A 144,179-nucleotide genomic window follows, 5' to 3' on the forward strand; every position below is an offset into this window, starting at 1 on the left:
CAGTTTAATTTCTCTTATTGTTTCAATCTTTCAAATGCCACCATCTCTACAAAGACCTAGTAAATGGGGTCCCATTTTGGCCACCACATTTCAGTTGTCACATGGAACATCTGAATAGGATCCAAAAATGATGAGAAATGAAAAGTAAGTTTCCATTTTTTCACAAGTAAAAGTTAAAATAGAACAGACCAAAGACAGAACTTATGTATTATCCCCAAGAATAATACAGAGGATAATGAGCAATGATTTTCCATGTTCAATAATTTTGATTAAGAGAAAATGTGTTTACAGCAAAGTTGAAGAGTTTAGAGGAACATAAGGAAAAACTTATTTGCTATCAGGGTGTTAGAACAATGAGATAAGGCTGGGCGCAGTGGCTCACGCCTGTAATCCCAGCACTTTGGGAGGCTGAGGCAGGGGGATCATGAAGTCAGGAGATCAAGACCACCCTGGCTAACATGGTGAAACCCCGTCTCTACTAAAAATACCAAAAGAAAAAAAAAACCGGGCGTGGTGGCAGACGCCTGTAGTCCCAGCTACTCAGGAGGTTGAGGCAGGAGAATGGCGTGAACCCGGGAGGCAGAGCTTGCAGTGAACAGAGATCATGCCACTGCACTCCAGCCTGGGCGACAGAGCGAGACTCTGTCTCAAAAAAAAAAAAAAAAACAGTGAGAGAAACTCCAAAATAAGATAAGAATCTCCTGCCCCATAGGTTTTCCAAAGATAATAGAAACAATTTCTCCTTAATGGTTTATACCAATAGTTTACAAACTAGAGTTCTTATTTGGAGTAACTTGTGGAAGGTGAGAGAAAGGGATAGAACTGTTAGCAGCAGACTAGGGCTAGGGGCTATTGGTGAAACCTTAGATCTGGAAAATCTGGTTTATCCTGTCCTCTATTGACAGGTGAGTGCTGACTCAGATGATAACTCAAGGTTTCTTCTCAACAGTGCTTGATAGTAGTCAAAGTGCAAGTCACATTCTTAGAAATAATAATATTAGTCACAGCTCTGTATCAATTCATGTTTGACTGTGGAAAATACGCTCACAATGAACGCTTTTCCCTCCAATTCAACATAGGCACAAAATTACTTTATAGTAAAGAACCAAAAGCATTGATTCTTTAAGCATATAATTTTTTTTTTTAAGGAAGGAAAAAGAAAGTGTGTTTTTCTGTGGCTTAGAAATGCTATGCTGGGGCTGGGAGCAGTGGCTCCCTCTTATAATCCCAGCATTTTAGGAGGCCAAGGCGGGCAGATCACTTGAGGCCAGGAGTTTGAGACCAGCCTGACCAAGATGGCAAAACCCCATCTCTACTGAAAATACAAAAATTAGCTGGTCACGATGGAGCGCACATGTAATCCCAGTTACTCGGGAGGTTGAGGCACAAGAATCACTTGAGCCTGGAGGCAGAGGTTGCAGTGAGCTGAGATCACACCATGGCACTCCAGCCTGGGCAGCAGAGTGAGACTGTCTCAAGAAAAAAAAAAAAAAAGGAAGAAAGAAAGAAAAAGAAATGCTATGCTGGTAGGAAAGTTAGATAAAAATAGTTTAGCACACTCCCAAATTACCCAAATTTCTTTCTGTAGGGCAGTCATATTCAGCATATACATCAATGGTCAAAATGTGGTCTTTAGTGACTTTGAAAACAGACATAAAAATGCATCTTTTACATTTTGAAAAGTCTTTAATTGACTACTAGAGTCATGGTAAAAAGATTAGAAATTTTTTCAGCTACATAAGATTTTCAATGAGTTCCCTAAGGATGTGGGTGGATATCTTTGATTTTAAGATTGAGTCGATTAGTAGGAAGGAAATGTCGTGTCAGGCATTAGAACCTCATTTTTATTATCTAGCATTTATGCAATTCATTTCCTCTCTGAATTGAAAAATACTTTATAATATCATGGTTAACGTAGGCAGTGTTATTCTCAAGGGGCTGGGGCTGGAGGTATTAGAGAAGTGCAGCTGGTGGCCAAACCAGGATTCGTAAGTTCATCAGATTTACCCAGACTCAGAGAGACTGACTCACACCAACAAACCCAGTTCTCTGAGGTCAAGGTTGCATGATAATAGTCGAGTGAGACACACATCTGCCTTTCCTTCCTCACCCAATCCTATGAAATCATGGAATTATTATTATTATTATTTTTTTTTTGGTGGAGAGGTATAGTCATTTATTATTATTTATTTCATTCTATTCTATTAATTGACAAATAATAGTTGTATATATTCATGGAGTACCTGGTAATGTTTCAATATATATATAACGTATGGTGATCACATCAGGGTAGTTAACATATCCATCACCTCAAACATTTGTCACTTCCTCGTGTTGAGCACGTTCAATATCCTCTTTCTAGCTCTTTGAAACGATATACCATATTATTGTTAACTATAGTCATCACACAGTATTATAGAACACTAGAACTTGTTCCTCTTACTTAGCTGTAATGTTGTACCTTTTAACAAATTTTAAAAAAAAAATCTATAACACTGTGAGGAAATAATCAAAAGCCCCATTAAGGAACAAGAAACTTGGAATTATTCCTAAAGAGAGAAAGCAACAGAGATCATATGTAAGAGAAAAAACAATTCTAAAGAACATCACAGCTTAAAACAAACATAAGAGAGGAATTGTAGGGGAGTGGGGGAACTGGTTTGGGGAAGCATCACGCTCAGAGCCAATGCAATGCACAAATTCATTCTTTTATTCAACAAATATTTGCTAAGCATCTTGTATGTGCCAGGTACCATTCTAGGCATTCAGGTAACATGAGTCAACAAAACAAGTTTCTTGCCCTCTTGGAGCTGATGTCCTAATGAGATAAGACAGAAAACAAGATATAGTTAATATAATAAACACCTCTGTATGCCAGAAAGGGATGTGATGCCATGGAAAACGGTAAAGTGGGTCAGGGCAAGGAGATTTGTTGTATCAGGGAAGGAGGGAGGATATTGAACAAGGTAGTCAGGATAGGCCTGTTGAGAAGGAGAGAGTGAGCCACACAGATTATAAGAGAAAGGGTATTCTAAGCAGAAAGAACAGTGAGTGTGAAAGCACCAGGATGGGAGGGAGTATGCCCGGCATGTTCAAGGGACTTCAGGGAAGCCAGAATGGTTGTGGGAGAGTAAGTTAGAAGAAGAGTGGAAGGAGATGAGGTGGAGTGCAATGATTCGATCTCGGCCCACTGCAACCTCTGCCTCCTGGATTCAAGCGATTCTCCTGCATCAGCCTCCCGAGCAGCTGGGATTAAGGCATGTGCCACCATATACACCTAATTTTGTGTTTTTAGCAGAGACAGGGTTTCTCCATATTGGTCAGGCTGGTCTTGAACTCCCGACCTCAGGTGATCCGCCTGCCTCGACCTCTCAAAGTGTTGCGATTACAGGCATGAGCCATCGCACCTGGACTAGGACGCTGGTTTTTACTCTAAATAAAATGAGGCAGTGGCAGGAGAGGTGTGGAGGGAGAAGCAGGGAAGTGCAGGACTTTGAACAAAGGAGGGATATGATCTAATATAATCTATGAAAGGGCTTGATTCTTGGTGCCTTGTTGAGAATGACTTTAGGAGGAGTGAGAATAGAGCCAGGGAGATCAGTAATCTAGGCAAGAGAGGATAGATGGTGACCATGATGGAAGCAGTCGAGATGATTAAAGTTGTCCATTCTGAATATATTTTGAAGGTAGAAGGAGCAGGATTTCCCTGATGTACAGAGTATAGGGTGTGAGAGGAGGAAAGTCACAGATGATCCATGTTTTCTGGCCTGAGCAACTAGTTGGATTAAGTGCCCTCAACTAAGATAGGGCAACTGCAGATTCCTGCATAAGCTTTTCCCCCAAGGTCATGTAAGGTTTGGTGGGATTTGGGATGGAGGAACGTGGTCAAGAGTTCCGTTTTGGACCTGTTGAGTCCAAGATGTCAATTAGACATTCAAGCAGAGATGGCAGTAGCCAGTTACCCAGAGTCTGGAGTTGGGAAGAGAGGTCTGGGCTGGAGATACATGTTTGGGAATTGTTGGTGTATGTATCTTGTTCAAAGCCATGAGACGAGGTGAGATTATCACATGGGAGAACATAGATAACAAAGAGAAAAGTCACATTAATTGATTAAAAGAGAAAAATCAGACGATCATCTCAACAGATGTCAAAAGAGATGTGATAAACCTCAAACACTGGTAACTGATGAAAAAACAACAACAGGCCAGGCACGGTGGCTCACACCTGTAATCCCAGCACTTTGGGAGGCCAAGGTGGGCGGATCACAAGGTCAGGAGATCGAGACCATCCTGGCCAACACAGTGAAACCCTGTCTCTACTAAAATACAAAAAATTAGCTGGGCATGGTGGCACATGCCTGTAGTCCCAGCTACCAGGGAGACTGAGGCAGGAGAATCACTTGAACCCGGGAGGCAGAGGTTGCAGTGAGCCGAGATTGAACCATTGCACTCCAGCCTGGGTGACAGAGCAAGACTCCATATCAAAAACAAAGAAAGAAAGAAAGAAAGAAAGAAAGAAAGAAAGAAAGAAAGAAAGAAAGAAAGAAAGAAAGAAAGAAAGAAAGAAAGAAAGAAAGAAAGAAAAGAAAGATAAAGAAACTTTTAAGGAAAAAAGAAAGACTTGAATACATATTGAAAGATATCACATCCTTAAATGGAATGTGCGTATTTTTTTCCTTTTTTTTTTCTCAAATTACAAAGCAATATAGGCTTATTGAAGAAGTAAAATGGTACAATGATGTGCAAAGAAAAAGTTAATCATCCTTTCATCCTCACCTCAATCCCCTTTGAGTTAACACATGTTAACATCCTGGCATTTATTCCTTCACACCTTTTTTCATAACTCATTCAATATTACAAGCATTTACGGAGACCACAACTATAGAAGTTGGTTTGTATGTGTTTGCTTTGACAAAATAGAATCATACTTACACATTACCAGCTCTTTAAAATTTATCACCATATCATATGCATCTCCACAAATATGTAGATATGGATTCAACTCTAGCTTTTTCTCTTCTCATATATATTGTAGCATATATATACACATACATTATACATGTGTATTATATTTTAGGTATATATGCATATAATGTATTCATATACATGTTAATATGTAGAGATATTAACAGAATATCATTGTGGTAGCTAAAAAAAATTAGATCCACTTTTTCTTCTACTCTTCTCCTTTCAGATTCTATCCAAATCTCACACCCTCACACCCAACTCGACAAAATTCCTATTAACAACCCAATGTACAGCATTCCAAACTATGTTCCCAAACTCATGTAATTATAAACAAATAGAAGTTTGTGTACAAATATATATGTTTACACACACACACACACACACTCTCATCCATACACAGTCATGTGCTGCATAAACACATTTCGGTCAATGACAAACCACATATACCACAGTGGCCCCAAAGAAACAAAGAATTATAATACCATATTTTTGCTGTACATTTTGTATGTTTAGGTATGCAACTGTGTTACAATTGTCTGCAGTTTTCAGTACAACAACATGTTATAGAAGTTTGAAGCCTAGGAGCAACAGACCATACCATATAGTCTAAGTGTGCAATAGCAGCCTCTACCACCTAGGTTTATGCAAGTACACTCTATGATATTCATGCAACAACAAAACTGCCTAACAATGCATTTCGAGAAAGCATCCCCATCTTTCTCACTTGACACCTTGTAGCGATCCTTCTAACTCACATGCAGTAGCTCTAATTCCTTCTTCTTAGTAACTGCATAGTACTTTTTTTTTTTTCTTTTTTTCTTTTTTTTTTGAGACAGGGTCTTACTCAGTTACCCAGGCTGGAGTGCAATGATATGTTCATGGCTCTCTGCAGCCCTAACCTCCTGGGCTCAAGTGATCCTCCCACCTCAGCCTCCCTAGTAGCTGGAACTATAGGCGTGCACCACCATGCCTAGCTACTTTTTGTATTTTTGGTAGAGACAAGGTCTTGCTATGTTGCCCAGGCTGGTTTTGAACTCCTGGGCTCAAATGATCCACCCGTCTCAGCCTCCCAAAGAGCTGGGTTTCCAAGCATGAGCCACCATGCCCGGCAACTGCATAGTATTTTATGATGCAAATACACACACATTTTTTATTCGGCCATTCCTTTATGGATGTATATTCACTTTGTTTTTAGGTTTTTGTTACTATAATTCTGCAGTAAACAACTTTATGTATAGCTCTCCATATTGATTCTTTTATTTTTACTACTAGAATCTCAGGAGTGCAATCATTGGGTTAAAGGGTGTGAGGATTCTTTATTTCAATGGATGCTACTTGGCTTTTGTTTTTCTCAAAATGTGACAATTCGCATTTTCACAAGTAAGGCATGAGATTGCAATAGATAATATCATTCTTTTTAACTTCTGCCAATCTGTTGCATATAGAGTAATATCTCATTATTATTTTAATTTGCAATTCCCTGGCTGTCACTGAGTTGGGTACCTCTTCATATGTTTGCCAGCCATTTGGATTTGTTATTCAGTTTATTTCCTTTTTCATACTTATTGCCCTTTATAAAAATTGGAATGGTTTATCTTTTTCTTATCAATTTGTAAGAATTCATTATATGTAAGAAATATTAACCCAATATCTGTTATCTATATTGTACATATTTTTCTAAATGCATTTTGACTCTTGACTTTGTTTGGGTACCTTTCACCATATAAAGGTTTGAAATTTTCATGTAATCAAATAGGTCTATCTTTTATACTTTCCAGGTTTCTGGTTTTAGTTTAAAAGATGTTCTCTGTCCCCTAGATTTGCATGCAGTCACCTAACTGTTTTTCTAAACTTGTTGTTTACATTTATGTTTTTAATCCATTTGGAATTTACTTTTGGATTTGTTGTGAAATTGAGATGCAAGTTCATTTTGTTCCAGATGACTAGGCAGTTATGCCGGCAATACTTATTAAGTAAGCCATTCTTTCCCACAGAATTGAAATACTGCCTTTGTCACATATTAAATTATGATATATACTGAGCTCTACTTTTGGATCCACTCTTCTGTTCCACTGATTTGTCTACTCTTATGCCAACACCATGTTGATTGTATTGCAGTGATTTTTACTACAGTGGCTTTCAGTTGAAGGCAAGTCTCTCATTATTTATCTTCTGCATACTTTCTTTGTTATTCAGGCACTTACATTTCCATGTGGCTTTTAAAATAGTTTTATCCAACTCATTCTACCCCCCCCCAAAAGAGAACTATTAGGATAATACATGGAATTTTGCTCTATTTATTTAGGGGAATATTATTAGTTTTTTAATTTGTAAAAGTTTTAGTCTTTCTTTCTTTCTTTACCATTTATTATATCTTAAAAATTAGCAATAATTTCTTGATATGATTAAATATCTAGTCACTGCTTAAATTTCTCCAACTGTCTCAGGATTGTTTGATTTATTTTTTAAACTTAGGATCTAAATAGGCCATAAATTGCAGTTGGTAGTGATAGGTGTTTAAATCTTTTTTAATTGTTGAGATCTCCTTCATTATATCTCCTTTGTTGATATCTCCTTTGTTATATGTTTTCTTGCAATTTACCAAAGAAAACAGGTTGTCCAGCAGCATTTTCCTAACCTGAATTTTGATAAGTGTACCTCTATGGTGTCATTTAATGTATTCTTCTGTCTCCTGTAGTTCCTGAATGTTGGTGGTTAGATCTAGCGCTTTGATCAGACTCAGGTTCAATTTTTGGGCCAATATTTGTCATAGAAGGTGACATGGGAAGTCTGATCGTCTCTCTTTGTTATTTAGCACACCTATATCCACTGATTTGTTAGGACTTGCACAGTGGTGATATTTTGACTCCATCATTCCTTCTCATTGTTAACTGAAGCAGCTTTAGAAGTTTCTTCCACAATGATGCAATGTCCTCTTCAACCATCTGGTACCTAGAGGTGCAGGTCATGCAGGAGATAAGATAAGGAACTAATTTCAGATGAATTGGTTTCCCAGAATCCTATAACAGGGACTACTGTGTTTTATTTTGTTGGTGTGTTTCATTATAAACTAGTGGATATCAACATACGTATTTGTTTTTTGTCTATGATAGCTATTATTTTTTGTTTCATTGGCCTATGGGAGAGAACTTCTTCAGATTGGATCTTGGAATCTTTGGACACATCCCTGGAAACTTTGGGGTCAAACCAGAGAAAAGAAAGCTCAGGTACTTAGGGTGAGCTGTGTGTTTCCTGCCCTAGACCTGTCAAGGCTGTAATGCAGGGGACCCTGCTGTCTTCCAGGGAAAATGGTATTTGGGAGCACCATTGATGCATTTGGCGTTATGGGCTTAGTTATTGCTTCTGAGCTTTTTCAGTAGACAGAGTAGAAAATGGTATTTGTTTACAAGATTACATATGTCGTGACTTTATACTAATAGTTGCAGGTCCACTACAGGGTTTTTGTCTAACCCATTGATATCTTTTCTCCCACACTGAAAACTTGCAGAATGACTTGTTGACTTTAAACCTCTCTGTATACACTACAGTCTCAAAATAATGATTTTCATGCTACTTCTGAAACATGAGATTTCTGAGCAGCTTAAGATATTTTTTGCAATTCTTTTTGCCCTTAGGGAGTATCCCACTAGGGATGGGCTATCAAATTACTGTGCTTTCAAGTTGCTCTAAATAGGTTCTCTCTGTGTGACTGTGCCACCAACCTAATTCCAGTTGTGTTGGGTTCATTTGCTTTATTTTACTTTCCATTTTAAGGGATTGCTTTTTTAAAATTTAACTTTGCTGGCCAGGCATGGTGGCTCTGTAATCCCAGCACTTTGGGAGGCTGAGGCAGGAGGATCACTTGAGCTCAAGAGTTTGAGACTAGCCTAGGCAACATGGCAAGACCCTGTCTCTACAAAGTAATAATAATAATAACTTTGTTATATGATTTTTTAATATATATATGGTTTTAAAGGGTAATCTAAAAGCAAGATATATCCAGAAAAGTCCAGCTTCTGTCTCTGTTACTTCCCAATAAAGTCATTCAAAGCTACTTCTATAGTTACTTTCCATTTTTATTTATTTATTTATTTATTTTGAGATGGAATTTCCCTCTGTTGCCCAGGCTAGAGTGCAGTGGCACCATCTCAGCCCACCACAACCTCCGCCTCCAGGGTTCAAGTGATTCTCCTGCCTCAGCCTCCTGAGTAGCTGGGACTACAGGCACATGCCACCATGCCCAGCTAATTTTTGTTTTTTAGTAGAGATGAGGTTTCACTATGTTGGCCAGGCTGGTCTCGAATTCCTGACCTCATGATCCACCTGCCTTGGCCTCCCAAAGCGCTGGGATTACAGGCGTGAGCCACTGTGCCAGGACTTTCATTTTTAAACATAAGTAGATACAGATTTATGCACGTGTATATACATACGTAGTATGTATTTGTATGTGTATCTCTTCTTTCTTAATTAAATGGTAGAAAACAGTATATGCTTCTCTCCTCATATTCTCATTTAACAAACTATCCCAGAGACCACTCTCCCTCCTTGCTCTTTTGAATTTTAATGTTTTCATCCAGTGGAGTTGCCATCTCATTCAGCTCCTTCTCAGTCTTCAATTAGCCAGCATGTCCTGAGTTGGCTCTTCAGTTTCATTTTATTTTATTTATTTTATTTTATTTTTTGAGGCAGAGTCTCACTCTTTTGCCTAGGTGAGAGTGCAGTGGCACCATCTCTGCTTACTGCAACCTCCACCTGCCTCCCAGGTTCAAGTGATTTTCCTGCCTCAGCCTCCTGAGTAGCTGGGATTACAGGTGCCCGCCACCATGTCTGGCAATATTAGTAGAAATGGGGTTTCACCAGCTTGGCCAGGCTGGTCTCGAACAGCTGACCTCAGGCTATCCGCCCATCTTGACCTTTGGTTTTTTTTTATGCTAACTTTTCTCATCCAAGGACAAGGTATATGAAAATGTAAGACTATCAGTCATGTTTCATGTTAGTAAATAATTTAATTCAATTTCAATCCAAATCCTAACAGGACTTTTTAAGGAAATTTAGTAAGCTGGCTAGACAATCATGGAAAAGAGAAACGGACTCAGGTGGCCAAGAAAATTTTGAAATAATAAGAAAAATGAGGGAAGACTTTCCCTACCAGATATTGAAGCACATCCTGAGAGTCTATAATGTAGACAAACTTTACTAACATGTTATAAGACATCTGCTCCTGGCTATGAGGAAGCAACAGAGCCCAGATTCAGCCTCCTCCCTAAACAACCATATTACTAGACAAAATATACAAAATAACAATTTTCAGGCATTGGACAATGGGCAACATAGAGAAGGAAAATAAAATAAGGGGAACTCTAATGTTGCCAGCTTACTGCCAGGAGAGAATTTCTCAGCTGTAGCTCATGGAAGGAGCACCCAGAGTACAGAGTCTGAAGAGGTCAAAGGAGCTAGGATTTGTGGGGCAGGGCCAAAGAGTAATGAGCCACATTGGGAGGACCCTGAAGATCTGCAGAAGGCTCCCCTTGAGAGTTTAGCTTAGTATCAATCAGTTTATGTGTGCCTTAGTCAGCTTGGCCTGCTGTAATATACACTGGGAGGCTTAAACAACAGACACTTATTTCCCACAATTCTGGAGGCTGGCAGTTTGAGATCAGGGTGCTGGCACGGTCAGGATCTTGATGAGGACCCTCTTCCTGGTTATGTCCTCACATGACCTTCCTCGTTACTTGCATATAGAGAGGCAGAAGTAACAATTCCTCCTCTTTTTATAAGGGCATTCATTTCATGATGAGGGCCCCATTCTCACGAACTAATCTAACCCTAATTACTTCCCAAAGGCCTTATCAATGAATACCATTACATTAAGGTTTAGGTTTTCACTGTATGAACTTTGAGGGGGACACAAGCATTCAGTCCATAGCGATATCTATGGGAAAATTACATGAAGTGTGGGGAAGACCACCAGAATGGACCAGGTAAAGCAACAGCCAGAACTAGTCCTAGGCTAAAGATTGTTCTGGATCCAACTAACAAAGCATAAAGGCAAGCTTTGAAAGGACTGAATTCATTCAACATGCCAGGATAGGGGCTTTCTGCCATCGTCTTCACACAGAAGCATTGATTTTGACAACTACCCCTAGGGGACAGTACCTTTGTGGGAGTCTGAGAGTCCAGCAGAGAAGTTCTAGTACACTGTGGAGCAAAAAGTCTGATAATAGATGCATTGAAGAGGGTAAGAAGAACAATTTCACTTTAACTGTGTCACCTTTCCCCCAAGGCAGCACAGTTCAGTGCCAAGAGAGACTCCTTCAGCCTGCAATTTCTCCTATAGGGGAAAGTGAATGCATAGCAAGCAAGTACCTGGCTTATCCAGTCATGAAGAGTGCTACTCGAGAGGTCCACCTCTTTCTTACCTCACACAGAATACTGAGGTGACTGGCACAGGCAAAAAGTTCAGAAAGTTGGGAGCAAGGAAGAGAGCTGGGGATTCACATTAACCAGGGCTCAGAACTCAATAAAGGGCCATGGATCTTACTAGCTCCCTTGCTTGGCAGATTCCATCAGGAAGCCCTGCTATGGGTTACTGGAAATGCTTTGTTTACAGAATCCCTCAGCTTGCTCACAGGCACCCTAAATGCTTTGCATGTCCCACCCTTCTCCACCCCATGGCCCTTATGCATCTCACCACAAATGCAAGTCCAAGCCTCTGCAGATGGCTCATGACCATGTGCAGAAAGCCATCCTAACTCTGTGAGATTGGGACAAGGCACATAAACTTGACCATTTCAGAGAACGGCCTTAAAAAAAAAGATCAAGAGAAGGCATACAACCTTAGGAATCTCCGCCTCCACAAGTGGTAACAAGAAGTGTGAACCAGACCCATTAATAGGAAAGGACTGAGAAAACCTCAGAATCCCTATTCAGGCCTAATAGTGCAGGTATTTCTCTCCCAAAGTTAGCAGAGACTGGAGAGGATGATTGTGTCTTCAAATGAAAAGCAAAACCAAACCAAAACAAACAAACAAAAACAACAATGCAAGATCCTAATGTAATTGAAAAATCAAGGGCTGGGTGCAGTGGTTCACACCTGTAATCCCAGCACTTTGGGAGGCTGAGGTCGGCAGATCACAAGGTCAGGAGATCGAGACTATCCTGGCTAACATGGTGAAACCCTGTCTCTACTGAAAATATGATAAATTAGTCAGGCATGGTGGTGGGCGCCTGCAGTCCCAGCTACTCAGGAGGCTGAGGCAGGAGAATGGCGTGAACCTGGGAGGTGGAGCTTGCAGTGAGCCGAGATTGCACCACTGCACTCCAGCCTGGGCGACAGAGCAAGACTCTGTCTCAAAAAAAAAAAAAAAAAAAAAAAAAGAAAAGAAAAATCAAGGAAACATGATACTAACGGAGGAGACCACCCCTCATATTGTCTTATCCCCAATTTCTACATCCAAAAAAAGGGGAAGTAAAAACTAAAAGGCAGAAATGAAATCCACAGGCAGACAGCCCGGCACTGCTGGTGCCACGCCCTAGGCCTGGTAGTTAAAGATCAACCCCTGACCTAACCGGTTATGTTATCTGTAGATTCCAGACATTGTATGGAAAAGCATTGTGAAAATCCCTGTCCTGTTCTGTTCCGTTCCAATTACGAATGCATGCAGCCCCCAGTCACATACCTCCTGCTTGCTCAATCGATCACAGCCCTCTCACACGGAACCTCTTAGAGTTTAAGCCCTTAAAAGGGACAGGAATTTCTCACTTGGGGAGCTCAGCTTTTGAGACGCAAGTCTGCTGAAATTCCCGGCTGAACAAAGCTCCTTCCTAATTTAACCCGGCGTCTGAGTTTTGTCTATGGCTCATCCTGCTACATTTCTTGGTTCCCTGACTGGGAAGCGAGGTGATTGGTGGACGGTAGAGGCAGCCCCTTAGGCAACTTAGGCCTGCCCTATGAAGCATACCTGCAGGGGACCCTGACCAGCCTGAGTGATGTGGATCCAAAGAGTGCTCCCAGGTAGGCAATTGCCCCGGTAGGACGCCTTGCCAGAGCAGTATATGGCAGGCCCCCGTGAGGATCAACACAGTCACTGAACACCAGGAAGGAGTTGACACTTGGAGTCCAGACATCTGAAACTTGGTAAGTCTGGCCTTTGGAACTTGCCCACTCCATTTGAATGGAAGTGTGGCCTGATCACCCATGGTGTGCCTATACCAGCACTTTGGTTTTTGTTTTTGGCTTGACTTGGATTGCTTGATACTTTGGTTTTGGTGTTGACCTGGTTTGGATTTCTTGATACTCTGATTTTGGTTTTGATTCTGGTTTGGTGTAAACTGTAAAAGTGTGTGTGTGCCCTTTTTACCCGTTCTTTGTTTTGTGGTGTGTGTGTGGTGTTAGTGTGGTGTTTTGTCTCGAGGAAGCACGGGTCAGTCACAAAGTAAGCCCACACCACTAGGAACTATGTCGAAAATTTCAAGAAAGGATTTAAGGGAGATTACAGTGTTACTATGACATCAGGAAAACTTAGAACTTTGTGTGAAATAGACTGGCCAGCATTAGAGGTGGGTTGGCCATCAGAAGGAAGCCTGGACAGGTATCTTGTTTCAAAGGTATGGCACAAGGTAACCTGTAAGCCAGGGCACGCAGACCAGTTCCCGTACATAGATACTTGGTTACAGCTGGTTTTAGATCCACCCCCCACCCCTGCTTGAGAGAACAGCAGCATACGTGGCTGGCAGAGACAAGGAAGGACCAGCAGAGACAGAGAGAGGAAAGAGACAGGAAAAGAGGCAAAGAGAGAGAAGAAGAGACAGAGAGGGAGAGACAGAGAGACAGAAAGGGAATCAAGGAGAGAGAAAGAGAGAGAGAAGCCAGGTGTGGTGACTCACATCTGTAATCCTAGCACTTTGGGAGGCTGAGGTGGGCAGATCACCTGAGGTCAGGAGTTTGAGACCAGCCTGGCCTACATGATGAAACCCCGTCTCTATTAAAAATACAAAAATTAGCTGTGCGTGGTGGCAAGTGCCTATAATCCCAGCTCCTTGGGAGGCTGAGGTGGGAGAATTGCTTGAACCTGGAAGGTAGTGGTTGCAGTGAGCCGAGATCGTGCCACTGCACTCCAGCCTGGGCAACAGAGCAAGACTCTGCCTCACAAAAAAAAAAAAAAAAAAAGAGAGAGAGAGAGAGAAAGAGAGAGGCAGAGAGAGAAGAGACAGAGTCAAAAGGAAATTCAAAAAAGAGAGAGAGACTGAAAGTCAAAGAGAGAAAGAAAGAAAGCAAGAGAGAGATATACAAGTAGTTAAGAAAAAAAAAAGTATACTCTATTCCTTTGAAAGCCAAGGTAAATTTAAAACCCATAATAGATAACTAAAGGTATTCTCTGTAACCCTGTAACACCCTAATACCACTTTGTTGTCAGTGTAAACAACGGCGTATCCCAAAAGCACTGAGGCCACTGATAACCAATAGCCTTCCTATCAAAAATCCTTAACCCGGTAACCTGTGGCTGGCCCAAATGTATTCAATATATAGCAACAACTGCTTTGCTAACAGAAGAAAGTAGAAAAATAACCTTTAGAGGAAACCTCATTGTGAGCACACCTCACCAGTTCAAAAGCATCCTAAGTAAAAAACAAAGACAAACAAACAAACAAAAAAGGCAAAAAGGTAGCTTACTAACTTAAAAATCTTAAAATATAGGGTTACTCTGTTTAAAAAAAAAAAAAAAAAAGATGATTTAACATTAACCACTGAAAATTCCCTTAACCCAGCAGGTTTCTTAACAGGGGATCTAAATCTTAATTACCATACAAAGGTCTGACCAGACCTAGGAGAAACTCCCTTCAGGACAGGACAATAGATGGTTCCTCCTGGGTAATTGAAAGGGGCGGGGGGGGGGGGGGGGGGGGGGAAGCCATCTATACCAATTCTAAGTTAATTTGAACTAAACAAGGTCTTATTAATAGCAAAGGATAATTGAAATCCCAAACTTACAAGGTTTTTAACAAAAGTAAAGTTTGCTAAAGTTAACAGTGTAACATGTATTATAGTAACTTCTAATCTTGTGGCCTTAGACAGTCTAGTCCACAGACGTAAAGGAAGTTTGCTTTGGAAAAGAATGATTATCATCTTCAAAAAAAGGAAAAAAAGGTGGGGGCAGAATTTATGTAAAAAGAATGTTATATGGTAAATTCTTGTTCTGAAATAAATTAACTGGTTGTTTAAAGAGAGAAATGTTTGTAATAAGGAAGTTGAGGCATGTCGAGGAATTGTCTGCGAAAGTCGTGAAAAAAACTTATGAAAAAAGAATTTATGCAAGAAATGTTGTATGATTTAAAAGTAATTAGGTCTCCCGAATGTAAAACTATTGAAGAAACAGCTTATGTGCAAGGTGTATAAGGAAAGTAAAACATACCTCTAGTAAAAGGATTATAAGGTGGCATAACAATGTGGATTTTTACCTACATTAAAATGTAAAAAAAAAAAAAAAAATTTTTTTGTTTTGAAGGTTTAAGCAAGTTTTGTTTTGTTTTGTTTCTTTTAAGGAGTCTTGCTCTGTCACCCAGGCTAGAGTGCAGTGGTGGGATCTTGGCTCACTGCAAGCTCTGTGTCCTGGGCTCACGCCATTCTCCTGCCTCAGCCTCCCGAGTAGCTGGGACTACAGGCACCCACCACCATGCCTGGCTAATTTTGTGTGTGTGTGTGTGTGTGTGTTTTTAGTAGAGATGCAGTTTCACCGTGTTAGCCAGGATGGAGTTTAAGCACGTTTTAAAACATTAATTGTAAAGGAAATTCTGTGTGTAAACATATTGGCTAAAGTTAAATGGGTATCATCCAGTTTTTCTGTGAACTGAACATTAAAATAAAAACACAATGGGTTTTTCTTAAAGCACTAACCTGCTCTTTAACAAAAATTATAAAAGGTTAAAAAGAGTCTATAAAAATCTTACCTTATGGTCCGACATTAAAAATTGAATAAATATGTCTATAAGATTTTATTAAAACTAAGTTTAACATTAATAACACACTAATATAAAGGTGAAATTTAGCTTATCTGGTATAAAAATCATACAGAAAGCACTGTAAAGTATAAAATGGTGTTTGGATTTCTTTGGTCTAAAAACTAATAAAAATAGGTGCTAAAGGAAATTACTCAGTAAAAAGGCATCAATGACTATAAAGTCCACTGCTGATGTCCCCACATTTAAAACAAAAGGTCAATTTCTTAAAAATTATAAACTTGGCTTAGCACATGTACCACCCCTAGAATTTCCGGTAAACCAGCACCAGCTGGTTTAAAGACTGGCAATAAGATTAAAGACTGGCAACTTCTGGATTCTGAAAAACCTCAATTATTAGGCAATATCATATAGCAAGGGTGAGGAAAGACTTCACTGTTCCTGTGGGAAGACTCAGCTGCCTTGGGCAAAAACTGTGTAACAGTACTACGAAACAGCCACCTGGTGAAGTTCAAACCACACTAAAAGAAATCCATTTAGTAAATTTCCAAAGTTGCAAACCATGTGGACCCACCTGGAGTCCCATTAGGACTGGACAGCCCCCACTGGATTATGCCACATATGTGGGCATAAAGCCTATGCCAAGTTACATGACCAATGGGCAGGTAGTTGTGTTATTGGCACCATTAAACCATCTTTTTTCCTACTGCCCATAAAAACAGGTGAGCTCCTAGGCTTCCCTGTCTATGCTTCCTGAGAAAAGAGAAGCATAGCTATAGGTGACTGGAAAGATGACGAGTGGCCCCCTAAAAAAAATCATACAGTACTATGGGCCTGCCATTTGGGCACAAGATGATTCGTGGGGATACCGAGCCCCCATTTATATGCTCAACTGAATCATACAGTTACAAGTTCTCTTAGAAATAATCACTAATAAAACTGGCAGAGCTTTAACTGTTTTAGCCCAAACAGAAACCCAGATTAGAAATGCTATCTATAAAAATAGACTAGCCCTACACTACTTGCTAGCAGCTGAAGGAGGGATCTGTAAAAAATTTAACCTGACCAATTGCTGTCTGCACATAGATGACCAAGGGCAAGTAGTTGAAGATATAAAGATACAACAAAGCTGCCACATGTGCCCGTGTAGGTGTGGCATGGGTTTAATCCTAGGTCCACGTTTCGAAAATGGTTTCCAGCACTAGGAGAATTTAAAACTCCTATAATAGGAATTATAATAGTAATATTAACCTGCTTGTTGCTTCCATGTGTGCTGCCTTTGCGCCTTCAAGTAATGAAAAGTTACTACCTTAGCACAAGTGTACTATATGAATCACTATCGATCAGTCTTGCAAGAAGACATGGGTAGTAAGGATGAAAGTAAGAACTCCCACTAATGAGCGAGCTTCTCAAAGAGGGGAATAAGGCAGGAGATCACCCCTCATATTGACTTATGACCAATTTCTGTCTCCAAAGAAAGAAGAAGTAAAAACTAAAAGACAGAAATGGAATCCACAGGCAGATATCCTGGTGCCATGCCCTGGGCCTGGTAGTTAAAGATCGACCCCTGACCTAACCGGTTATGTTATCTATAGATTCCAGACATTGTGTGGAAAAGCACGGTGAAAATCCCTGTCCTGTTCTGTTCTGTTTACCGGTGCATGCAGCCCCCAGTCATGTACCCCCTGCTTGCTCAATTGATCACAACCCTCTCACATGGACCCCCTTAGAGTTGTAAGCCCTTAAAGGGGACAGGGATTGCTCACTCAGGGAGCTTGGCTTTTGAGACGCAAGTCTGAGAAGTTTCTGGCTGAATAAGCAGCTTCCTTCTTTAACCCAGTGTCTGAGTTTTGTCTGTGGCTCGTCCTGCTACAATACTACGAAATGAATATAATAATTTTCCAGTAACTAACTCAAAGAAATAGAGATCTATGAATTACCTGATAAAGAATTCAAACAACTGTTTGAAGGAAATTCAGCTAGCTACAAAGAAAACATACACAACTCAACAAAATTGGAAAACAATACATGAACAAAACAGGAAGTTCAACAAAGAGATGAAAATCAAAGGAGTACCAAACAGAAATTCTGGAGCAGAAGAATGTAATGAATAAAGTGACAAATACAATAAATAATGTCAATGACAGTCCTAAGCAAAAGAAATAATCTGTGAACTCGCGAACAGATTGCTTGAAATTTTCCAGTTAGAGGAAAAGAATTGAAAAAGAATGAAAAGGAATGAAGAAAGAATTTATAGGACACAATCAAGAAAGCTAACATATGTATTATGAGAGTTCTAGAAGAAGAAAGGAGCAGAAAGATTATTTAAAGAAATAATAGCAGAACACTTCCCAAATCTGAAGAGAGATATGATCATCCCAGTAAATGAAGCTCAAAGAAACACAGTGAAATCAAACTGACAAAAAGTGAAGACAAAGAGAATTTTAAAAGCAGCAAGAGAAAAGAGACTCAGCACATACAAAGAACCTGACCCTATAAAACTGACAGTTAATTTCTCACCAGAAATCTTGCAGGCCAAGAGACAGTGAAATAATGTATTCAAGGTGCTGAAAGGAAAAAACTGTCAAAGAAGAATGCTTTGCCCAGCAAAGATATCCCTCAGGAATGAAAGGGAGGTAAAAACTTTCTTAGACAATAAAAGCTGAGGGAGTTTATCATCACCAGACCTGTCTTACAAGAAATGCTAAGGGGAGTTCTTCAAGTTGAGTTGAAAGGATTAGTTGCTGATTAGCAACTCAAAAACATCTGAAAGTATAAAACTCACTAGTAAGGTAAAGGTAAGTATATAGTCAAATTGAAATATTCTAATATTATTATGGCAGTGTATAAATCACTTGTAACTCTAGTATGAAAGTTAAAAGGCCACAATATTAAAAATGAGTATAGCTTTAATAAATTTTAATAGGTAAACAATATAAAAACATGTAAGTTGTGACATTAAAAATAAAGTGGAAGGGGAATCAAAACTGTAGAGTTTTTATATGTTATTATAGTTGTTTCTATCAGCTTAAAATATACTGTTATAAGACTTGTGATGTCAGTTTCATGGTAACCACAAAGCAGAAATCTATAGTAGATACACAAAAAGATAAACAGAAAGGAATCAAAGCATACCACTACAGAAAATTATCAAATCACAAAGGAAGATAGCAAGAGAGGAAGAAAGGTACAAAGAAACTACAAAACAGCAAGAAAATAATTAATGAAATGGTAATAGTAAGTCTTTACCTATGAATAAGTACTCGAAGTGTAAATAAATTTTATTTCTCAACCAAAAAACATAGAATGGCTGAATGGATAAAAATACAACACTCAACTACATGCTGCTCACAAGAGCCTCATCATAACTTTAAGGACATACATACGCTGAAACTGTAAAGGAAGGTAAAAAAAAATTCCATGCAAATGGCAACCAAAAGAGAGCAGGGATAATACTATACTTGTACCAGACAAAATGGACTTTTAGTCAAAAACTGATAAATAACTCAGTAAAGTTGCAGGATACAAAATCAACATACAAAAATCAGTAGCATATTCATATACTGACAATAAAGAATCAAAAAAGAGATACAGATAATGTCCTTAAAATGTCCTGTTAGAAAAAGAGATATTAAAAACAATCCCATTTATAATAGTAACAAAAAGGACAAAATAATTAAGTATAAATTTAACCAAGGAAGTGAACTATACTATTGAACTATTTATGAAAACTTTAAAACATTAGTGAAAGAAATTGAAGACAAATAAGTGAAAATATATCCCATATCAATGAATTGGAAGAATTAATATTATTAAAATACCCATATTACCCAAAGCAATTATATTAGTCATTTTCTCAGTTCTGTAAAGAACTACCTCAGATTGGATAATTTATAAAGAAAAGAGATTTAATTGACCCACAGCTTTGCATGACTGAGGAGGCCTCAGGAAACTTAAAATCATGGTGGAAGGCAAAAGGGAAGCAAGGCACGTCTTACATGGTAGCAGGAGAGAGACTGAGCAAGGGCAGAAGTGCCACACTTTTAAACCATCACATCTTATGAGAACTCACTATCATAAGAACAGCATGGGGGAAACTGCCCCCATGATCTAATCACCAACCACCAGGTCCCTCCCTAACACATGGGGAATACAATTCGAAATGAGATTTGGGTGGGGACACAGAGTCAAATCATATCATCAATCTACTGTTTCAGTACAATTCCTATCAAAATTCCAAAGGTACTTTTCACAGAAAAAGAAAAAATGATCCTAAAATTAATATGGAATGGCAAAAGATCCTGAGTAGCTCGAGCAATCTTGAGCAGGAACAGAGCTGGAGGCATCACACTTCTTGATTTCAAAGCTATCTTAATCAAAACAATATGATACTGGCATAAAATCATATATCAATAGAACAGAGAGCCCAAGAATAAACCCACACATATACAGTCAACTGTTTGACAAAGGTGCTGAGAATATGCAATGAAGAAAGGATAGTCTCTTCAATAAACAGTGTTGAGAAACTGGATATCCACATGCAGAAAAATGAAATTGGCCCCTTATCTAACATAAAAATGCAGTAAAAATATATTAAAGACTTAAACCTGACACCTGAAGCTGTAAAACTCCTGGAAGAAAACACAGGAAAAAGTTCCATGATGCTTATCTTGGCAATTTTTGTTGAATATCAGGATACCAAAAGCACAGGCAACAAAAGCAAAGACGGAAATAAGTAAGTGAAACTACATCAAACTAAAAAGTTTCTGTATAAGTTTCTACAAATGAAATAATCAAAAAATGAAAAGACAACCTCCAAAATGAGAGAAAATATCTGCAAACCATATATACCAGGGATCTCCAACCCCCTAGTACAGGTCTGTGGCCTGTTAAGAACCAGGCCACACAGCAGGAGGTGAGTGGCAGGTGAATGAGCTTTACTGCCTGAGCTTCCCCTCCTGTCAGATCAGTAATGGCATTAGATTCTCATGGGGTGCAAACCCTATTGTGAACTGTGTACATGCAAGGGATCTAAGTTACATGCTCCTTATGAGAATCTAATGCCTAATTATCTGAGGTGGAACAGTTTCATCCTGAAAAAATTCGAGAAAAAGTTTTCATAGCCCAGTTCATGAAAAAATGGTCTTCCACAAAACTGGTCCCTGGTGCCAAAAAGGTTGGAGACTGCTGATATATATGATAAGGGATTACTACTCAAAAAATATGAGGAACTCATACAACTCAGTAGCAAAAACCAAAAACAAACCCAAATAATTCAATTTTAAAATGAATAAAAGATCTTAAGAGATATTTTTCCAAAGAAGACACATAAATGGCCAACAGGTATTTATGAAAAGGTATTCAACATAATATTCAATAATCAGGAAAACCCGAATATAAAAACACAAGCTGTTACCTCACACCTGTTAGTATGGTTATTACCAAAAAGATAAAATAACAAGTGTTGGTGAGGATATGGGCAAAAGAGAACCTTTGTAGGCTGATGGTAGAAACGTGAGTTAGTAGAGCCATTATGGAAAACAATGTGGTGTTTTCTCAAACAATTAAAAATAGAACTACCATAGGATGTAGCAATCTCCTTTCTGGGTATACATCCAAGGAAATAAAATACTCCATTGTTAGCTGCAGCACTATTTATAATAGCCAAGATATAGAATCAACGTAAGTGTCCATCAACAGTTGAATGGATTAAAAAACTGTGGTGCACACATATATAGTGGAACATCATTCAACCTTAAAAAAGAAAGAACTCCTGTCACTTGCAACAAAATGGATGATACTGAGGGACATTATGTTAACTGAGATAAGCCAGGCACAGAAAAACAAATACTGCATCATCTGACTTATATACGGAATCTAAAAAAGTCAAACTCATAGAAGCAGACTGTAGAATGGTGGTTGCCAGGAGCTGTGGGTGGGGGAAATGTAGGAGATGTTGGTCAAGGGGTGCAATCTTAAGTTATAAGATGAATAAATTCTGGAGACCTAATGTACAGTATGGTGACTGTAGTTAATAATAATGTATTATATACTTGAAATTTGCTAAGAGAGTAGATCTCAAGTCTTCTAACCACACACAAAACTATCTGAAGTGATTTATGTATTAATTAGCTTGTGGTAATCCTTGTACCATATATACATATATCAAAACATTCTGTTGTTCACTTTAAATACATACAATTTTTATTTATATATCATACATCCACAAAGTGGAAAATAAAATTGCCAGGCATGAAAGATGCAGAATAATATAACTCATAATAAGGATTTAAATAATCAACCTGTAAATGGACCTGGAGGACCTGGAAATGACACAGATGATTAAATTAGTAGGCAGTGATATTAAATTATTATGGTAACCACAGATATGTCCAGGAAGTTAGGAAGAAAGCATGAACATGTTAAGGAGAGACATAGAAGTTGTAGAAAAGACACAAATCAGACTTCTAAGGACTTTGAGACTGGGCCATTCAGTGCATCGACTTTGATGAATTGGTTTTTTAGACATCGGCTTTTAGAGAACTCATCAAGAACTATAGCTTGGGCTGGGTGCAGTGGCTCACACCTGTAATCCTAGCACTTTGGGAGGCAGAGGCGGGCAGATCACTTGAGGTCAGGAGTTCGAGACCAACCTGGCCAACATGGCGAAATGCCATCTCTACTAAAAACACAAAAAATTAGCCAGGCATGGTGGCACACACCTGTAATCCCAGTTACTCAGGAGGCAGGGAGGAGAATCGCTTGAACCGGGGAGGCGGAGGTTGCAGTGAGCTGAAATCATGCCACTGCACTGTAGTCTGGGTGACAGAGTGACACCCTGTCTTTAAAAAAAAAAAAAATCACACACACATGCACACACACACACACACACAAACTATATCTTGGACCTGAGACTGATAGTGGGGCTAATATTTCTTCCTTCTTGTGGGAACAGAAGGTGGGAATAAGATAGATGCTCTACTTTGGCAAGCTTACCCTGAGAAGTAGGAAAAAGACAATGGACTCCATTTGTAGCTGTGCAGATCCAACAGAACAAGAGCCAGAAGACCAGGCCACAGAGAGACTCATTAATCACATCCAACTGAGAAACATGGACCAATGAATGTCAGGCTCTCACTGAGTTTACAGAAATAGTGGTATCTTCCTTCCTGGTACTTCAGCAAGAGGAAGGTGTGTCTGCAAAGTGCATAAAGCTGGGAATGGAAAGTGAAGCTGTCCCACACACTTAACAAGGCATTTTATTGAGAATTCAAACGTGGATATCATATGGTCCCTCTTCTGTCTCTCTCAGTCTAATGGGTTTGCCTTCCTCATTTTCTGTTCCTTTCTGTTTTCTTTATAGATTTCCATTCTTCTTACTTGTCTCCCAGTTAACATAGCACCTGTATGGCACTGGTAACAAGATGCTTCCCTGAGTTTCCTACTGCACACTATACACAACTATCATCAGAGGGGAAGAAACTGACACATATTACCAGAACCTGGAGCAGGACCTCCCTTAGACCCAGGTGACCAGGGCTCCTGCCATGAGATCTGGGCTATAGGGCTCCACTGTGGCTCTCCTCAGGCCTGAAGCTCTACTCACTCACGTGGCAAGGTGTCTTTAGGGCCAAGGAAATGTGGCCACTTGGAGTCTCTGCCTGTAGGATCCTAGACCACAACCATTACAATTATGCTTGTGTATCCATACAGGGAAGTATGCACAGGCCTCGAGCATTCATTTATGTCCTTTCCCCAGATCCCTCATATATTAGCAGTAGACCTGTCTGGCAATCCACAGGTAGCCTAAGAGTGCTCCATATTAATACACATCCCTTCTTGCTATGGGAACCCAATCTTATTTTTCACCAACGTGAAACACTTTCTCTAGGGCCTGGACTGTGTATCAGAACCCATGGTTTAAACGGTTGCTCTGTGTCATATCTCTGCCTCCCTTGAAATAATTGTCTATGTGTACAGTTGTGCACCTCATAACATTTTGCTAAACAATGGATGGCATATACAAGGGAGGTCTTGTAAGATTATACTATCATAATTTGAGTGTACCTTTTCTGTGTTTAGATTTGTTTATACACACAAATCCTTACCTTTGTGTTACAATTTCCTACATTATTCAGTACGCAATATGCTGTGTAGGTTCGTCGCCTAGAAGCAATAAGCCCTACCATTTAGGTTTGTGTAAGTACATTCAATGATGGTCACACAAGGAAATCACCCAACAATACATTTCTTAGAAAGTATCCTCATTGTTAAGTGACACAACTATTTTCGTTTCTGATTTACTCAACCCACTTCATTTGAGTTTTCATTGCCATCGCTCTTCTGAAACAGTTCATATAAAGATCACCCATGGCCTCCATTATTCCAAATCCATGGTCTGTCCCATCTTATTTCTGTATTAGTTTTGTATTGTTGCTGTAACATATTACTACACATTAGCAGCTTAAAACAATAAACATTTAAATATCTTACAGTTCTGTGAGGCAGGCGTCTGACAGGGGACTCACCAGGCTCAAACCAAGGTGTCTGTGGAGCTATGTTACTTTCTGGAAATTCCAGGGAAGAATCTTGTTTTTTTGCTCATTCAGATTGTTGACAAAATTTGGTTTCTTGTGGTTGTAGGACTGTTTCCTTGTTGGCTATCAGCTAAAGGTCATTCCCAGTTTCTAGAGGCCGTGCTCATTTCTTTGCTCATGGCTCCTTCCTTGATCTTCAAAGCCAGCAATGCTGGGTTGGGCCCATCTCTTGCTTTGAATCTTTCCTACCTCCACATCAATCACATCTCCCTGACTGACTATTCTGCCTTCTTTCATTTTTCTAGGTCCATGTGATTACATGTGCCCACCAGCATAATCTGGGGAAACCTCTCTATCTCAGAATTTGTGATATGTGACATTAATCCCTTTTTTTTTTTTTTTTTTTTTTTTGAGATGAAGTCTCACTCTGTTGCCCAGGCTGGAGCATGGTGATGCAATCTCAGCTCACTGCAACCTCTGTCTCCTAGGCTCAAGTGATCCTCCCACCTCAGACTCCTGAGTAGCTGGGACTACAGGCATGCATCACCATGCCCAATTTTGTTTTTTAAAAATTTTTATTTTTTGTAAAGACAGGGTTTCATCATGTTGCCCAGGCTGGTCTCTAGCTCCTGGACTCAAGTGATCCTCCCACTTCAGCCTCCCAAAGTGCTGAGATTACAGGCATGAGCCACTGTGCCTGGCCCTGTGACATCAATTTCATCTGCAATTATAACATAGTATTACAGGTAAAACACTAGGGGATGAAGATCATGGGCCACAATCTTGCCTAACACACCTGGCTTCTTAGAAACATTTAAGATTTTTTTTTCTTGAGATGTTGATTTTTCTTGACTTAAAGGACATGGTTTGGATGGTTGGTTCTTCTGTCATTTTTGCTGGTTTTGGTGGTTAATACTTCTCAGCTGTCTGTACCGGCAAATGAAAGAATACAAGAACACTAGGGTTGGTTCTCACTCTACTTCTCTATGTGGATAAAGTCATCTCACCTACTTCCATTTTTTAAATACATCTTTATGCTGATGACTTCCAAATTTACATCTCCAACCCTAAGATTAAACACAGCTGAGTCCTTGATATCTACTTTTGGATGTCTAATAAGCATCTCAAATTTAGTATGGCCAAAGTAGAGTCATGATTCATTCACTTCAACCCCACTCACCACAATCCTCCCCATCTCAGTAAATAGTTACATGATCCACCCAGTTGATCAGACATCCTATATTTTTCTCCTTTCCTTCTATTCTCAAACCTTCTGCCGAGACAATACATTGCCATGTCCTATTGTCTCTTCCTCTAAAGTATATCCCAAGTGCAACTACATCTTACCTGTTTAATTGCCACCATCTTAGGTTTAGTCACTGATTTAGTCTACTCAGGCTGCTATAACAAAATATCATAGACTGAATAGCTTGTAAACAACAGAAATTTATTTCTCACAGTTCTGGAGGCTGAAAAGTCTAAGAGTAAGGCATTGGCAGATTCAATATCTGGTGAGAGCTTGCTTTCTGGTTTACACATGATGCCTTCTTCCCATGGTAGAAAAGGTGATGAATCTCTCTTAGGCTTTTGTATAAGGGCATTTATGCAGGCTCCATCTGCATGATCTAATGACCTCCCAAAGGCCCCACCTCCTAACACCGACATGTTGGGGATTAGGTTTCATCAAAGGAATTTTGGGGGCACAAAAACATTCAGACCGTAGCTATCACCATCATTTCTCATCTGGATACTTTAATAGCTTCCACTTTTTCATTCTTTCCTCATAGTTGACTCTCCAATGGCAGCTGAAGTGACTTATGGAAAAATAAAACAGATAATATTGCTCCCTTATTTTAAATCCTCCAATGGATTCCAACTGAAATTAGAACAAATCTGAAGTCCTTACAATGATCCATGAAATCCAATACATCTGGCTCTTGCCTCCCTCACTGACCTCCTCTCAGTTTACTTCATCTTGTTCAGTACCTCCATTCATTACAACCTTTTTCATATATTTCATGGGTAGAGATGGGGTTTTGCCATGTTGTCCAGGCTGGTCTTGAACTCCTGGCCTCAAGTGATCCTCCCATCTTGGCCTCCCAAAGTGCTGGAATTACAGGAATAAGCCACTGTATGCCACCTATATTTTACACACTCGCACTCCTTTTCCTCTTTATGCTTGCTTTTTTGTCTGCCTGGAGTTTCTTCCCCAGTTTTTTAAAAAACCTGATTTCATTTTGTCTTAGCTCAATGCCATCTTCTAAGAGAATCCCTCCCTAAACCCACTTTCGATGCAGTCCTTCACACCACCAGCACCTCCAATTACTTTCTATCATACTGCCCTATATTATTTTTATAGCATTCATTAATATATTAAATTATCCTATTTGTTTATTTACTTGCTTATTGTTTGTTACCCTCTACTAGAATTTAAATGCCATGAGCCCAGGAATCTTCTTTATCTTTTTCATCATTATAGCCTTAGCACCTGGAACTGTGCTTAATATATAATAAGTGCAAAGTAAGTATTTCTTGAATGAATGACTGAAAACATAAGCCTTTCTTTTTTTTTTACTTTTTTATTTTTGAAACAGAGTGTCACTCTGTCACCCAGGTTGGAGTACGGTGGCACAATTTCAGCTCACTGCAACCTCTGCCTCTGAGGTTCAAGCGATTCTCCTGCCTCAGCCTGCAGAGTAGCTGGGATTACAGGCATGCACTACCATGCCCGGCTACATTTTGTATTTTCAGTAGAGACGGTTTTGCCATGTTGGCCAGGCTGGTCTCAAACTCCTGATCTCAAGTGATCCCCCGGCCTCTGCCTCCCAAATTGCTGGGATTACATGTGTGAACCACCACGCCCAGCTGAAAACATAAACCTTTCAAACTCTCTGACAACTCATCCAGAATTTGTTAGGAGGTTATTCAAATTGAAAACGAAGAAACCAACCCTAGTATTTTAAATTGGGCTTCTTGGGAAGTCCTGGAAACTGAGATTAGCACGCAGAAAGTTTATTGTGAAAGACTCCTGGGATTCACACCAGTGAAGAAAAAGTCAATAAAGCGGTATTGGGCAGAGGATAAAGTTTGGGGTGTGATACAGAGTCTCACTCTGTCACCCAGGTTGGAGTGTAATGGCGCGATCTTGGCTCACCACAACCTCTGCCTCCCAGGTGCATGCGATTCTTCTGCCTCAGCCTCCTGAGTAGCTGAGATTACAGGCATGCACCACCACGCCCAGCTAATTTTGTATTTTAAGTAGAGAGAGGGTTTCTCCATGTTGGTCAGGCTGGTCTCAAGCTCTAGACCTCAGGTGATCTGTCTACCTCGGCCTCCTAAAATGCTGGGATTACAGGCGTGAGCCACTGTGACTGGCCAATGCAGTTATTTTTTAAAAGCCTAAGCTGATTCCAAAGGGAACTCTAAAGCTTGGATAGCCCTCTCAATTTGGCCCAGATTATGAAGGGAGAGGGCCGGACATATGTTCCCATAATGACCAGTCATTAGACACAGGCTATCCTGGGGAGGGGATATGTCCTAGAATGAGGTAGCTCTCTCCAGATCAGGAAATTCTTGGAGAGGCTGACAACTGAGGGCTGTCTGCTGACAGCACTCCTTGCAAATGCTGAGGAAATCAGTCCTTCATTCTTGAAGGAGGTCTGGCTGGCACATTCCAGGATCTATTACAGTCCAATCTTTGCATTGCCTAGAGCCACTTCTTCTTGCTGCTTCTTCTTCGTTTTAATTTTTGAGATGGAGTTTCACTCTTGATGCTCAGACTGGGCTGGAGTGCAATGGCTCCATCTCAACTCACTGTAACCTCCACCCCTCAGGTTCGAGCAATGTCTCAGCCTCCTGAGTAACTGAGATTATAGGCACGCACCACCACGGCCAACTAATTTTGTATTTTTAGTAGGGACGGGGTTTCACCGTGTTGGTCAGGCTGGTCTGGAACTCCTGACCTCAGGTGATCCACCCGCCTTGGCCTCCTAAAGTGCTAGGATTACAGGTGTAAGCCACTGTACCTGGCCTAGAGCCACTTCTTTGTATAAGTTTTAGGAACAGCTTCTCCAGAATTCTGGAGCACCTTTTCCCTGGGGAAAGCTAAGAGGATGAAGGTGAGTGAGATCATCCACAGATAGCACCGCTATAGTAGATTTCAGTGCTACAGTTAATACTCATTGTCTTCCTGTACTACTAGCCATCTATTTGACCCTTAAGCCTGACTAGCACCTCTGCTGGTCCTGGTGGTTTATATGTAAGTATGACCCAGACCATCAACTCCTAAGGATCTGAGTCCCTGGTCACCTATGTCTTTGTCAGGCTGTCGCTACTACACTTGTCTGCTTACTATCAACATTGCTCAACAGAATACCAAGGTACTCAAATGGATCACCTGGTGGAAAACATGTTTTTCCTTCTCGTCCTTATTGTGTATCAGCAGCTTTACCTCCTTCTGGTGATGAGAGCCATTTACTTCTGCCAGAATGGTAATTCTTCTTCTTGTCCTGGCCTTTTGGTGTGAGAAACTTCAAGAACTCAGGTCACAACCTTTGTGGACATATTCCTTCTTAAGAACTTGGACTCTTAATTGTTAAAAACTCAGAGTTTTTGCCAGGCGCAGTGGCACATGCCTGTAATCCCAGCACACTGGGAGGCTAAGGTGGATGGATCACAAGGTCAAGAGACAGAGACCATCCTGGCCAACATGGTGAAATCCCATTTCTAATAAAAATACAGAAATTAGCTGGGCATAGTGGCATGCGCCTGTAGTCCCAGCTACTCAGGAGGCTGAGGCAGGAGAATCACTTGAACCCAGGAGGTTGAGGTTGCAGTGAGCCAAGATCGCACCATTGCTCTCCAACCTGGCAACAGAGTGGGACTGCATCTCAAACAAACAAACCAAACAAACAAAAACAAACAAACAAAAAAACAAACTCGGAGTTTCAAGAATGGAAAGCACAAATTCCCGAAATGAACCATTGGGAGTGAAGGAAAATAAGTGTACTCTCACTTTTACTCCTTGGTTCCTAGACCTATGTATTCTACCTACAGGGGAAATAGCACCATGTAAAGGTCATTCCTTTAGAAAGTGCACTGCATTCTGAGGGATGGCGAGCCATCTTCATACGGCACTGTCTCTGATCTGGTGCTTCTGTCAGGACCAGTTTCTTGCTATGTGATACGAACATTGAATCTCGTGGTCATGTTCCTGTTTCTGTGCCTCCTTAAATACTAAATGAGTCCCTTTGTCTGACACAATAGTATGTGGGATCTCATATTGCTGATGGAGGCTGGCTGCTACTGGTTGAATGACATATAGTTTTTTTGGTTTGATTTTGTTTTTGTTTTTTTTAGTGCCTCTTATGTCAGGGATGCTCTGATGGGCATCTGAATAAAGATCTTTACACTTTGTGCTCACTTCCATAAGTTCATTTACTTCCATATGTTCATAGCCCTTGTTGCCTGCCAATCTTCCAAGTGTTCACCTTCCAAGACCTTCCAAGACCCTAGTCAAGCTGTATCACAGTGCCCATGAGTCCCTGAGTGTCTATTTAACTGCAGGGCCACTTCTCTTTCCACACAAAATGACTGACCAGGTGGACTTCCTGGAATACTACCCACTGGGAGGATTTCCCTTTGCCACTACCTTTCAAGACTATCCTGAGTGGGGCTGTTGCACAGCCATCATCTATATCTAGCTTGTACCAATATACCAAGTTGAGCCATTTGTGAATCAAGCTCTTACATCAACTTGTCATTATAGACCCGCATGTAGTCACGGATGTGAGCTGAGCAGTGATGTGGTGGTGAATATTTAGCAAGTAGCCTTCTGAAAAGGAGAAAAAAAGACCCAATTTGTAGTATTAACTACTTTCCATTCTGTAAATACTTATGATGAATTTCAGCCTACCAACGTGGCATCAACAGGCTTGCAACATTCCTGAAAATTTAACAAGAAACTCTTATGAACTGGTACAAACCTGCTCCCACATATTCTTAGAGCTGGGGAAGATGTGCTATGTAACAGTGGTGGATGACATGAGCTACCTGCATGCTACCAGCTCACTCGGCTTGCTTGTGCCCTCTGGTTTTATTGATGTTGAATACTAGATGTTCCTCTTCCATCTAGACCCATCCTAATTTATCGCTTGGTGGGTGTGATAGAGCCTAGCTCACGAGAGGTAGTTTTGGTGTCTCCATAGTGAGGCACTTGTCTCTATTAGGGCCTAGTTGTATTCCAACATTTATTTTTTGGAAGGTGTATAATTCTCTGTTGCCATGGTATGGCTTTTATGCAGGATCTATGTTGTGATTCTTCCATTAGAGCTTGTCATAAAATCCACATGCCATCTTTTCACAATACTGATATTCCTCATAGCATAGGGTCTGCTGGATTATGTAGCCCAAGAGGCCAGCTGCTTGCCCTGAAGCTTGGACTTGATGTGGAATCCTTTCCTGCCATGGGCCCCATCGAAAAATAGCAACCATTGTGTCATCCAGTATGTGAGTTGGAAGTGCACTTCTGGGAATATATTGCCTACAGAATCTGAAGAGGCCTACCTAGCACACAATGTGCTTCCATTCTTGTGATAGGAACTACAAGATGCAGTAATTTCTCCTTTACTTTGTAGGGGATGTCCTAGTATACCCCAGACAGTCAGACTTTTCAAAATTTACCTATGCAGTGTGCTTCTGAATCTTTAAGGTTTATTTCCGTCAAGAGTGCCTGTGAATTATCAAGACCTTCAACCTCCTAGCCACTCTTGTTTATTTGGTCCAACTAACATGATGTCATCAATTTCCTGGACCAGTGTGCTATTTATTCTGCAGCACCTCCAGCTGGTCCATGTCTCTTCAGATTATGTTATGACAGAGGACAGCAGAGTTAACATAGCTCTGGGACAAAGCTGTAAATGAACATTGTTGTGCATTCCAAAGAAACATGAATCATTTCTGATTCTATGTTTTATAGGAATAGAGAAAGAATGGATTTGCCAAATCATTGGCCACATATCATGTACCTGACTCCATGCTTATTTGTTCTAACAAAGATAGATCTAGAACAGAAACTGTAATTGGAGATACTGTTAAAATAATAGGTCAGGTCTGTGATAATCCACTGCCATTTTCCATGATCTGTCTGAATATTGCAGAGGCCAGATGGTTAATCTAAATGGAGATATAATGGCAACCACAGACTATTTGTCTTTTAGGTCTTTAAGGAGGCAACCATTTTAATATTTTTTCCCAAGATGCTTTATCATGGTAAAATATACACGAATAATAAAATGACCATTTTAACCATTTTTAAATGTACAGTTCAGTGGCATCAAGTACATTCACATTGTTGTGTAACTGTCACCACCATCCGTCTCCAGAACTTTTTCACTCTTCCCTGACTGAAAATCTGTGCCCATTAAACAGCGATGCCCCATTCCCCCTTTCTCCTCAGCCCCCGGCAACTACCATTCTACTTTCCGCCTATGAATCTGACTACTTTAGGTAGTTCAAAGCAGTGAACTCATATAATATTTGTTCTTTTGTGTGTAGTTTATTTCACTTAGCATAATGTTTTCAGGATTCATGTATGTTGTAGCACAAGCTTGATCAACCTGTAGTCCGTGGCCCACATGAGGCCCAGGACAGCTTTGAATGCGGCCCAATACAAATGCGTAAACTTTCTTAAAACATTATGAGATTTGTACATGAACCTTTTCTTTTTTTTCCCGCTCACCAGCTATTGTTAGCGTTAGTGCATTTTATGTGTGGCCCGGGGCAATTCTTCTTCTTCCAATGTGGCCCAGGAAAGCCAAAGGATCGGACACCCCTGTTGTAGCATGTGTCAGAATTTCATTCCTTTCTAAGGCTAAATAATAGTCCATTTATACCTATATGACATGTTGTTTATTCATTCCCCTGCCAGTGGACACTTTGATTGTTTCTACCTTTTGGCTGCTGTAAATAATGCTGCTATAAACATTCTTGTACAAATATCTGTTTTTTGAGTCCTTGCTTTCAATTATCTTGCATATATACCCAAATATAGAATTTCTGGATCACATGGTGCTATGGTTTGAATGCCCCCTCCAAAACTCATGTTGAAATGTAGTTGCCATTGTAACAGTATTTGGAGGTGGGGCCTTTAAGAGGTGTTTAGGTCACGAGGGCATTACCCTCATGAATAAACTAATGCTGTTAGTGCCAAAGTGAGTTACTGTGGGAGTTCAGCCCCTTTTTCTTTCTGTCTCATGCCCTTGCTTCTGCCTTTAGTCTTCCAACGTGGGATGACCCTTGCCAGATGATGATGCCATGTTCTTCAGCTTTCCAGCCTCTAAAACTGTAAGTCAAATAAACTTCTGTTCTTTCTAAATTACCCAATCTGTGATATTCTGTTCTAGCAGTAGAAAATGGACTAAGACATAAGGTAATTCTATTTTTAATATTTGAGGAATCTCTATACTCTATATATTTCCACAGTGGTCAGACCAATTTACATTGTCCCCAGCAATGCACAGGTTTCCAGTTTCTCCACACCCCTTACAACAGTTGTTGATTTCTTTCTTAAAAGAATAATAGGCATCCTAATGGGTGTGAAGTGGTTTCTCATTGTGGTTTTGATTTGCATTTCCCTACTGATTAGCGATGTTGAACATCTTTTTATGTATTTATTTGGATATCTTCTCTACAGAAATGTTTGTTCAAGTCCTTTGTCCATTTCCAAATCAGGTTTTTTGTTATTTTGTTGCTGAATTGTAGGGGTTCCCCATATATTCTGGATATTAATCCCCTTTCAGAGCTATGATTTGTGAATATTTACTCCCATTCTGTAGGTTGCCTTTTTACTCTGTTGATAATGTCTTTTGATGAAGAGACTTTCATGAAGTACAGTTTGGGAAGTTTACAGATTTTATTCCTTGAAATATTCTCTCTTCCCTTTTCTTTCTCTCTTCTCCTTCTGGAACTCCCATAATGGGTATATTGGTCCACTTGATGGTGTGGCAGGCAGACCAGGTTTCCATTAGCAACAAGAACAGTCAGTTGCCAGTAACCCTTTACTAGAGTTTTGATGAATGCTGAAGTTAAACATTAAAGAACTAGAGAAACCGGCGCCTCAGTATGAGGCTGGAATGAGAAAACAAACCCATTAAGACCCTGCCTGGGTTTTCTGAGACCCTAAAGAATAATAGCATTCTTACACATACACCTCGCACTAGGACCCACTTAAGATTAAGAAACTTTCCAAGACTCTAGAGAAAGCTTTCCAGACCTGCGACCGTAGTTAAAGATTAGATATAGATTGAATGAAGCACTTCTGTTTGTAGTTGCAATTTCAGACATAGTATGGAGGAAGTTAATACTAAGATAAGTTCATGTTTATCTTGTGCACTCATCAAAATTATAGTAAAGGTTGCTAATGGAAACCTAGCTCACCACAATCCCCACTGTCAATTTTTACATGATTTCTATCATGTTAGTTAATTTTCCCAAGCACTGATTTGTTAAAAGATTAGTACAAGAGTACAAACTATGACGTGACAAACTAAGAGAAAGTGAGCAATGTATTCTCTCTGGCTACTTCCTGCTGGAAAGGGTCATTGTCGGGGGCACTGGAATAGAAGATGTTTATTTGGCATTGGTAATGTTCTCAACTTCAGGGACTCAAAGGCAGTACTTGTTGAAACATGATCTTATGAGCTCAAGGAATGCTTTGGAACAGCATACAACAACAATATAGTCCACAATGGCCAGGCGCAGTGGCTCACGCCTGTAATCCCAGCACTTTGGGAGCCAAGGTGGGCGGATCACAAGGTCAGGAGATCGAGACCATCCTGGCTAACATGGTGAAACACCATCTCTACTAAAAATACAAAAATTAGCCGGGCGTGGTGGCAGGTGTGTGTAGTCCCAGCTACTCAGGAGGCTGAGTCAGGAGAATGGCGTGAACCCAGGAGGTGGAGCTTGCAGTGAGCCAAGATCGTGCCACTGTACTCCAGCTTGGGTGACAGACAACCCCATCTCAAAAACAAACAAACAAACAAACAAAAAATATAGTCCACAACATAGTGTTAAACTTATGCCCAGGAGGAGGACACCTAAGACAACAAAAATTTTCTGCCACAGGAAGGTCCCCCATCAAACCAAGATGCTATCAGTTCATTAAGAGACAGTGCAGGACTAGAGATTGCCTTGATCCGTTGGTGCATATCCTTAAAAGCTAAAACAATGTTTCCTGAGTTATCAGGAATTGGTTTTAACTGCAGCTCAAGGAGGAAGCTGTGATCATTTGAAGTTTTCTTTATAGACCATTCTGAAATATTTTTTCTAGTTACCCCAGTCATCTGCAACCCCGTCCATTGTTTAAGATCTATAAAGAAACCTAATCTTTTCATTTTATGGGGGAGACCCACCAAAGCAATGCCTTGGTGCTAGAGAGGGGTAATAGACCACAGACCCAGCATGAGTCTTGCTGTAACCTATTTGCATAGTCTTATGCCCGTTTGATATGGTTTGGCTCAGTGTCCTCACCCAAATCTCATCTCCAATTGAAATCACCATGTGTCGAGAGAGGGACCTGATGGGAGGTGATTAGATCATGGGGGTGATTTTCTCCATGCTGTTCTCATGATGGTGAGTGAGTTCTCACAAGAGCCGATGGTTTTAAAGTGTGGGAATTGCTCTCTCTCTTTCTCCTGCCACCTTGTGAAGAACACGCTTGCTTCCCCTTCACCTTCCGCCGTGATTGTAAGTTTCCCGAGGCCTCCCCAGCCATACAGAACTGTGAGTCAGTTAAACATCTTTCCTTTATAAATTACCTAGTCTCAGGTAGTATCTTTATAGCAGTGTGAGTCCGAACTAATACACCATTGTAGGAAAAGGTTAGGAGTACAGAAAGAAACAACAAAAGATGAAGTAAGAAAAAATACTATAAAGAAAAATCCTATCATTTTTTGAACAGAAATCTTAGGCCTTCAAGGGGTTGTGCCTCCTATTTGACTATCTTGGGGTCCTCTGCTGTGAATGTTTCTTTTGGCAGGAACTTCTTTACTGTGTGTAGTGGATCCATGGCTTGATGCCCGCCAGTTTCAGTGCTGAACTGGCGGTTAGCAGCACCAGTAGGGCCCTTTCCTTTTCTCCTGTAGCTGCTGGGTTGGGCCCGTTCCCATCTGTTCTTTAACGGTACTTGATCACAGGACTGGAATGAGTGGTGTGGCTCTGCTGAGTTCATAATGCTGCTGTTGAAAGCAAGCTTATGCAAAACGTTAAGAATGTGTCCCAAGTGAGTAACACAATGTTTAATGGTTGACTTTTTATTAAGGGGCACCCTAGTAACCCAAGATGGATTAGCAGTAAAGGGTCTCTCATATATCATTTCATAGGACTTAACCTAATCCCACATCTGGGGAGGTCATTCTTACCCAGAGCAATGCAGTGCCAAGTACCTGAATTCATTTTGGTTGAGTTTCCTGGCACGGTTTGGCAATAACTGTTTTTAGTGTTGGATTTTCCTTTCAGTCTGTCCAGAAGACTGTGGTCTCCATGCTGAGTTGCCAATTTATTCCAAGTGCCTTGTTTACTTGGAACAAGTGTAGGGCTCTCATAAGGGCGATCAGTTCTGCCTTCTGTGCAGAGGTTCCTAGTGGTAAAGTCCTGGCTTCTGTGACCTCTGAAAAGGTTACCATGACATATATAGCATTTCTTTTTCTGTTGGTTACCAGGCTGCTCCCATCTATGAACAATGTCCAGTGTGCATATGGCAGGGCTGTGTCCTTTAAATTAGGGTGACTGGAAAACACCTTAGTCAATAATTTGTAAACATTTTGCATAAGTTCTTTTGGCTCTTCGGTAGAGGGAAGTAAAGTAGCTGGGTTCAAGGCTCTGGTAATCTGCAATTTTACTGTGGGTTCACCTAGGAGTGTGGCCTGGTATTTGCTCGATCTGCCCACTATCAGCCAGTAGCCTCCCTTTTGTTCTAGTAACACTGGTACTTGGTGAGGCACACAGACAGTGACAGGCTATCCCAAAGTCAACTTTTTAGCCTCCTTTAATAGTAGGCAGGTGGCAGTGACCCCCGTTGAACAGGGGCCAGTCTTTGGCTACATTATTCAGTTGTTTAGGAAACTGAGCCTACTGATTGCAATATTTCTCCTAATTTCTGTGTAAGGATCCTAAGTGCTAGACCCAGTCTCTCATGCATGTACAATTGAGAGGGTTTATGAGGATTTGGGAGCCCCAGGAATAGGGTAGAGGTTAACTTACATTCCAGTTGTCCAAATGGGTGCTGGTGTTTCGCTCCCAGTCAAAGGCATCATTGTTAGCTCCCTTAACAGACTGTATAGTGGCTTCATTGGTAGTTCATAGTTAGGAATCCAGATCTAACAAAACCCAGCTATGCCTAGAAATCCTCTCAGCTACCTTCTGGTAGTGGGTGCTGCAATGGAAGCAATTGCATTTTGTCTTTCCACTGTTAGAGCTCTGGTTCCCTTCTGCAAGAGAAAACCTAAGTATGCCACAGTTTTTTGGCATGTTGGAGCCTTTTTACTTGAAACCTTATACCCACGGGTTGCTAGGTGGTTTAGAGTTTTAATGGTATTATTCTGACATTCCCATTCAGAGAGGCTAGGTATTAGTAAATCACCCACATATTGTAACAACACCCCATTTTCCAATTTTAAATTCTTTAAATTTCAAGCCAAGGCTTCCCCAAATATGTTTGGAGAGTTTTTAAATCCCGGTGGGAGCACAGTCCAATGATACTGAAACCACGTTGCGACTTCAAGATCTGTCCATTCAAAGGCAAACAACAGTTGACTTTCTGTGTCTATGGGAATGCAAAAGAAAGCATCTTTTAAATCCAGCACTGTAAACCGTTTTTAATCTCCAGGAAGAGAAATGAACGTAGTATATGGGTTAGCTACAGTGGGATGTATGTCCTCTACAATATCCCAGTTAGGGTCCCTGTGGGGAATTGCCCCATCAGGATCTGTGTTTTCATCATGAAGTCGTTGCGCCTCTTCCTTTGCTTTATTTAAAACCAGCTGCCGCTCATCTGCAGCGAGCATAATGTTTAGGAGAGCCTGCACATCTGCCCAGGTGGGCACTGGGTAGCAAATACAGTGATATTACAGGCCCAATAATGTTGACTGGAGCTCCTTGCTGATTGACTCCTACTGAGTATTGTTATAGTGGGAACTGCCCTGCTCCAGACTCAGTGACTTCCTGGCCAAAATTAGTACCTTGCCTAGTCTTAGAGGGAGACCGTAGCCCTGCTGCCTTCGTGTACTCTAGGGGCAGCAGTCCCTCTCTTTCCTGAGCTGCAGCAGTAGCCACTGTGGGGTTTGGGTATTCATTAACTATTCACTAAGTTGGGTTTCAGAGGTGTTTCTCTTCCTCCCCTTATGAGTCAGGACAGACTTAGCAGTGCAGTGCACCATTAGCTTTTTTCCCTTTTCTATAGCATCACTAATGCCCGGAAATAAGGTATTTCACCTCATTTGCCTGACCTCTGGCAGAACAATTCTAATTGATAAATGGTATGAAAATTTAAAGATCCAAAAACTGGCTACCATTTCCCAGACCCCAAAACATACATTGGCCAAGATGTGTTAAAACAGAAGATTAACTCTTCTTGTCATTGGTGGATAACCAATGTGCTTCCAATGGGACAAAACCCTTCCGGGAGGACTATTTGTAGGGATACACGCAGTGTTGCCCATACTGAGTACTCTAAACTTCATATCAGACCAACAGAACGAATGAATTTCCACGAACAAATGCAAATAGGTCCTCTAACTTTGTAAAGTAGGTGTATTAATTAGGGTTCTCTAGAGGGACAGAACTCATGGAATATATATATATGTGTGTGTGTGTGTGTATATATATGTGTATATAAAGGAGAGTTTATTAAGTATTAACTCACATGATCACAAGATCCCACAATAGGCTGTCTGCAGGCTGAGGAGCAAGGGGAGCCAGTCCGAGTTCCAAAATGGAAGAACTTGAAGTTCGATGTTCAAGGGCAGGAAGCATCCAGCACAGGAGAAAGATGTAGACTGGGAGGCTAGGCCAGTTTCTCTTTTCACATTTTCTTGCCTGCTTGTATTCTAGCCTCGCTGGCAGCTGATTAGATTGTGCCCACCCAGATTAAGGGTGGGTATGCCTGTCCCAGCCCACTGACTCAAATGCTAATCTCCTTTGGCAATACCCTTATAGACACACACAGAATCAATACTTTGTATCCTTCAATCCAATCAAGTTGACACTCAGTATTAACCATGACCAGTATACAAAGGAGTCCTATTGTTTCCTCAACAGTACTGGAAAAAACGGCTACATGAGCTCAAATAGAGAAAACAATAGACTCCCGGCTTTCGATCAGGTTTTACTTAACCCTTTGAGCAGCTCCACTCCCAGCCTCTGTTGTTCCCCAGTAATAGAGAGACAGAGGGTCTTTGCATCCCAGAAGGTCCTTGGGAGACTCCCCAGGACAAACCTTACCTGGCAGCTGTTGGGAGTCTCCCGAAGACTGTCGACTTACAAGCCACTGGCCACTGAGCACAGATCCATCCCTGTGGAGTCGCCAGATTTGTTCCCGGACAGAACAAGTTCTGGCTACTCATTTCTATGATCCAATAACAAGATGCAGACAGACTGAGAAAGAAGGGAATTTATTTCTGCAACTAGTTACAGTGAGAAGGTCGGAGTAACTCACCAGACCAACTCAAAGTTACAAGTTTTTTTCTAGTGCTGATACACAGTTTAAGCTCCATGCTACATATGGAATTGCATCTACAAGCAGGAGTGTTTCATTCACTCTATATCTAATCTTTAACTAGGGTCTAGGGTCTGGGAAGCTTTCTCTGAAGTCTTGGAAAGTTTCTTAATCTGTTTTTTTTGTTTGTTTGTTTGAGATGGAGTTACGCTCTTGTCTCTCAGGCTAGAGTGCAATGGTGTACTCAGCTCACTGCAACCTCTGCCTCCTGGGTTCAAGCGATTCTCCTGCCTCAGCCTCCCGAGTAGCTGGGATTACAGACACGTGCCACCACACCCGGCTAATTTTTGTATTTCTAGTAGAGATGGGTTTCACCATGTTGGCAGGGCTGGTCTTGAATTCCTGACCTCAAGTGATCTGCCTACCTTGGCCTCCCAAAGTGCTAGGACCACGGGCGTGAGCCACCGCGCCCAGCTGAAAGTTTCTTAATCTTAAGTGGGCCCTGGTACAAGGTGTATGTGTAAGAATGCTTTTATTATTCAATCAGACTTTAGGGTCTGAGAAAACCCAGGCTGGATCTTAATGGGTTTGTTTTCTTATTCCAGCCCTAATACTCAGGCACCAGTTTCTCCAGTTCTTTAATGTTTAACTTACGACTTCATCATAATTATAGTAAACAGTTAGTGGAAACTGTTCTGGTTGCTAATGGAAACCTGGCCTGCTACAATGGTGTCCCATAAGTCTCTGAGGATCTGTTTACTTTTCTTAAGTTGTTTTTCTTTCTATTTCTCAGATTCAATAGTTTCCATTATTTTATCTTCAAATTTGCTAATTCATTCTTCTAGTTGTTCAAATCTCCCTTTGAATACTTCCAGTGAAATTTTCATTTTAGTTACTGGGTTTTTCAGCTCGAGACTCTCTTTGAGGTTTCTTTTTAGCTCTTCTACCTTTTTATTGATATTTCTGTTTTGTTCATACACTCACTACTTTTGACTTTCTTCATCTTTTCTTTTAGGGTTTTTTTTTGGCATGTTTAAGACAATTTAGTAGATCCGCCATCAAGTCTGTTTCAGGGACAGTTTCTGTTTACTGTTTTTCCTTTGACTAGGCCATATTTTCCTGTTTCCTTATATGCTTTATGATTTTTTTTTTTGTCGTTGAAAACCGAACATTTGAATTCAATAATGTGATAACTCTGGAAATCAGATTCTCCTTCTTCCCAGGGTTTGCTGGTTTTTCTTATTGTTTTTGTTCATTTATTTTTAATTATTGTAGTTTGTCTCTGGGCCAAGAGTCAACCTGAGGTGTAAACTTAAGGTCTTCTCAGGTCTTTTCTGGGCCTTACCCTGGGCATGTTTAGTCACTTTCTATTTTTTCTTATATGTGTTGTTTTTAATGTCATTGTTTTTTTATCTCTGGGTTCAGAAGAGAGAAAAAGAAAAAAATGAAGTAGGGAGGGAAAGGTGCTGTCTTTTTAAATTCCCCAGAGTCACTTGAGCTGGAGGAGTTTGCAACAAATGGGGGTGGGTGCAACAATAATGGCCACTCACCTCTTTGTATCTCTCTGAACTTTTGTGTTCAGAAGTGACATTCAGGGCCAGGCCTGGTGGCTGACGCCTGTAATCCTGGCACTTTCTAGATGGATCACTTGAAGCCAGCAGTTCAAGACCAGCCTGGGCCAACATGGTGAAACTCCATCTCTACTAAAAATACAAAAATTAGTTAGGTGTGGTGGCAGGCGCCTGTAATCCCAGCTACTCTGGAGGCTAAGGCAGGAGAATCACTTGAACCTAGGAGGCGGAGGCTGCAGTGAGCTGAGATTGCACCAATGCACTCCAGCCTGGATGACAGAGCGAGACTCTGTCAAAAAAAAACCCAAAAAACAAAAAACAAAAAAACATTGACATTCAGCGATCGAGCACAGAGTACTGATATTTGAAGGACAGAGTCCTTTTTGCTCAACCCCCCAAACTGTAAGCTATTTCAGGAACCTATGCACTGCTGCCTGCCTTGCAGATGTGCAGTGAGGGATAGATAGTTGCTACTGTCCTAAGTGCTGAAATTGACAGAAATTAACCACAACTTACATTCCAAACCTTCCTCTAGAAGTTTCAAGCCTTCAATAGACTCCAGAAGTAGTTAGGTAAGACAGATTCTGCCAGTGCAATTGTTGCCTGCATGGAGAGACAGATTACTCGTGCTTCCTGCTCCACCATCTTCCCCAACCTGACCTCCTAGAGTTTTCAATATACATTTTAACCTAATCTTCCTCCATCCTCAAATAACATTATACTGCTCCACGTGTAGTGTAGGTAACTTACAACAACAGAATAACTCCACTTCCTCCCATCCCTCATTACATTGGTGCCGTTCATTTCACTTGTCTCTATGCTCTAATCTCCCAAGACATTGTTACTCTTACTTTAAACAAACTGTTATCTGTCAGATCAATTAAGAATGAAAAAATAAAAGATTTTATTTTACCTTCATTTATTCCTTCTCCAATGCTCTCCCTTTATGTAGGTCTAAGTTTCTGACTTATGTCATTTCTTTTTCCTTGAAGAACTTCTTTTAATATTCTTTGCATGCTGTTCTGCTTGCAATGAATTCTCTCATTTTTTGTTGACTAAAAAATTTCTGTTTCACTTTTGAAGGATAATTTTTCTGTACCTAAAATTATAGCTTGGTGCATTTTAAATGCACCAAGAAAAGAGACTACATTCTTTTCTTGGTTGGTTGGTTTCTGTCTTTTCTTTTCTTTCTTTTTTTTTTTTTTTTTCATGTAGAGATAGGGTCTCGCTATGTTGCCCAAGCTGCTCTTGAACTACCATGGAGGGCTCAAGTGGTCCCCAACCCTCAGCCTCCCAAAGTGCTGGAATTATAGGCGTGAGTTACTATGTCTGGCAGGTTTCTGATGAGAAGTCCACTGTGATTATTATCCTTGTTCCTATGTAGGTAAAAAATTTTTTTCTCTCACTTCTTTAAATATTTTCTCTTTGTCTTTGCGTTGTTGCAGTTTGAGTATGATATGCCTAGTCATATGCATTTTGGTATTTATCCTGTTTGATCCATCCTCAGCTTCCTGGATTGTATGTCGGTCATTAATTTTGAAAATTTTTTTACCATTATTATTTCAAATATTTCTTCTGCTCTGTTTTGTCTTTCTTCTTCTTCTGGTACCAATTACACATAGTTACACTTTTGAAATGTCCCAAAGTTCTTGTATGTTCTGTTCTGGTTTCAGTTATTTCTTCTCTTTGCATATCAGTTTGGGAAGTTTCTGTTGAACTATTTTCAAGCTCATGGGTTCTTTCCTTGGCCATGTCCAATCTATTAATGAGCCCATCAAAGGCACTCTTCATTTATATTATAATATTTTTTATTCCTAGCATTTCTTTATTATTCTTTCATCTATCTTATATTGCCCATTTGCTCTTGCATGTTGTCTACTTTTTTCATCAGAGTCCTTAACACATTAATCATAGTTATTTTAAATTTCCTGTCTGATAACTCCAAAATCTATGTCATATCTCAGTCTGATTCCAATGCTTGCCTTGTCTCTTCAGACTATGTTTCCTCTTGTCTTTTAGTATGCCTTGCAATTTTTTATTGAAATCTGGGGTGATGCATTGGGTAATACAAACTGAAGTAAATAGACATTTAATGTTAAGTTTTATGTTAATCTGGCTAGAAGTTGGACTGTGTTTAATGTTTGCTATAGCTAGAGGGGCTAGAGGTTTCAAATTCCGTTAGTGTTCTCTAGTCTCCCCTGTTGATTTTGGGATTCTCTGAGAACCCTTCCTCAGTTAGAGTCTGTGTCTTGGAGCTTTTCCAGCTGCAATCCACTGCTATTATACTAGAATTATGTTGGTGTAGTAGAAAGGAGTGGGAAGGGAAAGTGTTTTGTAATTTTTTTTTTTTTTTTTTTTTGAGACAGGGTCTCACTGTCACCCAGGCTGGAGTGCTGCGGTGCGATCTCGGCTGACTGCATCCTCTGCCTCCCAGGCTTAAGCAATTCTCCTGCCTCAGTGCTCACACCCACCCTGGCTTCTCTGCTGAGTAGCTGGAACTACAGGCGCCTGCCACCATGCCGGCTAATTTTTGTATTTTTTGTAGCGATGGGGTTTCACCATGTTGCCCAGGCTGCTCTTGAACTCCTTGGCTCAAGTGATGTGCCCATCTTGGCTTTCCAAAGTGCTGGAATTATAGGTGTGAGGCATTGTGCCTGGGCTGTTTTGTAATCCTGTAATTAAATCTTAGTCTTTTAATAGGCCTATGTCCCTGAGCTGTGACCTTCACAAATGTTTGTTAGCTTTTTAAAATTTCCTTAGGTAGACAAAAAGGCTAGTGGGCTGGGTGTAGGTGAAACGCCCATTTCCAAGTTGGGATAAGGCTCCCATAAAGTCTTTTCCCTGGAAAGTAGGACTTCTATGTGGACAATGTTCTGGGCATGCTTCACAATGGTTCCTCTTCCTCTTTCTCTGCCCGAGCCATGGGGGCATCTTTCTTGGCTTTTCATTGTGCAAACTGAGTGGGTTTCTGGAGGAAAACCCATTAAAGTCTGGGGGTCTCTCTAACATTAAAATACCCAGGAGTTTCTCATCATCTAGACAGTTCATACTCGGCCTCTAGAAATTTGTCAAAGTAACCACTTAAGTGTTTCTACCAATTTATGGTCCTGGTTGCTTCTGCTCAAAGTAAGCAGATCTCTGCTGTGACTCTTTGAACTTGCATGTCTCTTCAGATGTCAGCATGGTAATTTACCCTGCAACCTGGTTCTCTAATGGCTCTAAGAAAAGCCATTGGTTTTCAGTTTGTTCAGCTTTTCTTCTTGTAAGAATGGGAGCAGTAACTTCCAAGCTCTTTACATGCCAGAGCTGAAACTGGTAATTCCATCTTGGGCTGTTTTTTATTTAGTATCTTGGCTGAGTTTTCAGGGGGAGGGAAGTGTGTGCAATTTCCTAAACTTCCACTTGGAATTCCCCAATATGATAGCTCTTACCCCTTACAGATCCAGAATTTAATATCGGAGTTGCACAAACTACTAAGGATGTATATTCTATGTGTATGTTTGTATACTTGGGGCATGGCAAGTAGTTTGAGAACGCTGTAGATTTACCTGGGCCAGACATCCAGTCTCGACTTCCATATATCTCCATGCTAAGAAAGGGCCAATAATGAAACGCTGAGTCTCTTGGTATCAATGTCATTTTACACACTGTGTCCATGATGTCCTTGAAATATTTGAATATTCCCTTTTCCCCAGTGTATGGCTATCTAAGTAAATGGCTATGGATCAACTGAGGGAAGGACTTGGGGAATTATTACTGTGTACACTTCTTCTGATGCTGCAGAGTTCTTTCTTCTAGGGACAGTCCCTCCCCGTCCAATTAAACATATTCTAGGTCCAAAAACTGGTTCAAGTCCAGAAACTGGGCTTGTGATCATGACTTTGTATCACAACATCAGCCTTTAACCTCTTGATCATCCATTCTTGGTTTAATTTGGTTGTTCAGATTGAAGACTTTCTTTGATGGTTGCCCATTTATTTTGCTCCAGATGGCTTATTCATCATCTCCAAAACATCTGTGGGTAAAGCCCCATGAACTGCCACTCTTGCCTTACAGTGTCCATTTGGCTTTTGAAGTTTGAATGCCATCATGTCACTTCAATGTCACAAGGTTCTATCATCTCTACTGCTCTCAGTGAACCCAGTTTTGATATGGTTTCTTCTGCCTTCACCCTGGACTACAGAGAGAACCACTGCTGAGTCTTAGAGTGATGCTGATTCCTCTCTAACCAGATCATTCCTAACTGATTTGGTAAGCGGTATATTCTCTGAAGTTTCCTTTGAAATATATTGATCTGTTGAATTTTCCATTTTTATATAAGTATATTCACTCTAGCATGCTCACTTCTTTGAGCCATTTAGTCCTCCCTTACAATGTAAACCAAAGCAGTTTTGGCATCTCTATGTAACCTGGTGTACTGTGAGCCATTGATTTCTCTGTGCTTCTAGATGACATCCTAAGTGTGTTCACACTATCACCCAGGATCCTTGCATGAGTGTTAAATCCTGTATGCTAGGAGAGTATTACCAACTTGATAAATTCTCCCTTATCTAACTGTATGCTCCACTTCCCCACCCTGCCATTCATAACCTTCAGAATTCGGTCGTTGGCCAGACGTGGTGGCTCATGCCTGTAATCTCAGCACTTTGGGAGGCTGAGGCAGGCAGATCACCTGAGGTTGGGAGTTCAAGACCAGCCTGACCAACATGGAGAAATCCCGTCTCTACTAAAAATACAAAATTAGCTGGGCATGGTGATGCATGCCTATAATCCCAGCTACTCAGGAGGCTGAGGCAGGAGAAACACTTGAACCCAGGAGGTGGAGGTTGCAGTGATCCAAGATCGCACCATTGCACTCCAGTCTGGGCAACAAGAGTGAAGCTCTGTCTCAAAAAAAAAAAAAAAAAAAGAATTTGGTCCTGTGCCTACTCTCCTGGTTCCTGCTGGTACCTGTTCGCTGGACCCTACAGCTTCTTTGAGTAGGATTACATGCCAATATTATGAGTCCTCTGATGTTGTATTAGTCTGTTCCCATGCTGCTAATAAAGACATTCCTAAGACTGGGTAATTTTTAAAGGAAAGAGGTTTAATGGACTCACAATTCCACATGGCTGGGGGCGCCTCACAATCATGGCAGAAGGCAAAGGAGGAGCAAAGGCACATCTTACATGGTGGCAGGCAAGAGAGCATGTGCAGGGGAACTCCCCTTTATAAAACCATCAGCTCTCCTGAGACTTATTCACTATCACTAGAACAGAATGGGAAAGATTCACCCCCATGACTCAGTTGCCCCCCCACCAGGTTTCTCCCATGACACATGGAAATCATGGGAGCATCAGTTCAAGATGAGATTTGGGTTAGGACACAGCCACACCATATCAGATGTCCTTGGAATATCATATGTAGTGATATGACTTTGTATCATGTGATACTTATATCATATACTTTTTTCTGCCTTCCCCCTCTAAGAAATGGCAGTCAAAGGAGCTTTACTCATGGAAGTTTTGGAGACAATAAATTAAATAAGGCATCTGGAAGAAAATAAATGGGCAACCGTCAAGGGAGGTTCTCAATCTGAACAACCAAGTTAAGCCAAAGATGGATGCTTATGATACACTTTTATTATATGTAGTGATGTCCCTGGAATATCATATGCAGTGACTTCCTGGTTTATGTATCCTGAAAAGGGCGGTAGATGTTATTCTGCAGAGAGGAAAACTCTGCATCATTTTATAAGAGAAGAACATGAGCTTTTAATATGGAAAGGTAGGGTACTTTGGCAGACTCGGTGGGTTGAGGGGGATCCAGGTATTGAAAATTTTTGAAGTACATCTACCCAAATGTCCCCACCCATGTGTCAGAGTCCCACTCTTTCCCATCCAGGGTCATAACCTTGGTATATCACAATTGCCTAAGTGGAGAGTTTAATCTTCTTTGGATGTTTCCACTTAATTTTCTGCTACTATTATGTTTGAGTCCTGGAACTGCTTTTCAGTTTTCTCTGCCTTCCCACTGCAAGAAATGAAAACTTTTTTAGATGCTCCCTCATAGGATTTCTGGTTTTCATGCTTAGTTTTGAATTGCAGACAAATCACTTCCAGCCTTTCATTATCTCTCCCCAAAATATTAATTCTACTTAGCAAGTAGCCATCAAATTCTAGGGAGCTTATAGTTATTAGTTCCCCCATATGTGAGAGCTGCATGCCTTTTGCAGTACACCACATGCTTTTTTCCCAGTAAGCTATATGTGAAAGTTTTAACAACTGCCCTGCTTCCTTGTGTCCTACCTCCACCACAGATTCATTGCCAACCAGCAATGGGTGACCAACTCCAAAATCCAATCATAATGTCTGCTTTCCTTCTGGCACCACTTCTGGCACCAAATCTTTTAGGTCAGCTTCCATGAAAACCAGACTCTGAGGCAAAGATTAGCATTTAGGAAGTTTATTAAGAAGTACACTTGGGATCAATATCAGTGGAAAGGAAAGATAAAAGTAGAATCAGATAAGGAAAAGTTGACTGTGATGCTGTTGCATAACAATGAATTTGACTGGCCTTTATCCCTGATTCATGGGATTGGTTCATTTTAAGTCCTTGGGGCCTCCTAAGTCGTAAGAGTATCTTTGTTGCTCTCTTTAGGGAATATGCAGTGACTTCCTGGTTTATGTATCCCGGTTTTTGTATTCCCTTTATTCTCTTTATGTATTCTATTTATTCTCTTTAGGTTTATGTATTCCCTTTATTCCCTAAAGAGAGTTACTCTCTTTACGCTGGGCCCTTGGACCACATCTGAATTAGTGCTAAGGAGATAACTCAGGATGGAGACTGGTCATCCCAGAAAGAGCAACCAAGTGATTAAAGAGCTGAAGCTTTGAGCCCATGTTATCAGCCCAATCTCTTGACCTTTAAGCAGGGAAAGGAGGCTGAAAATTGAGTTGAATCATGAAGCCAATGATTCAGTCAATCAATCATGGCTACATAATGAAACCCCAGTGAAAACTGCAGACACTGAAGCTCAGTGGAACACCCTGGTTTGTAAGGACATGGATGTGAGGGAGGGTCACATGTTCTAATTCCATGGGGAGAGGACACAAAAGCTCTGATTTGTTTCCTTTATAATAAAACAGCAACCATAAGTATAGTGCTTTCCTGAGGTTTGTAAGTTATTCTAGTAAATTATCAAATATGATGGAGTTGTGAGAAACTCTGAATTTGTAGTCAGTCGGGCAGAAGTGCTGGTGGCCTGCAGACCCCTGAACTTATGGATGGTGTCTGGAGTGGGGACATCTTCAGTCTTGTTTGGGACTGTGTCCTTAACTTATGGGATTGGAGGTAACTCTGGATTGTTACTGGCCAAATTGCTTTGGGGTACATCAGATGCCATTATAACAAAGGCTTCAGCTGATCCCACAGAGGGTTCAGATGCTCTGAAGCTCACAGTTGTCCTGAGTTGGTAGACAGGCCAGGCCTTTATACCTGTAGAATGTGTTCAGGTTGCCCCTGGGCATGGCAGGTTTCTTTAGCCACAGAAGTTCCGGAAGAGGGCTGACATGAGGATTGTGTGCAAGTGGCAAGCACTCCCAGAGCTGAGGGATGTCTCATTATGGAAGTGAGACTGTGATGGCAAGCCACAGCGCCACTATCATTTGTAACTATTTCTGTCTCTTACATACTAAAGAGAGGATAAGGTGATTAAAAATAGTACTGAAAATTCTTTCAAATTTGTAAGCATTTTGTCGCTAAAGAGGATTCAAACAGGGAGACTGGTGGATTGATCCTGGCAAATCCTTATGAGTGATCATATTGTTTTCCCACTTAAATCTCATTTCTGTTTTCCTCTTGTTTTAGGAAGGATAAAGCCTTACCTCCTCAGCAGGACTCCTCAGATGGGGCATGATTTGCCCTGTTCTTGCATCTGCAGGATCACAGATGACAAATTCCTCATCTCAACACATCCATGTTGTTTTCTCTGTCTGTGGGTCGCATTTGACTTTTTAAAGCTTCAGGGCCTTTGCACAGGCTGTTTCCTCTGCTTGGAATGCTTTCTGCTCTCTCTGCCTGGACAATTTGCATTTTTTTTTTTTTTTTTTTTTGAGATGGAGTTTCGCTCCTGTTGCCCAGGCTGGAGTGCAAGGGCATGATCTTGGCTCACCACAACCTCCACCTCCTGGGTTCAAGCCATTCTCCCGCCTTAGCCTCCCGAGTAGCTGGGATTACAGGTATGCGCCACCACGCCCAGCTAATTTTGTAATTTTAGGGGAGACAGGGTTTCTCCATATTGGTCAGGCTGGTCTTGAACTCCCAACCTCAGGTTATCTGCCTGCCTTGGCCTCCCAAAGTGCTGGGATTGCATTCATTTTTAAGGTTTTTGTCTAAATGTTTCTTTCTCAGAGAGGCATTCCGTAACCCTCAATCTAGATCAAGGCCACTTGTTTTATGCTCTCACAACGCCTGTCCTCTGTAGCTGGCCTTTTCAGCACTTATCATAGTGATAACAACATAGTTATTTATGTGTTTAGCTGTTCAGTGCCTGTCTTTCTCCCTCTGCCAAGTTTTATGAAGGCAAGAACTATGGCTATTTTCTTCTTTCCTCTTTCCCCAGCACTTAACTCAATGCCTGACATGCGAGCTTAATACATATTTGTTGAGCGAATAAATAAATGGTAATAGTGATACTGTACAATGGTCAGTAGTGCAGCTCTGGAGTTGGACTGGGTTCAAATCATCCAAATCCCCACTTGTCCACTGAGAGTTCTGTAAACTAGTTCTCTACATGGACAATGCAGAAATTTTATCAGTTCATGTTCATCTTGTTAGACTGGGAGAACTTATCCTCAGTAACCACACCTTAGACAGATAAAGTAGAATGAGAATATCTATTTATCAGCCACAGCAGAACATAGCAATTAAGCACACACACTGTCTGGGCTGACTCTCAGAACTGTCATCTTGGCCACAATACTTGCCTCTTTGAGTAACAGTTTCCTCAGCTGTTGGACTAAACTTGAAGTTGCTGTAAGTCTCCATTAGGCTCAAATGTGTGAGGAACAGCATCTGGCTCATAGTGTTTTGTATGCGTTTGCTATTAGCAATTATTTTTTATTGATTTAGGTTGGCTTGAGATCTGTAGCTGGTTAGCTGCATAAGTCATTTTCTCCAGGTGGGAAAGTCCATGCCATAGACCAGAGGGTTGTCTGGTAGAGAAAGAGGAAGAGTAAGGGAAATAGGATATTCTCTGGAAATATTTCCAGCCAAGTTGTGGAGGGCCTGGTTGGTGCCCTTTCTCTACTCTAGGGATAATGATGTCTGAAAATCCCGGGTGGATCATTTAGAATTCTGCCCTTCTTCCCAAGGAGTGTGCACAACCCGGCAGCTTCTGGCCACTTGTTTCCCTTATTCTAGATTCCACAGAGGCCACTATCCTTTGATAAGTAGGGCCTTTCTCTTTCCTTCCTTTCTTCCTTCCTTCCCTCCCTCCCTTCCTTCCTTCCTTCCTTCCTTCCTTCCTTCCTTCCTTCCTTCCTTCCTTCCTTCCTTCCTTCCTTCCTTCCTTCCTTCTCTTCCTTCTCTTCCTCTCTCTCTCTCTCTCTCTCTCTCGCATTCTCTTTCTCTCTTTCTCCATCTTTCTGATGGAGTCTTGCTCTGTTGCCCAGACTGGAGTGCAATGGCACAATCTTGGCTCACTGCAAACCTCTACTTCCTAGGTTCAAGCAATTCTCCTGCCTTCAGCCTCCCGAGTTGCTGGGATTACAGGCATGTGCCACCACGCCTGGCTAATTTTTGTATTTTTAGTAGAGACGGGGTTTCACCATGTTGGTCAGGCTGGTCCCGAACTCCTGACCTCGTGATCTGCCTGTCTCGGCCTCCCAAAGTACTGGAATTACAGGTGTGAACCACTGCACCTGCCCAGGGCCTTTCTTTAATCATTCAGGTCACAACACAACTGATGAGGTTATGTTTTTTTTTTTTTTAAGCTATACCCTAGGCCCAAGGGAAAAGTCTCATCACCTTGATTTCAGTTCCTCTTTTACCATTTATGAGAGGCTGACATCTCTTAGAGTGGAGCACTTCTGCAGGTGGAATTCTAACTTTTTTCCCTGATTATTTCTCCAAAATTTTAGAGCACTTTATGGTAGTCATCAAACTGGAAACCTGAAGACTGGGATTTTAATACTTGAAGTGAAATCTGTATTTTATTCTGACTTCGATACCAACTGCTTGTGTGAACTTTGATAAGACCTAGGGGTTCAGGTTCCCTCATTTGTAAAATTAAGCAAAAAGAGAAAAATCAGATGGAAATTCTTGCAGGTTTACAATCCAGTGATTACACATCATGATCTGAAAAAAGTCAATATAATCGTCCCTCAGTATCCATTGGGGATTGGTTCCAGGAGAAACTGCCAACACTAAAGTCCATGGATGTTCAAGTGTCTGATATAAAATAGCACAGTATTTGCATATAACCTACGCACATTCTTCTGTACACTTAATCATCACTAGATCACTTCTAATACCTAATACAATGTAATTGCTATGGAAATAGCTGTTATACTGTATTGTTTAAAAGAAAAGAGCAAGAAAAAGTCTGTACATGTTCAGTACAGATGCAATCATCCATTTTTAAAGAAAAATATATTTTTGATTTGCAGTTGATTGAATCCAGGGATAAGGAACCCACAGATAATAGGCCAACTCATCATTTTCAGATTTTTCCTATACATAATTATGATAAAGTGTAACTTATAAATTAGGCACATTAAGATATTAAAAACTAAAAATAAAACATTTATAACAATATACAGACAGTCCTGACTTACAATTGTTTGACAAAATTTTTTGACTTTACGATGGGTTTATCGGTATATTAACTGCATGTTCAACTTACAATGTTTTCAATTTACGATGGGTTTATGATGGACATCACCCCATCATAAGTCAAGGAGCATCTATACTGTAATAAAAGCAATGTGAATGTGGTCTCTCTCTCAGGATATCTTACTGTATTGTGAAAGCAAAACCAGTGACAAAGTGGGGACTACTGTACATTTACGATAGAAAGCTGTACTGAATATTTGACAAGTGAAAAAGATACTCATTTTTCTTTGTGTTGACTTTGCCATGTGGATTTGGTACAAACAAATAAAAACCCTCCTTATCAGTTGCTGGCTGGGCGCAGTGTCTCACGCCTGTAATCCCAGCACTTTGGGAGGCCGAGGTGGGCAGATCACTTGAGGTCTGGAGTTTGAGACCAGCCTGGCCAACATGGCGACACCTCCTCTCTACTAAAAATACCAAAATTAGCCGGGCGCGTAGCCGGGCGGGGTGGCGGGAGCTTGTAATCCCAGCTACGACGGAGGCTGAGGCAGGAGAATGGCTTAAACCCGGGGGGCGGAGGTTGCAGTGAGCTGAGATCGTACCACTGTCCCCCAGCCTGGACGACAGAGCAAGACTCTGTCTCAAAACAAACCAACCAACCCCTCATCAGTTGCAGTATTTAAGTTGTGTTTAATCCTAGCAATTGCAGTCCTGAGACTTTGATGAGAACCAGAGTATGATCTTCCACGGCAGCCAAACCAAGTCATTCCATGAACAACAGAGATCACCCTGCTGCAGATAGTCCACAGATCTTTTCTTGTGCATTTCTTCTGGGAACGAATGCAACTGAGGAAGCAGAGAGATTCTACGGGGAGAGATCCACAAAATTCCTTAGAGTTATCTTGCCCCACCTCCTTGTTACGGCTTTAGGTACAGCCCTTATGGCCGTGAGATTTAACCTTCTGCAGCCTTTGCGTCCATGTCTGCAAAATAACAACTACCTTGCAGGGTGTTATTTAACACTGTGAAAGTGCATTAATAGGCACAGAAAGAAAAACAAAAAAACAAACAAAAAAGCAAATTGTGCCCTCACTGCGAATTCTCTGTATTCTAGCTAAAAACATCTATAGCTTGAGTGCATGGGTGTCCGTGCTGGGCAAGAAAAGGGCAAACTAGATCATGACAAGCCTTAACATTTTCTCACTTCAGTTTCCTCACTGCAATGGATTTTTTTTTTTTTTTTTTCCCAAGTCGGAGTCTTGTTCTGTCGCCTAGGCTGGAGTGCACTGGCGTGATCTCATCGCAATCTCTGCCTCCCAGGTTCAAGCGATTCTCCTGCCTCAGCCTACCGAGTAGCTCGGATTACAGGCGTGCGCCACCACGCCCGGCTCATTTTTGTATTTTTAGTAGAGACGGGGTTTCACTATGTTGGCCAGGCTGGTCTCGAACTCCTGACCTCGTGATCCGCCTGCCTCGATCTCCCAAAGTGTTGGGATTACAGGCGTGAACCACCGCGCGCGGTCCCTCACTGCAACTGAGAGTAGCGGGGTGGCCTCAAGTTCCAGATCTGGAGTTACTAAATAGCTGGGTTCCAATCCCGGCTCTGCCACTTATTAGTTGTACGATCTTCGTTTCTCAACCTCTCTGGGTCTGAGATTCCCTTAAAGCCGGGGTAATAGAGACGAATAGGATTTCCTAACTAGGACTAGACTTCCTCAATTTCTCGACTCAGAAGGGCAAGGATAGACTGAAATGGAAAGTGAAGGCCTTCAGGCTTTTCCTAACAACCGCTCCTAGGAGGCGAAAGCTACGGGAAGAGGGAGGAGACCCAAGAAAGGTCGGACCAATGAGGCAGCGGGCGGGACAGGAGTTCCCGCCTTTGGGCGGCGTGCGCGCGCACCTCGCTCACACGCACACTCGCACGCTCGCACGCACGCACGCTGCGGAAGCGCGCGCGCGCGCGCAGGCCCAGCCCTCGTCGCCGCCGCCATTTTAGCTCCTGGTTCCGGCCGCACCGTGTGGGCTGTAGTAGCGGGAGGGGTGGGGGTCCTCCAGAGTTAAGTGGCTGTCCTCCACTGTGCCCATACAGCAGCTAGCTTTCTTCCTTAATAACCGCCCGTTCGAAGAGTGCGAGGATGTCCAAGCGGCACCGGTTGGACCTAGGGGAGGATTACCCCTCCGGCAAGAAGCGTGCGGGGACCGATGGGTAAGCCAGGCCGGGGGCGCGAGGCAGCAGCTCGGGCTTTGTTGGGGTCCTGGCAGGGAGCGGGCTGGGACTGGCCTGGCCGAGCGGGTCCTGGAGCCCGAGCCTTTGTTTCTTTCTGGGCTGGGTTCACCAGCGGCGGGTCGGAGAAGCGCGGCGCCCGTTCGGCCCGGCAAGGGCGCGGGGAGTTGCGTGCGGCGGGGCCGGTGCCCAGCCCAGTCCGGAGGGTGGAGAGGCCTGCAGCGGCCTTGGGGGCGCCTCCTCCCCCAGGCCGAACCGAGCAGGAGTCACTTTCGAGGGCGTGGGGCGGGAGTGAACCGCGGACCTCGTGGCCTCGGTTCCCGAGGAAGGCCTGGATCCGGGGGAGAGAGTGGGGGAGGGCGCGGCGGGAGTATTCGCTTCCAAGGGCACCAGGCACTTCCCAGGCGGAGGGGCCTTGGGGAGGGCCTGAGTGGGGGCGCGGCCAGGCACTCCAGACGGGAAAGGCGGAGGGCGGAAAGTGAGAGCAGCGCGTGGATCCTAATGTAGGCTGGGGTGGGGGTGGCGGGAGTTGAGAGAAGCCAGCAAATGGGGAGTTCTCTGGGGAAGTGGGAGTAGAGGACCTGCCGGGAGAAAGGAAAAGGTGGAGTAAAATACCTGGTGGGCTGGAAGGCTGGTGTTTTGGGGCGACTGAGTTTATAGTTTGGCGGGAGAGAGCGTGTCTCGGTCCATTCAAACACTTCAAAGTAGATACTAGCAAACTTCCGCCCTCTGCCTACGCTCCCGCCATCTCCTCTATTTCCTGCTTTGGTTAAAACTGGTTACCGAACATCATCCCGTGGGGAGGGATTAGAAGGCATTCTTTTTTTTTCTTTTTCATCTTTTATTTTCTGTGCATGTCCCACTTTTCTTCATAAGTAGCTTTTGAAATACAGGGATCATGTTCAAAACGTGTTTTTAGTATTTATGGCGAAACACCGCCCATGTGGAGGTTGAGAGTTGAAATACTTACACAAACTCATGATGTTCCAGATTCTTTTCCTTAAAGATACAGAGGAATTTAGCAGTTAACTTAAGCAGTTTTATGAAAATCTATTTCTTTCCCGTGTGTGTTTTCATTGCTGAAGTACAAAGACCTATTTGGATAATTCAGGCAAAACCCACAAAAGCCCGAATATCCAAATACTTTGCATAATTTTATCATTTTATTGTGTACTTGTGATATGGAATCACTGTGTCAAGTCCCCTTGTCTAGCTTTTTTGAAATTTTCAGCTGAAGTTCTTCATTGAAATTGATTTCTAGGGGTATGTTTAGTGTCATTGTAGAGTATAAGCCAGGATAGGATGTACTTTCTGAGACCTTCCCATATGTTGAATTATTCAATACAAAGCAAAAGCATGTCACAGTTTTGTGAGTTGTTTAGTTGGTGATATTAGGCATTGTAAAAAGACAATAACACTGTAAGACAGACTCTCCTTAGGGTATCACTGTCCCCCACCGTTACCCCCCACAAAACGTTAAATGCCTCTGAGCTGTATGTCACAGATTCTCAGAGCTGGGAGCAACTTAAAAAAGACTATACAGCTCCACTCAAGGAATGAGAAATGGAGAACAGTTAAGGTGGCTTGGGCAAGTTTACAGCAGGATCTGGAACCCTGCCTTTATCATTTTCACTCAGCAGCACACAGTTCAGTACTGTAGTTAAGACTCATTACAGCCTATTTTAATGACATTTATAATGGGTTGGTAAAGTAGGGAACGCTTAGTTCTTGATTTCTCTGAAGCAAAAATAAATTGCTGTCATCTGGAACTGATGTCTCTAACAGGAGGTCAGATTGGAACAAAATATTCTGGGAGGGAATGAATGAATTCATTTGTATTTGTGCACATGTGCACCTTTTAAAATGCTTCCCTTGGGATTAGTGGTCCCACCATATGTATGTGCAATTGTGTACTATCTCTTGCAAAAACAGATACCCTTAGTAAACATGTCGACTTTCGGGGTCTAATGGTAGCTTTATGATTCCCTCGTATATTATTTAGAATTTGCCTATGGATAAAGAGTTCATCTTTGGAATAATGCTCAAGTTATAAGAAATTGTAGAGGGAAGTTTTAATACTCATTTCTATGTCATTTGAGTGCCATTTATCATAGAACTGGCTTTATTTAACAGTGGACTTAACAGTGTTTATCAGCATCAGGATTTTTTTTTCATACTCCATAATTTTAAGTCACTTGTTGACTGCCATGCAATCCTGCAGATTTTTTTTTTTTTGCCCTGATAGTCAGCAAGTGGTTTTATCTGAGAGCATAAGCTTGTCAGTCTTACAAACTCCATTGCCAGATAGGATGTCTCCAATACTGAGAAGAGAAGGTAATTCAGTGGGAGATTTCACTTACATTAATGTTCCCAACTATATAAGTCTTTATTTTATTCTTGACATATTTTAACTTTGAAATCAGGTGAAGTTGTTATAGGTTTCTGTTGCGTATTCTGGCCTCATTTCTTTTTGTCAGCCCACAGAGTCTTCACTATACAGTTATTACCAAGAGACAACTTACTGTTGAAGTATGGAAAAAAGTTTTCCATGTTAGGGACGTTTTTCATTTTGATGTTGGTTTTTGATATTACCACCTGATAAGACTTTTTCCTGTTACTTATGGGAAAGTAATGCTAATATGTTAATACCGTGATAACATTTGTAGAGCACACACATTTTCACTACAATCCTGTATGGTAGATGAGGTTAAATGAACTTACCACGGGAACATAGGAAATGTTCATACTCAAAGGTTTAAAAAAGGCATTCCCTAAAATCTTCATCTCCGTCTTTGGAGAACATGTTTTGGTGAACATTTTTTAAGATCTCTGCGTATTGACTCAAAAATATGAGCTATAAAATTTAATATCAGTGGGATCAACACGTGTCATTTTGTACTTTGATTTTTTTTTCCACTCAGAAATGTCATTAACTGTAGGTATATATTATGCTTTTAAATTGGCTGCCATGGGCCGGGCGTGGTGGCTCACGCCTATAATCCCAGCACTTTGGGAAGCCAGGGTGGGTGGATCACGAGGTCAGGAGATCAAGACCATCCTGGCTAACATGGTGAAACCCTGACTCTACTAAAAATACAAAAAATTAGCCGGGTGTGGTGGTGGATGCTTGTAGTCCCAGCTACTTGGGAGGCTGAGGCAGGAGAATGGTGTGAACCCGTGAGGCGGAGCTTGCAGTGAGCCAAGATTGCGCCACTGTCTTCCAGCCTGGACAACAGAGTGAGACTCCGTCTCAAAAAAAATAAAACATAAAAAAAAAATGGCTGCCATAGTACTCTAGTTGTAAAGGTATGACATCACTTACTTAACCAGTATTCTATTCATTGATGTTTAGGAAGTTTTCCACTTGTTGCTATTTTATAAATGAGAAGTATGATGAACATCCTTATACATACATATTTGCACACATCCTTGAGAAGTTCCTGGAAATAAGATTGACAGATAAAAAGCAATGCTTATTGCCAGGTGCGGTGGCTAAGCGCCTGTAATCCCAGCACTTTGGGAGGCCTAGGTGAATGGATCACCTGAGGTCAGGATTTCAAGACCAGCCCGGCCAGCATGGTAAAACGTATTTTTGTCTCTACTAAAAATAGAAAAATTAACTGGGCGTGGTGGCGCACCCCTGTAATCCCAGCTACTTTGGAGGCTGAGGCAGGAGAATTGCTTGAACCTGGGAGGGAGAGGTTGCAGTGAGTCAAGATTGTGCCACTGCACTCCAGCCTGGGTAACAGAGTGAGATTCTGCCTTTTTTTTTTTTTTTTTAAAAAAAGCAATGCTTATTTAAAATATCATGATATTGATGACCAGTTTACATCTTCATTAGCAGTACTTCAATGCCTGTTGTTATTCCCTGTAGAATTTTTGTTTTTTCATTTTTTAGATATAGGGTCTTCCTCTGTTTCCCAGGCTGGAGTGCTCTGGTGTGATCATGACTCGCTGCAATCTCAAACTCCTGGGCTCAAGTGATCTTCCCACCTCAGCCTCCCAGGTAGCTGGGACTACAGCTATGCCACCACACCTGGCTAATTTTAAAGTTTTTTGTAGAGATGGGGTCTCAATATATTGCACAGGCTGGTCTCAAACTTTTGGCCTCCAGTGATCCTCCCACTTTAGCCTCCCAAAGCACTGGGATTACATGCGTGAGTCACCAGGTCTTGCCTTCCATGTGGGATTATAACATGATATTAGAACTTTAAAAAGTTCTCTAATAATAGCCAATATTGGCTGGGCATGGTGGCTCACGCCTGTAATCCCAGCACTTTGGGAGGCCGAGGCAGTCAGATCATGAGGTCAAGAGATTGAAACCATCCTGGCCAACATGGTGAAACCCCGCCTCTACTAAAAATACAAAAATGAGTGGGGTGTGGTGGCACGTACCTGTAGTTCCAGCTACTCTGGAGACAGGCAGGAGCATCGCTTGAAACAGGGAGGCAGAGGTTGCAGTGAGCTGAGATTGCACCACTGCACTCCAGCCTGGTAACAGAGCAAGATTCTATCTCAGAATAATAATAATAATAACCACCACCACCACCACCAATGTTGGGCATTTGCAGTGTGCCAGACAACACTTTAAGCACATCACATACATTAACTCATTTAATCCTTTTGATACTCTACAAGACATATTAATAGCCACATCTTATAGGTGAGGGAAGAAATAACTGTGATCCTATAGTTGCCTTAAGTCTTGAGCCAGGATTGAACTGAGACACAGTACAGAACAGTATGTTAAACAACTGTGTCATATCACCTCTCTCCCTGCTAGCGTGGTGGCTGTGTCTGAAACACTGACTTGATACCAGTTTTTAAAAACCCTTGTATATCAACTAGTAAACTTTTAAGAACAAAACTCCTTTATCATAAAAAATACCTGTTTAAAAAAGAAAACATTGCACAATAGTTGATAAATATTTATGAAGTGGAGGGTTTGATTTCCCCCCTTTACTGACTTTTCATTTGTATCCTACCTCTCTCATTGAAGGTAGGTAGTTTGAGCCATAAGCAACATTTCTAGGTGGCTCAATTTGCCTCCTGCATCCTCCCTGTTTTCTTACTTTAATCTGAGACTGAAAGTATCTGAAAATGCTTATCATTTTGCAGGTCAGTAAATTGAGGTGGTGTCTTACAACTGTGATTCCAGCATTCCTTTTAATACCACAGCTGTCCCCATTGCTTGATCAGCAGCTAACCTTTTTATCTTTAGAATGTATTTTATACATCCTATGTTTGGTTTGGTAATGAAGCTTCTGATGAAGTGGGCCCCTGAAAAAATCTTTGTTAGTATAGGTATTACTTTAACAAACTAAGGCAATATGTAATACATGATTTACTTTGTCACCGCTCTTCCCCCAAATTTTGTAACTCTTGAAAGGTTAGGTCCTTGTCTTAATTACCTAGTACTATGCTAGAAGTATAGAAATCATTAAATTTCTATACTTTAATGATTAATATAGAAATCATTAAATTTCTAGGCTGGGCATGGTAGCTCACATCTGTAATTCCAGCACTTTGGGAGGCTGAAGCAAAAGATTGCTTGATCCCAGGAGTTCAAAACCATCCTGGGCAACATGGTGAGACCCTCATCTCTACAAAAATAAAAAATTAGCCAGGCATGGTGGTGCATGCCTGTCTGTAGTCCTAGTTCCTCGGGAGGCTCGGGTAAGAGGACCAGTTGAACCCGGAAGTTGGAGATTGCAGAGAGCCATGATCCAGTGAGCCACTGCACTCCAACCTGGGTGACGAGCGAGATCTTATCTCAAAAAAAAAGAAAATTGTTTCAATTATTTTTTGTGATCTCCTCCTTCCCCCATGGTTGAGTGAATACTAGAAACATGAATCCTTTTTGTATAGACCAGATGTGCTTTAAGAGTTCTTTTCTAGCTGTATGTTCCGTGATCTTTAAGATGTCTAGTATTTGAACCATATGTGAGTACAGTGCTTCTCACTTTGCTGGGTACATTTCTGTGTACTCTTATTGTAAACTGCACCTCATTGGCATTTTGGAGCAATGTAAACACTTATTTAATTAACAGTCACCTTAGGCCAGAAACAGGAGAAGCAAAGATGGTTGATGGCATATTTTGGAAGGTAGGCCCAGACTCTCAAGTATTGAATTGTGAGACTTCATTTTATGTTTTTTAAGTTATCCGTTGACTTTTCTTTCCCATTGATTTTCTTTCTGTTTATGCCAGGTGAGATGAGAGGCTTCATACAGTTCTGGCTTGTATGCTCTGTGAGTTTTGTAGGTGAACATTGGGATAGAGGAGGGGAAAATCACTTTTCATGTTTACATATGCATATATCTGGCTTTTCTTCTCTTTGAGTAAATTTGTACATGGCACACAACTGTACTTGGAGCACAGGGAATTTGTACTTTTGTGTGTTGTGGGTAAGGAACAATGACATGTTTAGGGGCTTGTGTCATAGCTCCATCATGCCTGATTATTTCAAGTCTGGGTTTAAACATCCAAGTTTCTCTGCTGGAGTAGTTGGTCTGTAGTAAACTGGATTAGTAGAATGAACAAGCATAGATTATTTTATTTTATTTCCACCACCAGTCTCCCAGAGGCTGCTTTCAGCCACAGTGCATATGAGCAACATGCAGCCCTTCTGCTTGTGAAGTTCTTAGCATAGATACTTTTAAAATGACTTATTAAGGTCAATCTCTAATAACTGGAAGTAGATACCAGAATTGACTACTTAAAATTGACCCAAGTGTAATAGAGTGGCTACCTGCATAAATTTTAACATGTTAAACAATAGTATTCATTGAAGCTTATTTTTAATTTGACTATGTTTCATTTTATGGTAGACCAAGGTACATAGATTTATAGAGTGCTTTCAGTTTTTTACTGTTGCTGTTAAGGTTAAAATGCAAGAGTAAACAAGGAAGAAGGAATAAAAGTGTTTTAATTTCAGTTTTTCTTATAAAACAGTATACATTTACTGAACAAAATTGGGAAAGTGCTGGAAAGTATAACTAAAAAAATTCTGCAGTCCTGTAATTCATATTTGTATTAGTTGAGATATTGTTATGTATAACATTGTACTACGCTCTTTTCGCTTTGCATTACAACCAAACATTGTCCTATGGCAAAGAAAGGAATATTAAAATAATTTATTAAATGTGGATTATAAAAGTATTGAGCAAAACCCACCACTGTTGACTGTAGTAATGTGAGGTGGAGTTGTCTTTATGTCCAGTAGCAGTGTTTGTGCTAACTTCTGAATATACTTTTAGTGCAAAAAATACCTCTTCACATATTGAAGGAGAATTTGAGAAAGATTGAGATGCCATCTTCTTTTGCTCAATTTGGACCTATCCTTTCTTCATCCTACTCTCAGTATCTGATTTCTGTTGTCTAAGTAGGAGGGGTTTTACTTGCAGCAGACTGAGTTTTTGTAACCTTACGTTGAAAGTTAAGGAAGGTGAGGCATCAGCAAGGAAGGGAAAGATGTTTGTGGTGGAGAATGAGAAGCCCTTAATTGTAGGGTATTTTTTATTATTTCTGATAGTTACATAATCCATTGGATTTTTTACTCACTTGAATGTTGGACATTTACTCTCTTTGTGATTATAACACTAACATGAACATTCTGCTTAAAATTCAGAATCTGAATTCTAAATTTTTGTTTTTAGGAAGGATCGAGATCGAGACCGGGATCGTGAAGATCGGTCTAAAGATCGAGACCGAGAACGCGATAGAGGAGATAGAGAGCGGGAGAGGGAGAAAGAAAAGGAGAAGGAGTTGCGAGCTTCAACGAATGCTATGCTTATCAGTGCTGGATTACCACCTTTAAAAGCTTCCCATTCAGCTCATTCAACCCACTCAGCGCATTCAACGCATTCGACACATTCTGCTCATTCAGCGCACGCCGGACATGCAGGTCACACGTCACTTCCACAGTGCATTAATCCGTTCACCAACTTACCCCATACTCCTCGATACTATGATATTCTGAAGAAACGGCTTCAGCTCCCTGTTTGGGAATACAAGGATAGGTTTACAGATATTCTGGTTAGACATCAGTCCTTTGTACTGGTTGGTGAGACTGGGTCTGGTAAAACAACACAGGTGAGTTACTGTATACCATGGTACATATTTCATTTATGTTTAAGTTTAGCAAATGTTGCATATTTGATTCTGGTGGTCATTTCCCTTGTCTGTCCTATGGAACATCTTGAAGAATAGCTGCTTTGATGTTTAATTGGCACTCTGAATTTCAGAGTGGAAATCCTATGGAGAGTACCTCTCTCCCCTGAGTCTAGGGGAAAATAGTGGTGCTCGCTTTTCAAATTTTGTTACCTTAAGTATGGCAGAGTGATGCTCTCCTACCCATTTTGACTCTAGTACAGTACAGATTTAGGGACACACAGTTTGTTTTCTGGTGCTTGGGTGGAGAAATCAACCACTGGGGTAGATTTTTGTCGTTTGTATTTAATATAGTATCTTGAGCCATGCAAATATCTATTTTTCGAAAAAATGAAGTGCTAAAAGGATATAAAGTCTATACTCGTGACTTTTGTCCATCTAGTCGTCCCCCCCATAGAACTAAACACTGTTACTAGTGTCTTATTTGTAATATATCTAGGATATTTTTTAAACACGGATGGGCTATTATTAACTAGACCCCTGTTGATAGACATAGGCTGTTTCCCATGGTTGTTTTGCATGGGCAAGTGTTTCTGTAGGAATCAGAAATTGCTGGGTCAGAAGATCATTTGTAATTGTGATACAGAAAGCTGGATAGCCTTCCAGAGGGAGTGTATTAATTTACCTTTCCATGAGCATGTATGAGAACATATGTGGGAAACTATTAAAACGTATCGTTGAACTTGAATTTTTACAAATCCAATAGGTGAAAAATTGCATTCTAGTGTACTTTTTAATTTGCATTTTCTTGCTGTGAGTGAGAAGTAACTCTTTATACACTTAAGCCTGAACCATTAATTAAAAATTTATTTCGGTTTCAAAAGTAGTGGTCCCTGATCATTGTAGAAAATTTGAAAAAATCAGAAAAGTATTAAAGCTAATTTAATAATTACCTGTCTTACCATGCAGAGATTGAACATACTGCATACACAATTTATCTTTTTCTAAAGTTACATGTGCATAGACATTTTGAAGGTACTGTAGCAACAAAAATAGGAAGCTTTTATTACAGACTGAGCCTTAGTACCATTTTTCTCTTCTCTTCTCTTCTCTTCTCTTCTCTTCTCTTCTCTTCTCTTCTTTTCTTTTTAATTGTTGTTGTTGAGACAGAGTCTCTTTCACCCATGCTGGAGTGCAGTGGTATGAATGCAGCCTCAACCTCCTGGGCTGAAGGGATCCTCCTGCCTCAGCTTCCCAAGTAGCTGGGATCACAGGCATATGCCACCAGTGCCTGGCTAAGTTTTAAATAAAATTTTTGTAGAGTTGAGGTTTTGAACTCCTGAGCTCAAGCAATCCTCCTGCCTTAGCCTTGCCGATTTTTCTTTTTTAATGAAAGAAAACTTAGAATTGATGTTAGGGTGTTCAAAAATCACCTTACGGAAATGTAAAGAATTTTCAAATTACATGGAAGACTGTAACTCTGAACTTACTATTTAATTGACATTTGGGTAAAGCCAGACACTGTGTACTTTACATGTATTAGCTTATTTACATTTTTCTATAATCCTGCAGGGAAGACATTCATCACCACTTTACAGATGAGCAAAATGAGGTTTAGGTTTATGAGAAACTTAGGTTTAGCGAATTGTCCTGGGTTGGGTTGTGGATTTTGGTGGGCTCAACGTTTAAAACTTTGTACCTTTGTCTTTATATCTAAAGTTTTATTTCATACTGCTATTCTGTGGTCTGATATAGGTAGCCTCATTTCAGAGATGAGTTTATTGATGGTTAGTGTAGAGGGAGGTCAGGTCAACTCAAGATGAGGTTTGTGATTATTTGGATTAACATTTGACTTTTAGAGGGGTAAAGATATTTGAATACTTAGGATTGCAGCACATCAGGGGGATTTGAAGGGAAACCAAACAGTTTAAGGAGTGAATTTCATTCAAATGTTTCCTAGCATACTCTTATTAAACTTTGACTCAAACTATTAAAACCAGTCTGTTTTTTTGGTGATTTGTTCTTGTCAGAAAAATTCTCTAAACAAAATCTAAAGTAATAACTTTAACTTTTTTTTTTTATTATTTTGAGACAAAGTGTCGCTCTGTTACCCAAGCTAAAGTGCAGTGATGTACTCTTGGCTTCCTGCAACCTCTTCCTCCTGGGTTCAAGTGATTCTCCTGCCTCAGCCTCCTGAGTAGCTGGGACTGCAAGTGTGCGCCACCATGCCTGGCTAATTGTTTTTGTATTTTTAATAGAAACGGCGTTTCACCATGTTAGCCAGGCTGTTCTCTAAATCCTGACCTCAAGTGATTGGCCTGTCTCGGCCTCCCATGTGCTGGGATCACAGGCCTGAGCCACTGCACCGGACCATGACTTTAACTTTTGACAGACCTACAGTAAAGACGTTTCACATTGCTGCTTAGTAGACACATAACTGCACATGAGTAAGGAATTGAAGCTAGGTCAGCCAAAGGGACAGTGTGAGCAAGGACACATGTTGAGCTAAGGGAATGCAGATGTGCTCTGGCCAGAATACAGAGGGTTTGGGAAGGTGGAGGTGGGGCAGGTGAGACTGCAGCTGTCAGTTGAGCCTTAATATATCTTATATAGATTGGAAGCCATCAGAGCTCTTGAACTGAAGAGGAATGATGAGGATTTAAAAAAAAAAAATGTCCTGTCTAGTGAACATACTGATGATAGACCATGTAAGAGGTCATAACAAAAGGTTTTATTCTGCGAAGGGCCATGGGAATAGAAAATAAAGAATGGATTGGAGTCAGGATATTAGGAATTAACAAGTATTTTGGAGGAAGGTGAGAAATGGTTTTGCTTTTGAACGTGTGAATTTGAGATACTAACTAGGTGGAAATGACCATTAACTCTAAGATGGAAGCTAGAGTTAGGATTGGCATTGATGAATTATAGGTAATACCAGAAGTTAGAACATATAAAACTTCACAGGATATTGTGTAAAACAAGAAGACTAGAACACCGAGGATCAGTTTGTAAGATGACCTCAAATGGAGGAAGAGAAGAAGCTGAAAAGGAGGAATGGCTTTAAAATAACTTAGTCCTGGCTGGGTGCGGTGGCCCATGCCTGTAATCCTGGCAGTTTGGAAGGCTGAGGCGGGAGGATCACCTGAGGTCAGGGATTTGAGACCAGCCTGGCCAATATGGTGAGACCCTGTCTCTACTAAAAATACAAAAATTAGCTGGGCGTGGTGGCGCACACCTGTAATCCCAGCTATTTGGGAGGCTGAGGCAGGAGAATCACTTGAACCCTGGAGGTGGAGGTTGCAGTAAGCCCAGATTGTGCCCCTGCATTCCAGCCTGGGCAACAGAGTGAGACTCCATCTTAAAAAAAATAGAACTGATCCCTGGCTTGAATACACCAGTAGCCTACATATTTCAGGACCTCCTTCTCTTCTTAATGCTATGTTCCTTAGAAATGTGAACAGATGCATTAACTGACTGGTTCTCCAGCTATTGCCTGGGAGTTCTTAAAAGTCCTTGAAACGATTTCAGGGGTCCTAGAATTTGTAAAAATATAAGGAAATGCACTCTTCTAGCTAAGTTTTTTTTGTTTGAAAAGTAGTCATTTTTATAGAAAGTGTTATTTTGTATTAAAACAGAATGAGGTTTTATTGTTAGCAATTAATATTTTAGCAATTTTTCAGTTTTAATTTCTTAACAGTAAATTTATTAGTAGTTTGGCATCCTTGGTCATTTTCAGAGTGAGTGTACAAGGGTCCTGAGAGCTGCTAATTAACTTGTTGGTCTTGTTTTTCAAGTGGAGGTAAGCTGTCGATTTTAGCGGAGTGAATTAAAAAATCTGAAAATTCTTGGCCAGGCATGGTGGCTCATGCCTATAATCCCAGCACTTTGGAAGGCCGAGGCGGGTGCATCATCTGAGGTCAGGAGTTCGAGATCAACCTGCCCAATATGGTGAAACCCTATCTCTACTAAAAATACAAAAAATTAGCCAGGTGTGGTGGCATGCGCCTGTAGTTGCAGCTACTTGGGAGGCTGAGACAGGAGAATCGCTTGAACCTGGGAGGCGGTGTTTGCAGTGAGCGGAGATTGTGCCACTGCACTCCAGCCTGGGCAACAGAGTAAGACTGCATCTCAAAAAACAAAAAAACAAAAGATCTGAACATTCTTGCCTTGAGAATTTTGAATTAATTTTAAATATCTTTAGTTCACCAGTGAGTGGTTTTTGAATTTTCACTTTCTAGATCTTTGAAAGTACTTTTTGCCCTTGTGAAAGGGTTGCCGAATTGAGGATATATGTAGGTCTGTGGATTTACAGAACCTGATAGATACCACTTCTTTAGTTATTTTTGTTCATTTAAAGTGTTTTAAAGATATATGTGATGTTTTTAGAGAATCAGCATAATTAACCCTCCCTTTCAGATACTTGTCAGTGACAGGTTACCCCCAAATTGCAGAAGCAACCTAACTAAAATGTAATAATAGTCCAGCTACCAATATTCTTCATCAGTTTTACTGTACTGATACGGTGCAGAAAACTCCATGTTTCCTGTAGCATTAGAGTCTGATAGGCTTCTGGAAGCTTTGATGTAAAACAATTATGCTCTTCCAGCAGTGGATTTCCATTTAATGTGGTGAGCACTTACATTTTCCCCATGGTTCTTTTCCAGTTAAGTGACTGTAAAACTGTAAAACTAGGGAATCCATTAGCTTATGTTGATAATGGAACTGGGGGGAAATGTACTGCCATCAAGGCACCCAACTTAACTTGTGCTTGGGGGTCCCCCGCCCCTTTGGCCACGCTTAACGAAGTGGCTCTAGGTCCTGTTAAATTTGAGACTGGCAGTTCTTAAAATTGACTTTAAGATGGTACCTAAGGTGCTGCCATTGTGCATACTGCTCCTGAGGGGAAAAGGATAAGATTACCAAAGAGTGGGGTGCTAAGAGTTAGGTTCTGCTGGCTTATCAACCAAATTTGAATTGAATTAAATACAAGTACAGCTTCAGAGTTACAAGGGGATATGATTTCTACTTGATTTTGCAACTCAAATTATATAAGAATTTAAAAGTTACACTTTGTTAGAAACGTTATAAAGTAGAATTTGTAGTAAGTTGGAGTTTTTAAAATTGCATAGGGAAATACTTCATGATGGGATAGTTCACCCTGTCGAGTGCATCTCTGACTGTGTATACTCAGCTCAGGGGTATGTGTTATATCAGTATTACACATGACTGTTCCTTGGTTTAGAGAGCTTGTGTTACAAGTTTTGAGTCACAAATCTTTTTGTCATTTGCCTAATTGAATTTGTTTTTAAATCATTGGAATGAGATAAAGTGTTTTATGTTACATATGTGCTTGATATGCAGGCAGAAGAGAATTAATTTAAATGTGAAATTATTTGATAGATTCCGCAGTGGTGTGTGGAGTACATGCGATCATTACCAGGACCCAAGAGAGGAGTTGCCTGTACCCAACCCAGGAGAGTGGCTGCAATGAGTGTGGCTCAGAGAGTTGCTGATGAAATGGATGTGATGTTGGGCCAGGAAGTTGGTTACTCCATTCGATTTGAAGACTGCAGTAGTGCGAAAACCATTCTTAAGTAAGTACTATATCTTTAAAGATGCTTTTCTTTCTTTGCTTGCCATTTTCTGCCATTAGGTAGAAGACTTTGCTAGTGCAGGCTTATGTCATCCAAATTTAGAATTGTCCAAAGTAGGCCTTCTTAGACTTACCACATGACCTTATTTTAATTATAGATTATTGGTAATATATAGCTATTTGGTAGAAATTGAAGTTCAAAGGTCAGATTTTAGTTACTTGGTTCTGCATTTTAGATAAAATGTTACTGATAGTGTAAAATATGTGATTTTAGTAGACACAATGGCGTATGACTTAATTGTGAAAGAAAAGGAAAGTGGCATGTCTTAGTAAAAGATAACTACTTTTAGAAAGAAGAATGTATAGGATGGGATATGATTTATTTAGGGGAGAGGGGACTTTTAATGTTAATTATGCAGTTATTACCGTGCATCTGTTATAAGCTAAAAAGAGGAGTCTTTTGTTCTGTAATACACTCTTAGAGCTGCCTCTAGGACCTCATTCCTCTGTAGCTGTGGTGCAGATGATTGACTACCATATTGAGCTTTCTAATGTTTTAACTCTACCAACTTTTTATTGTCTTACACTTGCATTCTGCATAAGTTGAGATATATGCTACCTGATAATGATTCTTTCTCAAGTCTTATTTCCGTCTGGTTGCTTCTGCTTATTCTGTATTTATGTGACATTTAAGTCCTTTTAAACGTGACTTGAGTGGGGCTCAGTGGCATATGCCTGTTTATTCCTAGCCAGTTGGTAGGCTGAAGCAGGAGGATTGCTTGAGGCCAAGAGTTCAAGGCTACAGTGCACTCTGATCATGCCTGTGATAGCTACTGCATTTGAACCTGAGCAACATAGCAAGACCACATTTCTTTAAAAAGAAAAAAATAAAAAATCATATCTATGTAATCTTCTCCCTGAGGTTTTTAAAAACCATTTTGGAGCATTGTGTAGGCAGTGATATGAGTCTTTGTTGTCAGAGAGATATATAGTGTTAATGGAATAAATGAAACAAGAGTCTCTCTTTTTTTTTTTTGAGATGGAGTCTCAGTCTGTTGCCCAGGCTGGAGTGCAGTGGCACCATCTTGGCTCACTGCAACCTCCGCCTCCCAGGTTCAAGCAATTCTCCTGCCTCAGCCTCTTGGGTAGCTAGGACGTAGGCGTGTGCCACCACGCCTGGCTAACTTTTTGTATTTTTATTAGGGATGGGGTTTCACTATGTTGGCCAGGCTGGTCTTGAACTCTTGACCTCATGATCCGCCCGCCTCAGCCTCCCACAGTGCTGGGATTACAGGCGTGAGCCACCACACCCGGCCGCAGAAATTGAATGGAATAATAAACTGCATGTGTTTATCACCGATTTTTAACTATTTCAATCTTATTTAATTCATATCCCCAAACCCTTTGCCTGTCCCATGTTATTTTGAAGTAATCCTAAATACCAAATAATTATATATATAAATATTTCAGTGTGTATCTCTGAGATAGTTTCTTAAAACAGAGCTATCATAACTTAAAACAATTTATTTGATCAAAATATCCAGTCTTCATTCAATAGTTGTGTCAGTTTTTTCTAATTCTTTGGTTTATCTAATTTTATTAGAACTTTTTATTCAGTGTAATATTTAATAGCAGTTGAACTTTAAAATACTTAAATAAGCTTATCCTTATGACTTTATGGGGCATGTTTTTGACTTAAACCTTAATCTTCACTGAATAAATTATTGTAGTTTGGTGATACCATGTTATTGATCACTGGTAATTATAGTATAATTAACAATTACAGAAGCAAAATCATAGTTCATTATGTTATATTACGTTAAAACACAGATAATGTCAAGGAATTGAGGATAATAAGGGGGAGATTTTACTCATCTTTAGGAGGAATATCATTATTCTGACTTGATTCACATTGCATTGAATTTTTCTTGGTAAGCCACAGTTGAGTTGAGAACAGAATTTGGAAATTGGGATGCAAGAAAGTTATGCAATATTGGTGCTATGTGTATGTGTAGTAGGAAGTGGATGGAGGATAGGCTTTCAAAAGATGAGTACTTCTGAAAGATTTTGGCTCACTTCATAGGGAATGACAAGTAACAGATTTTATAGTTCAAACAAAGTATTTTTGGCATTGTAATTTTTTTTATGGAGCAGTTTCTAGAGGTTATAACTACTTTTAAAAGCTTTCTTAAGACAGGGTAAGCTTATTGGGGTTTTTTTTAGGAGCTCACCTGGTGTTGCCTTTAAGTAACGTAAGTAAAGGAGTGTATTATTACAGTAAGTTAGCTTAAAATTTAAAAATTTCAAATGTAACTCTTGGTGTTTAATAGGAAGAATTTAACTAATGGGAATGTTTCATTAAATGTAGTTCTTTTCATGTATAGATATAAAATGCTTATATATCCATTGTGTAGCCAGGGCAAACTTTAATTTTCACTCTAGGATGGTAAAGAGGCTGACTTAGGCAGATTCTGCTTGAGGAGCACAGAATTTAACCATAGTTTGAGAGCATTTTAGCTAAATAATACATCTTTAAATTGTCCCCATACAGATTAAGGGTCCATAACATAGTTTCTTTAGTGTTTGGGATACCTGTTCATCAATTTTAGGGTGTAGATCTGATACTGTGCTCTTTTCAGAAGATTGGATCTAGTGTAACTTAGTGCACACTCTGTTAGTCTAGCCTTAAGTGGCTACCCCGTCCCAGTGGACAAGTAAGTTTACAAAACTGCTACTCCTAAATGGTTTTTGTATTTCCTTTTTTATGTGTTTGCTTGTCCCCATCCTTTTCTTCTGAAACATTCTTTTTGCAAAATACTTTCCTGTTGTCTTGGAGTGGAAATTATGAAGAAAAAACCCAATAAGATACCTAAAGAGCTGACCAATCAGGGAACAATATATTGCCGTATTTGTGACTAGTCAGTGTAAAATAACCTGATTCATTTTGATATAAGGAAAGAGAGGTTGTTGGCTTCTGGTGTAGCCCTTTTGCAGTGGCTTTTAAGAAGCATTTTTCTGTGGTTGTAACTTTTTTTTTTTTTGAGAGGGAGTCTTGCTCTGTCGCCCAGGCTGGAGTGCAGTGGCCCGATCTCAGCTCACTGCAACCTCCGCCTCCTGGGTTCAAGCAGTTCTCCTGCCTCAGCCTCCCAAGTAGCTGAGATTACAGGCACCCACCACCACGCCCAACTAATTTTTGTATTTTTAGTAGAGACGGGATTTCACCATATTGACCAGGCTGGTCTCAAACTCGTGACCTTGTGATTGCCCGCCTTGGCCTCCCCAAGTGCCGGGATTACAGGCACCCAACCACATGCAGCCTGGTTGTAACATACTTTAATTCAGGAAATCACCTTCTGTTTTTTGAAAGAGCTGGTAATTTTTTAGGGAAGAAAACAATTTAATAATCTTGTATGTGTAGAAAAACATAATGATTGAAGTTGTTAATTTGGTAGGTAATTTTACAGTTATTTTAGGTGATATGCTACCTTTTATTTTTTCCTACGCTATAAAATTAGAGATTTTTATGTTGAAGGAATCTAATAATTTATACATGTAATGATTCGTCAGTCAGCTAATAATTAAGTACTTTTTATGTGTTGGGCAGTTCTAGGTATAATAATGAAAAGTGCATCTAGTCCCTGTCCTTGTTAGAGCAAATAATGTAATAAAAAGTTTGACATTGTAATTAACCTTCTGAAGCAGAATATGGGTGTTTATGTGAAAGAATGATTTGAGAATAAGTTTAGGTGGGAAGACGTTGGATTTATTTATTTATTTTTGAGGCAGAGTCTCATCTCATCTGTCACCCAGGCTGGAGTGCAGTGGTGCCATCTCGGCTCACTGCAACCTCCGCCTGCCGGATTCAAGCGATTCTCGTGCCTCACCCTTCCAAGTAGCTGGGATTATAGGCGCGTGCCACCATGCCTGGCTACTTTTTGTGTTTTTAATAGAGATGGGGTTTCACCATGTTGGCCAGGCTGGTCTCAAACTCCTGACCTCAAGTGATCCACCCACCTCAGCCTCCCACAGTGCTGGGATTACAGGCGTGAGCCACTGCTCCCAGCCAAGAAGTTGGAATTTAAGTCAAGGGTTGAATTTAAAGTGATGATTAGCCAGAACAGGGGTTATGGGATAGGGAATTACAGGGCATTGCCATAGCAGATTCTTTGGTGCCCCTGGAAACAGCTGACTGAAGCACTAACTGAATAAAGACTACTTATGCAGATTCCAGAGTTTCCAACAAGACAGCTTCGTTTAAAAATACCTTGAGGCCAGGAGCAGTGGCTCACACCTGTTGTCCCAACACTTTGGGAGGCTGAGGCAGGAGGATCACTTGAGTCCAGGATGGGTAACGTAGTGAGACCCTGGCTCTACAAAAAGATTTATATTTAAATAAATTAGTCGAGTGTGGTAGTATGTACCTGTAGTCCCAGCTACTAGGGTAAGGTAAGTGGATCACTTGGACCCAAGAGTTTGAGACTGAGGTGAGCTAGAATTGTGTCACTGCACTCCAGCCAGAGTGACAGAGCAAGACTCCATCTCTAAGAAAAAAAAAAAAGGTGGCTTATGAAGAGAACCAAAAGGAAATAGATCCTAGAGCATAGCCTCTAGGGTCAGTGTCTGAGTTGTCCTAGCTCTGCCCACTTATTAGCTGTGACATTAACTATATGTTAAGTAGCCCTCATGTGCTTATTTCTTTTTCAGAAGATGGAACTGGTACTAACTACCTGATACAGTTATTCTGAGATCAGATATAGTAGTCTGCGTACAACTCTTCATCATTTATGACACTCTGTTTAGGGGTGCGTCAGTCAGCATTGCTGATTCTTGCTGCTGTTGGTGATGATGGTAGATTTCCAGTTGGAGAAATTATTGGATCTTTTTAACCAGTTAACCCAGTTAGAGAGGGACTTAGAAAACCAATTTAATAAAGTTCCTTTTAGCACAATAATTGAATTACAATTGGGGATGTAAACTTAAACCTTGACATGTCACTGGAATGAATCAATTCAAGTATGCTCTTAGGGCTGGAGGTAAAGGTGAAACAGATGTGGCACTTTAAGGACCATTAATTATACAAACAATTATAAACTAATTTATTGAACATCTGTTATGTGGCAGTCTTGGTTCTAATTCATGTGTAGCACGTAAGTTAGGTAAGGGTAATTTTATTGGACTCTTAAAAAGAGGTGGGAATAAAGGATAAATGTGGTTATTTAACACTTAGGCAGTTTCTACAAGAGGACTAAAAAGTTACTGTGGTCACCCTAGAAGTAGAATTCTCTTGGCTTTTGCTGATTCCTAGAAAGCTAACTTGGTTTACAGAGGCTCTACATGTTTTGTTAAATTTGACCTTTGTACTTAGGATTAGATAGAGAAGGCTCTCTTTGTTTATACAGTGCCAATATCTTACAAAATATTAAGTAGAACCTACACATTCATTCTAGCTTTCTGTGAGTTCTGTTGAGAATGAAAGAATATTCCCTTTTGTGAAAATTTGAGGAATAGGCAGTGTATTTTTATTTAGTTGTCTTTATTTTCCATTGTTAACTTAGGCATTTTTTCTTGATTAGGTATCTAACTCAGAAACACATACCAAATGTATTTTAGCTGTTTACACTAACAAAGCTGTATGTTTTGATTGTGGTCTCAAACATTTCAGCTCTTTTTTAAGAATCCAGGGTTTGATGTTTCCTTTTTGCCCTGTTGGATGTATTGAACATTGAAACACTGTAGATTCTAAGTTATTCAAAGTATGTTCCCTTTCCTTGTGAACATTTACATCTAGTAGTTTGTTGTCATTGTAACCAGTATTTTGCTATATGTAGTGCTGTTGGGATTACAGTAAGTTAGTGTTGCTCATATTGTGTAATATGGTTGCTAAGAACATAACAGATTGAAATAGAGCCTGTCTTTGTTTATTCCTTCACCAATAAAAGAAATATTGTTTAAGGACTCTGCTCATATCACTGGCTCTTCACTGACTTGGTTGGGAAGGGGTAAGCTGTCAAGCCAATAAGAAGGTAATTTGAATGTATAGAGATTTCACAGAGGAGGAGGTATTTCATCTGAGTTGAGAAGGATGGAGAGACTTTGATAGGCAGATGGACTAGCCAGTAGCAAATAGTATCAATCATTTCCTGATACTCTAGGTAGATGAGCTGGTTTCCAGTAAGGTTGAAGTTCCCACACTGTCTTAATTGACAGCACATTTAATGTCTCAATAATTTTGTCATAGTACCCCAGGCCTGAAGAACTATTTCAGAATTCCATTTACAAAGTAGTTGGGTACTAATAACCTAAGTATTTATGTTTCTTTTAAAAAATAATACACATACGTTGAAAGAAAAGTTATTTCATTCTTAAATAACCACCATTATTTACTAAGTGTGTCAATCTATTTGATCGCTCACAGTTTCTCGAACCTTGATAACAGATTGAACACTACCTCTTTTATTTCCTGTTCTATACTGATGTTTGCCTCATACTTTTTAAAACAGCAACTATCAAAAGTCTAGCTTCACAAATATGACATCAAAAGGATTTATGGTCTACTTTTGAAACTCTGAACTACCAAAAACTTGTAGTTCCTGGGATGTCCTACATGTTGAACATGGAAAATAGTAAAAAATTATGTTTTAAATCATTAAAATGATAACATGTATATTCTAGGTGATCATTTAATGCATTTAACAGATGGAATCAACAGCTTACTCTATCATTTGAGTGACCTGTTTTTACCCAAAAAAGTAGTTTAATCTTCTTTTGGCTGCATAGACATTAAGGTTGTAAACTAGTCCAGGTGCTCATGCAAAGTACAGGCTCATGCCTGTAATCCTAATACTCTGGGAGGCTGAGGCAGGAGGATTGCATGAGTCCAAGAGTTCTGGGATGTAGTGTGCTAGTTTGGCATCCATATGGTAACTCCTTTGAGAGTGGGGGACTACCAGGTTGCCCCAGGAAGTGTGAACCAGCCCAGGTTGGAAAATGAGCAGGTCAAAGCTGATCAGTAGTGGGATTGTATCTGTGAGTAGCCACTGCTTTCCAGCCTGGGCAACATAGCAAGGCCTTGTCTCTTTAAAATATATACCTACATATATACATATGTTTCTTTATATATAGATTATATTTCTTTATATATATAAAGAAATTACTACACATAAACCTATTTAGGCATATTAATGCTGGTAAGCTTTTTTTTAAAAATAGACGCACTCATTTGGGTTGACTAGATTTCAGTGAGTTAATCTAAAAGATCAGTTGTAAATAGAAAAATTATACCTGGACATTTAAACAGAAGACCTATAGATTCATTTATTGTTAACATTAACCAACGCCATTTTGTTGAGTATGGGTCATTTGGAATTCCATTTAATTCCAAAGCTGGAATTTAAACTCAAACATTTAGAAGATACACAAGTTTTTCTGGAATTTAAGATAATTCAGTCTTTTGGAAGGCTTGATTTTTAGGCTCTTTTAAGTCTTTCAGAGTTGTCTCACAGATTTGATAGTTTTGTGTGTGTGTGAGATTCATCTTGTTCTAAACTTCTGAAACATACGACTTAGTGTTCATCTATATGACTCTGTTTTCTATGCTTGGGGTTTATCATTTCATGTCAGCTATAATTCCCTTGACTCAAGTGATGGAGACAGGGTTATGTATATATTCATTATGTTTCATAAAGTATATGGTTATCCCAAGAATTTATGAATTACATAGAGGCTAGTTTATAAGGAGTGTGGTATAGAACTCTGTTGATTGAATATTTCCCAAGTGCCCGGCAGTTAGTGTCCTGAGGACTTTATATATGTACATTGTTTTGTTTATTTTAAACAAGTTTTACCCTGTTCACATTTTTACAAAGGGAACATTACAGAAGAAATTGTCAAGATCAGACAATAATAGGAAAACAGAGACTTAAACCCAGTTTTGTCTTGCAACAAGTATGTATTCTTAACCTCTGTGTGTTTTATTTCCTTCATCATCGTTCCTCATCGCTCCATGTAATTCTCTGAGTGTATTGTAAAGCTTTCCTAGGTAATATGGAAAGCAGTAAACCTAATTACTTGGATTAAAAAGTGCCATTCATTTATAATAGATGCCTTTTTCAAGTTGCTTTATTTATGCTTTTTTAACTTTTATGTTCAGGGGTATGTGTGCAGGTTTGCTGTATAGGTAAATTGTTGTAGGAGTTTGGTGTACAGATTTTTTTTTTCTTTTTTTTTGAGACAGTGTCTCACTCTGTTCCAGGCTGGAGTGCATTGACGCAATCTCAGCTCGCTGCGACCTGTGCCTCCTGGGTTCAAGCGATTCGATTCTCTTGCCTCGGCCTCCCGAGTAGCAGGGGCTACAGGTGCACGCCACCACACCTTGCTAATTTTTGTGGTTTTTGATAGAGATGGGATTTCCCCATGGTGGCAGACTGGTCTTGAACTTTGACCTCAAGCGATTCACCTGCTTCGGACTCCCAAAGTGCTGAGATTACAGGCTGGTGTACAGATTACTTTGTCACTTGGGTAATAAGCAGTTACCTGACAGGCAGTTTTTCTGATCCTCTTTCTCTTCCCACCCTCCACCCTCTGGTAGGCCCCAGTGTTTGTTGTTCCCTTTGTGTCTGTATTTACTCAAAGTTGAGCTCCCACTTAGAACTGAGAACATGAGGTATTTGGTTTTCTGTTCTTGTGTTAGTTTGCTTAGGATAATGACCTTCAGCTTCATATAGGTTGCCACAAGAACATGATCTCATGTTTTTATGGCTGCATAGTATTCCATTGTGTATATGTGCTACTTTTGAAAACGAATTCTACTTTTGATGGACATTTAAGTTGATTCTTTGTCTTTGCTATTGTGAATAGTACTGCAGTGAATATACACATGCCCATGTCATTATGGTAGAAGGATTTATATTCTGTATACCTTGCTGGGTCAACTTGTAATTCTATTTTAAATCTTTGAGAAGTTGCCAGACTGCTTTCCACAATGGCTGAACTAATACATTCCCATCAGCAGTGGATAAGCATTCCCTTTTCTCTACAACCTTGTTATTTTTTGACTTTAGTAGCCATGCTGACTACTAAAGTAGTCAGTGGTATCTCATTGTGGTTTTAAGTTGCTTTATTTTTAATGGCTGCATAGCATTTACGATTGTACCTTATTTAACAAATTCTATTGATGGAAACTCTTATTTGCAGTTTTTGCTATTAGAAACATTTGCTGTCCTCAGTATCCTCTTACAAACTTGCACACACATTTTTTCACACACGCACTTCTGTGAAATAAATTCCTTACAAGGGAAATTGTTTGGGTCATAGAGTATACTTGAATTTTATCAGCTTTTGGCAGATTGCCCTCCATAGAGATTTTTATACTCCTACCAGTAAGGAATGAGCAAATGAGCATCTGTTTCTTTACCCTTGCCAACTCAGCATTATAAAACTTTTTATCTTTGTCAATCTTGTAAGTGAAAAATGGGATCTCTTTATGGTTTTAATTTGCATTTTCTGTGAAATTGAACATCTTTGTATATTAGCCATTTGTATTTCTTTTTGGAATCGGAGACTGGTGCTTTTTTCATCTCAGGATTTCTACGTAGTTGACAGCTGTTTTTAAGGTGCTATTTTAAAATGTATCTCAGTTTCAGAGAATTTAAATTTGACCAAATGTGCAGTATTATAAAATTGATAGAATTAGATGTCTCCTTATGCTTTGCCCATCTTTCTGTAGTGGGTTGGCCTTTTTCTTATTGATTTGTAGGAGCTTATAACGGAGTTAGCACTTTGGATATAAGTTGCAATTTTTGCCCAGTTTGTCATCTATTTCTTTGCTTTATAACACTTCATAAAACACAGAGACTTGAATTTTGTACACGTATTGAATTAACCATCTTTATGATGTCCAGGTTTTGCATCATACCCTGCCCAATATTGTTTTAAATAATTTAATCCATGTATTTTACTATTTTGTTTTTGTTTTAAACATTTAACCAAGTTGGAATTTTACTGGGAGGGATCATAAGGTTTGAGGTAGGGATTTCTGGTTTTCATTTTAGAAAAATGATTTTTTGCCTTTCTGAGGCTTAGTTTATAATTTTTTGCAATGTTTCATAAAATATATACACACACACACATATATACACACATACATATATAAATACAAAAATATAAATAAGTAATATATTTGCAGGATGTAATGTTTTACCATGGTTTGTTCAAATCAGAATTAGTGATGTGTTAGGTGTCGTCATCTTGCCAAGATCATAGTTGGCAGTTGGCTTGTGGTTATACTATGCCATCTACATGTATCTATTGCAAAAAAGTACCTAAGCTGGGTTGATACTATACAGTACATTGGGTTTTTGGTATATTTTATTAGGCAGTCACAGTTGAAAAGCTGAACTGTTACATACTCCAAGGATGTTTTTGCTACTTTAGGCATCTACTTTAGGTAATCTGCTTCTTGTTTGATTTAGACTAGTGTTTTTTAAACTTTAGCAATCATCAGAATCACTTGAAAAACTTGTTAGAACACAGATTGCTATGCCCCACCTTCAGATTTGCTGATTAAGTAGATCTGAGATGAGACTCAAGTTTTGTAGTTCTTACTAGTTCCCCGGTGATGCTAATAACTTTTTAAGGGAGTCTCTGCCCTATAACAGTCGGAAAACACTGTAGATGGTAAGGCACCCAGTAAAGTGTAGAGTTTGACTATCCTGTGGCATTTTTGTTTATTAATTCGTTATTGAAACTTCAAACTTAAAATTTTACTCTTGTGACTCACTCCTTAGCCTGGATAAATATTTCATTGCTACTAAGAAAGGTAGTAAAACTTGACTCTTACATAAAGGAAAATGGACTATAGTTTTTATCTCCAGTACCTGGTTCTGCCTTCCCTGAGTTCTGTGTCAAGCTAGTTTTTTGTTGTTAAGCAGAGGGTTTCATGCATTTAACAGTATAGCAAATCATCAGGTACTGTTTCTATTTGTTTTTTTTAAGTGGCTTAAAATTAACATTCATTCACTCACAATTCTGAAGGTCAGAAGTTCAAAAACAGCATGTTGGCAGGCTAGTTCCAACTGGAGGCTCTAAGGGGCAACAGTCTTTCATGATTCTCTCCTAGCTTTTGGTGGTAGCTAACGGTCTTTGGCTTTCCTTGGCTTGTAGCTTTATAACCACAGTCTCTGTCTTCATCTTCACATGGCTTTCCCTTTGCATTCAAATCTCGCTGTCTTTACATTTTATAAGGATACTGATCATTGGATTTAGGGCCCACTCTAAATTCAGGGTGATCTTTTCTGAAATTCATAACTTAATTACTTCTACAAAGACCCTATTTCTGAATAATGTCACATTGGTAGGTAACAGAGGTTAGGACCTGGGCATATCTTTCAAATACCTTTTTTTGCTATTAAATATGTATATACAGTATATTCTTTTATCTGGGACTTTGTGGAGAGTGTGTTAATGTAGTAGAGACTTAGGACTGAGAATCAGTACAGTGATACCTAGTCTTAGTAACTGGTTTTGGGAATCTGTAAAAGTTAACTATGGTTTTTTCGTTTTCTTCACTGGGAAAGAAGTAAGTTTGACTGTATTCTTGAGACCTTCCAAATTTTAAAATTTCATTTTTCTTGAAATTCTTCATTGCACAAACAGCAATATCCCATATTAACTGGTGATGCAAGAAGTAATTAAGTGCAGCACCTCATGGAATGGGATCACTGGGTGATGGTCAGTGGTGAAGAACCATTAAGAATTGTCTGTGGATGACAGAAGTTTTGGCCATTTAACTTAGTACTTGTAATATGCATAGTTAATAAAGCACAATAAAATATTTCCACTAATCTAACTTAAGTATTTATAGTCTGCCATCTGTAACATTTCTTCCCTTAGAAAAATAAAAAGGAATGTCTGTTGGTTAGCTCTGCTCCATATTGTTGTGATTGGTTAAAGCTTGAGGAATGTGAGGAGAAAAAGGATCAAAATAAAGAAGGTGACTTTTAAAACCACTTTTAAGAAGTTTTCAACTTAAAGTCATATTTTGTCATTTCTCTGACTTTGTTCTCAAGTTTTTATTGTCTGAAGTTACAATGTATCTTACAATCTACTGAGGTCTTGTAGCTGGTGGCAGTTTGGTAATTATTGCCTGTGAATGCTTGAACTTGATCTAGCTGTACATATTTTCACCTCAAAGAATGTGAATTGTTGGGTCTGTATATACTGAGAGGATTTGCTAATTTAAATGCCTTCAAAAATATTAAATATCACACTATGATTCCATGTTGAAATGAGTACTGAGTATCAAGAGACTGGGAAATGGAGCAATAGGGTGTGAATATGCTAGTATTTGAGCAAATGTTGGAAGAGTAACCTATCCATTTTTTTTTTGCCCTGCAAATCAACAGACAGTTCTATTGAAGCTAAGAGAGTTAACTCAAAATAGAGGAAGCTATAATGTTCTGCTACTAAGATCATGTACAAGAGTATTGCCTATCTTATGTCTGTGATATATCGAAAGACAGGAAGAATTACCAGATGTCCTCAGATCAAAGAAATTTCAAAGCAGCTACGGGCTATAGTGTTGCTGATTCATACACTATACTTTACTGTCTTTAAGGCACTGAGTCATAGTTTAATTGGCAGTTTTTTCTTTCCTGGTCTTACATAAAATAACCTTATAGTTAATGCTGTTTGTCCCTCCCAGAAATGTGGTAGTTTATTTTTAAAAATATGACCAAGGACAAGAAGCATAAAGTATATAAATGAGTTAAGATGGATTTGTTTGCCAAAAGCTTATTAAATTTAGAATTAAGTTTAGGTGAAATAAAGAGAATTCACTTCTTTTTGTGGTATACTATCAGTTTGCTGAACTTAATGCTCCAACAGATGGCATGAGCTAAAAATATCCAGTTGGTCCATGAAAGATTCGGTTAGACTAATCATAAAAAGAGCCAAAATGGTGAAATCATAAATGATAGCTTCAGATTTTTAATACCATTTTTAAATCTGTAAATAAAATAATGGGTTTTTAATCTAACTGAATGAGCTGTGACTTAAGCATCTAAAGGCATACTGTGTTTTGTCCAGGTGCCAAAAGGAAAATAGCTTTTTTCCATAGTGACAGCAGTAACCAGAGTGGAATGGACAGGAGATAGCTGACCCCTACAAAGTTATACAACCTTGACCCTTGATCTGATTGCCTTCATTCTTACGTGGCACCTCTCTTGTGATAACTGGAGTCCATATTAGCTGCCTTCACTTGAGCCATCCCTAACTAAGCCTAGTTTCCCTTTTTGGTTCATTGATCAATCTGACATCATTTGTTATTTATCTTCCATTTATGTATCAGCATTTCTTTAGTGTAGATGCTGCCCCTCAGTCCCACTTCTTTTATTAATAAATTCCTTTTGCGCGTTAAGATTATTTCTTTGGGGTGGGAGGAGGATGGCAGACTCAAGCGCTGTCAGCCCTTTTGAACCAAGAGCCTGGTGTTAGCTTATTAAGTAAGGAATTGTCAAGGCTTAACAAAAAATGTTTATTTGCATGTGGTAACATTTTAGTAGTGTGACATGAAGCAACTTAAAATGGTTTATTGGTTTGTTTTGTATGTTGAATATTTGTATGTTTTTAAAAGGTTTAAGAAATTGAAAATGATGAATTTTGCCTTGGCATTTGTGTGAAACCGTGTGATCGTTATGTTCCATAATCGGTCATAAAGTCTTCCCAGTACATTTCAGTGTGATATTTTTCAAGAATTGATAATGCATATTGTGTTTGGTTGTATACTCTTAAAAAAGATTTTCTTGAAACTTAATTTTGCAATTGATCGTGAAACAGTAGCACATTTGTTTGGGGCAGAAGTTTATTTTTAATTTACCTAATGTCTTTGCATTTCATTTTTGTCACGAAGTTTGGTTTTAAAATGACCTAAAGGAACCTTTAACCAACATGTTCTTTGGAATATAGGTATATGACTGATGGGATGTTACTTCGTGAAGCTATGAATGATCCCCTCCTGGAGCGTTATGGTGTAATAATTCTTGATGAGGCTCATGAGAGGACACTGGCTACAGATATTCTAATGGGTGTTCTGAAGGAAGTTGTAAGACAGAGATCAGATTTAAAGGTGAAGTAATTTCTTCTCTCCATTTAATTATATATGTGTGTATGTGGGCATAAAAATGGGGAATACATACTGATCAATAACCAACTGTAAGAAATCACCTGTAAAAGAAGGAACTAGTAAGTACTTTCTTGTTTTGTTTCTGCTTTGCTGTGTCTTCATTTTAGACTTTATTTCTCCCCCTTTTTAGTAATGCATTTTTAAGTCAAATCTTCTCAATTTCTTACCCACCTAGTTCTTTTATAATCTAATAACATATATGTGTAACTGCGCTACTCACTCTACCCTTCATTAAGTACAGAGGCCCCCTTTACTTAAGGATCAAATCTTTGTCCCTCAGATCCATGTCCTTGTCTCATCACAAACACCCATTGTAACTTATAGTGTTGGAGAGTGGAAATAACTATACATAGGACAAGGCAGCTCCTTAGAAATGTAGTCGCTTACCCTAGTGTATTACTTCTTTTCTCCATACCGCATGTACCTTGGCCACTGTTACAATGTTGATTAAGGGCCTAAACTATTTTCTGACATTTTTGTCCCCCAAAGTCTATGAAGTTCACCTTTTTGCTGTGTTGTGTGTGTATACTATTCATTAGAATGTAGACTCATCCCTTGTTGATATGTGTGTTATAGAAGGGTTCATAGCCTGGCAACAGAGCGAGACTATCTCAGAAACAAACAAACAAACAAGGGTTCAGCACTGGCAAGAAAGATTCTGGGTCTTTAGAAAAAAAATTGAGACCTGAGCATGTTTTTGTTTATAAAAATTAGATCAATGCTTTAAAAAATATATTTAAAGAATAATGTGAGTACTGTCATTATTTATTAAACTTACTGTGCTACCAAGGTTTTAGTGAGAACCTGAAAGTAGAAATTAAGAACTCTAGTGAAACATTTTATGGAGGAACCTTCTTTTTATATCTGGTCCACTGATTTTTGTTCGTTTGTTTGCATTTTCTTTCTGTTTTTCCCTATTTGCAAAGTTTTGTTTTAATAATGGTAGCAGTAATTATCCTACGTATTAATGTTTTCTTTTACCAATCTGAATTACATATAATTTTATAAAATCTGATTTTTAAGGTATTTTATGAAGAAATACTGTAGTTTATGCATTTATGTTTTTTCTAAATTTTTAAAAATGTAAATAACTTTTACTATAGTTCAGCCATTATGTATTTGATTTTTCATTTACACTTTATTTGAAGGTTTTCATGGGGTTTTTAATAGCTGATACATACATAGAATAGTGAATATTGCTATACTTTAAGACCACATAAGAACCCTTGAAGACAGCTTCAAGTAATTTACTGTTTTCTTTCAGGTTATAGTTATGAGCGCTACTCTAGATGCAGGAAAATTCCAGATTTACTTTGATAACTGTCCTCTCTTAACTATTCCTGGGCGTACACATCCTGTTGAGATCTTTTATACTCCAGAACCAGAGAGAGATTATCTTGAAGCAGCAATTCGAACAGTTATCCAGATTCATATGTGTGAAGAGGAAGAGGGAGATCTTCTTCTTTTCTTAACTGGTCAAGAGGTATTGTTTTAATTTTCTTCATTATTTAGCTTTTGACATACTGTTTCTAATATACAGCAACTTTAATCATAAGAACATGGCATGTTAATCATTTTTTTTATTTCAATGTTCTTCAACCTGATTATATTAATATGTAAAATATATAACCCCTTTTATCTGTATACTATAGGAATACGTTTATATACCACTAGAGTTTGTGTTATAGTTAATTATTTTAAGAGTGTTAAATGCTTTTGGAATTTTAAGATTTTGCAATTGCAGTTTAGGAGATCCGTGGGATACAATTGGTATTATGCTGAGGCATGAATTTGCATCATAGCTGCTTTGAAATCAGGTTATCCTCATACAGTTATTTAGCTTGTGAGTGAACTTGGGTGCCTATTCATCGTCAAAACACTTCAGTTTGGTTTTGTCTTCCCATATGCTCATGAAGGTTGGAAAGGATGACTAAAAGTTCTTAGTTAGAATTTACTTCATTTAAAATTGTATTCTCAGATGTAGCATTTCTAAGCTTATTTTCAATAGGGTGTTTATAGGTGTGCTTTGGAACTCTTGAATGGCTAAATTCAGAAGCTGTTTGGATAATACAAAGTTTTAAAAAGGCTTTTACGAAAGGGTTTTTCTTTTTCTTTTTTGGGGTGGAGAGGGAGGACAGAGTCTCTCTCTGTCACCCAGGCTGGGGTGCAGTGGCATGATTATCGGCTCACTGCAACCTCTGCCTCCCAGGTCCAAGTGATTCTCTTGCCTCAGCCTCCCAAGTAGCTGGGCTCACAGGTGCCCACCATCACGCCTGGCTAATTTTTTTATTTTTAATAGAGACAGGGTTTCACTATGTTGGCCAGGCTAGTCTCGAACCCTGGACCTAAGGTGATCTGCCCTTCTCAGGCTCCCAAAGTGCTGGGATCATAGGTGCAAGCCACCACACCCAGCCCCAAAATGCTTTTCTGATGGCATATAAACAGCAATGGTGGTATTGAGACTGTTGGGATAATCATTTTGTCCTCCTGTGTCTGGTCTCTCTAGTTTCTCACTTCCTCCAAAGTGCATAGTGTATTTTTATTTTTATTATTTCTGAGATGGAGTTTTGCTCTTGTTGTCCAGGCTGGAGTGCAGTGGCGCGATCTTGGTTCACCACAACCACTGCCTCCCGGGTTTAAGTGATTCTCCTGCCTCAGCCTTCTCAGTAGCTGGGATTACAGACATGCACCACCATGCTTGGCTAATTTTGTATTTTTAGTAGAGATGGGGTTTCTCCATGTTGGTCTCGAACTCCCGACCTCAGGTAATCCACCTGCCTCGGCCTCCCAAAGTGCTGGTATTACAGGCGTGAACCACTGCGCCCAGCCATATTTTTATTTTTTAAATCAGTATTTAAAGTTGTCATCATACTCAGATAACATAAGCTTATTGAGATTCTATCAGAAATATCAAATGGCCTCATGGTTAAGGACCTGAAAGGTTTTTCTCTGAGACAGCTTTGTGCGCTATTTTTTAACTGAATCCCACAGCTGGGGAAAGGAAGGGAGTAAGCCGAAGGGTTTTCAGATGCGTGCTAGAGTGTAAGTCTTTCATGAAATAAAATGCCACTCTAGTTGTCAACTGTTTATATGCATACTATTGCTTCTTTAAATTATCTTTAGGTTCCCAGTCTTGAATTTGTAGAGTTTTGGGGAGAAGGTAGCAGAAAACCTAATGTTTTGTTTACATTTCATTTGTTGTATTTAGTAGTAGAGCTGGTCTAAAGTAAATATTACCTTCTCATTTTTGTGAACCTTCATTATTTTTACTTGGTAAGTTAAATGGTACTGTGAAATCAGTACTCCTTTCTTCATAAATTTGAATAGCCTCCATGAAATTGAGTAATCTTACAAAATTTTAAAACTGGTTTTTAAGAACATATTCTGACCACCTAAATAAAAGTGCTTCTGTAGTCACCTAAGTTAATTTGGGAGGAAGGGAGAACAGTGTTGCCTAGATAGGAATTAGATAAGAGTGATTGTAATTAAATAATTTTTTATTTTTAATTTTGCTTAGTAAAATTCTTTTTCAACATGCAGTGAGTTAATTGGTAAGGTCCAGATTAATTTACTAACATATTGCTGCTTTTGGAGTTAAAAATCTTTCCTCAAATAAAGAACTCCTGAACTGTCTTTATTCTTAGTATTGCTGATGACTAAGCAGATGGCTGCTGTTGGGACAGTGAAACTTCCTTTTCCTCCTCTACCTGTTTGTGTTTATATTCTGATGAATGCAGATAAGTTTTGTGGCATTCTCAGCTGATAGTGTTGACTTTTTGGAAGTTTGGCAAACCTCAGGGAAAATTTTTATTGCAAGTTTTAAAACTGTTTAGGACTTTATCTAAAAACATAAGTGTTACGGATTTCTTCCACATTTTAGAGATGCCTTTATATCCTACATAGTCAACATTTTGTTTTAGCTCCATGCATTCTTAGCAGATTGGGTAATCTAATCTCCAGCAAAGTTGGAATTGTCATTTTAAAATACTGGAATCACAGAGCAAACGTCTAATTTAAGCACGTAATTTTTAATGTGTGAAATCTGGATATTTTGTGATTTCTGACCATTTATTTTTCATGTATATACAGTAAAATTAAAATTGCAAATACTCTTAAATATTGGAAGCCTAGTTTTATATTATGTTCAAATATTTTTGAAGTTGGAGAGCTCTTAATTTTTTATTTGCATGCCAGCAGGGGGCATTCTAATCTAGATACAACGTTTGAAAGCAGTATTTTCAGAAAATATTTATTCACTTTGTTATGTTTTTTATTTAGATGAATAGCATCTACTTTCATTAGAAACTTGAGATTTCAAAGGGGGGGATCTGTTAACATTGAATCTTTAATAGTAATTTTCTGTGTTGATTTTTGAGACAGATAACCTTTAAGAAAACTGGTGTGTTTGAAATAAGTGAAAAGTAATTTATTTGTTCTTACTGTGTTAAGGAACTTTGTGTTTTTTGATATAGAAACACAGTTGGACATTAAAAAAATATAAAGTAAACGTCCTAAAATTCTTCCTCATTCTTTAGTATCATTGTCCTTTGGGGGAAAAACGCGATTTGTTGACAAGGGTAGCTTCTGATTGGGTCATTTATTGGACAGGCTGCCTAGTATATAGTAAGTGTTTTACATACTTCTGGGTTTAATTGAATTAATACTTCAATAAAATTTGGGATACATTTGTCTGCAGTGCTGCCTTCCATTTTTAAGTTCCTTTGCCTCTCCCAGAGCTGTCATACATAATCTGTCTCTCTCTTTTCTTCTGTCTTGATATTCATTATGTCTCCTCTTGAATGCAAATGCCTTAGAATATAGTCATGTGTGACATAACAACATTTTGGTCAAGACAAACTTCTCAGATAGCCATGGTGCTGGTCCCATAAGATTATAATGGAGCTGAACGTAACCTTGCAACATCATAGCACAACACATTACTCACTGCTTTGTGGTGATGATAGTTCAAACAAACCTACTTTGCTACCAGTTGTTTAAAAGTACTATATAGCATGTACAATTATGTACAGTACATAATGATAATAGGACATTGTTAGTGGTTTATGTATTCACTACATGTTTTATCATTATTTTAGAGTGTTCTCCTTCGACTTAAAAATGTTAACTGTAAAACAGGCTTAGGCAGGTCCTTCAGGAGATACTCTAGGAGAAGACATTGTTATCACAGGAGATGACAGCTCTATGTGTGTTACTGGCCTTTGAAGACCTTCCAGTGGGTTAATATGTAAAGTTGGAAGATAGTGATATTGATGATCCTGACCCTGTGGGGGTCTAGGTTAAGTGTGTGTTTGGGTCTTTTAACCAAAATGTTTAAGAAGTTGAAAAAGTAAAAAATTTTAAATTAGAATAAAGCTTATAGAGTAAGGATATAAAGAGAAAATATTTTGCACAGCTGTACAGCGTGTTTGTGTTTTAAGCTAAGTGTTACTACAAAAGAGTCAGTTAAAAAAAATAAAAGTTCGTAAAGTTAAAAAGTTGCAGTAAGCTAAGGTTAATTTATTGAAGAAAGAAAAATATATCAAAAGAAAATACATTTTAAATAAATTTTGTGTAGCCAAAATGTACAGCGTTTATAAAGTCTACAGTTATGTACAGAATGTCCTAGGCCATCACATTCACTGAGTACTCACTCACAACAGCTTTCAGTCCTGCAGACTTCATTCATGGCAGATACCCTATACGGGTGTACCTTTTTTTTTTGAGACGGAGTTTCGCTCTTGTTGCCCAGGATGGAGTGCAATGGCGCAATCTCGCCTCACCGCAACCTCTGCCTACCTGGTTCAAGCGATTCTCCCGCCTCAGCCTCCCAAGTAGCTGGGATTACAGACATGTGCCACCACACCCAACTAATTTTGTGTTTTTAGTAGACATGGGGTTTCTCCATGTTGGTCAGGCTGGTCTCAAACTCTCGACCTCAGGTGATCCGCCTGCCTTGGCCTCCTAAAGTGCTGGGATTACAGGCGTGAGCCACCGTGCCTGGCAGTTTTTATCTTTATACCATATTTTTACCATGCCTTTTCTTTGTTTAGATGAACAAACACTTCCCATTGTGTTACAGTTGCCTACTGTATTCACTTAAGTAACATGCTCCTCAGGTTTGTAGCCTAGGAGCAATAGGCTATACCATCTAGGTTCATGAATACACTAGAATGTTTACACAACAACAGAGTCGCCTAATAGATTTCTCAGAACATATTCCTGTCATTAAGCAACGTGTGACTGTAGTTTTCTGAGAAAAAAAATTGTAGCTGCTCTAAGACATTTGGGTTAGCCTAGTTCTTAAATTATCTGTGTTGATACTGTAAAGGTGTTTGTTCTCATTAGGCACAATGAAGCAAATCTTCCATATAATTGCATTAGTGATACGTGACATTAAAGCCTAATTGGCTTATTTAAAATGTCTAGCACATCAATTTCTTTTAGATTGTGAAAATTGAAAAGGTCATAAGTGCATTTAAATATTCCTGGGTGAGAAATTTCAATTTTAGTACAATTTGTTGAGAATTAATTAGGAAATCTGACTCTAAGAAAAGGGGTGTCGAATGCAAATAAGGCAATTATATATTCATTTGAATACAAAAATGAAAGTTTCTTGGATTGTTTTGGAAATCTCGTTGAAATTTGCTAAATTAGTTTGGTTACTAAATTGAAAATAGGGTATCTATGAAGTGAAAGAAGATGGCATACATAAAATAGACTGCATAGAACTGTGATTATAGTAAATAAAAATGTTTCAGTATTCGTTTTTAGACTCACTTTTATTTTGTAGGAAATTGATGAAGCCTGTAAGAGAATAAAGCGTGAGGTTGATGATTTGGGCCCTGAAGTTGGTGACATTAAAATCATTCCATTGTATTCTACACTTCCACCTCAGCAGCAGCAACGCATTTTTGAGCCTCCACCTCCTAAAAAACAGAATGGAGCAATTGGAAGAAAGGTAACATTAGAAATGTTCTTTATAAACATTTCACTAATAATGAAAGCATTATTTATGATATACAAACTTCATTCAGTTATAAAGGACTAAGTTGTGGGTGATTATGATCTAGGTTTGTACAACAAAATAATATCCATTTGTAGGGTTCTGCATATCTCTTGACCCTAAAGTAAGAATGGGTACTGCTTCTCCTAGGTAGTCCCTCCTTAGCAAATGGAAGATTCGTTAGAATGGGTTAAGAAAAGAGGATGTTGGCCAAGTACTGTCTTTTCTTCTATTAAATCACTTGGTATAAAGTAAGCACTTTTTCTTTGGTGCCTTGGCCTTCTGCCCATAATTTTCTTTAAGGCTTCACCAAGTAATGATGTCTACAGGTGGGAAATGTTGACTCTGTGCAGACCTCTAATAACAGTAGCACTGTTCTGGCCAGGCGTGGCGGCTCATGCTTGTAATCCCAGCACTTTTGGGAGACCGAGGCGGGCAGATCACGAGGTCAGGAGTTTGAGACCAGCCTGACCAACATGGTGAAGCTCTGTCTGTGTTGAAAATAAAAAAAAATTAGCCGGTCATGGTAGTGCATACCTGTAATCCCAGCTACTCAGAAGGCAGAGGCAGGAGAATCACTTGAACCTGGGAGATGGAGGTTGCAGTGAGCTGAGACCGTACCACTGCACTCCAGCCTGGGCAACAGAACGTGACTCCATCTCAGGAAAAAAAAAAAAAAAAAGGTAGCACTGATCACACTGCATAACTACCTGAGTTCCTTAAAGGCAGAAGCTTCATCTAGATCCTGTCACACAGACAGGAACAAGATTATTTCAGCCCTATTTCTGAGATACTTTGTTGAGGGGTTGGGAAGACATCCTGGTTCCAGTTTGAAACAGCAGCTAGGCTTTTATTTATTTTTTAAGATTTGGGAGTCCTAATAGAGTCTTTGAAAATAAGATTGTACATTTTTATTAAAAGGTTTAAATCACTTGAACAGTGGAGTCAACTAGACTTTTAAACCTAACCATGTATTAGGTTACATAATAGCTGCATGTGAATTTTGGTAAGATTTTCTTAATTTGTGATCCTAGTTTTTTCATTTTTTAAAGCTGTTACTTTGATCACTTAGGGGGACGATTGTCAAGGATTAAGTTTGACGTATACAAGATACTTATGTACAAGGCTTTTGTGGCAGCTGCTATAAGTTTCTTCAGTTTATTTGTATTGAAAAAAGTCTTACCTGAACTTCTTACTCACCTCATTTACTTGTTAGTCAAAATCGAAATTTGTTGCTTTCTTATTTCTGTATTGAGGACTAACACACCCACAACTTCTTTTGTGATTTTTTTCCCCAGTATCTTTGCTAATTTTTTGATGATTACTGAAAAATTACAAATCATAAACACAACTGTGATTATTTTTTACATGGCCATATAAAACTTAAATGAACAAAATATGTTTCTCAAATGGAAAGAATTCACTGAGTGGATGTGCAGTACCAGCCTAGTGTAATGTAAATAAACAGGGATTGATAGAAATATTTAAAAAAAAAAAAAAAAAAAAACAGCTTTTGAGTTTTTCATAGATCATCAAGTGTAATAAATTTGACTTTTAGAAAATAGTCTAATCATAGCTTCATAATGTTGAACTTTTAATTATTTTTTGCGTGTCTCTAGAACATGTTAAAATATTTTTTTCATGTTACCTTATGTGTATTCTGAACTTTGGGGAAAACTTGTCATTTTAAGTGATAGTTTTAATATATAATTTTGATGCTGATTTGTGGACTAGAAAGTGCTTTATTCTCTGTGGGCCTAATTTTAGCCTGATTCCTCATCAGCAGAAATATGTATCTATATATATATAGAGAGAGAGAGAGAGAGAAATATATGTCTTAAATATTTATATAATAAACAGAAGTTAATGCACCCTTCAGGCAGAGCCTTTATTATTATTACTATTTTTAAAACAGCATAGGGTCTCACTATGTTGCCAGGGCTGGTCTTAAACTCCTGGGTTCAATCAGTCCCCACTCCTGGGCCTCCCAAAGTGCTGGGACTATGGGCGTGAGCCACCAGGCCCGGCCCTCAGCCTGCCTGTTTTTCATTTGTCTTGAAATCGTGTACTTTGTATATCTGTATTTGTTTTATTTTTAAAATGTTGTGTTTGTTTGCCATTGAGTGAAATTGGTGTACAACAAAGATGTCCCGTTTGTGCATCCTTTTGTGTACTTCTCATTTCATCGAGTTCTACTTTGAGAACTATGGGCCCATATTTACTACAATTACACATCTGAGCTCTTGCTGTCTTAAGCCTATGAAGTAAATTAAGGTTTTTGTTTCTGTTTTGCTTTTTGTGTTTTAAATCCTTAGGATGCTGAGGAGAATTTTGTCTTACTGAAAAGAGTGACTCAGCAATGGCTGGATATGTGATGATGGCCACAGTTGGTGATGGGCTCACTCTGAGGACTGATCATGAGCTTGTATTTCAAAACTAAGAGCTATAATGCCACTTTGCCATCCAGTGATGGTGTTTCAGCCAAAGCTGTAGGACCTCTTGCTGGGAAATCATGTTATCCTTACCTTGAGTCAATTTCATCTTAGAAATTGAGACGAGCACTGATGTAGCTTCCCTGGACAGTCTAGGGAGAGTAAAGGAAGACTTCCTTGGCAGTTGGTGCATCATTTTCATTATGAGGAAGAACATTCTGAGGTGCAGCATGTTAAGCACAAATTTAAAGTTTTCATACAAGGCTAGCTTATAGAGGAGGGATCTATACAACTGTTCATATGTAATTTTAAACTTACTGTTTGCATCCAATTGTGAAAAACAAAATATTTGATTTTTTCTGTTACACTGTTGATTCTAATATAAGGATTGTAGCTAGCATAAAGCAAATATATAAAAGTATTGAAAGTTTTTGAACAAATAAAATATTTAATATGATATTTTAATTTCCATCAAATTGTGAGTCTGTATAACTTTATATTTGAGTACCTTTTATAAGGCAGTGCCATCTTATTTCTCACTCTTAGTTTATGCAAAATAGATTTTATAACTTGATTGTGATACTAATAAAACAGAGTAACCTTTTAAACTTGTTACAGTACTAATGGTGAACGATTTCAAGTTTTTAGCAATCAAGAAAGGTTGAGAATGCAACATATATTAATACGAAAGTAGATATTTTTACCTCGGTAATTTTTGAAGTTTATTGAAGTATTTGACTAAGTTAAAAGTTATAGTAATTCTTTACATGCATTCAAGTTTACTCTTCAGTGGATAACTTCTGCATTTCTTGACTGAGACATACAATTGTTATTTTATGGATTTGGTTGTTACTAAAATACCACTATAATTATTTTTTAAATATTTAGTTTTCACAAATTTTGTTCATACAAATAGCTGACTTTTCTATAGTTTATCCTGCATTTTGCTAATCAATATGATTCAGAGCATCAGTTGCTCAGTAAAAAAGAGAAATGGCCCTTATGGAGATGGTTCTATAGTTTTAAAGAGAGACTTGATGATCCAGGGTCTGAAGATAGCTTACTGTGGTGCTGCTGGGACGTTTATAAGCAAATAAGTTGATGTGCTTGTATTGGAGACCCCCACAGAGTTCCCTGGGGACTAAAAATCCAAATTAGTTTAAACTAAATGCATTATTGTGTCCAGACAGTATTCAGGTAGGGCAAATGAAGTACTGCGAGTTCTGCTCTGAAGTGGAGTTATTGGGGGTGGGGTGGGGGGTGGGAAAGTGGTTCTATTAGAAAAAAAGTAAATTCTATTAGAAGGCAGGTTATTGAGGGGGAAAATTTACTCTTAGCATGTCCTGACAGTGATGCCAAGCTTTTCACCATAGGGTCTGTTCCATATTAGTAAATGAAATTTGAACACTTTTTAAGGCTCTTTGAACACTTACTGCAGTGTTGCAGTCTAGAAAGCATGTAACAATTATATTGATTCTTACTGGTCATAATGTAAATCCCTTGACAAATTCAAGGTCATTTTGTCTCCTGATGGGTTCCTGATTGTATGGTGTGCCATTTATAATTAGAACATGCTTAGGGCTTGCCTCACTCAATTGCTGAGGTTCCAAAGAAGCTTTTATCTTGTCATTTATTAGTTTGCTTTTGCATTGTGTGTGTGTGTGTGTGTGTGTGTGTGTGTGTGTATTTAGCCTTAGCTATTTTTAGTCCTTGAGAAAGGCCTAAAACTTGTGCTTTTTTGTAAGGACTCAATTTAACACTTGTATTTTAGGGTTTGACTTTTGGCTGGCAATAGGCTCTTATTAATATCAATAATGACATGGGTTTGCCAAGTTGGCATAAATCATTTGATTCTTAAACACATGCAGAATCATGCATCCGTGTCTTGTTAACTATTACAGAATTTAATACACACCCAGACAAAAGACATACAGGATGAAATTATTTTGTGGAGAAAAATTAAGTGTTTTTTTAATAATAGTAACTCTTTAAAGAATTGGTCACATCAGAAATTTTTATCACATTGTATTCTGTTCTAGAAGAAATATGTGACATGTATTTTTTGCCAGAATAACTTTTTAAAAAGTGATTTTCTTCATAAATATATTCAGAACCATGGTTTTCATCCCAGAATTCCAGAAAGCCAGAAGACGTCTTCTGTATTTACAGGCATGTAGTTGGTTCTGTATAGATTTGAGATAGGGTCTTAGTCTGTTGCCTAGGGTGGAGTTCTGTGCCATGATCGTAGCTTACTGCAGATTCAATCTTCTGGACTCAACCAGTCCTCCCATCTTAGCCTCCTAGGTAGCTGGGACTACAAGCATGTGCCACCATGCCTGGCTAATTTCTTTTAATTTTTTATAGAGGTGGAGTTTTACTATGTTGTTCAGGCTTGTCTCAAACTCCTGGACTCAAATAATCCTCCTTGGCCTTTTTAAGTGCTGGGATTACAGATGTGAGCCACCATGCCTGGCCCATTCTGTATAGTGTATAGAGTATTTCCACATCCTTACATAATTTATTCCCTACAACCCTGTGTTACATAGACTAAGTAATATGCAAGTTATAAAAGGAGTACAAGCTTGGGGGTGTTAAAACCTTTCCACAGTTACTTAGCCACTCAGGTTTGATTGCTGTGTCTGCCAGTTATCTCTGAGTTCGTCACTTCTTTAACTACAACAAACAGACTTTCTAGAAGAATATTAAATGCAGGTTATGCTTATTCAAGTTTCACCTGTTAACCTTATGTGTGTTGTTGTTTGCTTCAGTTCTAGCTGCTGATTATTTATCTAAATGTCCTGAAGAATGTATTTCAGCAACATCATCAAACCACTTGTCGTTCCTTATTCCTTTGCTAGTTGTCAGTCTTTTCAGCTGACAAATAAAAGGAAACATTTTTGTTTATTATTTGTAAATTATTCTGAAATACACTGATGGTAGATTGCTATTATGTTTTTAAATCCCTGAGGTTTCCTGCTAGTATTTTGGGAAGTCTACCACTTAGTAAATATGAAATCAGAAAATGAAACTGTTAATATTATTTTAAGTAAAATAGTGAATGCAGCAAAAGCGTATGATTTTTTAAAGCTATTTGATTTATAAAATTAAGTGTTTTTAAAATAAAATAGGGATAAATATAAATCTTTTCATTTTTTGTATGTGTCCATAGGCATTCCTGCCCACATGTGTTTTTTAAGATGGAACTTTAAGTGCCGTTTCCTTCTCTAATGAGTAGGTCTTAACCTTAACCTTCAAGGACTATCCTAAATGCTGTTATTTTTCAGTAAAGCTTTTCTTGTCTTTGCTATGGAAGTAAACCTTTTTAAATTTCACAGTGTATCTTTGGTGCCACTCACACTTTCTATCCATGTCTAATCTTCCCTTACAAATGGTAAAAGCAGACTCTATTTGATTCATCTTCTGTATCAATTGCTTGTGTGTACAGACATCTTCAACTTAATATCAGTAACCTGTTCCTGAAAATCAGATGTACTAAGTTAAAATGCTAATGAGGAATCCCCATTTCCCATTGTTTTAAAAGGAAAAAATTATATGTAACATCTTTCCCAAGTCCTTAACTAATTTTCTAAAACATATGTAATTTATAGTAAAACATGCACATACACAAAACAAGCTATCATATTAGTATGTAAATGCCTTAAACATTTTCTGTCAATAAAAAAATTATGGTTCTTAACAGTTGCTTTGTATTATTTAGTAGCATATTACATGTCATCCCTTTGAGATCATGCACTTACCAAAATATTTACATTTGATTCTGCTGATCTGTCAGTTCTTACTGGATTATAACTTGAGGTTTTTTCCATGTGGCATTTTGTTTAAAATGTTGAGTTGAATTTTGGTGATATAAATAACGAAGTTTTCATTTTGAAAGATACACTTGTGGAAATTTGAATACTAATTATAAGGGCTGTTTTATCAGACATTTTGTAAGGCATGTTATATTGCTTTATCAGTATTTTTCTTTTTATGCTGTCAATTAATTTGATTAAGCAAAATGTAGCACGGTTGAGTGATAACCTGAAGTAATTAATAGCTTTGTTGAGAAAAAAGTTGCTGTTGTGATGTAAACAAAATTTTGGTTTCTTAAATTTTAATTTACCTTTTTAAAGCATTGGTCATTGAAAATCAAATCATATTTCTAGTTTATTTGCTGGTTTGAAATTCCTTGTGTTAGTGATAGTGGCTGATGTTTAACAGTCCTGTTAATTTTATTTGATATGTAATATAATTTATATACTGTATTTCTTAACAGGTAGTTGTGTCAACTAACATAGCAGAGACATCTTTGACAATAGATGGTGTGGTGTTTGTGATTGATCCTGGATTTGCGAAACAGAAGGTACATATTTAGTGGATACTTTATAAATTAGAGTTGGTTTAACGGTACTTACTACCCATTCATTTAATGGCTAAAATTTACCTTTCAGAATTATTTTCTTTTGTTTGATTTTCAGATTTCTGCTGTATGTTCTGGGTGGCTCTCAGAAATTAAGACACTGTTTAATATGTAATTCTAGGCTTTTTTTTCTTTTAGAATTGCTTTGATTTCTTTGTTTCAGTGTAGTGATGGTCGGTGTTTTGGCTTGTATATTCATTTAACAGTATGAGTTTAGTAATAAAGTACAGGATTTCCATCCCTGCAGTTCAGTCACTTATCCAACATTAGAGTTACTGCTGTCAATTAGGCACACTATTTGAAAACAGTCCTATGTTACTCCTCTAGTTTAACAGTGCTGTGTACTAAATGAAGTGAAGTGCAAGTGAACTGGCTATTTAATAAATACATGTTTTATTTTTCAAGTATCTTTTGGATAAATTAATTATATTTTGTAGGCATATCATGTTATTGCTGGAAATTTTTTTCATTAAACAGTATCAAAGTAATAGTACCCAGAACATTGAGTTTTGAAAGTGCAGGTTTCTTTTTGGACAGAATCCTTGACTGCCCAGCATATAAAAAGCAAGGAAAAAGGTCAGCCTGATAGAACTGAAATTATCTGAAATTAGGAGGAGTAAGGATTATATAAGCTGTCTGTGTGTTTGACAAGAAGTTTTTCATGTTAGTTTGAGTCTTTCAGATGATCGAATTAGAATGTCTAAAAGAACTTTAAGGTTCAGGATGATGGGTTGTCTATTGTAGCAGCATGATTTATGGCCATCAATATTTCTTTGTTTATTTTGGAATTAACTGTGGGCTTTGGATACTTCTGTTGGATCACAAGTTTGTGTTTGACTGAAGAAAGACTCTTGTGTTATTTCAATTCCAATAGGTCTACAATCCTCGAATCAGAGTTGAGTCCCTTTTGGTGACAGCTATTAGTAAAGCGTCAGCTCAACAAAGGGCTGGTCGAGCTGGACGTACCAGACCTGGAAAATGCTTCAGACTTTACACAGAGAAAGCTTATAAAACAGAAATGCAGGTATGGGGTATTGTTGTTTCCTGCCTATATGTTTAAAATGTTAAGTTGAATTTCTTACCAGAAGAAAATTGCCTTATTTACTTAATCTTGCCCTTTAGGATTAAAAGCTCCTTAGCTTTTCCAGGAGTGAAATGTATAGTGTAATTAACTTAGGTAGTTGCACACCCCCTTATTCGAGGCTGATACATTCCAAGACCCCCCACCACCACCACCATGCCTGAAAACTAGAATATGCTGAACCTTACTTATATATACTATGTATAAATATCTTTCTTTACAATTTCACTGGTAGAAGATACATTCTTACTTTAGATGTGTTTGGTTTTTTTTTTTTTTCTTTCCTTACTAGGTTTCAACTTCTTTTCTTTCCTTACTTTCAACTTTTCACTTAAAGGAAATATTTCAGGGCATATCCAAATTGCCAGCATCACTATTCTTGGCGCTTTGGGGCCATTATTAAGTAAAAGGTTACTTGAGCACAAGCACTGTGATACTGCAAAAGTTGATCTCATAACAGATGGTTGTTAAGTGAAAAATGGGCATATAGTGTATATAGCATACTACTAAGAATGGTGCACAGTTTAAAATTGATGAATTGTTTGTTTCTGGAATCTTTAAAATTTTTTCTGGTGACAGTGGTTAACTGAAACCATGGAAATTGAAAACACAGATGAGTGAAGACTACTATACAAATTTCTTTCTGCAGTTTCTAGTTTTATGGACAGTAGCAAACACTTCAAATACCATAAAGATAGTTGGAGAAAAATGGTTTCTCTCTAGTGTAGTCTACAAGTATTTATCTCTCCTGAGACAGTAGTGTAGAAGTAATGCCAAAACAAATAGCTCGGGAGGCAGTGAACAGATTTTTGTTTTCTTGAACAAAGAGACTGAGGCATGTTTAACATAACAAATACATGTTTTTGTTTTTTGCTAGGATAACACCTATCCTGAGATTTTGCGTTCTAATTTAGGATCAGTTGTGTTACAATTGAAGAAACTTGGTATTGATGATTTGGTACATTTTGATTTTATGGATCCACCAGGTATGACTTATCAAAACACATTTTTATCAGATCTTTTAACCAAAATTGACTCTTAGTGTTTTTCTGCATCCTATTTAATATATATATTAAATACATTTTGCCTTTTCCATCCAGTGTGCATCAAGATTAAGTCTTACGTGATAGCATTAAAACTAAAAAAGGTGACAGTTATATGAGCACATTCTTTTTTTTCTTCAAAAGTTATTATGGGGGGGGGGTTAGGTAAATTGAATTGTCCTCTGGGCATGAAAATGTGAGAATTCCTAATTTTTCTTTGGGGAAAAAACAGTCTGATAAACACATTGATGAATTAGCAGTTATTTAATGTATTTCGGAAGAAGACAGTTTTGCCTACAGGAGAATTTTGCAATGTTTTTATGATTCATTGTTTGCTAGATCTGTATAATTGAATTGGATGACAGTTTGAGTTTGAGTTTGGTCCACTGCAGAATGAAAAATGAGATTGCTTATAATAGTTTGTACTTTGTCACATTTTTGCTTGCTTAAGGCACCGTGTCTATTCGATTGTCTTTTATCCCTAGCTCCTGAAACTCTGATGAGAGCCCTGGAACTTTTGAATTATCTGGCTGCTTTAAATGATGATGGAGATCTGACTGAATTGGGATCCATGATGGCAGAGTTTCCTCTAGATCCACAGCTCGCAAAAATGGTTATTGCAAGTTGTGACTACAACTGTTCTAATGAGGTCCTATCTATTACTGCTATGTTGTCAGGTAATAGAGGGAAAGGAACAAAAAAAAGCCCAGCTCTTCAAAGTTTGGGTGGACTTCACTTTTGTTTTTGTTTTTTAATTTTTAGTATGATAGTGGATTTTATAGATGATTTTAAGGAATTAATCTTGTTTCCTAAATACCTTGTAAATAGCTTCGTAATGACATAGTACTTACAAAAGTAAAGTAAGTCATTGTGCACAAAAGATAGTAAAACATTGGCTGTCTTGAGTGCTAATAAAAATTGCAGTTAGTTTGAGCACAGTTGTAACTGAATCTTTGGTTAAAGGTCCATCACTGCTATCTTTGTGGGTTTTTTTTTTTTTTACTGCAAGTACAAGAAGAACTTTGCTCTAGTACTTGGCTCTATTAAATGTGCCTGTGGCAAACTTAAAGCTATACATTAAGTTGAGCCTTTTCTATATATGTACTCCAATGGCACCCAAACAAACATGAATTTCAAACTTGATATCAAGTAAATAGAAATAGTGATGTATAATTTTAGGCTTAAAATCTAATCTGACAATGACATTCTTTTACAATGGTAGAAAAACTTGGTAAAAGAAATATACCTAATATATAAAATTGCCAATTTTGTAAAATTGGACCATTAAGCTAAGGAAATAATGCTGTTTTTAGTAACAAAATGTAAACCACAAATGAATAGTAACTTGGAAATTAGATTTTTCCTAAAGGAAAAGAAATATTGTTAAGAAACAAATGAATGGCTATTCTTACAGCTAAAAATAGAAAATAAGTTCTTACAATCAAAATATTCTCTGCTACTAGTTTTAGCACTGGAGAGAACTGACTCCCTATTGCTGAGTGGTTTATTGATCTTAATGCTGCAAATATTTCAAAATATTCTGTGGAATTAAAGGATAAATTGAAAAAAATTTAAATATAAAATAATATGGCTTAGTTTAGATGTATGGTATATTCTAATGGTGTGAATTTTTTTATTTAAGAAGTAGCTAAAATGTTTTCTTGCAGAGTTATGACTGATCAGACTCAGAGCAGATGGGCAGGGCAGTATTGAGTCACTTTAATTAAATTGTAGCTTCATTTGCGGAGGTGGTGGTAGGTTGTTGTCTGCCTTTCTTATATGTTGTTTTATAGATTCTCCCAGTTGTACTTCTCCCAAGATTTTAGTTTTTAGAGAAAGTGTGCGGCAAGAACTAATGGATTGTGTACTTATTTGTCTATCTACCTAGTTTTTATTTCTCTAGGTTCTCTTATCAGATATACTTGTATTTTTACCGTTGTTTGAGTTAAGAATATTAGCTCTTTAAAAAGTTTGTTGTTGTGATGCAGTTGTAATCTTCCAACTACATCTCAGTTTTATTTGTAATTTTAAACCTTATTTTTATTTATTACAAATAAAAACCTTTAGTTTATCAGGAGAATGAGCATTTATGTGCAGCAATGTAAATGGACTGTTTTTAAACGGTCCATTTGTAGGAAAAGTGTTCAAATAAGAGGTGAGGAAGAAGTCATGGAACAAAAAACAGTTTGCTAAGCTTGTAATGCTTTGTTTGACATTAAAATAGTTTTTGAAGTTTTAAGGTCCTGATATTAACAGTGCAAATCTAGAGGCCTTTCAGAGCACTACTTATTTATTCCCACTTAACTCTAGTGGCTAGTTCACATTAACATTCACAGCTGTGAGAAGTTTGTGTACTTTTATGATTACCTTGCTTCAGTTACATTAAGCAAGAGTTTTAATATTTATTATGATCATGTTTTGTTGTCACTATTTGGCTATTTTGGCATCTTTTTAAAGGGGAAACTGTATGGGAAAGAGTAATATGATACTGTATTTTATCTTGTTGTTGATTATTCCCATTACCTTCTATCGGAACCGATAATTTATGAAGTTTTTCATTGACAAGGTTTTAAGAGCTTTTAAAATGTGTTGAAAAAGTCCCAAGCTGTTAAATATTTTTATTTTCATATTGCTTTTATGACTATGGAATTGCTAAACTGAATTAAGGAAAGTTGTATTTCAAAAAATGTAGTACATGCTTTGTAACAATTTAAAGTTTTATGTGAATTAATATTGAGGCTCTAAACAAATAACTGTAGTTACATATTTTGATGACCCTTGATATGACTGTTTCAGACTAATTGTCAACTTTTGAAATATTGGACTTTGCTTTATATTGAGGTTTTGATACAAATAAGTTTGTTTTTTTCTTTTTTAAAATTGGGACTTTATTTTCTAATCCTTTTGTTAAAATGCTGAAACACTAGGCTGAATATCCCAGCCTTTTTGAATTTTCTTAATTCAGAGGCGGTTTAACCTTCCACCACTACTGCTATCATCCAAACCCAAGAATTCTTGATATTTTTATGTTTACATATGCTTCTGCTCACCGGTGCTAATAGTGATACCCACCAGTTGGTAATAGCCACAGTATTAGGGAAAAAATTCTGATAGAAACATGGCAGTAGACTGGTTTCAAAGTTGTTGTTAGCTCTGCAGTGGGCAAGCGTAGCTTCCTAACTTTCATGGCCATTCAATAGATTTAGTGGATGTCCTTTTGAAAAATTACAGTTAGCTGAAAGGCAATTGACACCATTATTCTGGTTATTGGTAGAGCTATCAGCACTGGTTTTTTTAAATAAGTTGAGCTTTTTAGTATCCTGATGGCCTTCAGAATAGCTGTTTTGATGCCTACTTTTAGATCTAGTTAAAATAATCAGGTACTCTGTAGCTTTGAAATCCTCTTGTCTTACAGATGTGGTTAGGTGTTGATGTACCAAATCAAGGTAGTAAACAGTCCAAGATGCAGTTGGAGGCCATCCTGCCCTGCCCTATGCTCTGTGAACTGACCTAGCTAGGCCTTGTTCCTCTATCTGTGAATGCGTGACTCATCGATATGGGCGTTTGTGTTGGGCCCATACCAACCTTGTTTAGTCCCACAGTGTTTTGTTCGCCCCACGGAGGCCAAGAAAGCCGCAGATGAGGCCAAGATGAGATTTGCCCACATAGATGGAGATCATCTGACACTGCTGAACGTCTACCATGCTTTTAAACAAAGTAAGTGTAAATTTGATTGGAGACATTCTTTTGTCTAAATGTCACTTGCAGTGTATAAGATGTTTCTTTGTTCCACTTTCATTTATTATCTCTGACAACTTACATTAGAAACCCAGAGGTACTTCAGAAAAACTCCTGACTAGCATTTAAGATAGAAATTGCCAATCTTTCCCAAAGTTGTTTATGTTTATGATCAGGGGATAAAGCACCAGTTGTAGAAAACCTGAAAAATACAGTGATAAAAATGACAGACTTGTATGACATTTATCGCTAACATGCAAGTTTTTATATACTTTTATTTCTGTGCATTTTACATTTTAAGAATAGTTTTATATTGTTTATACAATTCATTACTCTAACATTTTTACTAATAAAGAACTTTTTACACCAAAATAAAGCTAATAGAAAAAAATGGACAAGTATGAATGATGGTTCTCAGGCTACCAGTGGTCTTGTAAACATGATATGGAAAAGTTCAACTGTACTGTTAGCCCAAGAAATGCATTATTATTTTGGCATTATTATTGATAATGAAAGGCATTACCATTTTCTCACCTATAAAATTTGCAGACATTGAAGAAAAATATTCCTTAGCTGTATGGGAGTGGAGTTATGTGGTCTTTATGTGATTTTATGTTACCAGGAACTTTAGCAACCTTACACTCTTGGACCCAGAAATAATTTAAAAAGTTATTTTTTGGTATTCTGTGTACACTGGTTTGATTAAAGAATTTCATCCCATCATTATTTATGGTGGTAAAATAAAATTGGCTACCCAAATGCCCACCAGTGGAAAAATTGTGAGTTACGCTGTAGACATATGAAGGAATTGTTCTAGCTTTAAATTATCTTATCAGAGAATATTTAGAGACCTGAAAAACATTTGCCAATGACTTGTAAATGAGGAAACATAATAATAATGAAGTTATTGCTAGCTGCTGTTGTTGGAATGTACCATTTACAAAAATTGAGAGGAACCCTTAATAAATTCAAAGGAGAAAAATATACAGCAATTGAGTGCAACCGGATCTGACAGTTTTGTTTTTTTTTTTTTTAACTGATAGCCCTACATCATCACCCCGTGCCAAAAATGTGGAATTCCGTCACTAAGTTTGTAGTTTCTTCTCATGAGAAGTTGGTTTCCTAATTTATAAAGTTGACATTCCAGTTTTGTATGTCTGGTTTTATTTGTAACTCATTTTTATTATCTCATAAAAATCTCATTTATACTCTTTAAATGGGGGAGCCTGTTGACTTTGGCACATCTCTGTGGGGGTGATGGTGAATTTATTTGTCTTGGGGTCCAGAAGTGCTAGAGGGCCAGTGTGTGCACCAGACATAGTACCTAACTTGCTTTACGTCTGTTGCTTACTCCAGAACCCTGATATGAGTTGAATAGAATTGATGACTAGCAGAGAGAAAGAATGGAGCCCTTCTCTGCCCAGGCCCAAAAAAACTTGGGCAGATATGAAAGTTAAGGGAAATGTGGTTATGAAACCAAAGGCTTAAGACCAGCACATGGTTTACCTTAGAATCTTTCTTGTATCCAAATACTGGTATTATGAAGTGTTAAAGACTTACCCCTGATTAGACAGATATACTCAAAAAACCTACTGTATTCCTCTTGTATGCAAAACATGCAGGGTGACCAAGAGATACATAACCTATTAAAGCCTTGAGAAGGAACAGATTTACAGTCAGAGGGAATGTAGTAAGTTAGAATGGTCTTGTCCACCCACCAGATGTGTGATCTATTTCTGATAAATACATCAAAATACTACTTTTTACATCAAAATACAACTAATAAAATAGAAAAAACAGACAAGTATGAATGATGGTTCTCAGGCTACAAGTGGCCTGTAAACAAGAGTTGGAAAAGTTCAAGTCTACTGTTTGCCCAAGAAATAAATTATTAGTGAGAGGTACTATGAGCTCTCACTGCCAGAGGGATGGTCAGTCATTGGTGGTTTTTAGGGGTTTGCAGTATGTGATGACTTGACATTTATTAGAACCGTCCTTATTAGTTAAAGATGAGGATTTATCGTTTAATCACTGATTGCCACCTTTTCAAATAAGAGAAGCCCTTTAAAAAAAGAAAGCAAAAAACTTTGCCAGATCCCCATGCGTTATTATTTCAATATAGGCATATATATGGTTATGAAAATATTTGAAATATTTTCATAAAAGCTTTTTAAATGGTTGTGTGTTATTAATTGAATCATTCAGTATATTTGAAACAAAGCATGTTTCAGATACTGGTCAAGATGTTTTACGTTACAGACAATAGTTGATTACATAGTGAAGCTAAAATGTCATGTCAATTAAAATGTTGTCTTAATACTATTTATGTAAATAACCCTTTGAAATCCAAAACTAGATTTAAGTTATTTTGCAGTACCTTAATCTGTCTAGGGAGGGGAGATTACTCTCTAAAAATTAGACAGTGATTTGGCTTTAGATCTTAGGGGTAGTTTACTGTATTGGTAAGAGAGAAACAGCTAAAGTTATATTAATAAAATGTTCCCAGTTTTAGGTTTACTTCTCCCATTTACGCAATTATTTCTCACAAGTTTAGAAATACAGTAGAACCATCAGATGTTAGTTATTAGTCATTTGTTCTTAACAAATAGAATTGCCATTTTTCCATCTGTAGTACATGAATTCTAAAAATTGAGAACCACACAAAAAAACCTACATTTCAAGCCATAGTCTGCAAATCAACAACCCTTTCAAAAATTTGCCTTTTTATTGTCCAGCTTGGGCATTTTCCTGCCTTTCAGCTTGTTATAGAGCATCAGCGTAAGTAAAATTACCTCCATGGTGTGCTGTTTCAGCTCCCAAAGATATTCAGTGCTTTGGTTTAAATGTCAATAGCTTCAGATGGGTACCTTTTATTTCTCATTCCAGATGGATTAATTAATGGGTGTTCTAATATGTTACTGTATTCTTTAATTCAAAGATCTATTTCCTATCTCCACCCCACGCACTCTTAATTTCTGAAATGGGGATGCATTTTGTAATGGATAAAAATGTACATATGTATTTGTTATGTCTCTAAAAAACATTAAGGCAAAGTTATGCACTATAACTAGAATCCTGGAACCAAAGAGAAAAGAATATGCTGAAGGTAAGCATACATCACAGTAGCAAGAGAAGGATCAACAGTTTTAATTTTTGTTTTCTCTCTCCCATTTCACAATAACCCTCTTAGTTTTATTTATCAAAGGTCCTCTGAAATAAATAATGCAGTTCTTTGCCATGACTGTCTTTGGTACATAAAAGATGTCACTAAAATTTTTTTCGTGATGCTACAGGTTGAGCTCTTTAAATGAGCAACACTAGGCTAGTTGGAAGCTTATCAAGGATTCATCAGAGAAATATCCGTTTGATAATACATGCAGTAAAATTACTTGAAGTTCTTAGACTTAGGTTTTGTTTATTAAACGTGAATGGAGGTTTCAGGCATCCTTGTAAACTTCAGTTTCAGGACTTGCTGGTAAATTGCTTAGAGGCACGCGTGTCGCTATAAAACTTTGACGTCTTTAAGTCTGGGGTGCTCTAGCTCAGGCATAAAGAACAATACAGGACAGTTGTTTGCAGTTATCTTAATCTAAAGCTGTAGTTGCATTGAAAATGAACAGGCCGGGACTTTTACCTAATACACCCAGCCTTCCCTTATCTGATAGACTATCTTTTGGAAACAACCAGGTGGATGTTAATGGGTGAAATAATTCACTAAAAACAGTTAATTCAAAATCATTGTTTTGGCATCCAAATCCAAAAGCCTTGTTACTGTTTCTAATGTTGAATCACACTACAGATCTTTGAGAAAGTTGGTAACATTGCAGTTTTAAAGAAAATGTTGTGGGTAAATCTCCTTTCTGGTTTATTTAGCTTATTCTTTATAACAATTTTTTAATTAGAGAATATTCCTGTGTGGATGATTCATGGTCCCCTCTTTTCTCCCCGCCTTCCACCTTTTTAGATCATGAATCGGTTCAGTGGTGTTATGACAACTTCATTAACTACAGGTCCCTGATGTCTGCAGACAATGTACGCCAGCAGCTATCTCGAATTATGGACAGATTTAATTTGCCTCGTCGAAGTACTGACTTTACAAGCAGGGACTATTATATTAATATAAGAAAAGCTTTGGTTACTGGGTATTTTATGCAGGTATGTAGATAATACGGGAATGAATAATTAAGTATTCACATGACACTGATTTCTATTAACAGTCCTTTGAATCCACTCGAAAGCAAAAGTGAGTTTACGCATGCCCTTATAAATTAATCTTAAATGTTGTTACATCCAGTTTCTTTGAGTGAATTAATATACTAAGAAATCTTAAGTATTTAATGAGTAACAAATTAATGCACTAAATGGCTAAGGTAGTCTAGTTATACAGGAATCAGTTTTAGAATTCTTTTATTAATAGAGTCTTTGTTGTACAAAATGGAAACTTTGGCTACTTTCAGATGTGATTAGGCACCCGTTTCTTCAGGAACGTGAATATTGATCAGTGCAGAGTTTCTCTGAATCTAGGTCTTAATTGGAAATATATTGTCATAACAGAGTACTAAAAGGAAGCAATTGAGCAGATCCAAAAGTACATACAGTTGACTTTAGTCGTTATCTAAAAACTAAGCACCTCCAAATTCAAATATTCAAATACATGGATTTCATTTACAGTCCTCTTACAGAGTGGATCATTGGTAATTATGTCCAAGACCCTTGCATACTGCAAAAGCCAAAAATGTCTGTTGAGTAGCAATAAAGATGAAACATAATTTAAAAGATTTTCTTTAGTTTAAGTGTGCTGTATTAATGGCTATACAAACAGAAGTAAAACTTGTCAAGTAAATATTGCGAACAGTTATTTTAAGGTGTTTATAAAATAAGAGAAACTTTGAGAAAAATGCAAGAAAATTTTGTGGTGATAAAATTGAAAACAAATCACTTGATTTGGGATAGGTCTCTTCTATCTGTTTCCTGTTTGTTCATCCTCTCTTTGACTGTGTCTCTTAAGCAAGATGTGGCTTACCCTTAAGGCCAGATGGGCTCAATAGCTAGAATATGAGCTTAAAGACAGTCTCAGAATGAAAAATCAAAGGAGATTGGGGAGATGCCTGTATTTGAATCTAAGTAACAGTAAGAATGTTTATTGTGGCATCTTATTATATAATATCTTAGGCTTATTAGAGTTTGGTGAATAATAGGTATGAGCATTCTTTCTCGAAACTCTTAACTATATTCTTAATATTTAATATGTACTAGCTTCTTTTTGACATGTTCTTTTCTTTTTTGGGGAAAGGGGTGGGGTGAGGGAGGCAAGGTCTCACTCCTAGGCTGGAGTGCAGTGGCGCAATGACGGCTCACTGCAGCTTTTACCTTCTTGGGCTCTGGTGATCCTCCCACCTCAGAGTTACTGGGACTACAGGCACGCACCATGATGCCCAGCTAATTTTTGCCTTTGTGTGTGTGTAGAGACAGGGCCTCGCCATGTTGCCCAGGCTTGTCTTGAACTCTTGGCTTCAAATGATCCTCCTACCTCGACCTCCCAAAGTGCTGGGATTACAGACGTGAGCCACCAGGCCTGGCTTGACATGTTCTTAAATTTGCTTTTTATATTTCAAAAAAAATTGATGAAATTATATTCAAGCATTATACTTCTTAATTATGTAGATTAAAATTTGGTACAAGCAGCTGGGCACCACAGAGTATGCTTGCTAGTAGTGCTTCTCTAGTAGTCCTCGCTACTAGAGAAGTTGAGTAGGGAGCAAGGAGCGTTGAAGCCAGCCCAGGCAACATAGCAAAACCCTAGCTCTTAAAAACAACAAAAAATTTATTAGAAACAACATGCATTGTAATACCTGATACCTAATAGGTGTTTAGTAAATATTTTGAATGAAATTGAGTTTCTTTTCCATTATTCATGTTCATTCTTTATGCACAGAATATTAGAATTGGAAAGGGAGAACTTGTCAATTTTGATGAGTATCACCAGTCAAGGTGTTACCAAAAAAAGAAATGAAAGAGAAGCATGTGCAGGCTCTTTTTTTCATTTTTATTTTCCTGTCTTTGTAGGTTACCTTTTTCTTTTCCTCTTTGCCCTCTTTAGTTTTCTACCTTATTTTTTATTTATTTATTTTATTTTTTGAGATGGAGCCTCTCGCTCTGTCACCAAGGCTGGAGTACAGTGATGTGATCTCAGCTCACTGCAACCTCCGCCTCCTGGGTTCAGGTGATACTCCTGCCTCAGCTCCTGAGTAACTGGGATACAGGCACCTGCCACCGTGCCTGGCTAATTTTTGTATTTTTAATAGAGATGAGGTTTCACCATGTTGGCCAGGCTGGGCTAGAACTCCTGACCTCAGGTGATCCGCCTGTCTCGGCCTCCCAAAGTGCTGGGATTACAAGCATGAGCCACCACACCCGGCTTTAGTTTTCTACCTTAGACATGAATGTTCTGGTAATTGTTTGTCTACTCATAGTTGGCGCCCAGTGCTGAAGAGCCTGCTCTCGATGGTCTAAGGCAGGAAAGATCAGATAATAATGTTGGGCTCTGTGGACCCGTGAGATCCCTGTCAGAACTACCTAATGCTGCCTGCCCTTGGAGCATAATAGGTATAGACAAATGGGCATGACTACGTTCTAATAAAACTTTCTTACGAACACTGAAGTTTGAATTTTACATGCTACTCATGCTTCACGGAATGTTTTTTGTATGATATTTTTTCTTTCTAATTAAAGATGTATAAACCATTTTGGATTCACAGACCTTACAAATAGAGGCTGTGAGTTGGATTTGGCCCACAGGTGGCAGTTTGCTTATCTCTGCTTTTATAAGACAGTGATAAAAAAGTATAGCCACAGAATGAAAAGTAAAGGGGAGGCCTGCCTTTTCCTAACTATATAGGTAGCTTTACAACTAGTATGTCAGAAGCATTGTGTTAATAATATACTGGGTTTTTGTTTCAGGTGGCACATTTAGAACGAACAGGGCATTACCTAACTGTGAAAGACAACCAGGTGGTTCAGTTGCATCCCTCTACTGTTCTTGACCACAAACCTGAATGGGTGCTTTATAATGAGTTTGTTCTAACAACAAAGAATTACATCCGGACATGTACAGATATCAAGCCAGAATGGTAAGTACACCTTTTGTTCTAATAGTTTTTTGTTAATACTTCACTCAAAATGGAACCCGACTGTGCTAGAGTCATGGCCTTGCATTCACTCATTGAGGATTTATATTTGATTGTGTAGGTATGAGGGTATTGACTGGATGGTGTGGTTAATCTTTCAAACCCTTCTTTTGATAAGTGGAAAGTGGGATTGTTGATATTTATGGGCAGGATTTGAAGCCAAATGTAATTTGAATAGCATGAAAAGTTTCTTTAGGGGCTGGGCATGGTGGCTCACACCTGTAATCCCAGGACTCTAGGAGGCCAGGGTGGGAGGATCACTTGAAACCAGGGGTTCAAGATCAGCCTGTGCAATATAGCCAGACCCCATCTCTACTAAAATATATATAGGTGTGTACAAAAATTAGCTGGGCATGGTGGTGCTGCACACCCGTAGTCCCAGCTACTGGGGAGGCTGAGGCAGGAGGATTGCTTGAGCCCAGGAGTTTGAGGTTGCAGTGAGCTGTGATCATGCCACTATACTCCAGCCTGGGTAACAGACCGTATCTCTCAAAAATACTTTCAAAAAGGGTTTAAAAAAAATTTTTTTTAAGAGTTTCTTTGGAGCCATTCTTTTGCTGTTGTGATTAACTCAAGTCACTACTGTTTCTTGCTTGCAGAAATTTTTTTTTTTTACATTTTATTTCTCCCATTACAATTAGCTCTCAACTATTTATTATTTATATATTGGTTTTTAGGAATTGTGCAGGCATAAAAATGATAACTCTTTGTATTTTAACATACTAGCTTTTACAAAATGTAGAGTGAGAACTGATTGTTTTATTTTAAGCAAAATAACCCTCACCTTCATGGTTTTTTTTATTTATGCCAGAATCTGTTCTATAACCTGTGATAGGAAATGTCAGCCAAAAGTAGTGGGACTGAAGGCATGTATTCTAGTTGCTGTCACCGCTTTATATTGTACGACTGCTTTCTTATACAGATTTGGGACTTCTGACACTTAAATTGTGTAGGACATTACCATTTTATCTGAAATGCTTTGTTGAGAAAAAAATTGTGTAGCTAAACTTTATAAAATATTTCAGTCAGGTGTATTTTGGGGCTATAGAGTTACAGTTATTTAAAAAAAAATTGGAAATGAGAAGATCCAATCATTTGAATACCACGATGTTTCCTACACAAAACCTGTTACATTACTATATCCTTGGAGCGGCAAGTTAATAGTGTGCCAGAGTAAAGAAATCAGTGACTTTATCTGTTATCCTTACATTAATGTATCTTGAGGGTTTTTGTTTGTTTGTTTGTTTATGGTAAGTTCAACATCAGAAAATTTACATCTTACTAAATAAAATACTTAACACATTTCTAAAAGTGCCATTTGTAAGGATTAGTTATTTGTATTTTTATGAGACTTGAATTCATAGATTTGCCTTGGTTCATCAGTATATTAATGAATAATGCCTATCCTATTAACAACTCCAGTATTTCAATTAAATATTAATTTGGAAATTTTTCTCCCCCTTTCTAAACAGGTTGGTGAAAATTGCCCCTCAATATTATGACATGAGCAATTTCCCACAGTGTGAAGCAAAAAGACAGTTGGACCGCATCATTGCCAAACTTCAATCCAAGGAATATTCACAGTACTGAATTCAGTGCTTAGAACTGAAGTTATTGAGAGGACAGCTTTAAAAGATGAATGAACTCAAAAGTTCGAGTTGTGCTCTTCACGTTGGTTCGATAATGGCCTTTATTTGAAAGCTTTTTAATTTTTCTTTACAGTAAATATTCCATTCTGATTTCATAAATTAAACATTTATGCCTCCCTTTTGTGTTGACACTGTAGCTCATACTGGAAAAGTCGATCAATGTTTTGCAGTTTATTGAAAGTAGTTCTATATATAACAATGTTATAAGCATTTCTTTAGAAATGGTTGAAAATGCTTCTAAAATGTGATTATCGACCATGGTATGCATGATCGTTGTAATTGTTGACATTCCTTTTAGAAGTTGTGAAATGTTACAACTTGTGCTTATGTAGACACAATCTTCTGTCTCAGTACAGAGGCACTGACTTCAATAAAGTCTATTTATACTAATTTTGGCCAAAGCCCTTTGGTATCTTTGTTCTAGTCTCTAAGTATAGCTGTTTTTCTTTTCAAGTGTGGAGCTTTTTTATTATTATAATTATACTCTTACTACATATTTAATGTCTTTCTACAAGGAGTACTCCTTCGGAAAAGTAGCTGTTAAAGCAATGTTTTTAAGAGCATGGCTTAGCGCTTTGTTAGGTTAATCAGGATGTGATCGATCTAAAAGGAGTAAAGTGTGTGTAGTGACATTTGAAATTGGACCCCAAAAGACAGAACAATGAAAGGGGAGCTCTCTACTTGTCTTAGAGTTCCTTTCATAAGGTTCATAATTTATTATCTTAACTACATTTTTGTCAGATGTTTTTATTATACTTCTGGCTTCTCAAACATATATTAGGTAAGAGGGAAGCGTATTTTACATCTGTTTTACAAAATTCTTATAGTGTGTTAAAATGTACATTTGACCTTCCATTTTCTGTGATAGGCAGTAGACAAGTTGAAAACTTGTCTACATTCATTTTGGAATGAAAATTGAGGTGTTTTATGTGGCCCATAAAATGTTTTCTAATCAATTATTTTCATGTGAAGACTGCTGTACTCATTAATGTCTGGACTTCCTCTTCTTCCCGTCCTACCTTTATAAGTTTTTAAGCGTTAAAGAAAATATATAGATGTGTGCCTGGCATTTAAATATACTTGGTAACTAGCATGTGACTTAGGGAGTTGGGCAAGTTAACTCTTTGAAGCTAACAAGTATGCTTTTTAGTGTAGGTAGGTGTTACTAAATGATGCCTAGTGGCTTGAAAAAGTTAATGTGCCTTGTATAAGTGCCTCATTTTGTTCCCATGGAATAATTTACATGGTATAATAGTACTTCAGGTTACATTTAAATATTAAATGTTAGATATTTATGCAACAGCATTTTGAAATGGTTAGATATTCCTGCAACATTAAGCATTGGCAACATTGTCTGCCAAAATCTCTTAAAGTTATGTTGAAAAACATCTAAGCACTTGGTCAGACTGTTCTCACTGAAATGGCAGCTCTCACCAGAAGAATATTTGCCTGTTAATTTAAGCTGCAAGTGTAGTTTGTGAGGAGTTGTGTATCTTTATAATCTGACCATCCAATTTTAAGTAGGTCTCAGAGTGGTGTAACGTATTATTTAATCTTGGGCTGTGTAAAATGTGAAGTTAGACCATTAGGTTTTGTTACAGAGAAACTGTTAAGTGTTAGAGTTTTCAGATATCTAGAACAAAGTTTGGTATTTGGCAGAGCTTCTAGGAATGATGGGTGTGTATTGAGAATGGCCATGTAGAAAGAGCAAGCTGAGTTTTTATCATGATGTCTATCCCCCGCCATCTCCAGTTGTTCTAGGCTACATCTAACCAAAGCTGAAAGTTCTTCTTTTTTTTGTCTTTTTGGAGACAGAGTCTCGCACTGAGCCCAGGCTGGAGTTTAGTGGCGTGATCTCAGCTCACTGCAAGCTCCACCTCCTGAGTTCACGCCATTCTCCTGCCTCAGCCTCCAGAGTAGCTGGGACTACAGGCACCTGCCACCACGTCTGGCTAATTTTTGTATTTTTAGTAGAGACGGGATTTCACTATGTTAGCCAGGATGGTCTCCAGCTCCTGACCTCGTGATCCGCCCACCTCGGCCTTCCAAAGTGCTGGGATTATAGGCGTGAGCCACTGTGCCCGGCCTAAAACAGAAGATTCTTACCGTTGATGTTATTGACAAAGTTGTGGCTTTTAAAAATTGTCTTCTCTCAATCTCCTTATCTTACAGATTTGGCAGCTGAACACCAAAGTTGTTAGTTTCCTTTGTTTACATAGAGCTATGATTATCAAATAATTTATTTGTGCTATAGAACAAGAAAATTAAAAAGTTTTTTTGAAGATTACCTGAAGAGATCACCTTCCTTATCTGTCAACTTGGAATAGGTGAACTGCTTGTTGCGATATGGTATAAGGAAAGAAGGCCATCAGCAAGTAGAACCATTGACCCTGCAAATGTTCAGGAAATTAACACAACTTGTGAGAAATGGGACAAGATAAAAAATGCCCTACAATAAATCAATTTAGCTGGAATCCAAAAGCACTCTATACTCAAGTTTTTTATATGGCATATGACTTAGTTCTAGAATTTTAGGTTTATAAGGTACTCGCATATACTTAGAAGTAATTTTAATGGCTATCCTCCCTAACCAGATACATTAAGAAAAACAGTTCATTACCCTTGAAGGCTGCCTAATAGCTCTTAGAAATGCTAAGCTAAAGCTCTTTCTGTGTAACACCTGATTCCAGTTTTTCCTTCTAGAACATAAATAAGGCTGTTTGTTCTGCTACTCGATGGCCATTTAGATATTTGGAATTAACTGTCATCTTCCCTTATTTTTAATTTAGACTGAATAATTTTGTTTTTTGTTTGTTTGTTTTCTTTCCTGTCAACATTTCTCTTTAACACTGTTTCCAGCTTTTCTGAACATTCCTGGTTAACCTCTGCCAAGTGTTCTCTGGGTTGCAGTCAGTACTGTGGTCGAAGCTGGACAGACTGCAGTTGAACTTGCTATTTCCCAGAGGACCAGGCCTACCATCACTTCTGTTACTACAGTTTCAGATTACATGAACCTTTCAAGCAACCATAGCATACTTTTGTTTCATTTTAATCTTAGTCTAAATTTAAGGTGCCTAATTGCTACTTGAGAATTTTAATCTTTGTGGCTCTGGGCTGAGAAAGGGATCTTCGCAGACCTTGGGTCGTGTTAATCTTTGGAGACTTCACCCTACATGTTGAAATATATCCACAGCTCATTAATGACATAAAAAATTAAAGGCAGGATAGGAATATCTTAAGCTAACAGTCTCAGAGTTCTTGTAGTATGAAACCTACACATTATTTCAAATTCAGTTTTTATCAATGTTACATTTTAAAATGAAGTTGACAGATTTAGTAAATAATTGTATGTAAACATTAATTTGAATTTTGCAGTTTCTTTTAATATTAGAGAACATGATGAGGTAGTTTTCTGGTCTTGTGCATTTTTAGTGGTCCCTTAAAAATTAGCTATAAGTATTTCTTAGATGATTAAAAGCATTTCAGAGCAAGAGTGATGGTTCAGAGACAGTTTTTAAAGTTCTGCTTTATTGAAGTATAATTAACATCAACTATACATTTTTAGATCTATAGTTTGATGAAGTTTGACAAATGTATACAGTTGTGTAATTGTCACCACAATCAGTACACAACGTTTTCATCACCCCAAAAAGTTCCCCATGTGTCTCTCTAGCTAATATCCTTCCTCCTATTCCAAGTGTTTGGCTACTTGGAATCATACTGTGTGTAGTGTTTTGTGTCTAGATTCTCTCATTTGGCATAATCCTTTCAAGAGTCATCTATTTCATATATATCAGTGAGTTCTTTTTTTATTGCTGAGTAGTTTTCCATTGTCTACGTACCATATTTGTTTATGCGTTTTCCAGTTAGAAAGTCGGCTTTTTCCAGCTTTTGGCTGTGATGAGTAAAGCTATTTGTATGTAGATTTTTATATGGGCATGGATAAGTTTTTCTATTGGGTAAGTAACTAGGAATCAAGGTTGCTGGGTTGTGATAAATGTATGTTAAATTTTGTGAGAAACTGCTAGTTCTTCAAAATGCTGTATCATTTTGCTCCCCCACCATCAGCATATAGGTGTTTTGATTGCCCTCTATCCTTGCCAACATTTCATACTATCTATTTTATTTTAAATTTTAGCCATTTTAGTAGGTGTTGTACCTCGTGGTTTGTTTGTATTTCTCTAATGACTAATCAGTAATGGTGTGGAATATTGGGATGTCTTTTCATGTCCATATTTACCATTTATATCTCTTAGGTGAAGTAACTTGTCGTAACTTTTGCCCTTTTTATAATTAGTATTTTTTAATTGTTGAGTTTAAGAGTTCTTTGTGTATACTGGATCTAACTTCTTTATGAGATAATCTGTTTTGTAAGTGTTTCTCTAACCTGTTAGCTTATACTGTTGTTTCCTTAAGAGTGTCTTTTGAAGAGTAGAACTTTTTTGAGACAGAGTTTCGCTCTTGTTGCCCAGGCTGGAGTGCAATGGTGTGATTCCAGCTCATGACAACCTCCACCTCCCAGGTCCCAGGTTCAAGCGATTCTCCTGATGCCTCAGCCTCCGGAGTAGCTGGGATTACAGGCATGCGCCACCATGCCCGGCTAATTTTTTATTTTTAGTAGAGACAGGGTTTCTCCATGTTGTTCAGGCAGGTCTTGAACTCCCGACCTCAGGTGATCCACCCGCGTCAGCCTCCCAAAGTGCTGGAATTACAGGTGTGAGCCACCGCGCCCAACCAAGAAGAGAACTTTTACAAATATTGATCAAGTCCAATATTTGGTTTTGGGTTGGTTTTTGTTTGTTTTCTTAAGTGGTTTATGGTTTGTGCTTTTTGGTCAGGGTCAGTTTTGGTGGTATGCTAAGAGGACAGCAAAGAGCAGTCTGGTTTGAATGGAGCATGATCTCTTTAGGTAAAAGCAGAGGAGACTATGAATTTAGGTTGGGGTTGAGTTGTTGAGGAACTTGAAGGTTAGGCTAGGTGTGCATCTGAGTTCAGTATAGAGGATAGATTGTCAGAAGAGGGTTCACTGAAGTCATTTAGAAAAAATACTACACAATAACGCAGGTAATGAGATTGAACTAGAAGAATCAGAATGAAAGGGACAGAGATGAAGTGGTGATCTAAAGCAAGAGAGCCATTAGAGATACCTCGTGTAGGCTATATGAGATGCATGGCTTGGGGTGCCAGTCATGAATCTAGGGTGCAGATCAATCTGAGATCCTAGTTGCTGCTGAGAGAGAAAAAAATGGTAGCGATTACAAAGCACAGAACCTTTAATAAGAGGATGGGAGGGTGAAGGAGCAGCCAGAAAGTAAAATAGTTTATTTAGATAGTGGAGTTTCATGCTGCAGAGAGGTGTGTGGTGGATGGGAACTGTGAATCCTGAAAGCTATGGGAATTGGTAGTTTGGTCTTTAGCCAGCTTACGTAAGTTTAAGGTAGAGGATACAAGCAGGTAGTCAAAAGGACCAGATGCAGCCTGCCCTCACGTGATCCTCATGAAGTGTTTCAAAGAAATAGAATACGTTTCTGTAAAAATAGATCCACATAAAGTTTTCAAAATATTCCTAAGTCTGGCAAGGGCGGGCCTACCTGAAGTTTCTCCTGACACACTATAATCGGCTGCTTTGTAGGCGGGCTTGTATTCTTCAGTTTGCATGCCTTCATTTAGTCCACCTGGAGGCATTGTTGGGTGAGAAAGGGTTTTGAAGTGGGAAAGCTTGTAAAGCCTGCTTTTAACAGAAAGTTTCATGGGCAGGATTCAGACCAAGAGGAAAAAAACTTCAAGTTAATGGACCACCTTGAAATTTTAGGCAAAACCTGTATCTGTGTCATGGGAGAGACTGGGATTATGGCCATACTTGATCTGAAGTTGAGGTCAAACTTAGTGATGTTAGCTTTGAAAATAGGAGAGATTTTCATAGGCCAGGTTGAAGATAGAAGGGAAAGTTACAAGGGACTTCAACTTAAATTTAGTCTCTCTTATCTTGGCACAGAGGGATGTATCTGTTAATCTGAGGTGGATCAAGTTCCGGCTTGAGAGAGGGAGTAATGTGTGAGACTTTGAAAGTGGTTTGATTGTGAGTAAGCAAGAGATCATCAAAGAGATGCCTTAGATCATGGGCATACTTAGATCTTACAATTTTGATGATGAATTCACGCTAGCCTGAGAACTGAAGTGGAAGGCTACCCCTGGTTGATGATGGGCAACAGGGATGTAGGAAAGTGGTAAAGTCTTTAAGATCTTGCCCTTTAAAAGAATCATCAGGTGGGGCAGATGATTAAAGATCATTACTTAGGGTTGAATGCATTCAGTGTGTTTAGATTTGCATGGCAGTTATACCCATAAACTCATAAAGAACCAGTGGATTTTCTGTATGTCTTGTTCTGTGGTTTTTGGTTAGTAGCATTGATGAACATATTCTACACTCAATAATAAACATGAAGACTTTGCTGAGAGGTTTCTTCATTTCAGCTCATAGATTTGCAACTTACGTAAAGAATTGTTAGGCAGTTTAAAGTAGAAAATTCGGCTCAGCCAAATCTGAGGTAAGATTAAAATAAGGCATGCTATCAATTTGAGAGACTGAGTTACTTAAAACCATGAATAGATAGAAATTCATTCTAATGGTTACACAGGTGTGTGTTTTTTTATTTTAGATTATATTAAAAAGTACATTTGCTAAGATGCTGGGAAATACTTCAACTATGGCACTAGCACCATTAGCTTTAGCAGAGAACCTAGTATTGGTTTTGTTTTTCTTTTTGAGACAGGGTCTCACTCTGTCTCTCAGGCTGGAGTGCAGTGGTGCGATCTCGGCTCACTGCAACCTCTGCCTCACAGGTTCAAGCGAGTCTTAAGCCTCAGCCTGACAAATAATTGGGATTACTTGCACCCGCCACCACGCCCAGCTAATGTTTGTATTTTTAGTAGAGATGGGGTTTCACCATGTTGGTCAGGCTGGTCTCGAACTCCTGACCTGAAGTGATCTGCCTTCCTCAGCCACCTTAAGTGTTGGGATTACAGGTGTGAGCCACCATGGCCGGCCAATACTGAGTTCTTCAAAAGGGAAATACTTTGATATTTAAGGAATTATAGATAAAACTTGTGCAGTAGATTAGAAATAAAAGAAATGATTAGAATTTCATCTCTGATTTGTGATAACGAGTATGGTTATTATTTTAGATTATTTGTTTTTTAGTGTACTGTCTCAGTTCTGCTTACTAAAAAAACATACTGAAGACTGTTTTGTAAGATATTTACTTTAAAAATTTTAAAGTTTTATATTTGGCTGTTTTGTTGAATCATTGTTTCCCAAGATTATATTAATGAAATACTCTTTTTTCTTATTGTTTCCCTTTTTACACTTACGGAGGGCTGAACGGGTAACTTTTAAGGTATTGTCTTAAGTGTTAAATGTCTGAATCTATGCTTTCCTTGCCTCTCCAGAAATATTTTAATAACCTTAGAGAAACATGTAGGATTTTCTACAAAAAGTGCTGGCTGCTTTAGAGGTGTCTCCCTGAAGTGATGCATAACCGATCAGGATCTACTCATGTCAACTTTGGTAAAGTTATGTTGCTTGTCAGGGTGAGGAGACTTTTTGAAATGCAAATTTTCCTGTTTTTGTTTTATTACCATAGAGAAATGTAACAGTAGGTGTCTTTTGGTATAGATAACTTTTAAACAGTAAAGGTGGCTCTTGGACAGTTACTGTTGTGTTTTAAACAAGCAGCAGTAAGGCAGACTGAAGACAGTAGGAAAAATGATGAGCGTGGTGGAGGGAAAGAAAGCAGTCAGTAACAACTTATGTAATAATTTGCAGGAACTCCTAGAACTGAACCTTACAATTAAGTTGTAATCTCTGCGGTAGATTGGATTATTTCCTTATTTCAGAAGAACTGAGGCCCCAGGTCACATGGCTGTTTATCTGCAGAGCTGGCATTCCACTCTGCTTAGCTAAGTGCTCCCTCAACCTTGATGCTATTTTTCTTGAGCTGGGTACCAGGGGAGCTTGGATATGTAAAGCTTGGTCGATGTCCTTGATAGGTGCATGGTTCTAAGATTGTGATTTTCATCCTGAGGTTCGGAAGTTACACACCTGCGTGGACAAGGTGTGTAATTAGGTCTAATTATTTTCCATTCTGGCTTAATGTTCATGAGAAAACAGACATGGAAGAGGACTTTCCTGCACTCCTGGTCTTCCTTTTCCTTAAGTAGTGCTACAAGGGCCTGACAGGGATATATTTTTACTGGTGGCTTGCTGCTTTATTATAGTACAGGTTTTGAATACAATCATTTCTTGGTATTGTTTTTAAAGTAGAGCAGTGATATGACTAGTCTGAAGTGAACATAGTCCAGAACTCACTTGCTTAGTTTGGGGATTAGAAATTATTTGCAAGGTGAACCACCCATTCTCTTCTGCTTATTTACACTAAACTGCTTTTCTCCATAACTTGGAGCCATCGTTAAGATAGTCTTTTCTATCTCTGTCCTTGAAACCTGTTCAAGTATTTAAAGCTGTTTTCTTCTGCTAGACTTTGAGTTTCTTAAGGGCTGGAGCCATATCACTATGTCCCTTTCTCCTGGTCCTGGTATGCGGTATCATTCTTTGAGCAAATACTTTTATTTTTATTTATTTATTTGAGGTGGAATCTCGCTCTGTTGCTCAGGCTGGAGTGCAGTGGCACGATCTGGCTCACTACAACCTCTGCCTCCCAGGTACAAGCGTTTCTCCTGCCTCAGCCTCCCGAGTAGCTGGGAATACAGGGGCCCACCATCACATCCAGCTAATTTTTGTATTTTTAGTAGAGATGGGATTTCACCATGTTGGCCAGGCTTGTCTTGAACTCCTGACCTCAAGTGATCATCCACTTCGGCCTCCCAAAGTGCTGGGATTACAGGCGTGAGCCACCGTACCTGGCCAAGCTTCTTTCTTTATATGGACTTTGAAACATTTACTGTGATTCTTGGGATTTTTATTTGAAGTCACCTGCAAAGGGATTCCCCCTGTAAATGTCCATATTGCATATTGCTGTGAATATGACTGGAGTTTGTAACTTACCTGAATGTTTCCCTTTCCTGATTACATGCCAGGTAATACTGAAAGGGAAATGTCCAGAAAGGATGTATGTATTGGATGCTTTGAAAAGAATCACAACCTTTTCATGAATAGACCTCCTTTTATTTATGAATGGACATTGTGCTGTCTGTGACAATGTTTGTAAGTGCTGTAATTGCTGAAATCAGTGTCTGATTACAAATAAATGACCAAAGTATTTGTCTCCAAGGGAAACTCAGGACATTGTGTACTTTCTAAGGATCCTGTTTCAGTGTCCAGGGGAAGATTTTGAACTATTTGGCATATAACAGTTATTTTTCTCCTCTAACATCTTTTTTCCCCAGTCTCATAAGGAAGAGAGAAAAGTCAGAAAATAATATTTAAATGGTGTAAGGTAACAAGTTTATTATTTTCATATTAAAAACTGATAGCTTTTCTATAGGCATGAGATCAAGGGAATCATCTTTAGAAATCACTTTCATTGGCCGGGCACGGTGGCTTAATCCCAGCACTTTGGGAGGCCGAGACGGGCGGATCACGAGGTCAGGAGATCGAGACCATCCTGGCTAACACAGTGAAACCCCGTCTCTACTAAAAAATACAAAAAAACTAGCCGGGCGAGGTGGCGGGCACCTGTAGTCCAAGCTACTCGGGAGACTGAGGCAGGAGAATGGCGGGAACCCGGGAGGCGGAGCTTGCCATGAGCCCAGATCGTGCCACTGCGCTCCAGCCTGGGCAACAGAGCGAGACTCTGTCTCAAAAAAAAAAAAAAAAAAAAAAAAGAAATCACTTTTATTGTAAAAAGTATATTAGATGTCTTTTGCCAAATTTTATCTAGCTAGTAATTATAAACAGTATCAGTCTTATTTTCATATTGTTTGTGAACAATATAAAGACTTCTTAGTAGTGATCTAAAAGTTTTCTATTGTCATTGGGTTACCTTCAGAATGTTGCTAGGCCTGTTAGATTTATTTTTGTAGTTAGCATTTAAAGTTTTGCTCTGTATTACAAAATAGAAGACTTAGAAAAACAGATAGTGGCAGTTCATCACTTCCCCCATTTTTATTTCCAAGTCATTATCTAATTTCTCAATGTGGCATTGCAACTCTGATTTTTTACTGTTCATGCACTAAAGCATTTGAGATAAGCCCTTAGTGTTGAGGAAATCCTAAATCCTACTGCTGGGGGGGTTAAAAGAAATACAGTGACAGGCTATGAAATAGTGTTGTCATAACTTATCAGTGGCTAGTAAATAGGGTAGTTGCCTTCTGACACCATTTTGAGTGAAGGCAGTTTAATTGCGTTGCCTCTGTTTAGATAAGCATTTGGAATCCACAGTCAAATGTCTGAATGCTGTGGTTAAAGTATTTCCATTATATGAGATTTGATTTCTTAAGTGATTTTTTTTTTCTCAGGTTCCATTCTACATCAAAAGTTATTTGGAAAATGTCTTTCACTGTATGTGTACATGGAGAACCATAACCTGTAATTGTATGTAAATCTAGTGATTGTGAAAAACAAGAAACCTGCAGACACATTAACAGTTGGTGACTTATCGCCAGTTGGTGATTTATTTACCTACCGCTGCCTCTCAAATCTTGTTAAAACAATTAAACAGTTCGTATTAAGACTTTCTAATTTTTTAGTTGTGTTATTTTTACTCGAAGAAGACACTTTCCCTGTTGAATTAAGTTTCTAGTTTCTGGGCATAACACATTCAGGCTTTCAACCTCATTGCTTCTTGCAGCATAAACAATACACACTTAAACTCCTAAGCATTTACCAGGAGACTCATAGAAGGTAGTTGTGGCTACTTGAGCTAATTTTTGCATGCTTTGTCAATTCAGATTTTCTACTAGGTTGAAAATCCACTTTGGTTTGCAGTGGTGATGGGTTTTATCCTCTGATGATTCAACCTTTTTGATTTTTGAAAGAAAGGAGTTTTAACCTTAGCAGTCATGTAGCACTTTAAATTCAAAACAAGAATCTGATTCTGACTCTTGAAATGATACTGTGTGTTTTGTTTTTATGGAATGGGAGGGCCAAATGGGTAGTTAGTTTCTTTGCAATTGGAATAACTGTCATAAAATCAGAAAGTGCTGAAAGAGACCCCAGAAGTCATTGATTTCAAATCCTCATACTCAAAACCAAGGCCCAAAGGTAACCAAGTTCTGTTCAAGGTCATTCAGTTTGTTATTTTGTCTCATCCTAAGCGAGAGCATTTCCTCTCTATGGAGTGTATATGCTGTACTTGTGTTTTGTTTTTTTGTTTGTTTGAGACGGAGTCTCGCTCTGTCCACCAGGCTGGAGTGCAGTGGCAAGATCTCGGCTCACTGCAACCTCCGCCTCCCAGGTTCAAGCAATTCTCCTGCCTCAGCCTCCCCAGTAGCTGGCACTACTGGTGTGCACATCCACGCCTGGCCAATTTTTGTATTTTTGGTAGAGACAGGGTTTCACCACGTTGGCCAGGCTGGCCTTGAACTCCTGACCTCAGGTGACCCACCATCCTCAGCCTCCCACAGTGCTGGGATTACAGGCGTGAGCCACCACGCCTGGCCATACCTGTGGTATTTTATAATCCTATTTGGTTTCTTGCTTTCCTGAAATAAAAACTGTTTTTGAACTGTGCCAGTGGCACTAAGGAAAGGAGGATATAAAACTTGATGATAGTTATCAAAAGAACATTTTCCCCCATTACTTTAGTGATACAACTATGGAGAAAATTTTAAGCCTTTGCTAATTTTAAACTTTTTTTTTCTCATTTCTTTAGCATCTGATAAGGCTGTGAAATCCTGGTCCTTTATAACTAAAGATGTTTATTTCTTTTTCATTAAATTGGCAGATAATGTATAACCATATCTTGACTTTCTTAAGGAAAAATCTTGATCTCTGGGAGAAAAACATTTCCACTTTTGATTTGCCCCTTCCATACTTTTGTACACTTAGCACTTAATATACACGAAGTTTATTGGCTCTTCACAATACCACAACCGAGGCAAACGAGGTGGCATAAGGTTATATAATCTGCCTAAGGTTTAGGACTAGTAGATGAGAACTGTATTCCAAACCCCAGGCAGAGGGATGGGAAAGGTCCACAGAGCCCATTGACTTAAATCTGTAAAGCTGGTTATTTACCTTAGTATACCTTACACCACTTGCAGCCAGTGCAGGGAACTTCATTGTCCTATCCCTGTATCCCTTTAAAGGCCGAGAGTTTACATGGAAATCTCAGTTCTACAGCACTTCACTCATTCCTCCTCTTCATGTCTCCAATGCATACCCACTCATGTCACTCTTACTGTTTTTCCAGTCCCTTCCTCCCATCCCAGAATAAACTCAGCTGTGCATTTAAAAATACATATTTATTTCCTAAGCATATTTGTTATAGCATTTCTAGGTGTTTTGTTGCAGGGACACCTTCAGATTATCTGTCTTCAGAATTGCTAGATATAGAAGTTGACCACTCCCTTTTAATCTTTAAATCAAGGAAAGGATTGAGGTCAGCATCGCTGTGTGCTGTCTAATGAATTATTTGTACAGATGTAGAAAAGATAAATATTTATTGGTGTAGTCAGATGAGTGAAAGTTGAGTAAGCTTCTTCAGACATATTGACATACTTAAGCCAGCTGATTTTCTGTCCTTTAGCAAATCTCACCTACATTCTCTGGCATAATTAAGTGGAGTTGATAAACCATCTCTATTTTCTTTCTCCCGAAGCCTGACACCCAGTGGTCAGACTTTGAAACCAAAACCTTCCTGAGGGGGTTAACAGAAAAGTGAAGACTTTGCTAGCCTCCTGCCTCACACTTTCCATCTTCGTTGTGGAATAGGTCGCTGAAATACTGAGCTGGACGGGGAGAGCCACAGCTAAGCTATTCCCTTACAGGAGACTTGCCTTAAAGCGGTGGGAATTTTGAGCCACTTCCTTGCTCAGTGTCCTTGTTGACTGCTGAGACTTTGTTCATTTCTTCATTTTTTAGAGAATGATGAAGTGATGTCTTAGCTCTCATCCAGGGGCAGACTCTAAGTCAATTCTTAAGGCAGAAATCATGATACAGTCCAAATTGAGTCTCCCTAAGAAGGTGGTGTGACAGGGAAGCATGCTGGATTACTTTGCAGGGGAAGAATGGCCTTTTTTTCCCTCCAACATTGAAAGATCACATCTTTGGAGCTGAGAATCTTGGTTGGCCTTCATTCAGAGGCCATGTACAAAAAAATACCTTTTTCAAAAGCAGAATCCCACATAGGTGACACACACATGGAGAGGTGGACAAGTCTTGAGCAAGTAGCAGATTCATACTTCCCATTTCATGCACTCCAGGCACTTTCACTCACTAGTGGGCAGAGTTGCCTGAACTGTTTATATTGGGTTTTCTGTTTTTGTTGGTGCTTGCTGATGCCTTATAATTAAATGATCACATTTAATGATTAATTACCATCTTGGAATTGTGAGGATTAAGTTGGGTAATCATTGTGACAGATGCTTTGTAAACTAAGATCCCTGTGGTAGTCATTAATGCTGTTCTCCAAATATTTCTAATTTCAGGCATGTGGTAGGGTTTCACTGCCCCCTTGAAGTTACGTATGGCCAGGTGAGACTTGCTTAGGTCAACAGGATTGAGCAGAAGTGGTGGGGTGACATCTGGGTGGCAGCTGTACAAGCACAATATCATTTCACCATGCTCCCTCTCCCCCTGCCATGGCAACATTCCAGCATGAGGCATCGTAGAGCAAAGCTCCCAACAGACCCAAGCTGGAGATGAGCAAGAAATCAATTGATGATGTAGGAGCCACTGAGATGTGGGGACTGTTTGTTACTACTGTGTGACTTGGCCTATCCTGTCTAATGGGCAACATGCACAGGTCTCATGTGGTTTTGTGCCATTTGACCTAACCCCAGTAAATGTGCAAGGAAATAAGGATAAGACCTTCTATTAGAAGGCTGGGAGAATACAACAATGAGGCTTACGGTGAAGGTACAGTTGTGGATTGTATTTCAAAGGAAATCTTTTTAACTCTTAACAGAAGAAGATGGTACCAAGGTCCTTTAAGGGTATGTCCGAGTCAAGCCCCATTTCCATTAACTGAACATAAGCATGACTAGAAAAGGGTGGAGATCTGATATTTAGTGAGCCCCTTCTCTGGCATTGTGCTAGACACACTGGCACAATGAGCTCATTCAATTCTAATGGCAACCCTAGGAAGAACCCAAGGTGTTATTCCTATTGCATAATATACGAAGTAAGGCTAAGAGATATTGACTGTCCCAGGTCACTTAGGCAATAGGCAGATGAGAAGATTATAAAGCACTAAGTGCCAAAAATGGCACTTCAATATACAGTGCCAGTTTCTGCTTAAACCTAGACATTTATAGGAATACCTACTGGCAGAAGTGTAGTTCCCCAATTTAAGGATGAATTCGTCTTATTATGGGTGTAAGAGAGAAGGTGCAGGTCACTCCAGTGTACCTTGACCTTGCAAAAAGTCACCCTGATGTAAACCTCAGCCTAACAAAGCCCTTACTGCCAGTGAGCCATCCTTAGCAATCTGGAAGTTAACTTACTCCTGTTTTGGTGGGAGTGCTGGCTGGACTCTGTTTTACCAGAGCTCTTTATTGCTTGATTGATTTTTTCCTGATTTATATCTTCACTAAAAAACAGAAAGAAAAAAAACCCAGCATTCTAAAGTGATGTGCATTATCAGAATGCTACACCTTTCACATTCAGATTTTTTTTTAATTGCAAAGCCAAATATATTAATTTGCATTTATTATAAATTAATATAATAGCTGAGAGTTAGCATCAGTTAATTGCTTAAGAATATAATTGGTCACACATTATGAAGCCATCTTAGTTTATTATACAGCTGTATTAATTCACCTTTGTGCATTTCTATGCATGGATATGAGAGAGGAACTGCTAGTTTTAAGGGTCCTGCTTTGTAACATGGTTGAAACAGTGGTTCTTAACTCAGCCCCCATCTCAGGTTAGTTCAGTTTGGGGCCCAAGCATTGGCATTTTTTTCACGGGTCTTCATTTGCTTTTAATACACATCTAGGGTTGAGAACCACTGGGCTAAAATGGGCTCTGGTGTCAGAGTTGTTTTCAAATCCTGGGTCCACTGAGGAAATTAACCCTTTTTCAGTTTTGTCATCTGTAAAATGGGGATAGCCATCTATTTCCTATATTTGTATTCAAGTATAAAATTATGTAATGTATGCAAAACAGCATCGTCCCCGGCTAAGTTTAAGTATTCAATAAATTATTAAGAGGGCTGGACGCAGTAGCTCAAGCCTGTAATCCCAGAACTTTGGGAGGCCAAGGTGGGCAGATCATCTGAGGTCAAGAGTTCAAGACCAACCTGGCCAACATGGTGAAACCCCATCTCTACAAAAATACAAAAAGTAGCCGGGCATGATGGCAGGTGCCTGTAATCCCAGCTACTCAAGAGACTGAGATGGGAGAATCGCTTGAACCCGGGAGGCGGAGGCTACAGTGAGCGGAGACCACGCCATTGCACTCCAGCCTGGGCCACAGAGACACTGTCTCCAAAAAAAAAAAAAAAAAAAGGTCTGTTTTTAAATGAGTGGGAAGTATGTATCATTGTGGGAGCCGGAAAGAAGGTCTCCATTTTTAGTGAAGCAAACCCAACCCTTTGCAAGGTTTGAGAAATGACTTGCCCAAGTTGTCATAGGCAGACCTGTGATCCTGTTTTCCTCCTCCAAACCTAATCTCATCGTTCATGCTACCTCCCCTTTTCAATTTCAGCTTAGCTACAGCAGACAGCATTCCCTCAAATAAGCCAACAGAAATGAGCTGGGCGGCTTTACCAAGGGAATGTAAACACGGAGCTGCCTAAGCACCCACACAGTGATGCCTCCAGCTGCACCCAATCTGCATTTCCTTTCTAGGAATACTGTGCGGGATGACAAGGCTCAGGGCTCAGAGAGGTGAAGGGGCTTTTGTAGGAAGTGATCGTTTGGGCTCAGGGAGGCATTACGATGCAGTAGTGAAAGGGCTCATTGGAGTCAGCCAGTGTTTGGTTCAGGCCCTGGCTCCACACTCCCAGCTGAGTAACTTCACATCTCTGAGACAATTTGTACCTCTATTTACTGGTGATGGTAATACCTGTCATTTAGGGTTCTGAGTAGGGCTGACTCTACTGATTCTGCCACTTCCCACTTGGGTGACCTGGGGATAATTACTTAATCTTTGATGCCTCCTATTACAATATTTGATACCTCAGTATGATTATCTGTAACATGGGATAATAATAGTAATAACTATCTCATAGGGTACTTTGATGATTAAATAAGACGATTGTGAAATGTGGGCATATGCCTGGTACGTGCTCAACACCTAAGCCACGGCAGCTACACTTGCTGTATCCTGTTACAGGAAATCGCCCACTTTTCCATCCCTCTGTCAGATGTGATGAGGTGACATTACCCTTATGAAGCCTGCTTCCTCTTCTGAGGGCTGACGGGCAGTGGATACAAAGTCAGACTCATCACACTTGCCTTCACGGAAAACCTATTCCCATTTGCCCTTGTTGGCTCCTCTGTGGCATTTCCAAGCTTGCCCCAGTTTGCTTCCAATTTGTGGATCCTGTTGGTCTGCGGTTTCCCTTGTCTTTGTTTTGCCTTCTAATTACTTCCTTACCATTAGTTTCACCATAGAAAGTGGGCAAGAAAATAAAGGATAAGACATTCTATTAGAAGACTGGGAGAACACATTTGCAAAACCATTGCTGTCTCCTTGTTACCCTGATAATAAGAAACCTTTGCATTTGAAAGGCTGATTCTAATTCACAAGGCGCTTGCAGGTGTATTATCTCTGAGATGGACGGTACCCTGTTTTTGTAATTGTGAAGACTGTAAAGACTGCAGCTCAAACAGGAAAAGTGCCTTCCCAAGACTCTATTAGTTATTGAAACTCAGCTTAAATTTTCTTACCTTCTTTTTTTAAAGTTCGGGTGCAGAGGGTTGAGTGAATCCTATGTACCCCTTAGTATATGGCACATTATCATCGCTTGTTCACGTAACGTGCCTCTGACAATACATAGGGCGTGGCGGTGTTCCAATAAAACGTTACAAAAACAGGCTAAGGGTGGATTGCACCTGAGAGCCACAGTTTGCTGATCGCTGCTTTCGGGTAACTCAGAATCTGTGTTTCATGTGAATTTTCTTGTTTATGTATGTCCTTCCAAATGAATATTTTGTTTTGTGGGGCTATATTTTGAATTTACATGTTTGACACCATTTTGTTTTTTGTTTGTTTTTCTCTGAGCTTAATGCCTTAAGGCCTATTCTTGCTATGGGGACATTTAATCGGTTGCTCCTGGTTATTCCATACTGTTTGCGGGTACAACCCCCACATCTTCCTGACCCACCCTCCCAGTGACTGACCCACAGCTTTGCGCTGCAGTAAATGAAGCTGCAGTGAGCCATTCTTGCATTTTCCCTATGAGACTCTCTGTGCTATATGCCAGATCATAGAACGGGCTTATTCAAGGAAGTAGGACCATATTGCTCTTCACCATGCCTGTCCCGTGGACACGTCCACCTACATCTCTGCCAGCAACTGGTGTTATTCTACTTGCTCATTTTTGCCAAGTTAATATCTCTTGGTTTTAATTTGCATCTCTTTTGATTACTAGTGAGTTTGAATATGTCTTCAAACTCAATATGTGCATATACATTTTCTAATTCAAAAGCCAGGTTCCTTCCCTTAACCCTCATTTGGTTCTTCCCAAAAGACTTCAGGTTTTCAATGAGATTTTTCAAACATGCACAAATATATAGATGTTTTATGATGAACTTCCATGTATCCATCCCCTGCATCAACAGTTAACATTTTGCCAACCTTGTTTCAGCTATTCCCCCCACTTTTTTTTTTAGTTGTTGTCACTGGAATGTTTTAAAGTCAATTCCAGACCACAAGCTATCTCACTCAAAAGTCAGTTTGCAGCTCTACCTAATCAGGATTTTTTTAAGAAAACATCACTTATGCCATTATGCCAACTAATAAAATGGGCAGTTCTGCAATATCCATATTCAGGTTTTCTCAGTTGTCTGGATCTGGCCGGTTATTTCCTCATGCTGTCACTTACGTTGTTCCTCAGCCTCCATGGCTGGCTTCTCACCTGGAGGCACATTTGTGGCCCTCCTGCCTTTGGGAGCCCCACCTATAGGCCTCCGATGAACTAAGGCTGCCTGAACCTCACTGTGATTATCTGTGCCCAGCCTCCCCAGTGCTTCACATGCCAGTCACCTGCTTCTGGGTCTGTTCCTGTCCATCCTCCACCTCAGGCCAGCAGGCCCTGAAGACTGAAGGTCCCAGCATTCTGACTAGCCAAATGTTAGCCGAATGCTGGTGTGGTAGGCTGAATAACAGCCCCCCAAAGTGGTACACAAAGTCCAGATGTGGTTCGATAAAGGATCTTAAAATGGGAAGGTTGTCTTAGATTTTACAGTAGGACAAATGTCATCGTAGGATCTTTACGAGAGGGAGCAGGAAGGTCACCAAGTAGGAGGTATGATGACAGCAGAGGTTAGAGTGATGCCAGGAAGGGGCCATGAGCCAAGAAATGCCGGCGGCTTCTGGAAGCTGGAAAAGGCGAGGGGACAGGTCCTCCCTGAGAACCTACAGAAGGAATGCAGATCTGTTGACGCCGTGATTTTGGCCTGCAAGGCCCACTTTAGGCTGCTGACCTCCGGAACTGTAAGCTTGTAAGTTTGTGGCATTTTAAGCCAGTGAATTTGTAAATTGTTAACAGCAGCCGTAGGTAACTAAAGCAACCAGTATCGCATGTTTATGCAAAAGCTGTTAATCACCATGGTATTGCCTTCTGCTTCCCTCTTTCTGGAATAACCTTTCCCCCAGGTACCTGCATGGCCTCCATTTGCACCTCCTTCACCTTCTTGGGTGTCTCTAGTCAGACGCCACCTGCTCAGAGAGGCCTACTTCAAACAAAGCCCTCCCTGTCACAGGGTTCCCCCTTGCCCTGCTTTACTTTACTTTTCTTCATAGAAAAGTATGTATCTTTATTTATATATGAAAGCCAGGGCTTCGTTTTGCTCCCTTACCCTGGCACTAACCAGGGGCCCCATTAAATATTTGTTGAAAATTGAGGAAAGGAAAGTTCTTGCTTGTGGTAAGAACCCTCTAACTTAAGGGCTTCCTAAGTGAATAAATATTCCCACTTCACCGATATTCTTCGTGTGGTTTGTCTATTTCTTCCTCAAATCCTTTTCCATAAAACGAGGACAGTGCTTAAATCATGGAATGCTTCAAGTGCACCGCAGGTTGCCAACAAGAAATCGGCATTTATTTTGCACTGCAAATGAGAGAAACAAAAGTGCCTGGTCCTAGGCCAACAGCTTTTTTAAAACCATAATTATAGGGATTTGAGCTACTGTGCTGGGCCAAGGGCAAAGGTGAACCCGATGACTCTGAGCAAATGGCTTACCTGGGCTTCCCAGGAGGAGCAGAGTCATTTGGGGGCACCATTGAATCCTAATTCACCATCTGAGGTCAGCAGAGCTGGGAATGAACTGGGCAATTCTCTGGATTCACTCCTTGCCTTTGGAGCGTGACTGTTGAAACATTCCTGGGGTCTGGGGTTAAAAAAAAATAGCCCTCACACTCCTGGGTGTTCCCTCTCCATTCCCCTGACTGGCCCCAAACTCCCCAGGCTGAGAATTGATGGGTTTTGGGGATACTGCTGTGGACAGAGAAATCCTTGCTCTCTTGGCTCCATGCAGAGGCCCTCCGGCGACTGGTGACAGTTGCACCCTCTGTGTGCCTAGCACTTCAGCCTGGCTGCCTGGGGCTCTTCCTGGTTTTCCAGCAGTGGGCAGGCTGGAAGAGTAAATGGCACCAGGAGTAGCCTTGAGTCAGTGAGGGGGCAAGGTTGTGTAGCCTCCTTCCTTTCAGGTTGGGGCGATTTTCAGGCACCATCCACACAGGGTCCTCCGGCAGGAGAGAGCTCCAGTTGCCTTTCTGGGAACGGGCTTGATCAAGCCCCTTTTATCGGCTTTCTTCCCTTCCCTGTCCACACTTCCCTACCAGGATTTCCAGGGATCATCTCAAGTTAAATAGCTACACTGAATCCTTGACTGTGGGTCCGCTTCTGGGGAACCCAGATTGAGAAGCAGCCCTCGGCTCCTTCACTAAATGGTTCACACCATGGAAGCTACCCAGGCCTCTGAGCATCTGTCCATGCCATTCCCACCCCCAGCATGCCACCTGTCTTCCCTCTGTCTGCCTCAGTCCTCCTCAGCCTTCAGTGGCATCTTACCCATCCTCCAAAACCCCTGCTTCCTTTCTCAAACTGCTCAGCCTGTTCCTTCCTCAGCAGTGAAGTGAGCGTCCCTCTTCAAACTGGCACCTAGTCACTGCCTGTGGTAATTCTAATATTGTTCAACTTTTTGGTAGAGTCAGAGAGGGTGGGGTGGACGTGTCACTCCCGACAAGACCATAAATTCATAGTGACCATGACTTAGACTTTTTAATCTCCCTTAGAACCTACGGTTTTGGACCAGATGCCTAATAGTGAGCTGTGATCACGCCATTGCACTCCAGCCTGGGTGACAGAATGAGACCCTGCCAAAAAAAGAAAAAAAAGAAAATCTTTAGTTCCAAACAACCGAAAACCCAACTCAAAATAGGGTTATGCAAAAATGGGAATGCATTGATTTATATAGCAGAAAAGTTCAGGGGTAAATTGGCTTCAGGCAAGGCTCATTAGGCCGGGCGTGGTGGCTCACGCTTTTAATCCCAGCACTTTGGGAGGTCAAAGTGAGCGGATCACGAGGTCAGGAGTTCGAGACCAGCCTGGCCAACACAGTGAAACCCCGCCTCTACTAAAAATACAGAAATTAGCTGGGTGTGGTGGCGGGCACCTGTAATGTCAGCTACTCGGGAGACTGAGGCAGGAGAATCGCTTGAACCCGGGAGGCAGAGTTTGCAGTGAGCCAAGATTGCGACACTGCACTCCAACCCGGGCGACAGAGTGAGACTCATCCAAGACTTCAACAAGGGCACTGAGACATAGGCCCTCTCCTCCTCTTGCCTCTGCTTTCCTCTGTGTTGGCTTTGTTTTCAGGCTCCTCTTAGGGACCCCAGTAATCATCTACTTCATTGCCAGTTGTCTCAGCTGAAAAGGCAGAGAGGCTCTTCCCGGGAGCCCCGGTCCCAGGATGCATCAGCTGAGATCTGCACTCACCTCTGTGCCAAGCAGTTCAGCCAGGGAACTGGAACTTTGCTGACTGCCAGGCTGGGTCCTGCACCTCACTCTGGACAGGGGTAGAGCCCCACGTGACTCATGTGACCTGAGAGGAAGGGAGAAGGGGTTCCTTAAAGGAATCTGGAGTGCTGCTGCTGTTTCTGGCTCTGGAGCCAGACAGTGGGACTTTGGGCAATTCATCTCACAATGCCGGTTTCTTCATGCATAAAATAGGAAGAACAATAATAATAGTATTCACCACACAGTGATGTTCTGAGCGCTGGAAGTATCTTAGCCTATTCTGGCTGCTATAATAAGATACCATAAACAGGTGGCTGATAAACAACAGAGATGTGTCCTAGTTCTGGGGGCTGGGAAGTTCAAGATTGAGGCACTGGCAGATTCAGTGCCTGCTTTCTGGTTCGTGCATGGCACCTTCTCACTGTGTCCTCATGTGGTGGAAGTGGCAAGCTAGCCCTCTGAGGCCACTTTTATTAAGGCACTAATCCCATGAATGTGGGCTCCCCTGTCATGATCTAATTCACCTCCCAAAGGCTCCGCCTATCTCCTAATATTTAGTACTATCACCTTGCGGGTTAGACTTTCAACATGCAAATTTTGGCAGAGGACACAAACATTCAGACCACAGCACAGAGTTAGCACAGTGCGCTTAGAACATTCACCAATCCATGTAAAGTACTCCATAAATGTTTGCTATTAGTACAGCAAACTCAATTTTTTTTTTTTGGGACAGAATCTCAGTCTCACTCTGTCTCCCGTGGTGGAGTCCAATGGAGTGATCTCAGCTGACTGCAACCTCCATCCCTCTGGTTCAAGCAATCCTCCCACCTCAGTCTCCCGAGTAGCTGGGATTACAAGTGTGTGCCACTACACCTGGCTAATTTTTATATTTTTTGTAGAGACCAGGGTTTCACCATGTTAGACAGGTTGGTCTCGAACTCCTGCCCTCAAGTGATCTGCCTACCTCGGCCTCCCAAAGTGCTGGGACTACAGGCGTGAGCCACTGCGCCCAGCCTCAATATTTTTGATACTGTAGAAGATTTCCCTTCAACAGATTGGAACTGGTTGGTTAGTTAATAAAATGATGGATCTTTAAAAATGTTACACTCCTTCCATATTTGAGTTTAAAAGCATAAATAGGCCTGAGGCCATCTGGCAGGGCTGGGACTAGGGTGAGGCAAGTCAGAAATAAGAGCACAGCATTTAACGAGGCGCTCGCTCTCAGGTGCTGACCCTACACTTGCGTGGTCCTGAGGGCAGTGCCTTCTTCACCCTTGCACTCTAGGTGCCTCTCTTCTTGCCTTTCTGCTTTGCCATCTAGGTGTGTTGAGTGGCATTCCTTGTCTATCTTGTCTAAGCCGCACCCTGAAATAATTCATCTATAACCTCCAGTTTTCAGTTTTTTAAAATTCCAGGAAGAACTTACAGACATTTGCAAAGCAGAATCTGGAATTCCTACCGTTTTCTCCAATGGTTGATGGTTGTCTGGCCCATGCCAAATTCAACAGCATTTATTTGAAGCAACTTGCATCTATTCAGTCATGCCAAAACATTCGACTTGGTTTTCATAGAAACAAGAACTTCTTTTCCTATTCTTTTTTTTTTTTTTTTTTTTTCCTTTTCTGAGACGGAGTTTCGTTCTTGTTGCCCAGGCTGGAGTGCAATGACGTGATCTCTGCTCACTGCAACCTCTGCCTGCCTGGTTCAAGCGATTCTCCTGCCTCAGCCTCCTGAATAGCTGGGATTACAGGCACCTGCCCCCACACTTGGCTAATTTTGTATTTTTAGTAGAAATGGGGTTTCTCCATGTTGGCTAGGCTAGTTTCGGACTCCTGACCTCAGGTGATCCACCTGCCTTAGCCTCCCAAAGTGCTGGGATTGCAGGCACGAGCCACCATGCCCAGCTTCCCATTCATTGTTAAATAGGTTTTACAACATGTAATTAAACCATAGAAGGATAGAACTAGCATAGAAGCTCCTTGAGGGCAGGACTTCTCTGTCCTTTTTCACTGCAATGTCTCCAGAGCTTAAAACAGTGTTTATGCATCGTAGGTGCTCAGATGTCTGTGCGTGAATGAATAAACTGGCTTTGACAGGTTTGGGGAACAAAGGGTTAATTCAATATGTGGTAATCCATGGACAAACTCAAGTGGAGCTGCCAGCTTCAGGTATTTCAGGGGCCATGGGAATCATCAACGTCGTTTACAGATGTCTACATGGTTTACAGTGAATCCAGCAGAGTAGTTAAGAGATGGTCAGTTGTGAAAGCTACTACCACATTATAAGTAAATATTTAGGGGAAGAATCAAGAAACATCTGTTTGTCTCTTTTGGTGAGCAGGTGTGTCTTGGAGGGAGGGTATGTTAAGGGGGATGGCATCTGCATTCCAGCAGGCGATAAGGAGCACGCGTCGTTTGAAGAAACCTATTTAACATAATTATCATATTTTTAAAATATGATAAATGAAAAATACCTACTGCTTTCATAACACATTATAGAAAGCGAAGCTCAGGAAAATATAGTAGCGGGAACAGGCAGAAGCAGCAGCAATTCTAGACAGTAAGTCCCATGAAGGCAGCATATTATCGATGCCTGGCAAATGGTCCTGACTTAATCAATATTGTGGGAGGAAACAGATTCTCAATAAGAAGTGTATCTCTTAAGGGCAATGTAGCTATGACGGTGTAGGCTTGGAAAATGTCATTTCCCAATCAATATTTTAAAAGGTATCTTTTTAAAATATTGAAAAACCATGTTTTAAAAACATAGCAATGTTTTTGGCTAGGCAGAGTGGCTCATGCCTGTAATCCCAGCAATTTGGGAGGCTAAGGCAGGTGCATCTCCTGAGGTCAGGAGTTCAAGACCAGCCTGTCCAATATGGTGAAACCCCATCTCTAGTAAAAACACAAAAATTAGCCAGATGTGGTGGTGGGTGCCTGTAATCTTAGCTAATTGGGATGCCGAGGCAGGAGAATCCCTTGAACCTGGGAGGCTGAGGTTGCAGTGAGCCGAGATCGCGTCACTGTACTCCAGCCTGGGCGACAAGAGGAAGACCCCATCTCAAAATAAATAAATAAAAATAAAAACATAGCAATGATTGTTCCAAATAAATCACAACAGGATTCTTTCTGGGTACTTCCCCAATGTTATTTCCTCAGTGGGATTTTGTGGTCAACTGATTCACCCGTCGAGTAAAACTGATTTTTAGACTAACCTCGGGGAATAGTTCCGCAGGATGGAGTTGTATTAGCATTTTAGCTTATCGAAATAGATGCATATAATAAAGTTCATAGAGACTGCAGACTTTCACTGACCAAACAATTGATTGTATTTGTAGCCAATTTAAACTGGAGCATTTTCTGGAAGAGTCGGAGACTGATGGTACACCATCCATTGCACCAACATTAGCCACAAAATGCTGGAAGTCACTTGGTCTGGCCTCCCCAAGGAATCAGCCCTGGTCATTCCCTCCTGGCTGCCTCAGGTGGAAGGACATTCCACACACAGTTCTGTGGTATTGTAGCACAAGCCCAAGTTTGATTATCCTAGTGGGAATTTCAAGTTCTTTGTTTCCTACCCTCCTTTTCAAACCTAATTCTTCCTAATCAGTTTCCTGAGGATATGAAACCTATTCCTTACACAAACCAGTGGAGCTCAATTTTTCCTTATCTAGGCTAAACCCCATTTTTGTGACTTTTCCAGAGATATTAAAATAAGCAAGAACCACAAAACCACATCTTTAGGATGGCGCTGTGTTCTTCCTGGTGTTTCTTTGCACATGCTGTTCCCTCTGCTGCTGGGCGTGCACCCTTTGAAACCTGCATCTCCCGCCGGGCGCGGTCGCTCACGCCTGTAATCCCAGCACTTTGGGAGGCCGAGACGGGCGGATCACGAGGTCAGGAGATCGAGACCATCCTGGCTAACACGGTCAAAACCCGTCTCTACTAAAAATACAAAAAACTAGCCGGGCGTAGTGGCGGGCGCCTGTATTCCCAGCTACTCGGGAGGCTGAGGCAGGAGAATGGCGTGAACCCGGGAGGCGGAGCTTGCAGTGAGCCGAGATCGTGCCACCGCACTCCAGCCTGGGTGACTGAGCAAGACTCCGTCTCAAAAAAAAAAAAAAAAAAAAGAAAAAGAAAGGAAAAGAAACCTGCATCTCCCGAGGCTAATCACCATGCTAACTCAACTCCTGCTCGTGCTTAAAGACTCACCTCAGCTAAAGAGTGATGCTCCAGACAACCGCCCTTGCTCCCCATGCCAACAGAGGAAATTATTTTTATTTATTTATTTATTTTTGAGACAGAGTCTCGCTCTGTCTGTCACCCAGACTCAAGTGCAGTGACGCGATCTTGGCTCACTACAGCCCCTGCCTCCCAGATTCGAGCGATTCTCGTGCCTCAGCCTCCTGAGTAGCTGGGATTTCAAGTGCATGCCACCGTGCCCATTTAGTTTTTGTATTTTTAGTAGAGAGAGGGCTTTGCCATGTTGGCCAGGCTGGTCTTGAACTCCTGAACTCAGATGATTCACCTGCCTTAGCCTCGTAAAGTGCTGGGGTTACAGGCGTGAGCCACCGTGCCTGGCCATATACTTTTGAAATATATAAAAAATGTTGAGAAGATGCAGAGAAGAAAAATAAAATGCGGTCAAAGAACTGGACAATAAGACCTACCCCTTACCCAGCCATCCAAACACCCAACTCTGAAATGCATATCAAGTCTTTGTGCCAAGTGCTGTGTGAAGTACAGAGACACACAGGGATGAAAATGGTGTTTTGTCAAATGAGAATCTCAACCTGTCAAATAATTACATCAATGCTCATGTACATCAACCTCTATCAAATAATTACATTGTGTGGTATGGGTCCTGTGATGGTTAATTTTTACATCTAAGCTTGGCTAGGCCCCAGTGCTCAGCTATATAGTCAAACATTATTCCAGATGTTTCTGTGAAGGTATATTTTAGATGAGATTTAACATTTAAATCAGTGGACTGTGAATAAGGAGATTACCCTCCATAATGTAGGTGAGCCTCATCTAACCAGGTGAAGGCCTTAAGAGAAAAAGACTGACCTCTCTGAGGGAGAAGGAATCCTGGGGCTGATGGTCTTTGGACTTGAACTGCAATTCTTCCCTGGATCTCCAGGCTGCTGGCCTACCCTGCAGATTTTGGATTTCACACTTGCCAGCTTCCACAATCCTGTGAGCCAGTTCCTTAAAATCAGTGTTTCTCTCAATCTCTTTCTCTCCCTTCCTTCCTTCCTTCCTTCCATCCTTCCTTCCTTCCTTCCTTCCATCCTTCCTTTTCTTCTTCTTCCCCTTTGTCTTCTCCTTCTTCTTCTTCTCCTTTCCTCTCTTCCCTTTTGTTTCCTTTTTTCCTTCCTTCCCTCCCTCCCTTCCTTCTCCTTCTTCTTTCTTTCTCTTTTCTTCTTTTCTTTCTTTCTTTCTTTCTTTCTTTCTTTCTTTCTTTCTTTCTTTCTTTCTTTCTTTCTTTCTTTCTTCCTTCCTTCCTTCCTTCCTTCCTTCCTTCCTTCCTTCTTTCCTTCCTCTTTCTTTTCTTTCTTTCTTTCTTTCTTTCTTTCTTTCTTTCTTTCTTTCTTTCTTTCTTCTTTCTTTCTTTCTTTCTTTCCTTTCCTTCTTTCTTTCTCTGTCTCTCTCTCTCTCCCCCCCCTCCTCCCCTCCCCTCCCTCCCTCCCCTACTTCCTTCCTTCCTTCCCCGCTTCCTTCCTTCTTTCCTGTTTTTCTCCCCTCTTGCTTCTGTCTCCCTGAAGAACCCTGACTAAAATGCCCTTAACAGGTCTTGCCTTCAAGTTTTCAGACCCCTTTCACCAGTGTGTTAAAGTCACTAGAAATTGTCTTTCCAGCTGATTGACAAAAATTCTCTAGACTCTGGAATCAGCTCTGGACAGGGATAAGAGGTGTTTGTGTCCAACTCTGCACAGTATAGAAATTCCCTCTAGGTATTTGTCTTGGTCAGTGTTCTACACAGGGAGCAACAGAAGTGGCCCCCAGTCCATTTGGCTGAAGAGGAGTTTACTGAGAGCACACTGGGGGCTTGTCAACCTGCTAGGGTGCAGCAGAATGGGGCTCAAAATTCAGGAGCCAAACTCAAAAGCATCAATCTAGTCTGATGAGGAATCCACCACTGATGCTGCCTCTAATCAGCTAGTTTGCCTCTATCAGGAACTTGATTTCACCAAAGTCGCCACTGTCACCAGCTCCAACGCCAGCTCTGTACCAGAAAGTAGGCTTTGTGGCCACCACCACCCTCAAAAAAACAACCTCTTTAGCAAAATGGATTCCATGTCCCTCTTCCTGAATCACAGTCTGGACACTCCAGTTGCTGAAACCTGGTGTCATGTCTGTGCCCTAGCTGCAAGAGAGGCTGGGAAAACATGCTTTCAGGCTGTGGCTTAGGGAAGAGAGTCACCTAATATGGAAAGTGTGTTGCTTGGTATAGGAAGGGTGTTCTAAAGGGCTGGGCATTGAGGAAACATGACAAACGCCCATACAGTGCTCTTACCAAATGCCTCTCCCCATCAGCTACCTCCACTTCCATTTCTTCAGTGCCGCAGGTTACTTTCTTTGGGAAAGAATCTGGCTCAGCTCTAATTCTGAGAAAAATGTTTCTGCTGAGCCCTGTAATTGTGCCCCTGTAACTTCTACCTTCTGCTCAGTTTGAACAGCACAGGAAATGGATTGGATACAGTGTTCTATCTTACTCTTTCAGAGTTGGGAAAATCAGGATTTAAGTCCTAGCTCCATCACTTATGAGTCGTGTGATCTTCAACAACATATTTGACGTCTCGATTCTGTTTTCTCATCTATAAAATGGGGATAATAGTACACACCAGGGGCCCGGCATGGTGGCTCATACCTGTAATCCCAGCACTTTTGGAAGTCGAGGGAGGTGGATCACCTGACGTCAGGAGTTTGAGACCAGCCTGGCCAACATGGTGAAACTCTGTCTCTACAAATACATAAAAATTAGCCTGGCACTATGATGGATGGTTGTAATCTCAGCTACTCGAGAGGCTGAGGCAGAAGGATTTGGGAGATGGAGGTTGCAGTGAGCTGAGATCGTGCCATTGCACTCCAGCCTGGGCAACAGAGCAAGACTTCGTCTTAATAATAATAATAATAATAATAATAATAAGAAGAAGAAGAAGAAGAAGAAGAGTACGCACCAGAGAAGTTTGGGGTGAGGACTGAATGAGCTTATGCATGTCATGATTTAGCAGACCACTTGGCACATAAATAGTAGCTGTTGTCATGGGATGCTTCCTAACCCTTTGCACACAACAGCCATTAAAAAAACTGGGAGACCACTGCTGTGATGCCCTCCTACCACTCCAACCCCTGTGTTTTCTTTTTCAAATGTACATCTATGCCTGCCAGGAGGACTTCTGCTTCCTCAGTCTGCATGAGGTCTACACAGCTGGCCTGTCCTGTCTCTTCTTTCAACCTCCCATGTGCACTCCCCAGTGACACAAGCCCTGATTCCCCAAACACACTGCCCCTGAAGGAACCTCTCACTTAGTGTCCTCACCTGGTTGTCTAATACTGGGCTCCTTCCTTTTCCACTGCACTCCCCAAGCCTCCACCCGCCCCAGCAGGTCACATCCTGCCCGTCTTCTCTCCAGTTAAAAACCTTCCCTTACTGCTCTGTCTGCTAGTGTCTGTGCCAACACTTGGCACTTGATTATTATTATTTTTTGAGACAGAGTCTCGCTCTGTCACCCAGGCTGGAGTGCAATGGCACAATCATGGTTCACTGCCACCTTGACTTTCTGGGCTCAAGCTAGCCTCCCATTTCAGCCTTCCAAGTAGCTGGGATTACAGGCGTGTGCCACCACACTCGACTAATTGTGTGTATGTGTGTGTGTGTGTGTGTGTGTGTATATATATATATATATATGTATTTTTTTTTCCTGTAGAGACAGGGTTTCACCATGTTGCACAGGGTGGTCTTGAACTCCTGGGCTCAAGTGATCCATCCCCCTCAGCCACTTTGAGGAATGGATAATACTTTAAATGCATCTTTTCCCTTCCTTAGTACCTGTTTTGATGACTTTCCCTGAATTGTCATCCTCATCCTCATTTTCTTCCATCTCTTCATTCTCTTCACTATCTTTTTCCTCATCTTCAAAAATCTGGTAGCTTTTGAGACAAAAGTTCTCAAAACTGGCAGCTTTTGTAATAAGAGCAAGGTGCAGTGGCTCACACCTATAATTTCAGAGCTGTGGGAGTCTGAGTTGGTGGAATGCTCAAGCCCAGGACTTTGAGACCAGCTTGGTCAACATAGTGAAACCCCATCTCCACAAAAAATTCAAAAATTAGCTGGCAATGGTGGTGCATGCCTGTACTACCAGCTATTTGGGACGCCAAGGTGGGAGGATCCCTTGAGCCCAGGAGTTGGAGGGTGTAGTGAACCATGATTGGGCTGCAGCACTCCTGGTGACAGAGCAAGACTCTGCCTCTTAAAAAAAAGAGTGCAATAAAGAGTGGGTGATTCCATAAGGTCTTAACCACTCTTAACTACTTAATTATTCATACAGTCCTTTCATTCACACCCACCCATCCATGTATCCATCTACCCACCCACCCACCTATCCACTCATCGATCAATCCAATCCCCACCCATCCAACCATCCATCCGTCCATCTAATCACCCACTCAGCCATCCATGTACCCATTCATCCATCCATCCGGCCAGTTACCTACCTACTCACACACCCATTCATCCATCCAGTCCCCACTCATCCATTCACCCACTCATCCATCCATCCATCCATCGAGTCCCCATCCATCCATCCATCCATCCATCTGTCCATCCAGTCATCCATCCATCCATCCATCCATCTGTCCATCCAGTCATCCATCCATCCATCCATCCGTCCATCCAGTCATCCACCGATCCATCCATCCATCCGTCCATCCAGTCATCCACCGATCCATCCATCCATCCAACCAGTCACCCACCTACCCATATCCATCCATCCATCCATCCATCCATCCATCCATCCATCTATCCATCCATCATTCCATCCACCCATGCATCCATCCAGTCACCAACTCACCTATCCATCTATTTGTCCATTTAGTCACCCATTCATTAACCCATCTACCCATTCATCCAGTCACCCACCCATCCATTCATCCATCCATCTATTCATTCAGTCACCCACCCACCCATCTACCCATCCATCCTGTCACCCATCCATCCAGTCACTCACACACCCACCCACCTATGCATCCATCCAGTCACCTACCCATCCATCCATCCATCCGTCCATCCATCCATCCATCCATCCATCCATCCAACCAGTCACCTACCCACTCACACGCCCATCCATCCATCCAGTCATCCATCCATCCATCCATCCATCCATCCATCCATCCATCCATGCATCCAGTCACCAACATATCTATCCATCCATTTGTCCATTTAGTCACCCACTCACTCATCCATCCATCCATTAATCTAGTCACCCACCCATCCACCCATTAATCTATTCATCCAGTCACCCATGCACCCATCTACCCATCCATCTATTCACCCATCCATCTAGTCACCCACCCACCTATGCATCCATCCACTCATCCATCCATCACTCCCTCCCTCCCTTCCTCCCTCCCTCCCTCCCTCCTTCCCTCCCTCCATCTATTTCACTAGCAGACCTTGCCTATTTTGCCCCAGGCACTGTAATTAGGTTTTTGCTATGCAAGATAATCTTATAGACTCATGAGGGAAAGAGGTATAAACCATACAATAGGAACCATGAAGAAAGAAAGCAAAGGGGAATAAACCAGCCAGTGGGGAGAAGGAGGCAGGGAATGATCTTATATCTCAGGCATACAGGTGGTGCCTGCTAAATATTAATCATTTGTGGATTAATTTGGCTCCTTTTGCTCCCCAGGAAAAGCATCTGCTCCCATGATGAAATGAGAGCATGTGGGTAAATATATTATGTCAACTCTAAAGCTTTTACAAATGTAAGGAAATATGCCTGTGGTTATCTGACAGGTGAAACACCTGAGGCAATGCCTAACACATAGTAGGTGCTAAATCCATAAGTGCTCTTAGTAAAGACAAATGTCAAGGATCCAGCTGGTGTGCTGGCCTTGCTAATATAAAGGAAAAAATCTTTAACCTTATGAAAACATTCCCTCTTTCCTATTCAGTCTCATAGCAGTGATATAACTGAAGCCAGAGGGAGGGCATATTTTCATAAGAATTCTCCATTGTCTCCAACTTTTGTTTTATTTTAGGCTAGAATCAGAGTCGCTTTCTTTTGCACCCACACAAACTCATCATTCATTCTACTTTTCTACTACCTATTTTCTCTATAGCACATTTCGTAGATTTTTTTTCCCTAATACATTTTCTAATAATTAAAGATACTGGAGACCGAAAAACAGGGTTGGGTTGCTGTGTGATTTGGGATGAGTCTCTCCAAGGTCAAAGTCTTAATTCTCACATTTGTACAATTAAAGAAAATTGTGAAGATTATAGGAGATAACATATTCAAAGTACCTACTTTGGTGCCATTACTTACAGTAGCTCAATAAAATTGTGTTCCAGTTATCTGTTGCTGTTTAACAAATAATCTCACATTTAGTGGCTTAAAACAATCATTGTACTGTATTTCATGAATGTAGGATCAGATTATTTAGGGGTGAGAAGAGTAGGGTGTGGCTGGATGACTTGCTGGTTTTCCGTCTACTTCTAAGATGGCTCATTTACATAGCTGGCAGGATGGTGCTGGCTGTTGGCTGGAGCTCAACCAGGTCTCCATGTGGCCTCTCCATGGGGCTGCTTGGTCTTCCTCACAGAAAGGTAGCTGGGTCCCAGGAATGAGCATTCTGAGAGACTGACAGAAGCTGCAAGCTTCTTATGATTTAGCCACAAAGGTCCCAGAACAGTACTGTTGCTGCATTTTCTTGGTCAAGTGAGTCATTATGGCCAGCTTAGATTCCAGGGGAGGGAAATTAGACCCCGCCTATTGAAAGGGGAAGTCTCAAAGGATTTGTGGCCATCTTTAACCCATCAGGAACAGTAGATGTTCTTTTTCATTGTACTCCATCCCCAGGCATGAAGTCAGCATGAGCCACCGGGTTCATGTGCTGACTGTGGGGCCTCTCAAGGTCAGTCCCTGCAGCTGTTCCAGCTGTGAAAAGCAGCTGGTTCCTTGCTTGTCTCTGCTGGCCTCTCACTGAACTGGAGAATGCAGCTTTGGGAGCCAGCCATGGGTCTAACCATCTGTCTCTGTGGACTGTACTCTCTAAGCCATTCAGTACAATCATAGCAAAACTTTTTTCAATTGTGCATATGTGTGTTGATGAATATAGCAAGTTCATGAAGAAACTCACATTCCATGCTAAGATCCAGCTCTGAGCATGCTTTGGAGATTAAGGACTCAAAATGTACATTTTTTATCCCTTGGTGTGAAACATCTCGGTTACTACGATAGCTTGTCTTCTGGATTACATTTTGGAGTCATCCTGAATTCTGAAATGGTTCTTCATGTCCTAAAGACTTTAGGTTACTGTATGGTTCTGGGTCTGTTTTTGTTTCATAACTCAGTCTTTCCATAAATACCCTGCTTGGACACAGTTCCTTCTGTCTTTAAGACATCTATGTCAATCCCTTATTTGAATGTGTGAATTCCCATTCCTTCACTTTCAGCATGTTCCTAATGTTCTGAGCAAGCTTATATTTTTAAAAAATGAATAGATGTCATATGTATGTAACAACCTGATGTCCAATAGGCTGGCCAAGTGCTCAACTAGATTAAACAAAGTCAAGCAAACAGGTTTCTTTACTGCAGGACTTCCCAGGACCTTTAGCAAACTCACCGGTATTTTGTATTTCAGAGAGAATAGTAAATGCCACATTTCAAATACTTCTACGATCCCAGAGACCTTTTTTTACAGAGCACCTTTCAGGATTTATGTTCTGTGTGACACACTATGGGAAACACAGGCCTAAACCTATCCCCCTTTTTGGAGGAAGATGTATGTGACCCGCCATTTTGTCAGTGACCACATGTCTGGTGTCTGCACACCTTCCTTTCCAACGGTCAAAGCTGAGTATCACCCTTTACAGGGACCCTGGAGGTGGCCTGCTAGAGTAGGAGAAGCCTGGGTTCCATCACAATTTCTACTTTCAGCTCTGGGAACTTGGGCCAATTAACTAACCCTCCCGAGCCTCAGAATACCTAGGATTAATATGGAGAAAATACAACCTCCTCAGCTGGGGCAGTGTTAGATTATATGTGGTAGTGCATCCAGAGATGGGCCTGGCACAGTGCCTGGAACGTGTTAGCTCCCCCTTCCCTTTCTGGTTCCAGGTCTGAGCCACCACGGGGATCGATGAGTGAGCACGCTCGCCCCCTAGTGGGCATTTCTGCCCCGGCCACCTGAGCCAACCCATCCTTAAAGAGCACTGGATGGCCACAGGGGCCTAGTTGGTTTATTACTAGCTGTTTGGAACTGGTGTGAGGGCAATACATGTTAGGGTAAAAAGGCAATAGATCATTTAAATGAAGGTGACAGGTTTGAGAATAGGGATGGTGAATTCTTTCTCCAGTAAGGGGCAAAGTACCATCCCCTTTTTACAGATGCTGGCCTTGAGGTCTCCGAAGGGGCAG

At 39.7% G+C, this 144,179-nt stretch overlaps 1 protein-coding gene across 3 annotated transcripts; it reads left to right on the forward strand.

Moving 5' to 3' along the window:
• The first annotated feature begins 12,830 nt into the window (after positions 1-12,830).
• On the forward strand, positions 12,831-110,609 carry DHX15 (DEAH-box helicase 15). Of its 3 annotated transcripts, XM_038008647.2 has the most exons (15): positions 12,912-13,104; positions 32,735-32,803; positions 61,441-61,876; positions 67,295-67,488; positions 81,450-81,609; positions 82,931-83,149; positions 88,457-88,624; positions 95,378-95,464; positions 96,396-96,545; positions 97,480-97,588; positions 98,131-98,322; positions 101,240-101,362; positions 105,348-105,538; positions 108,344-108,513; positions 110,043-110,609. In XM_038008647.2, the coding sequence occupies exons 2-15, from the start codon at positions 32,763-32,765 to the stop codon at positions 110,158-110,160; spliced, it is 2,358 nt and encodes a 785-aa protein (XP_037864575.1). In that variant the 5' UTR covers positions 12,912-13,104; positions 32,735-32,762; the 3' UTR covers positions 110,161-110,609. The 3 variants fall into 3 exon arrangements, with proteins under 3 accessions (XP_037864576.1, XP_037864575.1, XP_008015933.1); XM_038008648.2 differs by lacking the exon at positions 32,735-32,803 and having other exon boundaries at positions 12,831-13,104; XM_008017742.3 differs by lacking the exons at positions 12,912-13,104; positions 32,735-32,803 and adding an exon at positions 53,534-53,765.
• Positions 110,610-144,179: the final 33,570 nt, after the last annotated feature.

Source organism: Chlorocebus sabaeus, chromosome 27, assembly GCF_047675955.1.
Source record: "Chlorocebus sabaeus isolate Y175 chromosome 27, mChlSab1.0.hap1, whole genome shotgun sequence".
NCBI classification, from domain to species: Eukaryota; Metazoa; Chordata; class Mammalia; order Primates; family Cercopithecidae; genus Chlorocebus; species Chlorocebus sabaeus.

What these genes read in the sequence shown, in the direction of transcription:
- DHX15 (XM_008017742.3), top strand. Translation starts at nt 53,695, where the DNA reads ATGTCCAAGCGGCACCGGTTGGACCTAGGGGAGGATTACCCCTCCGGC. An exon ending in AGTGCGAAAACCATTCTTAA is followed by an intron (nt 67,489 to 81,449) that starts GTAAGTACTATA and finishes TTTGGAATATAG; the next exon opens with GTATATGACTGATGGGATGT. An exon ending in TTACTGGGTATTTTATGCAG is followed by an intron (nt 105,539 to 108,343) that starts GTATGTAGATAA and finishes TTTTTGTTTCAG; the next exon opens with GTGGCACATTTAGAACGAAC.